The sequence below is a fragment of the Sceloporus occidentalis genome, unplaced genomic scaffold, assembly GCF_023333645.1.
Source record: "Sceloporus occidentalis isolate IW3139 unplaced genomic scaffold, rSceOcc1.0.p SCAF_91, whole genome shotgun sequence".
In the NCBI taxonomy this organism is placed as follows: Eukaryota; Metazoa; Chordata; class Lepidosauria; order Squamata; family Phrynosomatidae; genus Sceloporus; species Sceloporus occidentalis.
The window spans coordinates 1,045,777-1,183,181 of NW_028317071.1; the positions used below are offsets into that span (position 1 = coordinate 1,045,777).

Consider the following 137,405-nt stretch of genomic DNA (forward strand, 5'->3'; position numbering starts at 1 on the left):
ACACTGGCCATTGAACTGCGCTGGAGGAGCTAAAAAGACCTAGTAGAGTGTTCTCTCTAGGAATCTCTTCATCCTCCAGGGCATCTCTGTGGTCACCTTTCGACATACACTGGCCATAAAACTGCGCTGTAGAAGCTACATAGGCCTACAAGAGTGTTCTCTCTATGTATGTGCAGGTACTTCCGGGCAACTCTGTGGTTAACAGCCAACAGACCCTGACCATAGAACTGTTCTGGAGGAACTACAAAGGCATAGTAGAGTGTTTTCCCTAGGGATCTCTAGGTCCTCCAGGGCAACTCTGTCGCTAACGTCTGGCAGACACTGGCCATAGAACTCCGCTGGAGGAGCTACAATGGCCTAGTAGAGTATTCTCTCTAGGAATCTCTAGGTCCTCCATGGCAACTCTGTGGTCAACGTCCTGCAGACACTGGCCATAGAACTGCGCTGGAGCAGCTACAAAGGCCTAGTAGAGTATTCTCTCTAGGAATCTCTAGGTCCTCCAGGGCAACTCTGTGGTCAACGTCCGACAGACAATTGTCATAGAACTGCACTGGAGGACCTACAAAGACCTAGGAGAGTGTTCTCTCTAGGAATCTCTAGATCCTGCAGGGCAACTCTGTGGTAACACTCGACAGACAATGACCATAGAACTGCGCTGGACCAGGTACAAAGGCCTAGTAGAGTGTCCCCTCTAGGGAACTCTATGTACTCCAGGGCAACTCTGTGCTCAACATCCGACAGTGACTGGCCATTGAACTGTGATGGAGGACCTACAAAGGCCTAGTAGAGTGTTCTCTCTCGGTTTGTCCAGGTCCTCCTCGGCAACTCAGTGGTCAACGTCCAATAGACACTGACCATAGAACTGCGCTGGAGGAGCTACAAAGGCCTAGTAGTATTCTCTCTAGGAATCTCTAGGTCCTCCAGGGCAACTCAGTGGTCAATGTACGACAGTCACTGACCATGAGGGCAGGGAACTGCCTGATTAAAAATAATATTGTAAGCAACCCTGAGAGCCATTAGGGCTGAAGGGCGGGATATAAATACCTAAATAAATAATAAATAAATAGAACTGCGCTGGAGGAGCTACAAAGGCCTAGTATTCTCTATAGGAATCTCTAGGTGCTCCAGGGCAACTCTGTGGTCAACGTCCGACAGACAAAGACCATAGAACTGCCCTGGAGGAGGTACAAAGGCCTAGTAGTGTTCTATCTAGGTCCTCCAAGGAATCTCGGTGGTCAACGTCCGACAGACACTGGTCACAGAACTGCCCTGGAGGACCTACTAAGTCCTAGTAGAGTGTTCTCTCTAGGAATCTCTAGGTCCTTCAGGGCAACTCTGTGGTCAACGTGCAACATACAAATACCATAGAACTGCCCTGGAGGAGTTACAAAGGCCTAGTAGATTGTTTTCTCTAGGGATCTGTAAGTCCTCCAGGGCAACTCTGTGGTCAACTTCCGACAGACACTAGACATAGAACTGCGCTGGAGGAGGTAGAAGGCCTAGTAGAGTGTTCTCTCTAGGGTTCTCTAGGTCCTACAGGGCAACTCTGTGGTCAATGTCCGACAGACAAAGACTATAGAACTGCCCTGGAGGAGTTACAAAGGCCTAGTAGAATATTCTGTCTAGGAATTTCTAGGTCTTACAGGGCAATGTTTAGTTAAAGTAGACTATAGAGTTGCTCTGGAGGAGCTAGAGATTCCTGGAGAGAACGTGTTATTCAAATATGTGAAGTAATCAAACTGCAAATATCAACGCTGAAAATATAGAGCGATGAGTGTATATGTATATTACTGTCACAGACCCGCAGAAGACTAACAAAATCCTAAATAAATGAATGAAACACATGAAATAAATGAAATTCTGGTGACAAAAAGATACTGTTTTCCCGCCTTTTTCCTTTCTCTCCTCCCCTTCGAGGTCGGAGGCGAGGGGCGTGGCCAGGCCTAAATGCATCATTTCCATCCGCTTCGCGGCCCCTGTGGGAAAGCGTCGCTCCGTGACATCACAGTCGCGTCGCGTGTAGGAGTGTCGAGACGTCCACCCGCCCTGCGTCCCTCGGCGCAGCGTCGGGCGTGTCCCATGATGCACCGCGCGGGGCTGGCTCCTGCCCACAGTTGAGCCTCGGCCTCCTCCGCCACCTCCATTGGGAGTCCAGAACCGGAGCCGCCTCCGCCGCCTGCCTCCTGCTCCTCGCCGAGGCGGTCGCTCAGTCGGTGGGTCTGCCTCGGGGAGGCCTCCGCGTCTTCTTCCCCGCAGGCTCCGGTTGGGTCCGGCGGGGAGCGAGAGAGCAGGGGAGGCAGGGAGGCCGGCCGGAGGGGCGGCGGGGGCAAAACATGCGGCTCCGGCTGCCCCGCGGCGAGGCCGGCGAGTGAGGGACCGAGTCGGAGCCAGGGCGGAGGCGGCGGGAGGCCCTCGTCGTCGTCCTCCTCCTCCGGTCCCCGGGGCGGCGTCTGCGTCTGCCGAGCTCCCTCGCCTCCTCCCCGCCCAGGGAGGCAATGACAGCGGCTCCGGGCCCGTCCCCGCAGCAGATCAGGGACCGGCTGCTGCAGGCCATCGACCCCAACAGCAACGTGAGTCCCGGGGCCGGAGGGGGTCCTTCCTTGTGCTTTTCCGCCTCCCTTTTCCGCTCCCTTTCCTCAGCCCCGGGAAGAAATGGGCTCCAGGAAGCCAGCAGCCCCTCGGTCGCCCTGTCCTCCGCAAGGAAGGAGGGAAGGTGGGCCTTCTCCTCGGGAGACCTCCCTCCCTCCCCCCTCCTGTGGCAGGAAAAGAGATTCCAGCGCACCCTTAGGAGGAACTTCTTGAGAGTAAGGCTTTTCAGCAGTGGAACACACTCCTTCCTCAATGGAGATTGTAGGGGAGTCTCCCTCCTTGGAAGCTTTAAGCAGAGGCTGGATGGCCATCTGTTGGCTATACTTTGACTGAGAGTTCCTGCATGGCAGAATATAGGGGTTGGACCAGATCAGGGCCCTTGCGGTCTCTTCCAACTCTAGGATTCCATGAAAGTGGAGTCTTCTCTTGCCCTCCCCCCGAAACCTGTGCCTCTTTGCCAGCCGCCCCCTTCCTAGTCGCAGCCTTCCTCCATCCCCACACAGACCCACCTGAGGGGCTTCTCTCCCCATTCACCCTCCTTTCCATTTGCAGCCCCCAGGCGGTGGGACTCCTGGCAGGAGGACAGGGGTCTTGCCATCCAGAAGGGGACATGGACTCCTTCCCTCTTTGCCCACATTTCACACCTTCCTAGTCCCCCCCCCCCCAAGACACATGCACACCAACCTCTGCTCCCTGCCATGACTCCTTGCTTGGCTTTGCTACTGCTCATAATTATCTATTGATTTCCTGGCTGTTGTATGGTCTGGCAAACACAGGTCCAAAGTAATGCAAAGTGTGGTGTTGAAGGAAGGGGTGTTTTTGTTTTTGGAGGAGCAATGTTGACCTGGGTGTCTTGGCTCACCAGTGTTAGTGCTAAAGGGCGGTTTCCCATTTGTTCATTACACTTTTCATAGAATCATAGAGTTGGAAGAGACCACAAGGGCCATCCAGTTCAATCCCCTTTAAAATTTTCGGCACCCAAAGCATTCCCTTGTCCAGAAGCTTTAGTTGACTCTTGAATGCTGGAGCAGCAGTGGCTGTTCCAGTTAGCAGGCCAGGCAGCCTACTTACAGAATATCTCTTACCCCAGCTGGGTTGGTCAGGATGAAGTCAGATTTCTGCACTTCCAGAAGGAACAAACTAGAACACAGTTCTTGAGCCATCCTGTATGTAAAGAATCTAGGCTGTCACCAATAGCCTGGCAAAGAGGGGTAGTAGGGTCTGGGTTGGATCTTGATGTATAGATCCATGTCTGATGTGTGGATTCTTCCATGTGGGGGTTCCCATGTCAAAGAAAACTGAGACTGGGGATAGTACAGGTAAACCAACCACAAAGTTAGGCAGGTGTGAACAAGTGTAGAGGAGGCAAGTGGATATGACATGGCAGGCGCTTATCCAGAGCCCCTGGAAGGTCACTCTCCTGTACCTGAGGCCCCAATGTTGCCAGCATTGTTTCCCAGAAAGAGGGGCAGCAGAGCCCCACAAACTTTGGCAGCAAGATGCTTTTCAGTCCCTATGAATAAAGCTGTGTCTATGTGTGTGCATGCATAGTCCACATTCCTTCCTCCCATTCTACATCCATGGAAGTGGTCCCATTATCCCACTACAAGGATGGATTTGTCCTTTCTTAGCTTTAGCAGCCGCATCCTAAATACTTTCTGTGGGCAAGGCCAGGCTTGCAAAAGAAGATGCAACAGACGTCTATCAAATCTTTCCAGTCTCAGTCCTGCTTCTGCTCTTTTCAAAGGCCTGGGCCATGTGTAAGCTTGTGTGTGTTGAACTGACTCTTTAAATGGCTTGAGCTATCCAGGGTTAAACCTGCTGAAATGCTTGCCTGTTTTCTCTAAACAGTAGTGATATTTGTGTTCATATATCACATTTCAAGTGTTCAGAGTATGTGAAATGCATTATCTTCTCCCTGCTCATGACGAGCTCACAGGTTGGATGGACGTAAGACTGACTAGTGATTCCATAGATAGGAAGGACTTCCTGTGCCAGGAGCAGGATCTGGACCTGACCTGCTTGTTGGCAAAGGGTGCCACAAGGACCTCCTGGAAATAATGGGACTAGCAAGTAAGCCACCCTTGCAGACAAGACAGTTTTGCTCAGAACGACAATCATGTCGCAGAAAGGCTTGTCGCTGACTCCTGCTTTCATCTTCTCTCTTTCATTCCGCTCATCCTTTCATACTAAGTTTAAACACCCCTCACCCCCCCCCCCCCCCCGGGGCCACTAAGAATGCCAGGCTGCAGCAGCCTTTTGGGAAAGTTAAACTGGCAACTGGTGTTTCTCCTGCTCTGTAAGCTTTGGGCTCCAGATGCCTTGAGGTGAGACTTCGTCCTCTGCCCTCTTGTAGACTCAGATGACTCCCAGCCTTTCCTAACTCAGCAGTGGTGCTCTTGGCAAACCAGTTTGGTGGCTAGCCTTTTGCCTTCCCAGCTCCTTCCTTGACAGTATAAAGTAGGCAGCCCCCAAATAGGCTCAGTAGGGCAGGAGGTGTAGGCCAGGTCTGCTTTTTTGCATCTCTTTCTTTACCTTGGCACAATGGCAGGACCCTGCGTGGATCTTCTGTTGCGTTGTCAAATTGCAGAAAGTGATGCTGTCCTGCCAGAGAAATAACAAGGTTGAGTTCAGGGTCACCACAGGATTACAAAGCTAGCATTTTTAAAGTTGATCCTAATGATGATGTCTGAGCTCATGCAGCTTGCTTTGCTGTGAGTGCTGTTTTTTTCTAAAGCTCAGGTGGGGACTAGCTAAGAAGAATTCGTAGACCCTTTTTCTTATCAGGGGAAATACAGCTGAGCCTTCACTTCACTGGTGAAAATGGCAAACTGCTGCCTGAGGGGCTATGTTTGCTTAGTTTTTTCATCTCCCTACCGAATACCTACCCATTGTTCATATTAGCCAGATATCCCTGTCTTGAGGGAGGTGAGCAAGATGGATGATCAGGTTCTTCTGTTTGCTTATTCTGTTATCAGCACTCTTCCCCATCAACCCTTCAAGGGGAATTGACAGTAGAGCATTTGCTGGGCCTTGGTTGAAAGTGGCATTGTGGAGCATCCAGTGCTGCATTCCTAGAGAGCAAAGTACTTCCATTTGGCTGCCCCTATAGAAGAGTCATGGCCTTCCAGTCGTTTGGGATTTCTGCCCCAGGGGCCCAGCCAGTCACAGACTGTGATGGTCCCAAACACCTCTCCTAGGAGGGACGCAGTAGCTGAAGTGGTTAAGACTCTGACTCTGTTGATTGTAATATCAGCAGGTTGGCAGTTTGAGGCCCAGGTGCCGCATGATGGTGAGCTCCCATCACTAGTCCCAACTTCTGCCAAAAGTTCGAAAGCATGCAAATGCAAGTAGATAAATAGGTACCCCTTTGGTGGGAAGGTAAACAGCGTTCTGTACAGTCATGCTGGCTGCATGACCAGAGTAGTCTCTGACAATGCTGGCTCATTGGCTTAGTAACAGAGATGAGCACCACCCCCTATGGTTGGACACGACTTGACAACCTTGTCAAAAGGAATACCATTACCTTTTAGGGGGCTGAAGGTTCCCCATCCTTTGTTGAAGATGGAGAACTGTGAAACCTTAGAAATCACATGTTTGTGTTGCTGGGGACACTAACTTGAAATTCTCACCCAAAAATGTAATGTGGCTGCACATGACTCACCTTGCACCCCAGTCTCTGTTCTTCAGGTTTTAAGTACCGTATTTTCCGGCGTATAAGGTCACTCTTTATGTCTGCCTTATGCGCCAGATTTTGACCCCGGAGACAGGCGAATGGCATAGCCACCTCTCTGACTCTGGGGTCCTTGCTGGGTCCTCTCCCAGCCAGCAGGCACTCGCGCCGGCTTGAGGGGGCCTTTCTGGAGGCCTGAGACAGGTACCGCAGCTGGGCTCTCTCGCCGCCATTGTTGCTCCAAAAGGCGGTGGGGAAGTGGCTCCAGAGCCAGCCGGGCCAAGGTAAAGAGCCGGCCCCTTAATTTTTGCTGCTGCTGCCACCACCCAGGATACTCCAATCCTCCAGCGGCTTCCGCGGCGGACTTCTGAAGCCTCTGGAGGATCGGAGGATCCCAGGCGGTGGCGAGAATTAAGGGGCCGGCTCTTTACCTTGGCCTGGCTGGCTCTGGAGCCGCTTCCCCGCTGCCTTTTGGAGCAACAATGGCGGCGAGAGAGCCCAGCCGTGGTACCTGTCTCAGGCCTCCAGAAAGGCCCCCTCAAGCCGGCACAAGACCCCCACATAGGAGGCCAGGGATGCTGCCAGCAGGTGACTTGGGGGTCTTATACCCCCAGTTGCCTTATACGCTGGAAAATACGGTATTCTGTATTTCATTTTTTGAAAGAGCTTGCTGGCCACCCTTTTGGTAGAGCTCCCACCAAGGCTCTCAGAATCTGATATTAAAAATGAGATTACAGTTAATATCTCAAAACTTCACTAGATGTCAGCTTTATGAAGGCATAATCTCTCTAATACTTCTCCCAAGCCATTCATGGCTTTATCACTTTGAGAGATGTGTTCCTTTGAGGCTCCTGGTGATGCGCCAGGTATCTCCAGAGGCAGGTTCTCCAGTTTTCCCTAAATTCTTCAAATTTTGGCAGTCATGTGCCCAGAGGCCCTTGGGGGTATTTTAAAGCTAACTTTGGTGGAGTCGTGGTGTGAGGTGGATCTAAACTTCAGCTCAAGGTGAATGCTGCTGGCACAGCAAGAGGCTTGAGCATTTGATGCCCACCTGCCTTTGGTGCTCATTTGAAGGGAGCTGCCTGATTTCTGGATCTCAGTGGGTGGGTGAGAGCATCTTTGAGTGGTAGGAGGCTGGGCAGCTTCTTTATCAGTCTCATGGTGAATCTCATGTTGTGAATTTAGAGGAGGTCTTCCAGATGTTTTTCATATTAGAATTGCCATCATCCTTTGGCACTGCCTGTGCTGCCTGATCTGATGGGAGTTGTAGGCTAGAGAGTTCTAGAGAGCTATAGTTGTGCACTCCTCATTTAGAGGTACTAGCTGACAAAGCAACACAACAAGGTGCTTGAAATGTGAGTTCTTGATATGGTGCTTAATGTCTTCTCTTCCTTTCCCCATTTCTAGATACGTAACATGGTTGCAGTATTGGAAGTGATCTCCAGCTTGGAGAGATACCCCATCACCAAAGAGGCACTCGAGGTGCGTTCCTACCATGCCCATTCTCTCCTTGGTAGAAAAGGATTGACACCTAAGCTGGAAAAGGTGGCTGCAAGGCCCCACCATCTGCCGGAGTGGATGCAGACCTTGAGTCCCCTGCTCTGTCGGACTGGGTTCAGCATTTCTTTCTGTTTCTTGATGGTTTTGGGTAGAGAAACAAGGCCTGGTGACCGCTTGGGTGGCTTGCCATGGAACAAGACAGTCCTGCCTGCAAGATGCTAAACATATCAAGTCAAAATGCCTATGTCAAAAAGAAGACTGACTCTCCTTAGCCTGCCCCCTTTCCCTTGGCATCTGCTGGGATTGTGGAGCTGCTTCCTGGCAGCTGGGCTGAATTGAGATGCTGGGAGTGGTGGTGGCGGGTGATGGGACAGCCATGTAACAACCCACTGGTACTTTTTAGCTGGGCAATCCCACGGAAGCTGCCCACAATTCCCCACAGCCAGCATCAGTTGGAGATAATGAGGCTGGGTTTCTAATCTCCCATTGGGAAACTGCTCTACATATAGGATGGTGTGTGGCTTTCTCCTCAGATCTTCAGGGCCTCTTAACCTGGCCTCTGGAGCAGTTAGTTAATCTTACCATGCTTTGTGGATGCACCTGGGCATCAAAACTAGCTGGAATTTGAGAGGGTTCTGGCTTGTTAGAGATACTCCAGTTAATGGGCAAGTTCAGTTAAAGTAATCACAGCCCTGGAGTACCGTACATTGTTTATTGGTTAGAATGGCCTTTCTGGTAATTCTCCACCCCAGTTCCAGTCTATCTGGCGAAGTAATCCAAGGTTTGTTTCAGGAGTAATTCCTTAGCCTTTTTGGCAGGTAAACAGGTTAAAGAGCCAGTTTCCTGCCCAGGTGGTATGTAACAGTAAACAAATGAGAGAAGAGCCGTAGTTTGCCTAGCTGTCCCCACTGATCTCTGGCATTCCCTGACAAATTGGGTCATGAAACTAAAAAATGTTGGCATGTTATATTTGCTGTATCATATTTCAGGGTCTTCTAAGTAATTGAACTGAAATCCAGTCCTCAGGGGAAATGAAATCAAGTGCACTTAGTGTGGCTTTGATGATTGACAAATTAAAAAAAATATTGGGAGTTTTAATTTTAAAATTGTTAATATACTCAGCTCTCTGTATCCATGGATTTTTATCCAACCAAACACAGTATGAAAATATTAAAACCTTGATTTTGCCATTTTATATAAGAAATCCATTTTACTACTCCATTTTATTTAATGGGACTTGAGCATCTATGGAGGATCCTGGATCCAAACCTCAGTGGATAATGAGGGCCCCTGTATATGCATAGACATTTATTGTATATAGTTAATACATGACATTTTCTTTACATTTAATTATTGGGGGGGGAAACTAGACCATTATAGCCTGTTTCAGTTGGATCATTTCCCCGTGCCTGAAGAATATATCTACTTTTTAACAATGCTGAAAAAATGACATACATTTTGATTTGGGGCTTGTCTGGGATCTGCTGGTTTCCTGTTGTCCAGAATGGCATATATTGGCCTAATGCCATCAGGATGGCATCCTCCTGGCAGCCCTCCCTGGGGCTTAAAAATGTAGTCCCTCCCTGAGGAATATGGAGCTCACAGAGCAGGTTTTGGGGAGGGAAAATTCTGCTCACCTTTGTTTAGGACAGATTTTGCTTTTTCTGAATGGCATTCCATCAATGGATACAACCTATTGTTTTCTGTTGTACTGCAACCTTTATACCATTCCATTCTTTGAAAGAGGAAAAAAAATTCCATAAGAAATGATAGTGGCTGGTTTTCTGGAAAGCTTGCCAGCACTCATCACAGGTTCCCATGCACTGCTCCTTGCCCTTGCAGTTCTTGGAATAATTTTTTTCTCTGTTTGTTTATTCTATTTATATCCTACCTTGCCCCTAAACTTGGACCCCAAGTTGTCATGTTTCTTAGCAAATGGATGTAGTGTGCCTCGATCAGGAATCTTGTAAAATGACATAGATCTCCTTTTGTTTTGTTTTGTTTACAAACCCAGGAAACACGACTGGGGAGACTCATTAATGATGTCAGGAAGAAAACGGAGAACGAGGAGCTTGCCAAGCGTGCCAAGAAACTGCTGAGGAATTGGCAGAAGCTGATAGAACCAATTGCCCACAACGAGGTTGCATTAAGAGGGCTGCCGAATCCGCCAGGGTCAGCCAATGGGGGGTTGCACAACTGCAGAGTGGAAACTCACACTGGGGCTGCCACTGTTGTTTGCTCAAAGCCTATCCAGGATGTGAAGAACAGGAACGATGTCCAGAAGCCACACTTACCGAAGCCGGGGAACCGGAAGCGGAAAGGTGAGCCCAGGGATGGCCTCCAGCCCCCCCCCTCCTTGCTACCAAAAGCCTCCAAAGCCAGTTATGAAGTGTTGCAGAACTCTTTTCCTCCTCCCACAAATGGGATTGGGGGGAGCCCAGAGAATTTCCCCAGCCCTTCGGATGTGAGCTTCCCCCCAGAGCTGGAGGGCAGCAAGCCAGAGCTTGGGGAGAATGAAAAGCCCAGCAAGATCCCCATCAATGCTGTCCGGCCTCACACCAGCTCCCCGGGACTCTTCAAACCCTCTGGGCTGCCTTCACTGCTCAAGACAGTGGTCCTGCCGCCCCCTCCACAATATGAGGAGGCTGTGGCGGGTGGTCAGCCCAGGAGCCCTCGCTGCTCCTCCTTCAGCCCCCGGAGCGTCCGGCTGGAAACTATTGCTTGGCAGCAGCACGCCAACTACTCCTCCAAAGGCTTCACGCCAGCCCCTTCTCCAAGGGGCCCTCCCCTAGATGCATCAGCAGGGGGACCTGCGTCCTCACGATCGCCACCCACAAAGAGGCTGGCATCGCCTCAACAGGTGGGGCTGGGGGTGACCCTGCAGAGCCCAGAGCTGCAGGCTGCCCCAGAGAGCCAGCTCTTGTCGCTGGGAACAGGAGCCTCCCCTGGTGGGGGGGCTGGGGCCTCCAGTTTGTCGGAGCCCTTTTCGACGGATGCTCTCAAGGGGGACAGTGACATTGCTGCCTCTGGCTCCGAAGGAAAGAAGAAGAAAAAGTACTGTCCCAAGGACTGTGTGGTCAACTTGGATGGGCAAGTGCTGGAAGGCGGAGTGAAACCTGTGAGGTTAAAAAAGGAACGGCGCCTGACCTTTGATCCCATGACAGGCGAGATTAAGCCCTTGGCCCAGAAGGACTCTTTGCAGGGAATGGGAGCTGCGGGGGATCTACCCGCTTTCGCTGAGCAGCCGCAACTGCCAGTGGTGGCAGCTGGACAGGCAGCAGTGGCACACCGGACAGGTATGGGCGGGCAGGAGCCGAAGACCCTCCTCCTGCACAGTCCCTTTGAACAAACGAATTGGAAGGAATTGTCCCGAAATGAAATCATTCAGTCCTATTTAACCAGACAGAGCAGCTTGCTCTCCTCCTCTGGGGTGCACACTCCGGGGGCTCATTACTTCATGTCTGAATATTTAAAGCAGGAGGAAAGCACGAGGAGGGAGGCCCGCAAGACCCATGTTCTGGCTCCCCACAGCAAACCCTCAGACTTGCCTGGAGTGACGCGGGAGGTCACACGGGATGACCTCGACAGGATATGCAGCCACCATTGGCAGGGTGTGAATGGCTGCTATGACACACAGGGTAACTGGTATGACTGGACGCAGTGCATTTCGCTGGACCCACATGGGGATGATGGGCGCCTGAATATCCTGCCTTACGTCTGCCTAGACTGAGCAGTTTTGCAAGATGCTTTTTTTACACTGGCAGTTTAGTAAAGCAGGGGCTGTGGCACCCCCGCCAGCCCTGAAAAATCACGCTGGTGGAAGCTCATCAACCAGAGAGGAGGGAGGGTGTCTAATGGAGTGAGCTGGACATTGGTAGTTTCTCCTCACTTGTTAAAAAGTCTTTTTTGTGAAGTGCTGCTACCAGTTTACTAATGAAATTGCAAAGGGAGGCATAAAAAAGAGGTCTTGATTTAAAAAATTACAGCCCCGAAGAGTTCCAAACTCTAGCAAACCAACTGTTTAAAACCAAAACCAAAAGGTATTTAGTTTTCAGAAGGTAAAAACTTTCCAGCGATTTTTGAAGTCTGAGGGCAGGCAGGGAAAGGTGGAACATTAACACAGGAGTAGTTGAGTCTATTTATTTGTCTTGAGTTGATTTGCTTTCTCTTTTTTTCTCAAAACAGAAAACATGGCAGTGAAATGTTCTGAGATGAACTGTGCAAACCTGTAGTTAGTTCTTTTTGCATTGCAGCTCTCTCCACCCCCACCCCACCCCCACTGCACTAGGATGGAGCTGTGGGCTTCTGATGGTGGTGTGCTGCCCCGCATTGTGGCCGGAAGGACAGGAGGGAGTGACTGCTTTGGGCTCAGCGTCAGCGCATAGATGTCATCATATGGTGGGGGTCTTAGATGGTTTCAGTGTTGCAGAAAGCATGTTCACAGGCCTCTTGGCAGGGGCATCGCACCACCACCAGCAGGCGCCTGGGCCCATCCTCCCTTCCTGCAGATTTTTGTAGGGAAAGGCAGGGAAAAGTTGCTATTTCTTCTTTTTTCTTTTTGTTTAAACAAAGGAAAATCCAAACTGTATGGAGGGTGCTATTAGTTTGTAAACGTTCTGTGAAGGGCAGGGGGAATGGAAGCCTGTTTGTATGCTGGAAATCTACTTGTTACCATTCCTTTAGATATTGTTTGCCTTATGGATATCCATCACAAAAGCGACTTGCAGAAAAACAGCCTTAGTGAATGTACAGTAACTAGACTTCTGTGTTCCTGGGACGCAGAAGGGAGCAACTTTGCTATTGGTCCTTTCAGTGGACACATTGTGATATAAATGTGGAAATAAAAAAAAAATTTGCACAAAGTAGATTGTCCTTTTCTGATGTTTCAGAAGCGGCCAGTTGGTTTGAGTCAGGTGAGAGAAGAGCTGGTGGGATGCAGAGCCTAGGTGTCTCTGTCGTGTGGTGATCCAGGTGTTTCCAACTACAGCTCCCACGATCCCTCAGGACCAGTGGCCATGCTGGCTTTGGGGAGTGGGAGCCCCCCATCCCTCCTTAGTAGGCTAGGAGGAGATGCTGCTGCTGAAATGGCCCTCAAGCTGGGCTCCTGAGGCTGGGGACTTCTGCTGAGCACTGGCCGTGCTGCGTGGGATTTTGGAAACTAGTTCTGGAGATCCAGCCATTGAGAACCACTGAGGAAGGTGAGTTGGTGGGATTTAGGGCCGTCAGATGCTGCTGGACACCAGCTCCCAATATCTTTGGGCCTTTGGCTGATGGGAAGCCAGGTCAGGTCTCATCCCCATTTTCTCAGAACACGAGGAGGAAGCCCCCCCGCCCATTCATTTCAGGTATTGAGTTAGATTTGGCTCCTTATGGGAGGAAGTTTTAGCTGCAGCTCTTGCCCCAATAAGGAGGGCTTCTGCTGGGGAGGGAAAGCCAGTCCTTCCTGCCCCAGAGCCCCCAAAGGCAGCCAGTCTCTGATCCCCACACCATCTGCCTCAGGAAGGGGGCGAGAGTCCTGCTTCTGCAAGGGAAGGGGTGGGACTCTGCACGTGCTCAGTAGCCTCCAATGGGATCAAGGAAGGCCCTAGGCAGGGAAATCTAGATGCCAAACAGTGCATTTGTGCAATGATCAAGACTGCTTGCTGTTATGTGCCTTCAAGTTGCTTCTCTTCTGGGGGAGGGGGTCGTCTTGCCACTCTCTTGCCTTCTTCTTTGTGGTCTCTGCGAATCACACAAATGGGTTATTTCTGCGCATGCGCAGCAAACTCGGAAACTTCTAGAATCTCCAGGCAGAAAGTCATGTAACTTTCTGCAGCCTCTTGCAACTTTTTGGCGGTAGCCCCGCCCATCCGTATATAAGACCCCTACCGGCCCGCTCTCCTTCAGTTCCTTCATTCCACCGCGTTTGCAGCTCGAGGAACTTCGCTTGACTTCATTGAATCTCTAAACTGGCTATTGAAACAGGACTGGACCTTTGACCACTCTCTTCGATCATGATTTGGACATTGTCTCAACTCTCTCGGACATCGACGCGGACCGGTAACGACGACCCTTATGGCTTCATTTAAGCGATGCACCAAGTGCGGGGTCAAAATCCCCATGATAGATGTGTCCTCTGCCTTGGAGAGGAGCATATCCCTGGGGCCTGCAGGCACTGTAAGGCCATGACTGCCCAGACGCTAAAAAATAGGGACCAAAAACTCAAGGCGTCCCTTTATGAAAAAGCCTTTTGCCCTAGTACGATGGTCCAAGAGTCGGCTGCCCAATCTACAGCCGCTGACCCAAAGGCTAAGCCGGAAAAGGCTTCAAAGAGGGCTCATGGAGACAAGCAGAAAACCTCCAAGTCCTCTAAGGACCACCGTGAGGCCAGAAGGGCCAAATCAGCTTCTCCTCCGCCCAAGTCCAGGCGCAAGGGGCCCCCGAGTACCATATCGGTTCCCCCGCCTGAGTCTCATACCGCGGCTACTCCCATTCCGGAGATCACTGCAGCATCGGCCCCGCCACCTCTGGAACCACGGGTCCTCATCTCCTCCCATCTGTCAGTACAAGACAAGGAACTGGAGATTGTTAACTTGGGAGACTCCTCAGAATCTGAAGGAGAAATCCCTGATTCGGACGCTCTCCTCTCACCACAGAGACAGAGACGTCCATCTAGATCGCCGTCCCGTCCATTGAGGCAGAGACAACCATCCAGATCACCGTCCCGACCCAGACGGGTTGGTACTTCTCCGCAAAGGAGAGATAGAGCAGCCTTGGGGACAGAAGCGGACGAGGCCCTAGATAGTGGCCATCCAAATCGTTCCCCTCTGGATAGAGACCATTCGGAATGCGACCTCTTCAATACGTACCCGGACTTAGTTTATGACCATCATTCTGGTCAATATCTCCTGCCAGTTGATGTCGAATATCTTCGCCGTACTGCTTCAGACCCTTCCAGAGCGAGGCTTCGCTCACCACGGCACCGGCCCATTGAGTTGGAAACCGAAGATCCATCCAGACGCCGCTCCCGTAGCAGGGACCCTTCTCCTGCCAGCCGCAGAGGCAGTCCTGCCAGCCGCAGGGGCAGTAGATCACCTTCAGGATCCCGCTCCCGCTCCGCGTCCCCTTACCTCCAGTTGGACGCCGATCAGCCTCTCTCCTTTGGCGAACCGGACGCACCTTCCCCGACGGATGACGTCCGTTCCTTTTCGGACAGGATAATTAGGATGGCTGATGCCCTTAAATTAGAGGTTGCCCACTCTGAAGAAGCGGAGCGGAGAATCCATGGTTGTGCCCCAGCGCCTCCCTCCCTGGCATTTTTACCCTCGTTGGAGAAGATCGCTAGAAGGTCTTGGGACACTCCCGCTACTATTGCCTCCACATCTAGGAAGATCGAAAATCTATATAGAGTCACACCATCTGGACCCACTTGGCTATTTAACCATCCGAAGCCGAATTCAGCTATCATAGAGGGTTCTCAAACCTCCTTCTCTGCTCGGCCCTCATCTTCCTCTATAGATAAAGAAAGCAGGAAGATAGATGGTTTGGATAAAAAAAATTTATGTTTCTGCTGCGTTGGACATTAAAATAGCTAATTACGCAGCACGTATGGGAGCATATGTCCAGCTCTTAATGGAAAAGATGGACCCTGTTATTGCCGAGCTCCCTGATGACAAGAAGAGGCTTATGGCCACCATCAGAAACGAAGTCCACCAGGTAGGAGGCCAGCAAATCATTTCAGCGCGCCACTCCACAGACTGTGCTTCAAAAATCCTTTCCAGATCGGTGGCCCTGCGCAGATACGCCTGGCTACATTCCTCGGATCTGAACCCCCAGGCCAAATCCACCATCGAAGATATGCCGTTTGACAATTCCGGCTTATTCAATAAAGAAACTGATGAGAAGTTAAGCTTCAAATACAGAATGAAAACCGCCGCCAAAAAGCATGGCATGTCAGCTCCTCCATCTAGACCAGCTCGACAGAGATACACTGGCCAGCGCTCTTGGTTCCATCATGGTCAACAGCGTTACAACCAGCCGGACCGTCAGTTTCAGTCTCAGGACACCCCTCAACAGGGCAGGCCATCAAGATCCCCTTCTTCTCATCAGGACCGACGTCAACCATCTCAGGGCCGCTACCAGCAGGGCTATAAAAAGAAGGATACCAGAGGCAAGAAACGCTTTTGAAGCTCCCCAGTGCATTTCATCACCACTGTAAACAGCCTATGGCCTTTCTTTAACACCTGGGCCTCTATTACTTCAGACTCTTGGGCCCTTAACATCGTTCGATGGGGTTATGCCCTTGAGTTCTCTGAGCTCCCTACCACCGGAGCCGTCATTTCTACTACCCCCTCGGACACCCTTCTCGACGAAGTGCGCTCCCTTTTAGATAAAGGAGCTATCGAGCCTGTACATCCATCACGGGCTCGATCATGCTTTTTCTCTAAGTACTTTATAGTCCCTAAAAAACCTGACGGCCTTAGACCCCTCTTGGACTTACGTGCCTTAAATTCCTTCATAGTATACAAACGTTTCAGGATGGTAACTCTCGCTTCTATTCTGCCACTCTTGCAGAAAGACTCCTGGTTCACCACCTTGGACCTGAAAGACGCCTACTTCCACATTGGCATTCGAGAAGATCACCGCAGATTCCTCGCCTTCACCGTAGGTCAGGACTTTTTTCAATACAAGGTCCTTCCATTCGGTCTCTCGTCAGCTCCAAGAGTCTTCACGAAGTGTATGGCCCCTGTAGTCGCATACCTCCGTCAGAGGGGAATTGCAGTCTTCCCATATCTGGACGACTGGCTGTTCACTGCACCGTCAAGGCAATCCCTGCAGCACCAGATGGACTTTGCACAAAGCCTGTTACGGTCATTGGGAATTTGCATCAACCTGGAAAAGTCACATCTAACTCCATCCAGGCGGATCGATTTCATAGGCACGCTGCTGGACTCACAAGCTGCCAAGGCTTACCTCCCACCGTCCAGATTCCTGACTCTATCTCGGGCCATACGGGCCTGCCTCCATTCCAGACATCTACCAGCCCGTGTGGTACAAGTCGCAATGGGACATTTGGCTTCAACAACCTTTGTAACGCCATGGGCAAGACTACGTCTGAGACCAGTACAATCTTGGTTCCTTTCCGTCTTCGATCCCGTAAAGGACCGACCCGACAAGACGCTCACCATTCCAAGGAAAGTCCAAGCCTCGTTACGTTGGTGGCTCCAGCCAGACAACGTCTGTTCAGGCATGCCCTTTGCCCCACCTCAACCAGACATAACTCTGACAACAGATGCGTCTCTTCAAGGTTGGGGAGCCCATGCATTGGGACTCACAGTCAAAAACAAATGGTCCCACGAAGACTCAAACCTCCACATCAATGCGTTGGAAATGTTAGCAGTGGAAAAAGCTCTCAGAGCATTCCAAAGCCTGCTCTCCAACAAAGTTGTCCTCCTCCTGACAGACAACACCACGACCATGTACTACCTCAACAAGCAGGGGGGTACGAGGTCGAAGACTCTTTTGGACATCACACTCAGAATATGGGACTGGTGCATACAACACAGAATACTGCTTCAGTGTGTCCACCTCCCAGGAGACGAAAACGAGCTGGCAGACCAGCTAAGCAGATCCCGGTCAACATGCCACGAGTGGATGTTACACCCAGAAGTAACTGCCACTCTCTTTCAACGGTGGGGCACCCCGATAGTGGATCTGTTCGCCTCACCCAACAAAGCTCAACTACAAACCTATTGCTCACGGATTCTTGCAGCTGGTTCCCTGGGGAACGCCTTCCAATTTCAATGGACAAACGGTCTCCTGTACCTGTTTCCCCCCTTCCCGCTAATCACCAGGGTATTAGCAAAGATGTGGATGGATTCCACGAATGCCATTCTGATCACTCCATGGTGGCCCAGACAACCTTGGTTCGCCCCTTTGTTGCAACAAGCCCAAGAGCATCTCCGACTGGGCCACAGACCAGACTTGCTCTCGCTTCACGGCGGACAAGTTCACCACCCCGAGATGGAATCCCTCCAATTGGTGGCATGGAGGATTCGATCCTGAGATCACTACCATCCAGAGTGCGAGACATTATCAAAGCAGCACAAAGACTGTCTACGCAGAGGTCTTATGCCTATAAATGGAACAAGTTCCTTACCTTCCTACGAACCAGTGATGTTTCACCGTCTAACGTTTCCATCCCGGTAGTCCTGGACTTTCTTATGACATTGAATACTGCAGGCCTCTCTTTGAGTTCCATAAAGTCTTATTTGTCTGCTATCTCATCACATTACTTATTGCAAGACAAACCGTTCCTGTTTAGGGACCCACTCATAAAAAGGTTCCTCAGAGGACTCAACAACTTACATCCACCAGTTGCAGATCCTTCTCCACAATGGAGCCTGGATACCGTTTTGGCAATTCTGATGTCCAAACCATTTGAACCCTTAGCTACCACAGATCTGAGACTCCTGACATGGAAAACGGCCTTCCTGGTAGCGATCACGTCAGCCCCTCGGGCTGGTGAACTGTGTGCACTCAGAATGGACCAGCCCTTCCTACGTTTTCACAAAGACAAGGTCGTTCTCCGGACGGACATTTCATTCTTACCAAAGGTGGTGTCTGCTTTCCATGTTAACCAGGACATTGTTTTGCCAACCTTAGCCCCTAGCCCGACCACGGACTCAGAGCGCCAGCTTCACTCCCTGGATGTTCGCAGGGCACTGGCGTTCTATCTAGACAGAACTGCTGCCACCAGACAGTCGGAGAGACTTTTTGTATGCTACTCCGAGGCCAGGAGGGGACTGCTGGTTTCACCGCAGAGGTTTTCCAAGTGGGTTGCCAGTACCATTCACCTCTGCTATGAACTGGCAAAGAAGCCCCTACCAGGATGGGTTAGAGCCCATGTAACTAGGGCGGTAGCAGCATCCTCGGCCTTTTTAGCTGGGATCCCGCTCGAGGATGTGTGTAAGGCTGCTGTTTGGTCACAACCAATGACATTCATTAAACGCTATAGGCTGGACGCCAGGGCCAGGCAAGATGCAGCCTTTGGGAGGGCAGTGTTACTTTCTGCCATACATTGAGTATTTACACTGTAAATAAATAACACAGTTGTTTGGTTTACATACTTTATTCTCTGTTTGATTTTTCATGATTGACACTCCCTCCTCCTCTGACTATAGCTTGCTAGTCTAACCCATTCGTGTGATTCGCAGAGACCACGAAGAAGAAGGACAGGTTGCTCACCTGTAACTGTGTTTCTTCGAGTGGTCATCTGCGAATTCACACAAACCCACCCATCCATCCCCTCAGTGTCTGCTCATTTGATAACGCTTGCTGCTGCGCTGTCTGTGGCTCATTCGGAACTGAAGGAGAGCGGGCCGGTAGGGGTCTTATATACGGATGGGCGGGGCTACCGCCAAAAAGTTGCAAGAGGCTGCAGAAAGTTACATGACTTTCTGCCTGGAGATTCTAGAAGTTTCCGAGTTTGCTGCGCATGCGCAGAAATAACCCATTTGTGTGAATTCGCAGATGACCACTCGAAGAAACACAGTTACAGGTGAGCAACCTGTCCTTTCTGGGGCTGAGAGTGTGGCTCAGCCAGTGGGCTTCGTGGCCAAGGTGGGACTCGAACGCGGACCCCAGAGTCGCGGCCCAACATTCAAACCACTGGGCCACGCTGGCTCCTGTTCAGACTACCTCAAACTGGCCAATTGATGATTACAAAAACACATTTTTGGCTTTGGAGGTGGTTCTCTTTTGGCCGTCTTACGGGGAGAGGAGGGCGGCGCTGCCCTCAGTGTTGCTCTTGACATGCTCAGAAGCACTACCTTCCCAGCGGGTAGTAGTAGTAGTCAGGTAGCCGGCGGATACTGGTGCTGCACCCACACTGGAGAAATAACCCGGTTTGGCACCAGTTTGAATTTTTTCTGACTCAAGGCTATGGAATTCTGCGAGCTGAGGTTTGTTGTGGGGCCGCAACAAACTCCAACTCCCAGAATTCCATAGACCTGAGCCGGATTATTGCTGCAATGTGCATGCAGCTTAAAAAGCGCTGTCCCTTGCGAAGACCAGGGGGCGGGGCTTCTGCGTGCGCAGGCAGACCGGAAGTAAGGCTGATTGGGAGTCCCTCTCAGTTTCCGTAGTTCGAGCCTTGGCTTCCGGCAGTCCTCCGGAAGTGACGCGTCCGTCGCCAGGCGGAACGGGGAGCTGCCAGAGCAGTGCCGGCACAAGAGATGGCGCTCTCGCTGCCGCCGCCCGCAGGGCTCCCGCCTCCTCCTCCTCCCGCGCCGCCGCCCTCGGCCTTTCCTCCCGCTCCGCCCTCTCTCCCTCCTGCTCCTCGTCCCGGCGGCCCTTCGCCGCCCCCTTCGGCCGGGCTGGGGCTGCGGGTGCCGGCGCTGTGCCTGGCCTGGTACGGGCTGAGCGCGGGCGGGAACGTGGTGAACAAGGTGCTGCTGGGCGGCTTCCCTCGGCCGGTGACGGTCTCGCTGTGCCACGTGCTGGGGCTGGTGGCCCTGCTGCCGCCGCTGCTCCGCGCCTGGCGCGTCCCGCCGGCCTCCCCGGCCCAGCTCCCGCCCACCGCCTACCCGCGCCTCATCCTCCCGCTCGCCTTCGGGAAGTACCTGGCCTCCGTCTCGGCCCATGTCTCCCTCTGGAGGGTCCCCGTCTCCTACGCCCACACCGGTAAGCCAGGCAGGGGACCGCAGTGCAACTTGGATTAATGCCTTCTCTCTAGGGAATCTCTAGGTCCTCCCGGGCAACTCTGTGGTAACCTTTAACTAAAACTTGCCCTGGAGGACCTAGAGGTTCCTAGAGAGGACACTCTACTAGGCCTTTGCAGCTCCTCCAGCGCAGTTCTATGGCCAGTGTCTCTTGGATGTTGACCAGACTTGCGCTGGAGGACCTAGAGGTTCCTAGAGAGGTGTCCTCTCAGGTAAAAACGTGGTGTTTTTGTTATTTGTGGTTTTTCCATATTTGGGGGAGTCTTGTGCCCTAACCCCAGCGAATATGGAGGGACAAGTGTGCTTGATCTCGACAGGGGAAGACTCCCCCTGGGAGTGTGCTTGAGTCTCCTCCTTTGACGGCTTTTAAACAGAAGCTGGGGGGTTATCTGTCAAGGGTGCTTTGATTGTAAGTTTCAGCGTGGCCGAAGGGTGTTTGGAACAAGCATCTTTTGTTCTTTCCAAAGATTGTACAGTTTTTATGGCCCCACTATCAATCAGATTGTTCTGTGGCTTCAAGCATTGGCTGATGGTTCTTTGCCTTCCTGTACCTTGGGCCAGCAATGAAATAGGGGGGAGCAAGCTTGTTTTCTGCTGCTCCAGAGACTAGGACCCAATGGAGCAATGGATGCAAGCTGCAGGGAAAGAGATTCCAGCTCAAGATTAGGAGGAACTTCCTGGGAGTAAGGGCTGTTTGTCAGAGGAAGACATTCCTTCCTTGGAGATTTTGGTGGAGTCTCCTTCCTTGGAGGCCTTTAAACAGAGGCTGGAGGGCCATCTCTCAATGGGGATGCTTTGACAGAGAGTTCCTGCATGGCAGAATAAAGGGGTTGGACTGGATCAGGGCCCTTGCAGTCTCTTCCAACTCTCTGATTCTAGTCATGAGAATGTTGTATAAAGTATATCAGAGCACCTTTTTTCAGAATTGAAGGGACCCATAGGTCTGTTGAATTTCTTCCCAAAGGTGAAAGAAAGACTGCAGTCTTCCTCCCACCCTTTACCTCCAATTAGTCAGAATTGAGTTTATTTCTATCATTGTTTGACAAGATAGGTACTGCCACTGGCATTGTTGCTTTGGCTCAGGTGAAGCAGTACCTGGGACTACTGCTGAGGTTGTACAACAACCACCATAATTTTATCTATGTGGATGAAAGGAGGACTGTCCCTGATGAAGGGACCTCTTTTTCTCTTTCAAGTTGGGGAACAAAACCTAATGCTTTCCCCTTATTATTCATCTCTACCAATACTGGATCCAATGATTCTTCAAAGAGTTTGTTACCAATCAGCTTATCAAGTTTGGCTTAGAGTAGGCATCCACATGCCAGTGGGTATTTATTTATTTATTTAAAACTGCCTCCTGACTAATATAGAGGCTGCCTAGGTTGTCTCTTCCAACTCTATGACTCTATACAAATGAGCACTAAAATTAAAATCGTCCAAGCCATTATTTTCTTCATCAGTAAAAGAGGTGCCGTACCTGAAATTTCTCTGGAAGCCAAGATGACAAAATTGAGGCTGCTGTACTTTGATCACATCATGAGAAGATAGTCATTAGAAAAGGCAATAATGCTAGGAAAGATGGCGGGAAGTGGTAAGAGAGGGAGACCCCCATGTCAGATGGTTAGACTCAATGAGGGAGATCATAGACCTGATCCACAAGACCTGAGCAGAGCAGTGGAGGACAAGGAGTCGTGGACGTGTCTCATTAACAAGGGACACTGTGAGTTGAGGATTAATTAATTAATTTGTTTTATTTATATACCGCTATTCCAAAGATCATAGCGGTGAACAGCAAGTAAGCTAATTAGAAGTAAGCTAATTTGCCCCCAACAGTCTGGGTACTCATTTTAGCGACCTCGGAAGGATGCAAGCCTGAGTCGAGCTTGGGCCCTTTTGCTGGTCTTGAGCTCGCAACCTTGTGGTTTTGAGTGAATGGCTGCAGTACAGGCATTTAACCACTGCGCCACCAGGACACAACAGTGGTATTTCTTGTGTTACTTGTGCTACTCATTTTTCTATTGAGTTACAGTTCCTTCCTGGGAAAGGGGATCTGTCTTCTAAAAAGTAGGGAAATTGACTATTTATTTTTAAAATCCTCTTTAATACCACTCCCACCATGATGACAGAAAGGAATGAGTGAGTGCTACTGGCTCCATGCTAACCATGTTTCAGGTTAGGTTTTTGTCAAAAGGAAACATCCTTGCACCTTCATTTAACCAAGTAAGGCCTTCTGTTACATTACTTGTTTTCTCTTTTTTTAATTGTGTGAATAATTTTTATTTTGCCATAATAAACATTCATACAACCAACAAAACAACAATTTATATATTTATATCATTCATCTTCTTCTTCCTCTTTTCTTATTACTTCCATCTTCTTTCTTCATCCTCTATCCCTATCTTCCCTACTTTTTCTTCCTCATCCTTCACCTTCCTTCCTATTAACCTGTTACCCATTCTTTCCAGATCTCTACCTCTTCACCTCCTTCTCATCTACTCTCCATCCCTTCTCATCATTCCACTCTGCTTGCCTCTGCTCTCTACCCTCTACACATTTATTCCTGTTACATTACTTGTAACACAATCTTTCTTAGCTCTGGGTCAGACAAGAATGCTGGAGGAAACTTACAGGGCCCTCCTTTCCCCTTGACCTGCCTTGCAAGGTTCCTGTGAAGATAAAAAATGGAGTACATAGCCATCTACAGCTCTCAAGCTCCCTGTTGGACTTCCCTTGCATGTTAATGATCCCCCGTGTTCCCCAAGGTTCTTCTTTCTCTTGGGGAGAAGCACTCAAGGCAGGTCCATCTTAGAGGGTCTCTGAAATAAAGCCGAGAGGAAAGGGGTGGGGGAAGGAGGCCTGCATTGCCTTCAGTTAAGGCTCTGTGTCAGACAGGCAGGGAGGAATTGTTCTGAGCAAAGGCTGGGGTCTTTTGCAGAGGCGTATGATAGCCACTCTCACTCGGCTGCACAGGTCTCCTTTAATCCTTCAACTGTGTTTCTCTTTCCAGTGAAGGCAACTATGCCAATCTGGGTGGTTCTGCTGTCCAGAATCATCATGAAGGAAAAGCAGACGACTAAGGTAAGAAGCACAAGAGAAGGAGGGGATTTGGTTTCTCTTGCCCATGTCCATGCTGTTCCTGCCAGATGGGCTGCATGAAAGGAGCCCCCTTGATTTAGGAATGGTGGGGTTGAGAGGCTTAGGTGTTTATGAGGCGTAGGCAGACCTTCTGTCCTCCCTTGGACCTGGGAAGCTGCCCACTATGAGTCCTGCTTTCCCTCTCCTGTCTCAGGTGTATTTGTCCCTTGTCCCCATCATTGGCGGAGTCCTGCTGGCGACAGTCACAGAGCTTTCCTTCGACACCTGGGGGCTTGTCAGTGCTCTGGCGGCAACACTTTGCTTCTCACTCCAAAATATCTTCTCTAAGAAGGTGCGTGCAGATGGGTGGCTCCAGCTACCCACTCCTACCATGTGCTTGAAGGAGTATTTCTCCTTGGGTTTATGACAGATGTCCAGGCCAAGGTTTTGAAGTTTGGTCTTTGCTCTCCTAAATTTGCTACTGCCCATTCAGCTAAGCCAAGGTTCAGTGTAGAAACAAAGTGGGATCCTGAGTCATTTGAGCAGGATGGTGGTGGGGACTATATTGAAAGCACTGAGGAGAAAGGAGTGAAACAGAGAAGGAAAGAAGAAAAAAGAGAGCCAGATTCTTAATTCTTACTATTTAATTTATAGCCTATAATTCTCCTAACATGATATTAAGAAATTAGAGGTTGCCTCTTTCCTTCCTTCTTACTCCTGTCCATTAGAGACCGCGGATCCCATCAGATCTTGGAAACTAAGCAGTGTTGGACCTGGTTTGTCTTTAGATGGGAGATCGCCAAGGACTATCAGGTGCTGTAGGTGATATTTTAGAGGGTGGAACTGGCAAAACCACCTCTGAAGTTTTCTTGCCTAAGAAAATCCTGTGAAATTCATCATGGGATCACCATAAGCTGACCGGCAATACATTATCCCAACATTGGACTGAAGGTGGTGGCTCATAACAACTATTTAGACAAACCATTGACTGAAAAACTGATGATTCTACAGGCTTAAAAGCACTTAAATGAACTTTTCTAACTATAGACTTATCAGTTCTGTAGAGGAGTTATTTTTGTCATTCCAAGATACTTTGCATGACTCATGTGGGTTCATCTGCCCCATTCTGCCCGTTTTCTCCAGGCTCCATAGAGAAGTATTTGTCATTTGAGACTGAGGCTCTGGCTGGCCTTTAGACTAGTGGGAAGGAAGCAAGAGCAGAAGCAAAGAAATGGCTCCTTGGAGATGCAGCTCTTTCTGAAGCCTCCTTTCTTTCAGGTCTTGAGAGATTCCCGCATCCACCATCTCCGGCTCTTGAACATCCTTGGCTTCCATGCCATCTTCTTTATGATCCCAACCTGGGTCCTGGTGGATCTCTCTTCCTTCCTTGTAGAGAACGACTTGGTAGGTCTAGGAGAAGCTCTGTTGTGGGAGGGGGTGCTTCTGATCTCCAGCTTCCCAAAATTGGGGGACCAGGCCTCCTTGTCAGCATTAGGGGAGTAAGAAGGAGTGGGAACTGGGATGGTGGCAGGCAGGGAGGACAACTGAGGAGAGGTGAAGACGGTCTTTCAAAATGCAGGAAGAAAAGCAACCTTGTTTCTTTCTGAGGATGTTTTTAAAAATGTGTCCCTGCTACTATTAATTATTGGGAGCATGAGATCCAAGTGTATGTTTATGAATAATAAATGATGTACTAAAAATACATTAACATAAGCAACCTGTTTAAAACTAGTCCCAAACAATACTGTTTAACCCCCTGAGGTATCTCCCTCTCATGCATGCTATGATTGTTCCCCCAGTGAGGTCAGGGCCCAGCTGTGTAGGATAGGATTCCTTGCCGGGAGGCCCTCATATGAGCTTTGGCTGCTTTCCCTGGTAATAACCCAAAAGGCTTCTTGTAGACTGAATCAGGCCTTGTGTCTGTGTCCATCCATCTACCTGAGTATTGCTAGCAGGCAGCCATGGCTGCTTCCACAGACTCAGTTCTTCCCTAGTCCTGCCTGGAGATGCTTCTGGGGATGAAGAAAAGGAAGCTGCTTAGGGGCTCAGTGGTGGGGGTGGTCACCTCACCCAGTGTTGCCAGCTTTCCCTAGCTGCAGCCATGGCTCTTTCCCAGCCTTCTTTTAGGTGAGATCCTTTTTTCCAGGCCTGCCTGGAGGACCTCTCCTCAAGATCTCCCATCCAAGCACCAACCAGGCTCTCCCCTCCTTCAGTCCCTAAGTTAGGCAAGAAAGCAGACATGCTGCTCCCTCACCACCTGCTTCTTCCCTCAGAATTCAATGGCCCACTGGCCCTGGACCATCCTCCTGCTGGCAATCAGCGGCTTCTGCAACTTTGCCCAGAATGTGATCGCATTTAGCATCCTGAATCTCATCAGTCCGCTGAGTTACTCCGTTGCCAACGCCACCAAAAGGATCACTGTCATCACCGTTTCCCTGATCATGCTTCGTAACCCCGTCACCACCACCAATGTGCTGGGCATGATGACGGCCATCTTGGGAGTCTTCCTGTACAACAAGGTAGGGGGGTTGTGGGGAGAGTTCACTGTTGTCACCTTTGACAGTCAACTCCACTGCTCTTCGTTCCCAGCCCCACCAAGAGACTCAAGAACTTACTAGAGCTGGCCCTGATTAGCTTCTAGAATTAGACGATATTAGGGGTCTTATTGAGGGAGTTAGACTGTTGGGGAACCTTGCTTTGGTCAGTAGCACCTTGTTGGTTTTCCAGTTGTAAATGAATTGGTTGAGGGCAACTTAACCTTCTTCAAACTAGTGCAAGATGCCTCTAGATCAGCGGTTCCCTGATCTAGAGGGGGATGGGATAGGGTTTTTTTTTAGATTTTTAACTGTATCTTGTTTTATGGTTGTAATTCACTTGGATTCCAAGTGATTAAAGGGAGGCTGATAACATGCTAAGGTTGTTGCGGCTGTTTCTCTGCAGACCAAGTATAACGCAAACAAAGAAGCCAAGAAGCAGCTCCTTCCTCTCACAACGGGGGACCTTGTAAGCCTGGAACACCAGCACCAGCAGCGCCGGAGCGCCTTGGAGAAGGCCCAGAATGGCATGGTCTCCTTTAGCCATCACAGTCACCATCACCATGCGGACTTGCAGTACGAAGGCCGGGGTAGCCTCCTGGCAGATCACTTCCCATATGGCCGACAAAACTATTCAACCTCGTACAGCTCCAGCCGCTATGATATCTAATGAGAGGTGTGGACTGCGTTGGCACAGGAGGCCTGCACCCCTCGATGTGTCTTCAGCGACTTCTGGGGAGCAGTGGCAAGCTCTCTGGATGCAATCCAATGGGGGGGGGGGCAGGAGAAGGCTAGTGTGTTCAAGGGGGTCTGTTGGAGGGAAGAGAGAGGAGGGTCTTGCGGGCCAATGGGAGAGGCAGCTGGCAGTGGGGCAGGTTGCATGTGGGGCAGGAGCCCCAAATGCCAGCCCCAGCTGACACACTGGCCAGTGGCCCTGAACCTGTTAGCTTGTCCAAGGCAACAAAATGTGGCCAGTATTTCCTCTTCCTCGCTGCTGCCTCTTCTTCCTCCTCCTTTCCCCTTCTTAAATCAGTCTTTTATAGCCTTACTGCCAGCAAGTGGTAAGGATGCTTTCAAAGGGAAACAAAACAGATATTTCTCTCCTTTTTCTTATGGAGATGAGGAAGAAGATGTAGTTTGTTGTATTCTGGAGCACTTGTGAGCAGGTGTGTGTGTATTTGTGTGTGAATGGGCAGCTGCTTGTCTCTTGCGGTGGTTCATAGCATGGAGAGTGAAGGACAGAGACTGGCTTTTCTCTCCGACTCAGTTCAGGCTGAAGGGAAGAGGTGCTGACCTGCCATTTGTTTTGGGTTTTTTAAAATAATCATGTACCAGTGAGATTTTGCTACAAGTTTGCCGGTGATTCAGACTTGCATATGGAATTTAACTGCTCGCCTTTTCCAGTTTTAATCATGAAGGCTAAGAAACCTTTTTAGTGACTTTTCTGTTGCAAACAATATGGTCCTTTGTAAAAAAACAACAAAAAGAAATCATTTGGAGCATCACTCGCCTCACGTCACAAAGTCCACAAGTCATATTAATGCCATGAGGGGAACTTTGGGTGTTATTTTTTTTTCCCCACAGAGCATTCACTTGCCGTCTCTTGTTTTTAAAGTGCTGCTCTATATTAATGTCAGAATTGAGGATTAGTGTTTCTGATTTGTGCTCAGTCCTTTCCTTTATCTCTCCTGCTGCTGCATCCCTTTGGCGTAGCCCTCCAGCCTGGCTTCTCTTGGGTTCTGGAACAACTGGCTCTTTCCTCCTGCATTGTTAAATCAATGTTTTTTGTTCACTGTGGAGCTGGTTTGCCCAGATAAGGTCAGAGGCTGGGAGACTGGCAGGTAAACAGCCAGGTCTGGGGAGTGAATGCAGGGGAGAAGGTTAGAGGGCTTAGTTGGCTTGTTTGCTTGATGGGACTTGGCCTCAATAGACTTTGGGGGTGGGGAGGACGTAGGGATGTCTCAGCTCTGCAAGAAGCACAGCAGCATGTTGCAGCTTCCTCATTTGACTTATTTCCTACCTCCCGATCCCTGCAGTCCAGGGGGGCGAGAGATGCCCCGTCTGTGGTCAGCTGCCCCTTGGGGTCCCAGTGCCCTGTTTGGGAGAGGCCTCTTGAGCCCCTTCTCAGGAGACTTACCCAGGGGAGTGGGGCAGGGCTCCCTCCCATCCTGCTGGCTTCCCCCTTCTCTCTCCTCAGTCTCTCTGCCCCTTCTTTCCCCTTCAGGAAATAGAGAAATGGCTGAAAATGATCCATGCCTGTTGAATGCTTTCATTCTCTTAAAACCAAGAATCACACATCAGAACCAACCATCCACAGCTCTACAACAGCTTGGACTGTAAGCGGGTGATGGCCTCCACCAGGCCTATGCTGCTGTAGGAGGAGGAGGAGGAGGAAGGGGACCAGAGGAAGGACTCTGGGAAGAAGCCAGGCCCTTGAAAGCTAACCAACATCTGGTGAGTTGGTAGCCTTTATTTGCCCACAAACACAAAACAGGAGTGTTGCTGATCTCTGTTGGCACAAAGAAGGATGTGGACTGTAGAGCCCATGAGATCAGCACTTGCAGCTCTGCCACTCAGAGGGAGTCAGGATTTGGCCCCCTGGCATTGTGGCCACCTCTGGTGGGTGGCATGCCAGTGGTCTGGATGGGGCGGCCACATGCCAGACAGCTCTGAGACATGGCGCCAAGAGGCTGAAGGAGCTGCGCTGATGTTGGAAGGAATGGTTGGTGCCCATTCTGTCAGGTTGGGGACATTGCCATTTACCAGGGACTCCTGGCCCTCTTCTGTGGCCTGGTCTCTTTCCTTGGTGGCTGCAGAGGAAGGGGCTGCCCAGGGAAGGGGCCAAGTGGGGGGCCACTGTGCACCCCCCAAAAAACACCAGATCCCATTTCATGACCCAAGAAGAGAAAATGACAGTGGGAACCCTTGGGGCCTTCTTTACTCAGGGTCTGTGTTTCTTCTCAAAAGGGATGGGAGGCCCGAGCGGGTGTCTGCTTTGATCACCTCAGGCCAGTTGGATTAGGCAGCCAGGGCGATGGTCTGCTTCTGGTCTTTGCTTCGGCAGGGCCACTTTGTTTTCAAAGTCTGCCTTCGTATGTTCTTGGGCCTGCCTTCTCCCCTCATGGAGCTGCTGCTGCCTTCTATGACCAGGGCTTCTTTGGAGAGCTGCACCAGGCGCCTGGGCCCAGTTCTCTGAGGGCACCTTCGGGGGTCTGGGCGGGGGCACAAATAAAAGCCGTTTGCCTCCCTGAAGAGAACGGTGACTCGAAGTTCAATTTGATTTTCAAAGGAGGGCCGAAGTCAGGAAGGCCACTGTGCAGCCCTCGGCAACTCCCAGCATGCCTCACTCCGGGATTATGAATGCAGGGGCGCAGCAACCTCTGGCTGAGGCCTCGCAGCCCCCATCCTTTCCTGGGAGCTTCCGCCAAGGCAGTGGACCCTTTAACTCTTTTTCTGGCTCAAGGCTATGGAATTCTGGGAGTTTGCTGTGGGGCCCAGAGCAGAGCTCTGGATGATATCGCCAGCGCGGACGCTCCCTGAGAGGCCGCGATGGGTTTTGGGAGCTGAGAGGAGACGAGTGGGTGGGGCTCTGGCTCGGCTGGCGGCTGGTGCACGGGGGCGGGGCTTCCAGGGTGACGGGCGGCCGTAAAGCGCGCGAGAAGAAGGCGTCGCGAAGAGGACTTCTGTGCGACCGGCGGGCCTGGTGCGGCTCGGACTCTCCGGGTCTTCGCCGCCGCCGCCATGGAGATGCCTCCGCTGCCCCCTCCGCCCGAAGGTGAGCCCGAGGGACCCGCGGACGAGCCCTCCCTCCCTCCCTCGCCGCGGTGAGGAGTAACTGATCCTCCTGGGGGGGGGGGGAGCCACCCTGCACATGTTCAGAGGGCGGGCCAAGAGCGGAGCAGCCCCGGCCCCTGAAGCCCCAGTTTCCACAGCAGGCCCCGCGGAGGAGCGAGGAGCCCAATGGGTCACACTCGCTCAGCCTCAGCCTCTCCCTGAACAAGCCTGGCCAAGGACTCCCCTCCCCCCGGCAGGGTCAGAAGCAACATCGCAGCAAGGAAAGGAGGCTGCAGCGCGGGTCAGGGAGCCCTCTTCTGCGGGAAGCCCTGGGGCCCATGGGCGGTCATGTGGGGGGCTCCCCGCTGCCGGGAGGCGAGCTCCCTCGAGGGCCTCTGGAGGCTGTGGAGAATCAATAATAATCACAGTAATAATAATAATAATAATAATAATAATAATAATAATGGCATTTCTTTTTATCTTGCCTCGACTGTAAGATCAAAGTGGCACTACAACAATAAAAAACCACACAATACAAGAAAACGAGGCCCCCACTTTGCTAAAACACAGCAACACAATAATTCCAACATAACAGTAATTATAATAGAAATACTATTGAAAATAATCAAACAGAGAATCCTAGAGTTGGAAGAGACCCCAAAAAGGGCCATCCAGTCCAACCCCTTTCTGCCATGCAGGAACAAAGCATCCCCATTGAGAGATGGCCATCCAGCCTCTGCTTAAAGACCTCCAAGGAAGGAGACTCCACCAAAATCTCCGAGGAAGGAGTGTGTTCCTCTGTCAAACAGCCCTTACTCTCAGGAAGATCCTCTGAATGTTGACCTGGAATCTCTTTCCCTGGAGCTTCCATCCATTGCTCTGGGTCCCAGTCTCTGGAGCAGCAGAAAACAAGTTTCTTCCCTCCTCAATATGGCCTCCCTTCAAATACTTAAACGGGGCTATCTTAGGGAGCAGGGCATCTTGTGGAAGTCTCTAAAATAGTCTGTATCATACCATATCAGTGGGAGTGAGTATGTCGGTTACTCGGGAAAGGCCCGAGAACCCAGAAAAGGACCCCCAGTTTGGAGGAAGTTGGTTTTTGGTGGCTTCTGTTCTCATCTTTACTCCAAGACCTTGCATTTGGAGGTCTGCAGCATGCCTTAACAAGCAACAATGGCTCCAGGGATTGAGGGGGAGGAGAGAGAAAGCCCTCTGTGCTTCCTAAAGGCCCCGTCTGCCCTCTCTTGTCTCTTTTCTCCCACCAGACCAGGAGCTGCGCAATGTCATTGACAAGTTGGCCCAATTTGTGGCGCGGAACGGTCCCGAGTTTGAGAAGATGACCATGGAGAAGCAGAAGGAGAATCCCAAGTTCTCATTCCTCTTCGGGGGTGACTTCTATGGCTACTACAAGTACAAGCTGGCCTTGGAGCAGCAGCAGCGTGAGTTCAGGGGCCCCCTATGGCCAAAGCTCTTACAGTTTTGGGGGCTCTGGGACTTCAACTCCCAGAAGTCTGCCCCAGCCAGCCTGGCCAGTGGTTGAGGATTCTGAGAATTGAAGTCAGAGAGCCAAAGGATGAAAATCTTTGCCTCTGAACCTCTGGAACGTGCCACCCAGTCTCAGTAAACCACACACCAGCTCTGTAGGATGGGCCCCTGGTCTCAGTCCCCTTATGTCAATGTGCCTGAAAGTCACCTGAACCAGGTGGTAGTGGTGGTGTTTAATGGCTCTTCTTCTCACCTGAGACTCTTAGCTCCATTACCTCCCTCCCCCTCATACCACAATTCTTGCTTTGTCTCAGAGCAATTCCTTTGAGGCAGCCTCTCTTCAGGCCTCCAAGAGTGTGAGAGCTCAGCTGGTGGTGGCTGGAGACGGCTGCCCCCTTCCTGGGAGCGTTCAAGGGGAGGGTTCCCTGGGCCCTTTCACTCTCTGTGCAGCCCCTCCTGAGTTTGTGGGCTGTTGCAGATGACTGGGAAAGGTATCTTTGTCTTTGCACACAATTCAGAGTAGAGTTTGGATGATCTTCTTTCAGTGGGCTGCAGAACTGTGTTTGGCCCATACTTTCTTGGCCTTGCTTACCTGACAGTGAGGCAGGGGTAGCCTTGGGCTCCCTTTCCAGAGAAGTCTCTGGTGTATCCTGGGAACTCCCCTCAGATCTCTTGGGGGCTGCTTGCTGGGACAGCTTCCTGAACTCCCACCTGTGGACCTCTGGAGTTGGCAGAAGGTTTGGCTGAGGGCGGCATGTGTGCACTCACACGTGCTCTGCCTAACTTCCTCAGGACTTCTTGTTTATTTCCATCCTCTCTCCCTGCAGTGTTGTGCAAGCAAAGTCAAGACATGGAGGCACCTGCCCCCCAGATCCCAGCACTGCCACAGCCACCCCTGGCTCTGACTCCCACTCCTGGCTCAGTGGCTCAGGGGACCCCCTCCATGGAGGAACTCATCCAGCAGAGCCAGTGGAACCTGCAGCAGCAGGAGCAGCACCTCCTGGCCCTCAGACAGGTGAGGAGGAGTGAGGCCAGCTCCTCACACAGGTGTGATTGGGGGGGGGGGCTTGTTGAGGCACAAAGTTCTCCCCTCCCTCTCTGCCCCTTAGCAGTTTGGGCCCAGAGCTGCACCATGCTGCTTTCCTCCAGCTGTGGGAGGCTCTGGTAGTGGGGTCCCATAAGGAGAACCCTGTAAGGAGAACGAGTGGGTCTACGGGGGGCTTCAGCCAGGCACAGCCAGTGAGGGGTAGTTTGCTGATCTGCATCCTGCGGTTTGTCTGTGGGATTCTTTCCTCAGGAGCAAATTACTGCTGCCATCACGCTGGCCATTGAGCAGCAAATGCAGAAAGTCTTGGAGGAGACCCAGCTGGATGTAAACGAGTTTGATAACTTGCTGCAACCTATCATCGACACCTGCACGAAGGATGCTATCTCGGTAAGGGAGGCCTGGGAGGGAGGGAGGCCGGCCTTTGAGCCGGAAGGTGAGAAAGTAAGGAGGATGTGGGTGTGCTTCAACAAGGACCTAACAAGGCTGCCCTTTAAAAATGGTGCAGGTGAGTTGGAAGAAAAGAAACTCTAGTAGTGAAACTGGCTAGTTTTAGTTAAAATTAATTTTAGGAGGTTTTGTAGGCATTTTAGGGGTTACTTAATAGGAATCCTTAAAAAAAATATTTGCTATTCTCCTGTGTTTTGCTAAAAGAAGGAATTGCCCATTGTTTGTAAAGTCAAATTTCTGATCTTTTCTTTAAAAACAAGGCATAGCGGAAAGTAAGGAATAATTTTTAAGAAATTGTTTTCCATTTTCTGGTTAATCCATGCAAAAAGGAAAATATGTTGGATTTTTTGAGATCGAAGGAAACCCAGGTTAGCTCCAGGCTAGGATGGAAGTGTCATCCCCATGGCTCCCCCATCCCCACCCCAACAGGAAGTAAGGGCCATGTTCCAGGTCAGGCTGCTGGTCTATGTTGCCAACGCTGGCTGACAATGAATTTTCTGTATGTGTGTGAGGGAGGGAGGAATTGGCCTTTGTTATATGAGGCCTTTTTGCTGGAGCTTGAACTGGGCCTTTCCTCTGCCAAATGAGGACTGTATCACCAAATCCTCCTGTACACACCTCCCCTCCTTGGTGGTCTGGGCACCAAGCCCTTTCCTGGGGTTCCTTTTATTCCACTTCAGTGCTTTGCTGCTCTCTGGCTTAGTTAGCAAATGAACTCTTTTCTGCTTCCACTTATCTTCCTGGTGAGGTCTTCCCTGAAACCCTTGTGTTTCTGTGTCCCCAGGTTGGCAAGAACTGGATGTTCAGTAATGCCAAGTCTCCCCAGCACTGCGAACTGATGGCAGGGCATCTGCGCGACCGCATCACAGCTGAGGGCGCCCATTTTGAGCTGCGGCTCCACTTGATCTACTTGATCAATGATGTCCTCCACCACTGGTGAGTTCCCTGGGCACAGAAAGAAACACTGAGGGGCCAGACAGGATAGTATCAACCTAAGGCCTAGATCCCCTTGGTAGGCCCACTGGGGCCCAGTGGCTGTCAGAACGCTGGGAGATACAAGCCCTGGCCCATGTGGAGCCATGAGGTTTGCCAAGTGGCATTAAAGAGCCACTTCAGATGTGTTTTGGACACTCTGAAGAACAAGAAGAGGCACTCCTGTCAGGCACAGAAGAGCAGCAGGTGCTCACAGGGTCCTGCAGGTGTTTTTTGGTGGCATGGGCTGTGAGGATGCCTGGGAAAACAGTCTCCAAGCGCAGCTGCCACATGCTCCTGGCACAGAGTTGTACCTCTTGCCCTTCTGACCTCCCTCCTTTTCTCCCTTTCTTGCTCTCAGCCAGCGGAAGCAGCAACGGGACCTCCTGGCTGCCCTGCAGAAGGTGGTTGTGCCCATTTACTGCACCAGTTTCCTGGCCGTGGAGGAGGACAAGCAACAGAAGATCGCCAGGGTGAGCAGCTGTGGCTTGGATTCAGGGGCCACCGCGTGCTTGCCTGGAGTCCTAAGCTGGTCCAGTAATGGCCCACCTCTCCCTCTTGATTTTCCCCAGCTCCTTCAGCTGTGGGAGAAGAACGGCTATTTTGATGAATCCATCATCCAGCAGCTGCAGAGCCCAGCACTTGGACTGGGCCAGTATCAGGTAAGCACTTCTGTGTGGGGGGCTCCTCTGGTGAGGTAAGAGGGAGCCAGCTAGCCGCTCAGCCACATGTCACAGGATTCTCTCTGGGGCTCCCTTCAAACTGAAGTTGCCATGGCATGGCTGTGGGACATCCAGCCCCCAGAAGAACGAGACAGAAAAAAACACTAGTAGAGCTGCCATAGCCCTTCCAAGCCTGGGAAAGCTCCCCATCCTTCCAACCTTTTTCCCCGCCAAGGGCTTCCATAGCTGGCAGCTCCCTTCTGCTGTTCAGGCCATGCTTCTCAAAACCCTCGGGCACCGTGTGTCTGGCTGGTGGCAACTGATGTTAAGCCATAGGACTCACTTGCCAAGGGGCAAAAGTGGAAAACAACCGACTAGGAGCTGGAAAAGTTACTCCATGCAGAAGAGGATCCTTTGCCAAATTTATTTTGCTAGAGTTGAACTGTCCTGCCTCAAAGGTTTTCTGAGAATGTGTGCAGATATTAACCTTGCTTTTAAGTTGATTGATATCCTTCCCCTTTCTCCAAAACTGTTATTTGGGGTGTTTACAACATACTCAGGTAAATATAGAATAATGGAAAGGTACACACTCTGAACCTCTGAGCGTTTATACAACATGCAAACAAAGAATAGGAGACAGACTGAGCAAGTCAGAGCACAAATGGGCTTAAAAGACAAATCTTGGCAAGCCCTGACCTTTGAAGACACTGGTCAGGCCCTGGGACATCTCTTTCTCTTCCTTGCCCACAGGCCACCCTGATCACAGAGTGTGCCAGTGTGGTGCAGCCTGTCCAGGTTGCCTTCCAACAGCAGATACAGACCCTGAAGACACAACATGAGGAGTTTGTCAACAGCCTCACGCAGCAGCAGCAGCAGCAGCAGCAGCAGCAGCAGCAGCAGCTTCAAATCGCCCCCCTGGAAAGTGAGGTGAAACCAGCACCCCCTCTGGCTCCAGTGCCTTCTTCAGCTGCTCCCATCGTGCCAGCAGGTAGGGCACTCCTGGCTGTGTGTGTTGGGTGGTCCCTGGCTCAGGCAAGGAAACAAGGCCACAGGTCCACTCCCATGAGGCTGCCAGTGGGGCCATTAGTCGGGCTCAACCTCCCTCCCTCTCTTTTGCAGACGAGGGAAAGGCTCAGCTACCACTCGCAGGCACTGCTGAGTATGAAGCCACAGGGACTGGGGGCACCGAACCTGCTGTGCCTGGACCTCGTGGTCCTCACGAGCACCTTCCGCCTAACAAGCCCCCCTGGTTTGACCACCCTGTCACTCCATGGGGCCAACAGCAGGTAAAGAGTGTGGGTTTGGGGGGGGAGGAGGGGGCTGGGGGGATCTCTTTCAAGACCCTCCTCTGCCTTCCCCAGGACTCACAGCTGTCCCACTCTTCTCTCCCTTCTAGCCACCTGACCAGCCGCCATTCCCACACCACCAGGGCCCCCCCCACTGCCCCCCATGGAACAGCAACCACGAAGGGATATGGAGTGAGCAGCGGGAGCCCGGTTGGAACAACCAGCGCGAAGCCCCCTGGAACAACCAGCCAGAGCCCACTTGGAATAACCAGTTCGAGGCCCCTTGGAACAACCAGCACGAGCAGCCGCAATGGGGTGGAGGCCAGAGGGAGCCCCCCTTCCGCATGCAGCGCCCGCCCCACTTCCGGGGGCCCTTCCCCCCTCACCAGCAGCACCCCCAATTCAACCAGCCACTGCACCCCCACAATTTCAACCGATTCCCGCCTCGCTTCATGCAGGAAGACTTCCCTCCCCGGCATCCCTTCGAGCGGCCCCCGTATCCTCACCGCTTTGACTACCCCCAAGGGGATTTTCCTCAAGGTGAGTGGCTTGGGAGGAGGGTGAGCCCCAGTTGGGGGGCAGCTGCTCTCGGAAGTCTAACTTCTGGAGGCTGAATATATCCACTCCTTTTTTTCCACCCCCCAGAGATTGGCCCCCCACACCACCATCCTGGGCACCGCATGCCACACCCTGGAATCAGTGAGCACCCTCCATGGGGTGGGCCGCAGCACCCTGACTTTGGGCCCCCTCCTCATGGATTTAATGGGCAGCCCCCCCATATGCGTCGGCAGGGGCCCCCTCATGTCAACCACGATGACCCCAGCCTGGTGCCCAACGTTCCATATTTCGACCTCCCTGCTGGTCTCATGGCCCCCCTCGTCAAAGTAAGTGGCCCTGCAGGAAGAGCAAGATGAGAAAAGGCCCCTCTGGGTGGCTAGAGGGGACTGGTTGCCCTAAAGCTACCTTTGTGGGTGGCTTCTCCGGGAGAGGGCCTCTCTTGCTCTAAATGGCTTCCCTTGTCTCCACTCCTCTTCTTTCTCTTCTTTGTAGCTGGAAGATCATGAGTACAAGCCTTTGGATCCCAAGGATATCCGCCTGCCACCCCCCATGCCTCCCAGTGAGAGGCTGCTAGCAGCTGTGGAAGCCTTTTACAGCCCTCCATCCCATGACAGGCCTCGGAACAGGTGAGAGTCAGAACCAGAGGCTTTCCCATCATATATACGTACGTACACACATCCAGACAAACTTTGCTTTTTCTCTCTGAGGCTTTGGCCTGTCTGATCCTCTGGGCAGCTGGCTTGTCTACCCAGGGGAAACAGGCTGACTCCTCTTCCTTCTCCCTTTGTCTTCTCGTTCCAGCGAGGGCTGGGAGCAGAATGGGCTTTACGAGTTCTTCAGAGCCAAGATGCGTGCCCGGCGGCGTAAAGGGCAAGAGAAAAGGAACAGGTAGGCTTCTCTGCGTGTTTTGCCAAATACCACATGTGAAGCCCTGTGTCAGAGAAAGAGGCTCTTCTGTCCCTGAAGGCTGAGGGAACTCTGCTGCTGAGTAGTCACCATGGTTGGAGAACTTGTTCACCTCCCTGTCTGGTGGCTCTGCTTCTGTGGGGTCCCAGGATGCCTTGCAGTCCCCCACACTCAGCTGCCTTTCAGGAGGAACCTAATGCTCTTCTCTTTCCTTCCTGCCTGACTCAGTGGCCCCTCGCAGTCCCGCAGCCGCTCCAAAAGCAGAGGCCGATCTTCCTCCCGTTCCAACTCAAGGTCTTCAAAATCCTCTGGCTCTTACTCGAGGTCACGCTCCCGGTCAGGCTCCCGGTCACGGTCCTATTCCCGATCACAGTCCAGGTAACCAGGGAAGGAAACTCCTGGGTTGCTCTCCGTCAAGACAATCCTGCTGAGCTCCTTCAAAGGGCACTTTCATGCTCTTGCTTGGGGGGGCGGTCTATTCCAAGGGGGCTCAGCATGGCGGAGGAGGAAGTGACTTGGCCCTGCCCTCTTCTCTTCCAGGAGCAGAAGTGGATCACGTTCTTCTGGAAGCCGGTCCCGATCCCGATCCAAATCTTACTCTCCTGGAAGACGCCATCGGTCCCGATCTCGCAGCCAAACACCTCCGTAAGTTGTGCCCTGGAAATGGGAAGGGAAAGAGCCCAGATCAGCATTGGGGTGGGACAGCTGGTGATGGCCCTTAGCTGTTCCTATTCAACTGGGGCCTGGTGCCATTCTGGACTTGGGCCCTTCGGAGCTGCCTGGGCATGTGGGAGCATCAGCACTGAGCCAGAGCCAATGGTGTGCCCTGAGGATCCAAAGAAACTGCTTTGTGCTGAATCCCACCCTCTACTTTCCTCTGCAGCTCTTCAGCCGGGTTGGGCTCCAGCTCGGGGCCTCCTGTTCCAGAATCCAGGCTGGGAGAGGAGAATAAAGGACACCAGATGCTGGTGAAGATGGGTAAGAAGCCCCAGAGCTCTTCAAGGCAGGGAGAGGGGAGCAGCATTGGGCTTCCCAGGCAGGGAGGTCTATGTCAGGAGAGGTGGCTGGGCAGGCGTTTCTCTGAATGCAGCAGTTAGCTATTAGCCTTGCCTAATCTTGGGACCCAGAATGTGCCTCTTCATTCTGAGGTGCACTTCTGTAATCTTGTGGGCCAGGTGGGAATGAAAGGCAGCTCAGTCAGCCAGACATGATGATCTCTGCTCTGTGCAATAAAAAAAAAAGGGGGGGTGTTTCAGAGGGGGAGTTTCCATCTAAGGGGTATTGTCAGGTGAGCAGAGAGCCTATGGTTTAGTGCAGGACTTACCTGCAGAAACAAGACCCCCACAATCCATTCTCCCAGCTTCAGCATTTGAGTTATTTTGCCACAACAAAGGGTCCCAGCCTCCCACAAGTTTCTGTGGCCCCTTTGTTGGGATTATTGGGGATGCTGTAAGGGGGACTAAGGGAGCCTCTGCTGGTTGTGCTCCTTCTGCTCCCACCAGCTGGGCTTTTGTGCCCCACTGACCATGTTGTTCTGCCCTTTCCAGGGTGGAGTGGATCTGGAGGCCTGGGGGCCAAAGAGCAAGGGATCCAGGACCCCATTAAGGGAGGGGATATCCGGGACAAGTGGGATCAGTACAAGGGCGTGGGGATAGCCCTGGATGACCCCTACGAGAATTACCGGAGGAACAAAAGCTATTCCTTTATTGCTCGTATGAAGGCCAGAGATGAAAGTAAGTAGCCAGTTTGTGCTGCCCCCTCCTCTGGGGCAGGGGAAGTTGGTTGCTTGGGGGGGGGGGGGTAATGTATTAACACTGAACAACTGAGGAGTTATGAGTGCCATTCAGGATCCTTTATTAGGTAAGCTGTTTGTTTCATGTAATTAAATTTCAGTAGGCCTATTTCTGTAAAATGCAGTGCAACAGAAACCCATGTATATTTGAGAAGAAAAGTTCTCACTGGTGGGTTAGGATCATTCCATAAAACAGAACACAGCACATCTGTGAACAATGAGAATAGTCTTGGGATATTTGCTGAATTATTCATCACTCTTATATTTCATTTTTCCTTCCTGGAATTCAGAGTGGCATACATAGCTTTTCCCCTTCCCACTTCATTCATGCAACAACCCTGCAAGGTGGGTAAGGCTCAGTGTCGTGCCTCTCAAGAAGACTGCAGTCTGGCTGTCCCATGTCCCAGTTCAGCCCACTTAACACTGGCACTCTCCCTTTTGCAACAATGGTCTGCAATTCTCTGCTGTCCTTCACTTTAAAGTTTCATATCTAAGAGCCAAAGCCAATTGGTCATTTTAAAGAATATATTGATTTTAAGTTGTCAAAACCCTGGCTTAATTGCCACTCTGTAAGTCTTGCAAAATTATATGGAGACCCAAAGGAAAGGTTTTTGTTTCAAAGTGCTCTCTGTTTATGTTGTAGTATTTTTTGCAGAACTGGGCTTGCAATCATTACCTGATGAAGGATGATGTACACCTTTCCCCCTTCTCTCCTCCGCCCCTTGTGTGTAAAGCAATGAGAGGAAGAAATGTGGGGGTCTCCAGGCTCTAAGCTTTTTAACCCTTCTCTCCTGAAGGCTAATGCTGCTGGTAGTGGAAGGAGCAAGGACTCCGCTGCACCTCCCGGAACCCCAAGGTGCTCCCCATCCAAAACACAGAGGGCTCACCACCCGAGATGTCCGGAGCTTTGTAATGAGGAATTCTTTAGGCCTTTTCTATTTTTGTATATACCTTGAGATAAGACTTAAAAGGAATGTTGTAGACTTGATTGGCATTCTGTCAGCACCATGTTCCAGGCCACTTTCTTGAGTGTAACCCCAGAGAACCCTCCCATGACTGCCCACTCTGATATGTTGAGGCAGCATCTGTTGTAGGCTGACTGAACTGTAGCTGTGAGATTCCTGAGTTTCTTCCCACAAAATCTGGCCCTGTACTTCCACTGTCCATCCTAGCCAATGACCATCTTATGCATACTGTTGCTTTCCAATAAACAAAATGTTTTCTACGTGAAGGTAAGATTTATTGTGTGTGGACAGGATTGTTGACCCACCTGCACTGGATACAGTGGCATCACACAAACCACAATTGGTGCATTTCTCCACTCGGGCTCTCTTGAGAGTTGCCTTAATGTGTCTTTCCCACTCCATGGGTGTATGTCAAGTGGCAGCCACTGTTCTGCTCCATCCCATATGCACAGCCCAACTGTGGTCGCTGCCAGAGAACCAACCTTTCTTGTCAGGACTGTTTTCCTTCCTCACGGTCCTGGAAATAGCTGGAGAATCTAAAGAGTCACTTCTTCCTGCTCGGTCATTTCTCGCAAGGCTTGCTCTATGGTCAAGGGTGGAGTCTTGTGGTTTCTGATGTACTAAAGAGGAAGAACAGATTGTGGCCCAAGCCAGAAAGCTGTCGCAAGACACACACACACCCCAACAAAAGAAAGGCCTGGCCCCAAGAGCATATGTGGCCTTTAGTGCCACAGGGCAGCCCAGAAACCCTCTCCCTCTTGTGGGTTTTCCCCTGTGCTTCAGCCCCAGGAGCCTGACTTGCCACAGCAACTGTAGTAAGATCAAGCTTCCTGCCCTTGCCTTGGAAGCCTAATTAATGTGGGATCCCTATTTTAAAGTGTCTCTTTTAACACAACACTATAAATGTTCCCCCACAAGAGGTGCCACTACCTCTTAAGATGTAGTGATTCATGGGCTTACTCTCCATGGCTAGAAAGGTGATTTGTGGGAGACTGGAGGGCGGGCAGCAGAACGTCTCCCTCTTGTGGACACACTTCCTGGCCCCTTTCAATCCCTACCCGACATATCTGCAGCATACCCTTTTGGCTTCTTCCAGGGTGTGGTAGTGGAACTCCTCTTCCTCCAGGGATGCTACTAAGGAGGCATGAAGGTGGTGGTTGGCCTCTGAAAACTGCCGGATGAGCAGCAGGTTCTCCTTCAACATCTCGTTCAAGGCAAAGGCAGCTGGAGTATACACAGTCAGGGCTTAAGGCAAAGAAGAAACATGGGTGAGGCTGGGGAGGCTACTCCCTTCACCCAAAGCCTTTGGCAGAAGGATCTCTGGGGCCTAGAAAGGAAGGCCTGGGTCTTTTGCTGGAGGGCTCCACCATGGGCAAGACAGAATGCCACTCGGGGTGATGCCCACTGGTTCACTCTTTCCTTGAGAGGACTGCAGACAGCAAGGCAAGTGAGGGTGCTGGTGCTAACCGCCTCTCTACTGGTCATTGAACCTTGTGCAGTTTTTTTTCTCTCATTGACCAGGACCCAAAAAAGTCATGCTGCATGTCTTGGCTGGAGGGAAGGCAGCAAGGCCTGGAGGGCTATTGCAGCTCAAAGGCAGATCTGGGATGGCTCCTGGCTAAACCCGGGGAAAGAATCTTGGAGATGCTGTGGCCAGTCAGCACAGACAGAATGGGTTTGTTCTGCATGGAACTGCTTGGCTAAGGTGGCAGAGGGTGATTCTGAACCTGCTCTGTAAAGCGGAGTGAAATGAGAGACAGCACTCATGTTGGGGGGGGGGGGGTAAAGAGGATGGTACCTTCCAGGGCATCCAGGCTCAGGGCGGGGCTGTCAACAGGCATGGCATCCACAGTGCATCCTCTGGCCATCATGAGGCCAATAATTGGGACATCAGCTGCAGAGAAAAAAAAGCCTGTCTGTGACCAACTGCAAGTTAAATGGCCCCTGCACCATTTCCAGGCGTTTGGAGGTTTGGTCAACCCCCCTCTCTGCTGCTCCAGCCTGATGGACTCACTCTGCCACCACTGAGGAAGAAGCGAGGAGCCACTGGTCTGCACCACAGCCTCTTTCACTGTTTTCTGCCCCCTAAATGGTTTAGTGTTCAGAGGGCTGCTCTGGGAGGACTGGAGGGAGGATGAACCCAACTGACTGGACTGCAAGGAGACCTTTGAATGGTTCTGCAATTCTGAAGAAATAAGGGACTGTTCCTCTCCTCAGATGTCACAAATGACGAGGAAGAGGGCTCAAAGTCTTCCAAATACTCAGCATCCTTAGGAGTTTCATCCATGCCAGAGGAGGAAGACAGTGCCACAGAATGGCCACCTACTTGCTCTGAGATTGCCATCTCTCCCAGTAACTCTGCTTCCTCCTCCTCAGAGGACAATCCTTTTCCATTGTTGGCTTTCGGGGCACTGAAGATGCTTTGGGTGGTGACAGCAGCAGGAGGAGGACACAGGGATGTTCTCAGCTCCTTTCCTGGTTTTCGAAACGCTTGCAGTGGCATTCCCTAGGAGAAACCTTCCATGACCATCAGCCACACCACCAAAAGAGGAAGACCAGAAGCACCTCTCTTGCCATGCTCAATTCTGTACTACTATGAGGCAAGATGTTGATGCCTTCTGCCAACCCTGCAATACCCACCAATGCAAATCAGACCCTCCCCACAAGCACCAACAGCGAGAAACAAGTCCCTGCTCCATCCCCAAGCTGCCGGCCTGTCTGGTGACCCAAAGGCTGTGTTAACAACAACAACAACAACAACAATGTTTATTTATATACTGCTTTTCCTAATTAGATCAAAGCGGTGTACAACAGGAAGTACAATACAAAGTCAAAATAAAACATAACAGGCCTCTCTCCCCCTCAAGATGGTGGTTGGAAGGAGGGCTTTTCTTCTTTCAGGCAGGCAGTTGGAGCTGTTGTTACCTCCTCCGCTTTCTCCTGGCTGGCTCCCGCAGGCACCAGGTCATCCAGACTCAAGATGTTCACCTGGAAATCTGCAGCGGGAAAGAGAGACCTGCCCTAAGCAGGCAGCAATGAGCAAGTCTTCCCCTGCCCTCATACATGTCATCCTGCCCTTCCTCAGCTTCATCAGAGGGCAAGTGGCTCAGTTCGCTGATCTCTGGCCTTGGCCTGCTTGCCCTCCCCAGGCACAGTTCCCATAGGAAGCCACAAGACCCAGCACTTCCTCCTCCACAGCTGGGTCTTGGGTTCCAGTTATGAACTGGAGGTGCTAAATTAGGGAATAAGGCACTCCCCACTCTCACTTCTTCCCAGGGGAGCATCACCTTTGGGAGCAGCCAAGGGGTGAAACAGCTGGCTGGAGCACCCTAGCTTTGAAGGCGCAGCCTGGAGGAATCCCTTCAGAGAACCATTTGCCCAAAAGTGGTGTATGCTGCTCGTCACTGGACATAGATAGGTCTGTGGGTTGCTCCCATGCGCCTGCAGCCTCTGCTTGGCCCAGGCTGCCCATCCACTTTGTTTGCAACGCTCTTCTGTAACAGCTGCACAGGTTTTCCAAATAAATATCCCCCCTACTCTCAATATTTACCCCTACCTACCAAAGGAGCAAGCCCCCCTGCCCCCCACCTCCAGTTCTGTTTCTCTGTTCCATCTATTTTTCTCTAGAACAGGAGCATGGAGCAGCTCACCGTTGCCAGAGATGGTGCTGTCATTGTCACTCTCATGGGCATCAGCCGCTTCAGAGAACAACTCATCCAGGGATCGAATGATGCTTCGCTCGTAGGAAGACAACCCTTCTGTGGTGGGGTCTGCTGATAGGCTGCCTTGTAGTGAAGGAGGGGAAGAAGGAGTCCTACGTCTGTTGCGGGGGCCCATTGAGGCACTCTGGCCTGAGGTCGAGGCAGGAGTTTGAGAGGCCCTCTTTAGAGGATTTTTGCCAGGCAGAGCTCTTTCAGCAGAGAGAGGAGGCATCTTTGCTGGGGTGTGGATCCAAGCCTTGAAAACAGCAAGGGAGAAAGATGTTTTGTTTATTATCTCATTAATTTCAAACTCTGAATGCGCTGCCAGCAGAAACCAACACTTGTGCTGGGACATCATACAACATCTGCAAAACACTGACCCATCTGGTTCGCAGGGGAGGATGCCGAAAATACAACAGGGCCAGTTTACCCAATAAGGCACATGTTAGTGGTTTCTGATTTTGGTGGGACAACTATCCACCCATTCCCTTTCCCTGAAATGGCTATTTTGTGCTGCACTGGATGCGGTGTGATCTTGCACTTCAAAGCTCTGGGTGGTGAGCGGGGAGGTGACCTTCCACCACACTATCTTCTCCCATTCAAGCAGGGGGGAGTCCCTATTGCTCCCACAGAGCCCCTGGGCTCCCAGCTCTGGAACACATCACCAGCCTTCCCAAGGCTAGATCCTGCCCTTAGGACACAAAGTCAGTATGTAAAGGGCAGACCCCCTTTCCCCACAGCCAGCCCTTTCAAGCCAAAACACAAAGCCCAACAAGGGTTACCTTCCTGCCCGGCCAGAGTTCAGAGGCCTCCGCCGCCGTCTCTTTCTCAGGAGCCCCTCGGCTGGGTCCCTCCGTGGCTTTGGCTGGGCCCTGATGAAGTGTGTTTGTAAGTTGGGAGGTGCCTGCTTTGCCTTTGCCCTTCTTTGTGCATTGCTGGTGGCCTGTTCTCCGCTCAGAGTCACTGCCAGAGGAAAGCTCACTCAGGGAAAGCTTGGCAGCAGCGTCCACAATGGCAGCCAGTCGGGCAGCAGCCTCCGACTTTCCCTGCTGGGACCGCCAGCTCTGGACCCTTTTCTCAATCTGGGCCACCCGCTGGAGGAGGGGGCTTGGCCTCCCTTTGGAGGCAACACTAAGACTCCCCTGCTGGACAGGACTGGATCCTGCCTGCTGGCCACCACTTGGGGCCCTGATGGCTGGCTTCTGAGGAACCGGTGGGTGGGCTCGAGTGCGGATTCTTCCATGAGGCTGGCCCCCCATGGCAGCTTCTTCTTCAAAGAGCTCTTCTTGCTCTCCTGATCCTGGCCCTGGGGCCATCTGAGGACAGCCAGTGTGGATCCTGCAGAAAGAGATGAGAGAGAGAAAGGTAAGGGAGGCAGCAGACCAGGCCCAGGGAACCTGCCTGAGGGGTTCCAACGCTGGTCCCTCTAGACACACTTCATGGTGGCTCCTTTCCAACCCATTGTGCTGCTGTGCAGGGAAACCAACCCATCTCCTGGTAGATAGAAATGTAATGAGGAGGACGCATTGTGGTTGTACGTCTTAAACTGCATCCACACTGGAGAAATAACCCGGTTTGGCACCGCTTTAACTCTTGTCTGGCTCAGGGCTATGGAATTCTGGGAGTTGGAGTACATTGTGGGGCCGCTCCGATCTGGGCCCACAACAAACTGCAACTCCCAGAATTCTATAGCTGTGAGCCAGGGCAGTTAAATTCGAAAACCCTGGCCTCCAGAGTCCTAGTCCGACACTCAAACCACTGAGCAACGCTGGTTCTCAATAGGACACATGACGTCTTTAAAATTTTGCTGGGTGGTTTTGCACTCTGCTCATGCTCAGGGGCGCTCTCTCTTCCCCTCTCCCGAAACTACGTGACGTCACGCCCGGCCTCACCTGCTGAGGGCCCCAGCTCTGCCACATCGCCCCCTTTCTGCCCGCGCTTCCCACCGTGATCCTCTTCTCCGCGTTGCCCGGCAACCTGACCCGGAAGCGTTCGCATCTCCCCGATTGGGCCCCCCCAACCATCCAGCCCTGCCCATGACGCCCTCAGAGACATAGCCATTGGCCAGGAGGTTGGCAGGCAAGAACCAATCAAGCAAAGCGAGGGCGGGATCAAAAAAATGAGCGCCGCGGCAGGAGCTGAAAAAGGGCCATCGGAAGCCCCAGTCGGCCGGGCCAATGAGTGCCGCCTTCGGCGTGACGCGAGACTCGGTGAGCCAATGGGGAGCGAGGGGCGGGGCCAAGCGCGCGGGGGCGTGTCCGTTGCCGGCTCCTTTCCTCTCAGTCGTTGCCAGTCCACGCTCCGAGGAGGATGCTTCTGCCGCCGCTTCCTTGCCTCCTCTGGGCGCTGCTGGCTGTGTCCGCCGCCCGCGGCGCAGTCTACTTCAGGGAGCAGTTTTTGGACGGAGGTGGGCGGGGCCAGGAGGCCGGCACGTGACTGGGGCCTTGGCTGAGGAGCTGCAGAGCCTGGGCTGATGGGCATTGTAGTCCCCAAGAGGGACCCCTTCGTGCGGCGGCGAAGAGGAGCGCCTCCCACCGAGATGCCACCCGCCAAGGCCCCCATAGCCTCTGGGCATGTACAGAGGGCGCCCAAAGAGGAGCCCCACCAAAACATACACATAAAGACCTCCTCCCCGCCTTTCGCCTCCCCAGAGCCTGCCCCCTTGAGTGCTTTTGGGGCCCAGAGCAGAGACCCAGCCCCTCCATTTGCCCCCCCCCCAAAAAAAAAGGCAGGGGGCGAGGGAGACCTCCCCTTGTTAATTGTTGGCTATAGGTTATTTGAAAACCAGAATTTTAACCAGAAACCAGCAGGGAGACCAGGAGCTCGATTGGAAAGGGAACCAATTGATTTTTAGCTGCAGCTGTTCTCCCCAGAAGGAAAAGGCAGCCAAATCTCTGGGGTCACGATCCGAAAATGAAGCAAGGTTTTATACTATTTTGAACAAAGAAAACTAGAACTCACATTTTCATTAGTTACACTGAATTAGACATTTGCATCCCTGTCTATGCTTTGCATGTTCTAACAAGGCCTCCATCCCTCGTGGGCTACCATCAATCAATCTTCTTTCTCTATGTTTTGTTTCACTGCCCTCAAACCTTATCCAGAAGTTCCTTTTATTTGGGCCAGCAACTGAAAATCTGGAGCCATTCAGAGTTGTTTACATGGCTAAACAGAACATTTGACATGACCTGAAATAATAGCCTTTACTTTCATTTCAGCAATATAATTTGTAACTTCTGACCATAGAAAAATTCTGACCATTTTAACCATTCTACCGCACCCTGGGAATAATAATAGTAATAATAGTAATAATAATACACTTGTACCTCTGTATTCACTAGGGTCAGGGGCACAGGACCTCTGTGAATATGGGGAAAAACAACATGTTTTTACCTGAGAGGACACCTCTCTAGGAATCTCTAGGTCCTCCATGGCAACTCTGTGGCCAACGTCCGACAGACATTGGCCATAGAACTGCATTGGAGGAGCTACAAAGGCCTAGGAGAGTGTTCTCTCTAGGAATCTCTAGGTCTTTCAGTGCAACTTTTACTTAAAATTGACCATAGAGTTGCACCGGATGACCTAGAGATTCCTAGAGAGAACATATTAATGAAATCTACAAATATGGAGGGATGAGTGTACTATCGAGGTTGTTAATATGTCGGATCTCCTCCAGCAGGCCATTTCATAATTTGGGAGCGGCAGATGAAAAGCCTGGTCTTTGTTGACTGTAGTAATTTTTCCCCCAGAGGACCTAAGTGCGCAGGGTGGATTATATAGAAGAAGGGGATCCCACAAGTAGGCCTAAGCCATGAATTATTATTATTTATTATTAACCTTTATTTATAAAGCGCTGTAAATTTACACAGCGCTGTACATACAATCTTTTTAATTGGACGGTTCCCTGCCCTCAGGCTTACAATCTAGAAAGACACGACACAGAGGGAGTGGTGTTGGGGAAGGGGCATCTCTAGTAGGATAATACATATAAAATACATAGCAATACAGGAAATGATTCAATAAAACAGACAACAAAAGAACATCAAATAGCAAGTGACAATTATACAATGCCTGGGAATGCTGCCCTGAAGGGCTTTCAAGGTCATCTGGGAAAGAGGGGCCCCAGAAAGAGGGGCTGAAGCTGAGGTGTCTTGCACATCCCTGACCCCCTTGTCTCTCCCTCCCTACTTTCCTCCCTTTTTTCCAGGGAAATGGCAGGAGCGTTGGGTCCCCTCTCAGCATCGGGACAGCTACGGGAAGTTCAGACTGACAGCCGGGACCTTCTACGGAGATCAGGACCTCGACAAAGGTTTGCAGGGCTTCCTCCAAGCAGCTGCTTTTCAGGCCTTTTCTGCACGCTGCAGTCTGGAAGGAATAACTCAGAATAAGTGGCTCTGAGACCTCATTCCTTTTTGCACTAATAAACCAGAATGATGCTGCTGATCTCTTGTTCCCAGCAAAACCTAACAGAGAGTGCATCCACACTGGAGAAATCTGGATTGGCACCATTTTAACTGCCCTGGCTCAACGCTATGGAATTCTGGGACTTGGAGCTCTGCTCTGCTCTGGGCCCACAACAAACTGCAACTCCCAGAATTCCATAGACTTGAGCAAGGGCAGTTGAATCGGTGCCAAACCGGATTATTCCCCCAGTGTGGATGCTGTCAGAGTTTCCCTGCTGCATCCACTCTGCAACAGGGCCGTATAGGCAAACTAGGCAGCTACCTGGGGCAGAAAAATTTAGGGGCGGTGTGACAGCTTCTTTTGTATAATTTTTTTGAGTAATTAAACAATATTAAAGTGATAACTCATTACAGCAATCAACATAAAAGCAAGCTACCGTATGACAGTTTCTTTGTACAGTGTGTGCCCCCTTGTGTCCGTGGTAAACGTGTGCCCCCTTTGTCTGTGGTACGGTCACATGATACCTAAACATGTGCCCCCCGTGTCCGTGGTATGGTCACATGGCACCTAAACATGTGCCCTGCTTTGTATCCATGGTACGGTGACATGGTACCTAAACGTGTGCCCCCCGTGTCCGTGGTACGGTCATATGGTACATAAACGTGTGCCCCCCCGTGTTCGTGGTACAGTCATATGGTACATAAACGTGTGCCCCCCCGTGTTCGTGGTACAGTCATATGGTACATAAACGTGTGCCCCCCCGTGTCCGTGGTATGGTCATATGGTGCATAAACGTGTCCCCCCGTGTCCGTGGTACGGTCACATGGCACCTAAACGTGTGCCCCCCTCTTGTCCATGGTACGGTCACATGGTACCTAAACGTGTGCCCCCCCGTGTCCGTGGTACGGTCACATGGTACCTAAACGCATACCCTCCTGTGTCCGTGGTACGGTCACATGGTACATAAACGTGTGCCCCCTGTGGCTGTGGTACAGTCACATGGTACATCGTCCACCTTCCTCATGCACCTTGAATGTAACCCCAAGCTCAAAAGCCCCTCTCCTCTCGCCACCCCTAAACCCGCCTTGCCCTTGGTGCCACAACATGGAATGCCAGTCGTCTTGAGTTTACTGTTTACAACAAACAAACTAGTCTTTTTTCGTGTTTTGCATTTTTGGTAGTGATCATGCAATAATGTTTCAGTGTTTGTGTTTAGTTTTGAATGTTTGGCTAGTACGTTGCATTCTTACAACAAGTTTTAAACTAAGTAAAGTTTAAAGAGAAAGTTTTAGTTCAGGGGTAGGCAACCTGCGGCCTGCGGGCCGGATGCAGCCCGGCGAGGCCTTGGGACCGGCCCCAGCCCGGTCCTGCCACCGATTGCCGCCGGGGACTTTGGCCTCTCGTGTGCAGGGGCAAGGGGGGCAATTGTCTATAGACACCTTAGAAACATGCATTTATATTAACATTTTTTTAAAAATCAGCAAAAAATTTTGCGTGTCCTCCACTTTTTTAAAAAGGGTCCACCATTTGAAAATGTTGTCCTAAATTTGCCCCGGTTTATTTATTTATTTAATTTTTTTTTAAAAAAATTATTTAATTATTTATTTATTGGCTTCAGCCCCCCCAGTTGTCTGAGGGACAGCAACCCGGCCCCCGGCTCAAAAAGGTTGCCTACCCCTGTTTTAGTTGTTTAGGTGAGTACCATTAGGGTTTTAAGCCTTATTGCTCAAGTTAATATATTGTTTTTTATGGTTTTGCATTAAAAACAATATTTTCCTGTGATTCTGTGTTTTTTATTGAAACTCCACTCCAAATGTCACAGCAATAAATAAAAGTCTTTAACCTGTAAAAACCTAATTGGCTTTTTGACCAATTCTCAGTACTATGACAAGAGATTGAATCCTAAGTTTTATGTCATGTTTAGCTTTAACAAACGAAACAGCGGAAATCAAGGGGTGAAAATAATTGTGAGGGGCAACAGGGTTGCCAAAATATTTCTCGCCTCGGGAGGCCAAATACCTTGAACCGGTCCTGCTTTGCAGAATAAATCCAGTTTCACACCACTTTAACTGCTGTGGATTTCTGGGAAGTAGCTCATTGTGACCCCAGAGCTCTCTGACAAGAAAGGCTAAATGTCTGACAAGACTACAATTCCCAGAATTCCATAGGATGGAGTCGCAGCTGTTAAAGCGGTGTCAAACTGGATTATTTCTGTGGTGCAGACACAGCCTTTGCTTCTCCCTCACTGGGCATGTGGACTGGTTCAGTCTGAGCAGTGGGGAGAGGAGGAGGAGGAAGAGAAGATGTCAAAGTCCCAGAGAATCAGCCTGGCTGAGTTTGCTAGCCCCCCCCCCCCCCTTTCTGCCTTCCTCCAGAGCTCTGTCCTGAACCGTTCTCACCACCACCCCTTCCACCTCCTTGGGACCAAGGGCATTGCTGCCAATCCTGACGTATGCACAGCCCCCTGTCCCCCAGGAGGCAGCAGAAGCGTGTGGCAGAAACCTTGTTCATATTGGCTGGGGGATACCCAGTATGAGCAACCATTGGCGAATGATGAGGGAGCCACATCTCACATTTGGAAAGGTTACCTTCTGTTTATGATGAGGATGAATAAGGGAAACTTATCTCGGTTTATTTAAGATGTGGTGCTTCAGAGAACAAATGTTGCAATCACAGATACTTGGTAGATATGTTCTCAGTACTGTACTGTGTTTTCATTGCCCTCCCCCATATCGTATCATATATCATGGCTATGTTACTTCTTTGAAATATGGCTGGTAAAATGTTTCAAAATTCTGGTCTGTTTGCTCAAGATGTCTGTCCTCTTTCTATGATGTGTGCACTAGGTCTACAGACGACTGAAAATCTGAAGTTTTATGCCATCTCGTCCCGATTTAAACCATTCAGCAACAAAGGGCGGCCTTTGGTGATTCAGTACACAGTCAAGCATGAACAAAAGATGGACTGTGGGGGTGGATATGTCAAGATCTTCCCCTCAAGTTTGGACCAGAAGAATATGAGTGGAGAGTCCTTCTACTACGTCATGTTTGGTGAGCTGCCAGGGCTGGATGTAGCTCAAAACATGTCTCAAAACAGGCACTGTATATTTTCCAGCATTAAGGGTCCACGATGTATAATTATAAATCTAGACTGAACTAAACCTTAAGAAACCAAGAGATAAAAACAAACATACAGTTATCTGAGAATTTGTTATTATATTATAATCTGCCTGTCTGCTTATACTCTGCCCTTTTTCAATCCAGGATACAAAAAGAAAACACATATCAATAAAAAAAAATTAAAATATAACTGAAGTATCAGTCCATTTTAGAGCAATTTAAAATATATCTCATATAATGGGAAGAAATAAGAGCAGCACCATGCATTATTAAGAAGCCTTGCTTCTGAAAGAGTCATTTCCCAAAAGCCTGTTAAAATAAATAAATAAAAAGACTTTCCTGCTAAGGGAAGGACTCCATGGAGGGAGGCAGCCTCGCCTCGCTGGAAATGTTGAACCATGACCAGGGTTCAAATTTATCATCATCATCATCATCATCATCATACTCATACAAGAACCAAACTGTGTCCTCTCTTTTCCAGGCCCGGATATATGCGGCTCTGATATAAGGAAAGTCCATGTCATTTTAAGCCACAAAGGCAAGCTTTACTCCAATAAGAGAGAGATTCGCTGCAAAGTAAGTCCTAGACACCTTCAAAGTGTTTCTGCCGGTCATACTTGGCCAACAGCCCATCAAAAGCTGCAATCTATGGCTCACTTGTTTCAGAACCAGGAGGAGACACAGAAGTCAGAAGCAGTTTGCAGCCATGTCACCTGGTCATGATTCCCTGAGGAAGAACATTTTTGGTTTTGAAGAGGAGCACTTGCTCCTTCCTGGATAACTGATTTTCCTTTTGGCAAGAAAGGGCAGCGGCTCTTCAGGCCTCTGGCTCTGTCTGCGTATGGCAGTGACCCTGCCGTAAGAACACTAGGAGCACAGGGGCCTCATGGATTCCAACAGGGAGGATGTGCTCAAATGCTGCCGTTGTGGCTGGATGGGAGCGAGGATGAGCATGTGCGGCTCCCACTCCAGATGCACTGAACCCAAGGCTTTCCTGGGATGGACTTTACTTACCCTTCTCAAAGTGGCCACGAGGCCATGGAACCTTCTCCCTCCCTGAGCATAAGCCCCCAGCTCAGGATGGCCTGTTGGAAAAAGCATAGATCAGCCAAACTTGGCAGATCGTTTTCCATGTAGGTCTGGGAGCTGCAGTTCCCCAGAAGTAGCTTTCCCAAGTGCTGCCCCTGAATTGATGCATGTGGTTGGGTTGGTTTGTAGTGGTTCTGGGCACTTTGTGGTGTGCTACTCCCTCATGATGCTCCTCTCTTCCTTCACAATGCGGTTTAGGTGGATGGGTTCACACACTTGTACACGCTGATTCTGAGACCGAACCATACGTACGAAGTGAAGATCGATAATGAAATGGTTGCCTCGGGCATCTTGGAAGAGGACTGGGATTTTTTGCCACCCAGGACAATAAATGACCCTAGGGTGAAAAAGCCGGAGAACTGGGACGATGAAGCTGAGATGGACGATCCAGAAGACACAAAGCCTGAGGTGATTCCCTTGTTCTGCTGAAGAGGACATGTTCGTAGACCTGGAGGGGGCCTCTGTGGGCAGAGCAGGGGGATCCCTGAATAGCCAGTAAGGATAATTTGCCCCCAACATAGTGCCCTGGTGGAAAGAGGGACAGAGAGACCAGCGTTCTTTCCATGAGAGAGCAGAGGAGTTTCTTGCTTCCCGTAGTCTTCAGGAGGTTCACTCATCTTGCAATGAGAAATGTCTCTTTCCTGGTCCCCATTTTTGGTCTGGGTGGGAACCACATGCAGTGGGCTGAAAGTGTGTGCACATGTCCAGCAATGCCACATGGGAGACCTGGCCCCATGCGGCAGAGAAGTGGGGAGCTGTCAAATGCAGCTTCCTCCTCTTCTCTGATCAGAATCCTGCTGGCAGCCTCTGTGGTGCTAGTGGTCCTCCAAATTTGGGAGACCCTGAGTCCTGCTTCATACCTTCCTTCCTTTCCCTCTCCCCCCCAAAAGGACTGGGACGTTTCTGAATTCCTGGTGGACACAAGTGCCGAGAGGCCCCCCGACTGGAACGAGGAGAGTCAAGGCGCCTGGCAGCCCCCACTGCTCCGGAACCCCCTCTACCGAGTACACCCCCCTTTTCCTGCCAGGAGGGGGGCTCCTTTGAGGGCAAAGGCAGAGGGTATGTACAGACACACAACAAAGGCTGTGCTTTGTTTCAGGGGGAGTGGCAGCCCCGGAGGATCCCCAACCCCAACTACCGAGGCGTCTGGCCCCATCCTCAGATTACGAACCCAGAATACGTGCCGGATGCAAGCATTTCGGTCTACAAGGACATCGGGGTGATCGGCCTGGACCTTTGGCAGGTCAGCTCTAACCCCCCCCCCCCATGGCTATGTTGAATCCCTCTGGCCTGACCCCATAAAAGTCAGTCACCCAGATCCACACCAATCCCACCAGCCTGTCACCTGTCCTTTGCTGCAGGTGAGATCTGGGACCATTTTTGACAACTTCTTGATCACGGATGACGAGGAATATGCTGAGGAGTTTGGGGATGAGACTTGGGGGGAGACAAAGGTAAAGGCCTCCCTTCCCTGGAGTGGGACATGGGTTTGGGTGGAGGGACAGCTGGCCTGTGTCTGAAGAGGTCTTCCTTTAACCTTTAACCTTCCTTTAAGTGGAGGCAGTGGTCTCCTGAGACTTCCAGCCTTGGCACCAGTGGGGCCAATGGCCAGAGGCCCTTGGGGCAGTGGAGGGACCTGTCAGGAACTGAACTCAGGCGGGTCCCTTCCTGTCCCCTGGCTCCCCAACCCATCCTTCCAGGACCCCGAACAAGAGATGAATAGGCAGCAAATTGAGGAGGAGACGAAAAGAGAACGGTGGAAGGAGGCCAACAAGATGCCCAAAAAGGGGAAAAAGAAGGAGAAGAGGAAGAAGAAGAAGAAGAAGGAAAAGGAAGAGAAAGTGGAAGTGGCCCTGGAGGCCCAGAAAGAGGAACTCTGAGTTTCACCCAGAAATGAACCAGGAAGAACTGTGTCCTTGGGGGGCTGGGGAGGGAACCGAGGTGATTTCTTTGTCTTTTTCTAAACGGTCTAAATGGACCTTTTGGGGGGGGGGGGGCTCTGAGCTGTTCCTGCCAAAGGAAAGGCGGCTGAGGGTACTTCAATACACTGATTTATTTGATTTTATTCATTTGTATTTCTCCCAGGAGGGACCCAAAGCGGCTGTCCTCGCCAACGTCCATTCCTAGTCTAGAACCATAGAATCATAGAGTTGGTAGAGATGATAAGGGCCCTGATCCAGTCCAACCCTCTTCTGCCATGCAGGAACTCTCCGTCAAAGCATCCCCATTGAGAGATGGCCATCCAGCCTCTGCTTAAAGAAGGAGACTCCACCAAAATCTCCGAGGAAGGAGTGTGTTCCTCTGTTGAACAGCCCTTATTCTCAGGAAGTTCCTCTGAATGTTGAATGTTGAGCTGGAATCTCTTTCCCTGGAGCTTGCATCCATTGCTCCATTGTGTCCTATTCTCTGGAGCAGCAGAAAACAAGCTTGCTCCCTCTTCAATATGGCATCCCTTCAAGTATTTAAACAGGGCTCTCACATCCCCTCTCAACCTTCCCTTCTCCAGGCTGAACATCCCCAGCAAGTCCCTAAGCTGTTCCTCCTGAGTTTCATGGTTTCCAGACCCTTCACCATTTGGACACGCTCCAGCTTCCCAACATCCTCTTTGAAGGGTGGTCTTGTCATGTTATACGGCGTGAGGATGCAGAATGCGAGGCTGGGGGGGCTCGCCCCTCCGCTCCTGGAAGGACTCCTAGTCCTTAAGAAAGAAAGAAATCCCCGGGAGGAGCCAAGAGTGCTTCTGAACGTGTGCAGAGAGCCAGAGGGTCCTCACTGCTAGTCCCGGCGCAGCCGCTGGGTGGCGCCGTGGCCCCGCCCCTCGGCCTCCGTGGCCCCGCCCCTCCTGGAAGGGAGGCGGCGGAGGAGGAGGAGCAAGATGGCGGCGCTCGGGCCCCTCGGCGGCGGCGGCGGCGGCGGCGGGGCAGGGAACCCTCCCGGGGGCAGCGGAGGGGGCGCCGGGCAGGTGAGGGGCTGCGGGCGCTGGTCGGCCTCCCTCCCTCCCTCCCTCCCTCGCGAGGGGCTCCGGGGCGAAGCGGCGCCGGGGAGGCCTGCCTGCCTGGCGGTGGGGAGAGTGCTGAGGGGTCCAGGCCTGGCGCTGCGTCACGGGCGCCGCGGGTGGGGCCGCCTAGGGGGAGGAAGAAGGGGCGCCCCTTGTGGTCCCCAGAGGCCCCCGAGCCCCGGTGGGTCGCACTGGGGACGGGGAAAGGGAAGACTGCGTCCACACTGGAAAAATAACCCTGTTTGGCACCGCTTTAACGCTTTTTCTGGCTTAGGGCTATGGAATTCTGGGATTTGGAGTTTGTTCTGGATCCTCCAACTCCCAGAATTCCATAGCCTTGGGCCAGAAAAAGAGTTGAAGCGGTGCCAAACAGGGTTATTTTTCCAGTGTGGACGCAGCCAAATTCATTGGGGGACAGCGAGGGAGGCGGCTCCAGGGGGCTCCGGCAAAGGAGGGTTCTCCAGGGGGCTCTGCGGCTGTTGGGGGCGAGGAAGGGCCTCCCTGGTTTGGGCCCCTTGGCCAGCCTCGGCCCCTCATCCCCAGGCGTTTCTTCCTGGCAGAGGTGCCTTCCGGCACCTTGACACGGCCAGCCACGGATGGCAAGACTCTGCCATGGGTCCCCGGGGCCTCTCTGCCCTTGTTGCTTCTCTGCGCATAGACGTTTCCTCCCACAGACTGCCTGGATAAGGGGGCTCCCAGTGTTTCTCCCAGACGTTGGGCAGCAATGATGGGCGAGGGCAATGGCAGCCCCTGCCTCCTCCTCCTCCTCTGGCGCCTCTCACCCGCTGCGCTGGGGGTCTCTCTGCTGAGACTCAGAGAGGAGTGGCCCTCCCACACTGGCCTAGCTGGCACCTCCGTGGCTCTTCTGTCTTGGGTCAAACCCCCTCTCCAGTTCCCTGCACCTGCCCTTTGCCCTGCGGAATCTGGAGCCCTGGTTCCATTTAGAAGAGGGGGCTTCTAAAAAGTATTGCAAGATTAGGGCCATCTCCAGATGTGGTGGAGCACAGATCCCATCATTCCCGTCTGGCCTGGCAGCAGCTGGAAGACTTCTGGTTCTCTTCTGCTCTGGATCGTGCTGGCTGCCATCATTTTCTACCCCAGAACCTGGCCAGATACCTCCAGAAAGAGAACTGCAAGCACCCTTCCTTCTCATTTGCTCCCACAGCCGGGCACTCGGGAGAAGGAGCAGAGGGGTAAACTGCTGGCATCTGGGGGGGGGGGGGGGGGCTGGGGCTGGCGGATCATGCCCTCTCGTCCCCATGTTCTTATCTTTTGCCCCTGTGAAAAGGAGGTCTCTCCTTGAGCACATGAGCATCAGGTGGGTTCTTCCTTCTCCCTTAGTTTGAAGCCAGAGCTTGGGAAACTTACTTTTTTGGAAGCCAACTGCTCCTCCCAGTGTGGTACCCAAAAGTTACTTTTCCAACTCATTGACCTTTCAGCAGCAGACTTGCTGCGGTTTGGCTGGAAGGAACGGGTTGGACACCTCTTTCTGGGGAAACGAGCTCTTTTCCAGCCAGAGTGCCGGAGCGTCTCCTTCTGGCAGCCCTTGAGCTGTCCTTGGAGGAGGGTTTTCCCTTGGAGGCACCAAGTGTTGGCAGCAAAGGTTTGAAGCGGAAGCCAAAGACGAGGCAGCGTCAGGGAGACGGAGGGGCGGCTCAGCCCTCCATCAGCAGAGGAGCTGCAGGATGGATGGATGTTTTGGGGGGGGGGGGCAGAATGCAGTCCCTGGGGCAGTTTTTCAGGCTCAGGATCTCAGCCAACAGGCCCCTCAGGACAAGTATTGCTGCAACTGCCTACCCAGCTGCCTCTGGTGGTGATCTGCCTCTCAAGAAAGGTCCAGGGTCTTGCTTTTCTCAGGATCTATCATCCCTGTTGGCCTCACTCTTCATTTTTTGCCTGTGGGTGGTTCCCATTGGTGGTGTTCAGACTAGATGACCCCCCCAGATCCTTTTCTGCCGTAGAATTCTATTGAGGGGATGGGTGGAAGTGGGCTGAGTTGAGTGGGAGGCTGAAGTTCACCTGGGATGTTTCTCCTTTTCTTCCTCTTCAGCTTGCTGCTGGGAACCCTCTCTATGAGACATATTATAAGCAGGCAAGTGTTCCCTGTTTCCCTACCACTGCCACCTCTTGAAATCTGGCTGCTGCCCTTCCACGATCCTTTGTCTGGGAAGAACGCCCAGGAGGGTTCTGCTCTGGTCCTCAACAAAAGAAGGGCCAGATGGATTGGGTTCACTGGCAAACTTCTTCCAGCGGGCAAGGGAAGAAGGGCCTCCCATGGCAAGAAGACTTCTTGTGCCATCCGCATTTGTGATGGATGCGAGGTTGGGGGTGGTATGCATGCATCATTTTGGATTTTGGGACTTGCCCAGCTCAGCTATTGACATTCACTTGTGCAGGTGGATCCTGCCGGCACGGGGCGAATCGGGGCTAGTGATGCTGCCCTCTTCCTCAAAAAGTCAGGGCTGGCCGATGCTGTTCTTGGAAAGGTAAGCCTTTCATTGCCTCTCATACATGAGAGGTGCATGAAGGCGCACGTGGGTATCTCCTTCAGCAGCTGCCCAAAGTGCTTGTCGATGTCCAGAGGCCAGTGGAGACTTGTGGGGGCTCCTGGCCTGGTGGCTGCTCTGCCTTAGAGGTACCTGTGAAGTAGAGAGCACCAGCCCCAGTGCCCAAGAAACTAGCTCTCCCTGGAGGCATGGCTGTGGTGCCTGCAGAGACTGCTAGCTCTCCAAGCAGAGGGGCAGTTTGCTCTGGCAGAGAGGCACCAAGAAATGGGAGTGTAAAGCTGTGTGTGCGCCAGACCACATCACAACTTGCCAATCCCACACTAGCATAAGCCTGTTATTCAGGGTAAAAGTCTGCTCTGCCTTTGGAGAGACGGTAGGCATTGCATGTCTGTGACAGGTTGCAGACTCTCCAGCCTCAGGGGAAGTTTCCCACGCTTGGAAGAAGCAGGGATGGGAAGAGGACAAATGTTTGGAGGAGATTCAGGCCAAATCTCCTCAACTTCTTGTCTTTGTCTCTCCTTAGATATGGGATTTGGCAGACCCGGAGGGGAAAGGCTTTCTGGACAAGCAGGTACGTGAGTGGCACCTGGCCTTCAATCATCATCATAGAGTGATACATAGAGTCTCGATTAGCCATCCTTCGGTCATCCAACATTCCGGATTATCTGTTGTCGCGGCTGCTTGGGGGCTGTATGCATTTCCATTCCCCCCTAGACATGCCCCCAAACATGGCGGCCATGACAGGCAAGGAGAGAAGGGCAAGTGAAGCCTCGCCCCAAAACACGGCTCCAAGTGCTGTGGCAGTGAGCAGGGCAAGTACCTCCAGGCTTGCAATTCATAGTGATTTCATGGCTTTTCTTGGACCCTCTGGATTATCCGACATTTTCGGCTATCCGACTATCAGCCCACCTGTTTATGTCGGATAATTGAGACTCTACTGTAATACATTTCTGGTTAGAAACTCAAAATAGCCTACAACAAGCGAAGAATGCTTCATTAAGAATTCACATACAAAAGTTGAAATGGTGAAGCAATCAAGAAAAATTAAAATATGTATTGTCATTCATTATATGCTTGTGGAAAACACAAAGTCTGCCTATAGGGAGGGGGCCCATCCAGTTTTTCTGGGAAGGGGGTGGAACAGAGGAGTGGCAGGGTCGAAATGGGCTCCTGTTAGGCCACAGCTTTGCCTATCCCTTCAGCCACTAGCTGAGTGGCTGAAAGAGTAAGGAGTCAGGCCAGTCGTGCAAAAAGGGACAGCTGTTGTGCTAAACAGGAGACCCTCTCTCTCTCTCTCTCTCTCTCTCTCTCTCTCTCTCTCTCTCCCCTTTTGCTCTCTGTCAGGGCTTCTTCCTTGCGCTGCGGCTTGTGGCTTCTGCCCAAAGTGGCCACGACGTGGGACTCAGCAGCCTTGGCCTCAACTTGCCAACTCCGAAATTTGTAAGACTAAACTTCTCCCCACCTGTCATGCTTTTCTTTTTCTACTGAGGGGGTAGGAGCCACTCCTGTCCCCCTTCCCCCCCATTTTCTTATTGAGAGTCAGGCAAACAGATTTTTCTGGGTTCACAGTTCTCACCAGGCTTGATTCATTCTGTGGCTAGGCAGGTGTGGTGGTGGACTGGCACCTGAACACCCTCATACCTTGAGTGAAAGCCACAGGGGCCTCTGATGTGCTTCTCTCTGTCCTTGCAGCATGACAGCACGAGTCCCCTGCTGATCTCCTCCTCGGACGCTCACTGGGCCGTCAGGGTGAGTTCCTTGGGAAGCTGAGTCCTCTTAACTGCTGGTGGAGCTGCTGCCCTCCCTGGGTCAAGGGTTCCCTCACCATGGCTGATCTATGGCAAATAGTGGTCTGCTTGTTTTCTCTCTCAGTCTGCGTGCAAAAACTTTAGGGCAAGCACCATAGACTGGAAACCTCAGTTGCTGCCACATGTTATGAATGTCTTCCTGGTGTTCCATGCCTCTGTAATTCTGGGTCTCTTTCTTCCTGGCTAGGTGGAAGAGAGAGCCAAGTTTGATGGCATTTTTGAAAGCCTTTTGCCCGTCAACGGTTTACTTTCAGGAGACAAAGTGAAACCAGTGTTGATAAACTCCAAGCTGCCTCTGGATGTCCTGGGCAGGGTAAGCCAAACTCCCTCCTCCTCTTCTTCTTCCCTCTCATTCCGTCCAGCCTCTGCCCCTGGTGTATGTGCATGTCACAGTGGCTGGAATGTGTGACCCGGGCCTTCTGGTTGGTTCAGATGAGGACAAAAGGATTCTCGTGGGCAACTGGCTCCAATTGAGGCCCAACTTAATGGGCGCATGGGCAGCTTTGGCTTTTTGGAATTGGGTTTGTATCACCTGTCAGCACTTTAAGGGGACAAGAGATGCCCAACTACAGGGGGGCAGCTTTGGAAATCAGATGACTCCCCTGCCAGCTGTACTTGTATGTGGCTTAGTCCATGGCAGCTGGGAATTTTGAGAACTGCAGGTCTTCAAAGTAACTTTTCCATAGGAAAAGAAGGACCCCACATCTTTTCTTATTCCTGTTGTTTTGTTTTCTGCTGTTAGCGCTTAATGTTGCTATGGCTGTAGTTGTTTCAGTTCTATTGATTGAATTATCCCCTTCCACAGTGGGAGTTGAAGGAGTGATATACAAATGCACATAGGGACACACATACACGGGCAGAGATGCAAAGTGATCGCTGGGGGCAGCCCTTTCTGAAATGCAGGAGTTCCTCACGCAAAACCTCCAGCAACTTTCCGCCACTTAGCTGTTGTTCTGATATCCTTTTTCTCTCTCCCTTCCTCCTTCCACCAATTTCTATCCCACTCCACCCCAATTCCTGCCTTCCCCACTTGTGCCCCCAATTGCAGGTTTGGGATCTGAGTGACATCGATAAGGACGGTCACTTGGACAGAGATGAGTTTGCAGTGGTAGGTTTTCCAAGTCCTCCTCTTTGGCCAATGTGGGGATGACTGGGGCCTCCTGCCTTGAGTGTCAGCACTGGAGGTGGGGATCACTGGGTCAGAGCCTGCCACCCCATTTCTTTTCCCCACTTATGCTCAACCAGATCCTAGTCTCTGGCACCACCACTGCTTCCTCCTCCCCCCCTGCAGACATTTTCCCTCCTGGTCCTTGCAGGCGATGCACCTAGTCTACCGAGCCCTGGAGAAGGAACCTGTCCCCTCCGTGTTACCCCTGTCTCTCGTGCCCCCCACCAAGCGGAAGAAGGCCCCCGTCATCTTCCCTGGGGCAGTGCCAGTGCTTCCAGCTAGCCCTCCGCCCAAGGATAGCCTGCGCTCCACCCCATCCCACGGCAGCGTCAACAGCCTCAATAGCGCTGGCAGCCTCTCTCCCAAGCACAGCCTCAAGCAAGGACAGGTAGGCTGCGGCTGCCCTGGGAGTTGATGGGCAGACTTTTAAGAGATGGTGGCTTGGGATGAATTTCCATTTCTGGTCTCCTGCGGAGGAATGTTGGATCTGGGACATCTTTCCCAAATCAGGTGTTGGGTGTTGTTTCAGCCCCCAGCAAACTGGGTGGTGCCACTGACCGACAAGGTTTGTTACGACGAGATTTTCTTGAAGACGGACCTTGACCTGGATGGCTTTGTCAGCGGCCTGGAAGTGAAGGACATCTTCATGCACTCGGGACTCTCCCAGAACTTATTGGCCCACATCTGGTAGGACCTTTTTTGTTCCTTGTTCTGCCAAATGTCATCAAGAGGTGACACTCTCACCCCCCCCCCCCCCATCCAGAACTGCTGGTGCTGCTCATGGCTCTTGTGCCCATCTGTGGGACAGGTGACGGTGGGGTGGGGTGGGGGAATCTCAGAAGCTGTTGCCATTCCCAAAGCGCTACCATACTGATGGGGTTGGGAACAACCAAGAGTTCTGTGAGATCCTTAAGGTTCAGCTCGGCCTCTTACTGTAGCTGATGGGTACAGGATCAGATCCACTTGGCCAGATGCATGGAAGTTCCCATGTGTGGAACCAGTGGTTGTGCCAGCAAGGGATGTGAGCTCTGGGCACACAAAGCACCAGCAGGGAGGGTTATATTCTGCAGGCCAGATGTTTCCACAAATGGTTGGTTATCCTCCCTCCACTGGTAATACATCAGAAATGCTTTTTGTCTGGCAGCAAGATCTGCTTGAAAGTTTATCATTTTGAATTGCCTTTGAAATTGTAAAGCTGTGAGAAGCCCGACTTCCTGGAACTGGGGGAGTTGTGAGTGTGTGCCTGTATCATTCGATTGTGCTGAAACCACATAAAGAACACATGTCCCACCTTGAAGCACCTGATTAACTAAAGTGGGAAAAGACCTCAGCAATTGCTCCTTTCCTGGTGGAGAAATCCTTCCTTCGGGCTTTTGGTTGGCCCCCTCTTCCCTGGTTCTGCCAGTGGCAAAGACCTTTTTATTGGTCTCTTGATGGGTTGTGGTGCTTTCACTGTGTTTCACCCTGTTTGTTAGTGTTGTAAATTCGTTCTTTTTAAATTGCATTTTTATTGAATTGGTTTTAAATTTTTCTGCCATAGAATCATAGAATCGTAGAGTTGGAAAAGACCACAGGGGCCATCCAGTCCAACCCCCTGCCATGCAGGAAATCCAAATCAAAGCATCCCCGACAGATGGCCATCCAGCCTCTGCTTAAAGACGTCCAAGGAATGAGACTCCACTACACTCCAAGGAAGGAGTGTGTTCCACTGTCGAACAGCCCTTACAGTCAGGAAGTTCCGCCTAATGTTGAGCTGGAATCTCTTTTCCTGCAGCTTGCATCCATTGTTCCAGGTCCTGTTCTCTGGAGCAGCAGAAAACAAGCTTGCTCCCTCCTCAATATGACATCCCTTCAAATATTTAAACAGGGCTATCATATCTCCTCTTAACCTTCTCTTCTCCAGGCTAAACATCCCCAGATCCTTCACCATGTTGGTTGCCCTCCTTTGGACACATAGCTCCAGTTTCTCAACATCCTTTTTAAATTGTGCTTCCCAGAACTGGACACAATATTCCAGGTGGGGCCTGACCAAAGCAGAATACAGTGGCACTATTACTTCTCTTGATCTAGACACTATACTTTTATTGATGCAGCCTAAAATTGCATTGGCCTATTTAGTTGATGCATCACACTGTTGACTCATGTTCAACTTGTGGTCTACTTGGACTCCTAGATCCCTTTCACATGTAGTTTCATTCAGCCAGGTGTCCCCCATAATCCTATATCTGTGCATTTCATTTTTCTGTACCTTACATTTCTCTGTGTTGAAGTTCATTTTGTTAGCTGTGGCCCAGCTTTCTATTCTATTCAGGTCATTTTGAATCTTGATCCTGTCCTCTGGAGTATTAGCTACTCCTCCTAATTTGGTGTCATCTGTTAATTTGATAAGTATGCTCCCAATTCTGTCATCCAGGTCATTGATAAAGATGTTGAATAACACTGGCCCCAGAACAGAGCCCTGTGGGACCCCACTGGTCATTTCTCTCCAGGATGAAAAGGAGCCATTGTTGACCATCCTTTGGGTTTGGCTGGTCAACCAGTTACAAATCCATGTAACAGTTACCTTGTCTAGCCCACATTTTACAAGCTAGTTTGCAAGAATGTCATGGGAAACCTTGTCAAAGGCTTTACTGAAATCAAGATATACTATATCTGTACATTGCTTTGGTCAGTTTTGGGTCCAATATTGTGAGAAAAGCAGGATATAGGTAAAGAAATAAATTGCTAATCTGCACAGCTGGTGGCCCCTCTTGTTGGCTGGCCTGACTGTCTGATGGCTGCTTCCTTCCCGGCAGGGCCTTGGCTGATACTCGGCAGATGGGAAAGCTGAACAAAGACCAATTTGCTCTTGCCATGCACCTCATTCAACAGAAGGTCAGCAAAGGCATTGACCCACCGCAGGTGCTGCTTCCAGACATGATTCCCCCAGCAGAAAGGACCAGGCCTGTCCAGGTGAGTCCCCAGTCACCCACTGGGCCCCCTGTCTCTCATGCACATGCAGGTATATGAAACATGGCATCCCCTTGGCACTACGGACTCAGCGCTCTCTTTGATGCTGCCAGCTGGGGATTTGGTAAGAGATCCCTTCATTCTGGTGGCTGTGAGCCAGGGAGAGGTGTGTCTTGGGTCCTGGAGCTGAATCCAGACCTCCTGCCTGGCCCTCCCTGGAAACCCCTTGCTGTTGTCCAAGGTTTTGACCCCACTCTCTAGTATTAACCAGCTGAGGCTTGGTTAACAGCAAGAAAAGCCTTTAAGCTTAAAAATGTGGTGGTGGGCCATCTCCCCACTACGCTTTGGTGCCTCTTCCCACTCCCAAGAGTTGGGTCAGGCCCTGGGTGTGTGCTGAGGGGAGTTCCATTTCTTACTCTCAGTGGCTTCTTGTTCCATTGACTAACCCACAATCCCCTCTTGAAGGTGGGAAAGCTGCTACCAAGACCCCCTACTGAGGTGTGAGGGTGGCTGGTTTGAATGAATTCACAGAGACTCTTAACCCTTCTCCTGGTGGGACTCTTCCCAGTCCCTTTTCGGGGGGGGGGGGGGCTGTCTTTCTTCCTGGAGCCTTCAGCCCCTCCTGTTCCTCTGTCCTTTTTCCTCCAGACGCTCTCAGGCTACTTGGCCTCTGTAGGAACTGAGGTCTCAGCACTTGCAGAAATGCGCCGTGTGAGTAAACGGAGCATAAACACAGGAATGCACCCTTCTCACACACACATCCAGTCCCATCTTCAAATGGCTGTTTACTTTTGTTTAGCTCAAAACATCTTATTCCATCTGAACATCTCCACCGTGGTGCCTTCTGGGCAGGGGCACTGCTCTGCTTCTCCAGAGACCTTTCAGCTTTTTCCAGGCAGCACCTCAGAGGGGATCAGGATAATTTTGGGTTGCAACCCCCAATGACAGCATAATGCTCTTATCTTGCTGGCTCCCTTCTGTGCAAGGACCCCCCTACACACACACACACTTTCTGTCCCTGCTGCATTTCGCCTGCTGTGTCTGCTGCTGTTCCTTTTCCCTGCCTTGCTCTTTTTGCTGGCTGAAATGTTTGCTTCTTAACAAATGTCACTTGTTTCATGTTTCTGCAGGCCTGGCTCTGGCTATTCATTTGCCCCATTCTCTCATGCCAGTACTGTGTATCAGTAGGGAGCTGCAATGCTGATGTCTTCCCTCTCTTTTAGATGGAGAGGCTGTCCTCTTGGGGGGCTGGGTGAAATGGGGGCTGGAGGGGGTTGCTGCTTGGCACTGCCCAGGTGCTTCAGCTGCCCTTCCTGGCTCCTTCACAGGACAGCTCAAGTTCTGTTGGATCAGGGGAATTCACAGGCGTGAAGGAACTGGACAACATCGGCCAGGAGATCGTCCAGCTGCAGAGGTAAAGCAAAGTTTCCTGCCCAGGACATCCAGTATTACTGGGTGGGGAGACAGTGACTTTGGAGGCTTTGCCAGGAAGAGCTTTGCCATTTGCAAAACATCTCTCTCTCTCTCTCTCTCTCTCAATCTCACACACACACTGTATTGGAGCAGTTTTAGCTTGGAAGTCAGTGACTTCCCCCACAGTAACCAGGTCCAGGGTCATTCAGAGGGGGAGCGGTGGGGCTGCAGTGCGCTTTTGATGCCAGGGATTATGGTCAGCACGATGGGTACCTTTTTAAAGGCCAAATGAGGGATGTGCAGGGTCAGCATCGGATTATTTACTTTTCCAACATCCAGAGTAAGACATCATTTTTTCTGGCATTGTACAAGCAAATTTCATATCTCACTATCAAATGAAACCCATCTATTAAACTCATCAGCTGTCTGTCAAAATTATTGCTTGCTTGCTTGTTTTTATTAAAATGTTTTCATTTTGCCCTGTATTATAGAATCTCATGGTGGCATATGATAAAATTTCTTCAACTAATTTAAATATATAATAATGTAAAATAGTAAAAAATGATTTTTACCAGCCTAAAACAAAAAGCAATGTGACAAATTAAAGGTAAACAAAAAAAAAGTAAAGGTATTTACAAGGCTGTCAAGTCATATCCAACCATAGGGGGCAGTGCTCATCTCCATTGCTAAGCAGAGACTACTCTGATCATGTGGCCAGCATGGTTGCACAGAGCACTGTTTACCTTCCCACCAAAGTTGTACTTATTTATCTATTTGCGTTTGTATGCTTTCGAACTGCTAGGTTGGCAGAAGCTGGGACTAGTGAGGGGAGCTCACCCCATTATGCGGCACCTGGGCCTCGAACTGCCAAACTGCCGATCTTGTAATTAACAGCATCAGCATCTTAACCACTTGAGCACAATTAAAACCAGTTTAAAAATTTTAAAGCAATGTAACATTTAGATTTGCACCCAGAGCCATGGAGTCCCCCTGGGCCTTTTGGAGGACCTCAAGCAACCCACCTCTTCCGCTGGAGGAAGCAGAGTTGTCCTGGATCATTGTAGAAGATGCCCAGATAGGTCATAACACAGCATTTTGTTTCTTGGCTTTGGCCAGATTTCTTACCTCATAGTATGTGGATTCAGATGTGCCATGAAATATCTTTTCGCAGAGAGAAGTATTCTTTAGAGCAAGAAATCCAAGAGAGGGAAGGAGCAATCCACCAGAAAACCAGCGAAGTCCAGGTAATGGGTAGACTAGGGCAGCAGCCAGAAACCTGGGTCATAAACCAGGGTCAAGTGGTCACAAGTGTTGGTGACCAGGCCAGGATGGAGACCTGGCTCTCAGGGTTCAGTCTTTAGCTACTGGGAGAATGGCAATTTTTTTTTATCATGGCTTGATCATGGATTATTGTTACTACTTTGGCCTGGAAACCTCACAAAAAAGAGAGGAAAAAAGAGAGATTCCCCCTCCTCCCCTGGTTGCCTCCTCTCTTGTCCCACAAAAGGCAGTGAGGTGACCCCCCCCCCCCAATGTCCTGGGCTTCCACTTCCCTCTCCTGAGCAGAGGGATTAAAACTTCCCCTTGGCTCCTTCCTGGGAGGCAATCACTCTACTCAGGCTCACCAGCTCTTTGCACCCATGGCATGGGATCTGACCCTCGACCCTTTGAGGTGGTGGGTGGCCCCTTGATAACTGGTGACTCCATGTTCAGGAACTGCAGAATGACTTGGACCGGGAGACCAGCAGCCTGCAGGAGTTGGAAGCCCAGAAGCAGGAGGCTCAGGGCCGTCTCGATGAAATGGACCAGCAGAAGGCCAAGCTACGGGACATGCTGAGTGATGTCCGACAGAAGTGCCAGGAGGAAACCCAGGTGGTGAGTTGGGGAGGAGCAGAATGGTGTGGGATGGGGGTGAGGCAAGCACTACTGGCCTCCCTTGTCTGCCCCCTGTGTTCCAACCAACATGACTCAACACTACAGGGTGTGTGCGTGTGTGCGCACGCGCGCATAAAAAGCCCAACCATGTTGCACAGCCTGTAAGGGCAGGAGAAATACCACCCTGGCTCTGGTCAAAAGTCTATGGTGACTGCTCTTCTCAGGCCCCAGCTTCTCCCCTTTTGCTCATGCTCTCCCTTTAACCAAGGCAAAGTCAGCACCACGTTGATTTGTTTGTTTCAGATTTCATCGCTGAAAATGCAGATCCAGTCCCAAGAGTCGGATCTGAAGTCCCAGGAGGATGACATCAGTTGGGCCAAAGCAGAACTGAACCGTTTGCAGCAGGAGGAGACTCAGTTGGGGCAGAGCATCCAGGCTGGGAAGGTCCAGCTAGAGACCATCATCAAATCGCTGAAATCCACTCAGGAGGAAATCAACCAGGTGATTGTCCGGCCGGGGAAGAGGGAGTCTCTGGGGCCAGTTTCTCCTCCCTCTCCTGCACTTTCTCACTGCCTTTGGCCCAGATGAGGAAGGTTCCTCTGAGGTTTGACTTGTATCTCACCTTCCTTCCAAAACGGGAGCTCATGGCAACTCACAACAAGATTAAAAACACATCAAAAATGCAGACAAATACCAATGCATTAGAGTATTTAGACATGCAGAAATAAATTTTAATACTAGAACTTGCTCTTACAGTATGTGATTTTTTTCTATTTTAAGGTGAAGGGCAAAAATCACTGTAAGAAATATACATTATTAACTATGAATTCTGGGACCCCAAACAAATTTGTCAGATTTGTCTGTCTGTGGTTTGTTTTCCCTTCCTGGAGCCATGTGCACATGACATGGTTCCAGTTTACTTCTTTCTCATCTACCTTGGTGCTTAGCCACCTTGGGCTGCAGTTTGCATGGCCAACCTCAGTCTTGCACATTCCTGTTTTCAACAGCCAAAGAAGAGAGAAGCCAAAACTTTATGTTAATGATAAAATACTGTTTATTAATCACTCTTAAGGGATGTGAAGGTATATCTGTATACATGTATATGTGAAGACAGCGTATTGATAACAATATGCTGTCTTCAGTTCCATCCTCCCTTGCAGGCAGGAAGACACACACACATCTGGCCATTAGCAAGGGAGTGAAGCCAGTTCCCGGTGTCAGTGCCGGTACCCTCACACTCTCTTCTTTGCCCAGGCCAGGAGCAGACTCTCCCGGCTTCAGGAGAGCCACCTGGAAGCCAGCCGGCGTGTTGACCAGTACAACGAGGCACCCAATGGAGTTCACCAGGGTGGCAGCATGACGAATCTGGCTGATCTCAGTGAAGGGAACCTCCAAAAAGACCGAGGTGGCTTCGTAGTTTTGGTGAGGGGCAGCCTGGGACCCATGGCTGGGGTGGGAGACCAAAAAGGGTCCCCATCCATGTTCCAGGAGAACATTGGAGCTTCTTTGCATTATGCCTCTTAGCACTGGCCCTGTTGGTTGGGGGATCTGGGGAGGTATTGAAACAAGACTTCCACCCTCTCACAGCATTGTCTTTCCCTGGTATCTTTGGGGCTACATCTCCCCGTCTGCGATTCCCCTATACATACATACTACACATATATATACATGCGTGTGCGCACACACAGAGACACATACGCACTGTATTTATTGTAAAACTTTGATGCCTCCATGTTTTGTGGCCTCCCTGGTCTGTTTTATGTACAGGTGAGGCAGAACGTAAAGGAGAAGTCAGCTTTCTGTTTACTTCCTAGCTGAAAAACAGCCTCGCCTGAGTTTAAAACAGACTTGAAAGGGGGAGGTCAAAACACAAGACACATTAGGGGGGAAGTGGGGGTGTGAAGGAAGAGCAGTGAGGCAGTGTGGCATAGTGCTTTGAGCACTGACTGGACTATGACTCTGGAGATTAGGGTTCAAATCCCCACTAGGCCATGGAAACCCACTGAGTGACCTTGGGTAAGTCACACTCTCAGGCAAACTCCTTCTGAACAAATCTGGCCAAGAAACTCACCATACGTCGGAAACAGCTTGAAGGCACACAAGAACAATAAAAGAAGGGCCACAGTGTCTCCATCCAAACAACACCAAAGATGTCTGGCCTCTTTCTTTCCTGGCTTGGAGATGAAAGTGACCCAGGGAGGCTGCCCGTGTGTCATCCGCTGACCCCTTGGCTTGGATTTGAGGGTCACACTTGGGTGTTGGGGGGCCTTTGGCTTGCTAATTCTCTTTGTGATTGATTGCAGGATGACCCATTCAAGAACAAGGCCCTCCTGTTCAGCAGCCCAAGTACTCAGGAGCTTCCTCCAGACCCTTTCCATGCTGAAGACCCCTTCAAAGGCAGTAAGTGGTGCCTAGCCGAGGGCCCTTAGGGTGGGACAGCAGTAGGGCAGCTCCGGGAAATTCAGCCCCTTCCTTTTTCGGCTTCACCAGGTGACCCGTTCCAGAATGACCCTTTCGCAGAACATCCCCCAGCAGCATCAGGTGAGAGGAAGAGCCCCCACCTCCGCACTTTCTCTGCCAAGGTCCAAAGAAACTTTGGTGCCCTGGGTGGGTGGGTGGGTGGGTGGGTGGGTGGGTGGATTGTTTGCCCAACTCATTGGCTGTTTTTTGGAGTGTTCATATTGTTTGTCTCTGTTTTTTTTTTTTTTTTATGAATGAACAGTTTATAATTATTTTGTTGGTTTTTTTTTTTTTTTGTTTTTTTTTGGTTTGGTCATTGTTTTATTTATTGTTTTTAGGAATAGATTCTGTTGTATCACTTATTATATTTTCCTCTGAGATTTTTTTTCCAAAGTTCATTCTTAATTTTATTAAAATGCCTTCCCAAAGCAGATGCGTGGGGGGGGGGGGGGTTATAATGAAATCTGTAGTGGTTCCTTATCAGTAGGCCTGTGCAAGGCGTGGATTTTAACAAACTAACCAAGAGTAATTACCATAAGGAACATGACAATGGCCCATGGAACAATAGGTCGGTGTTTCATTTGCCTCCCTTTTTTGTTCTGAGCTCCACATTGTCATTTGATGTTTGCTATCACAGGAACCAGGAGGGCTGGGTGGCTACGTTATTTCTGCTCCACTAGAAATGGCGTATTTTCCTTGCATCACTCTGGCTGCACACTCTCTACACTGTTGCCATCCATTGCCATTAACTTCCTGCCTTGAACATTCTTTGGACAGATCCATTTGGGGGAGATCCCTTTGAAGAAAGTGACCCATTCCGGGCTACTGCGACTGAAGATTTCTTTAAGAAGGTCGAGAAGACCGATCCGTTTACTTCAGATCCGTTCTTGCAAAACCCCGCACTGCCTTCCAAAGTAAGTGATGTTTTGGTGGCATGTTTTATCATTTTATTTCTGAATTTGTTTAAGAATCCTGTTATTCAGACTAGCAGACTTCCTGAGTGTGTGGCAGGACAATCAATACACCTTCCCCCCCATGAAATCAAACATATCATCATCATTGTCATCAAGTGGATTTAGGTTCCTGTCTTCTTCCTAAGGGCTGTATCTGAAGCAACTCACAAAAGGATTAATTGAAAAGGATATGAGTAATAATAATAATAATAATAATAATAATAATAATTTATTTGTGTTTCCCCGCCTCTCCCAAAGGATCGAAGTGGGGTTACAGACTACTAACAGGAATACAAACAGGAGAGGTAGAAGGGGAGGATTCAAGTGGCTCTTGATTCCAGCCCATAAGCAGAAGTATGAACAGGGGTAATAGTTGCTTGTTACATGACTCATATTTACATGCAGGTTTTAACCACAGCTGCACATGTAACAAAAAAATCATCCTTAGAAAAGTCTTACACCCAAAGAAGTAACTTTTAGATAAGTATCTTGCTCCCACCACACTCTGATCCCAGTCCTCCCCAAAAGACCATCACCATGGCTGGAGTAACTGATGCCACTCAAAGATGTGGGTTGAAGTCTGTGAAATCTGGTCTTAATAGTGGCACTAGATGCTTCCCCTCCATGGGTAGGGGGATATCTTATTTTTTCTACTGAAATAGAGAGACATAGTATTCTTTTTCAACATAAATAAATACATGTGTGCATAGATCCCAAGGCAATGGCCGGAATTCAACCATTGCTCAAAAAAGAGCCCACAAGCAGTGCCCTAGTTGCCAGATAAGTGACATGGGCTCTCTTGTGACTGGTCCCTGTCAGTAACTGAGTAGGCAGAGCCTGGGATAGTTATTTCCCCCAACCAGCATGATTGCAGCCATACTAGTCAGAGGGTTTTGGGAGCTGTAGCCTGCTAGCTGAAGTGCCCTCAGGAGGTTTTGGGTGGGTTTCCAAGGCAACCCCACCCAGGCTCCTCGTGAAGTGTTGCTGGTCTCCAGGAAGAAGCATGAAGTGTCTCTTTCAGGGCATATGCTCACATGTACCCTTCTCCTCCCCTGCCCTTCTGGGGTCTTTTATGACCTTTTCTCTATTCTGCTTCTTTAGCCAAACTTCTTTGAGAATGACGATCCTTTCTCATCCTTGAGCGCCTCCTCGTCCAAAATGCCAGGTGAGAGCCAGGACTGCCCTGGCACAGGATTGGACCCCAGTCCCGATCCAACATTGGCCTTTTCTGTTTCTTTCTATTAAAGATGTTCTAGTGTTTAGGTTTATTGGTGGGCATTCTCTGCTTGGGGTGGATGAAGCATCTTGGGACACTCTTGGCTCGGAGGGAAGTGGCAGCCCTGGCAGTCTCTGGGGCAGGTGAGATCCAGGGACAGCCTGGTGTTGCAGGCGGACTTGCCTGGCACATACCCTGAGAGGTCTCTTCCCTGTGGCCTTTTGGCTTTTAGATCTTTTTGGTACCCTGGACGCCTTTGGCAGCAGCACCTTCAGCAGCAGAGGGGGCAGTGGTGGCAGTGAAGGCTTTGCGGATTTCAGTCACATGTCCAAGGTGGGTTTTTCCCCTGTGCTGCAGTGAGCACAACAGTCATGCCTGCCTGGCCTTTTCTGGAAAGAAACGGGGGTTTGCATTTTGAGGGATCACTGCTCATGGTGATAAGAAAAAGTGGGGAGAAAGAGGTGGTGGCAGCAGTTGTTTTGCTAAAGAGTCACTTGGGCTCCCTCCTGTCCCTGTTCACCTGACTGGCTAGCGCAGTGGTTCCCAACCTGTGGGTCGGGACCCCTTTGGGGGTTGAATGACCCTTTCATGGGGGTCACCTAAGACCATTGGAAAACACCTATTTAATTACAGTTATGAAGTAGCAATGAAAATAATTTCAAGGGTTTGGGTCACCACAACATGAGGAATTGTATTAAAGGGTCGTGACTTTAGGAAGGCTGGGAACCACTGGGCTAGCGGATCTCTCCCTAATGATGAAACCTGCAGGTGGGCTCAGAATAACAGACCATTCTTACTCCTGTCCTTCTGCTCAGCCTGCCTCAGAGGGTTGTCATGCATATGTAAAGATATTGTCTATACCTCTGTTTGAAGGGTCTGCAAGGAGGCTGGGTGCCCTTGCTCCTGCCAGTAGTAGGAGCAGTTCTTCCAAGAGTTGCAGCACTAGCAGGATGGCATGTCCTTGTTCTCCCAGAGCACTCACACCCTTTGAGAAACAACCATATCTGGTCCCCAAAAAGTATTTGACTCTGTCTTTGTTGGGTTTCTAAAGGCAACGATATGGAACAAAAAAACACAGATCTAGTGTGTATTGGCCTAGATTCCCACTACCAGGACCATTTGACATGGCAGGATGACATTTACAACAAAATGTGATGGAGAAGCTGGAGCCCTTTCTCATTCGGGTGGAGAGAAACTCAGCCTGCTTACCTGATGGACCCCCTTGGCTTGCTGATGTTCCCTTTCTCCCTTGCCATTTTTGTACGCGCCCTGACAGCAAGTCTTTCTCCTGCAGCCTCCAGTCTCTGATCCATTCTCATCCTCCTCTTTTGGGGGAACTGGGTTCCCAGATGACCCTTTCAAGAGTCAAACAGACACTCCTGCCCTCCCACCAAAGAAGAACATGCCCCCAAGGCCCAAGCCGACCAGTGGTGAGTCACCCTCTCTTGGGGAGACCCTTGGCTATGCTAGTCTCCCTCCTCCCTCCCCACTCTTTTGTGCTTTACACTGGCAGGGCAGCCATGCTTAGAGGAACTATGGGGAATAATGTGAGGTGGTGTGGAAATCTGTGAAGAGGCTTGACCAAAGCGTCTGCACTTGAGCAGAACTGCCCTTCCCTTTTCAGATGAGCCTTGGGGTTCTCACTCACACTGCCCCAAAGTTGGCATGGAGTCTCCCCGCTCTGTCATGTGACGCAAATACAGTGTGCCCCCCAAATATTGTGCTTTGCTCCGCTACAAATATTTCCCCCTCCCACTGCGGCAGTGGCAGTAAAGTGGCATTTTAATCCATCCTGTATCTAAAAGTGCTTGAGGGGGGCAAGTTTTGAGTCCAGAGCAGTGGCATTTCTTTCCTCAACCCCAGGATTGGTAGCCACCTGGAGCAGCCTTGGCTAGTTGTCTGCCATTGGGCTCTCTTCCTCAACTGAGGTGGCTAAAGTGTGTGCCACTGTGTGTGTGTGTGTGTGTGTTCAAATGAATTATTAGTAGTGCATGTAGCAGTGTGTGTATTTGGTTGTTCTTGCTTTGTTTTTGCTGATAAGGGATCTGCCTGGCTCTTACTACCAACTGGCTTCTAGGTAAAAGGTTTTGAGCATCAAAAGAGAGAAATATTTTTATTTTTTTGCTTCTAAGCACAGGAAGTCTCCTTGTGGGTGTCAGTGATTGCGAGACCGCTCCATCCGCCTCCTGGGTTGCATTACTGACTGTGGGACCATCTGTGACGAGCCACACCCAACCCTGCCACTTCCCTTCCCTGTGGTTAGAGCAGCGCCACTTGCGTGCACCAGCACCAACAGTGGGCACAGACCCAGCACCTCTTGTGGCAGAGCCACCCTCTGCCCTCCTGATAGCCTGGGAGGGAGAGCAGAGAGGGTGTTATGCCCAGTCCTTGTGAGGGGCAGCTGATCTGTAGCCAGTGGTCCTTCCTATAAGAGCAAAGGCCACACATGGTCCCAAAACCCAACATCTCTCACCCACTCCCTCTGTGCCCCACCCCTTGCCCCTCTTTCCTTGGGCACCTGTGATAAGAAGGGGGCAATTGGATACCTTCACCAGGGTTGGTGGTGCAGGTAGGCTCGGAAACAGGTTCAAGGGAGGCTCATGCCACGGTAGCCAACCAGGGGGTGGGGGCTTGATAGCAAGTGCTGAGTGAATAGGGTTGGGACAGGCTGGAAGGACTTCTGTAACAGTGTTCTGGGCTATGGAAGAGGGGAGTGATTTTGCCCCCCACCCAGGCTGCTGGGGAAGGAAAACCCCCCTGGCCTGTTCCCAACAGACCTGGGCACTGTGAGGTGTTACTCTGCACCCTCTAGCCCTCAGGGGTGCTCCAGGGTGGCTGCCCAGCCCAGCTCAGTGGGTTCCTTGGCCATTGGTTCTCTACTGGCCAGGCTGCCTCCGAAGTCCTTCACCCAATCCTGGGAAGCCCATTTTAAAAGGGTTGTTAGTATATGGGATCCTGGTCAGAGGAGGGGTTGGTGTATGTGCACGGAACCCAGGAACAGGAGAAAGACATGAGCATCTTCTTCCTGGAGAGAGATGGGGAGACTCTGGTTGTTGAAGGGCTGACCTGAAGAAAAAGCAGCCATGGCTGGGCCACAGGCAAGGGGTGGAAGCGGATTTGGGCTGAGCTTTAAGAGGTACTTCCCCATGAAGAGACCCTCCAAGCTTGTCCAGCCCTCGTGGTCCCAGCAGCCCTGCAGAGGGAGGGAACGCTCTGCCATCTGCCCCTAAGGCCGCCTGAGCACAAGTGCGGGAATCTCCAGGAGGTGTTGGACTGCAGCCCCCAGCAGTCCCCCAGCCAGCAGAAGTGAGGGGCAGGAATGCAGGGACTTGCACTTCCACAACCTTTGGGGAGCTGTGTGGATCCCACCTGCCTTAGAACATGTATCGCTCATCAGCCTCCAAGTTGCAGGCAAATAAGAGTTTACAGTTGCTTCTCTGTGGTGCTTTCCTTGCTTTGGCTGCTCGGGACATCTGTCTGTAGGCGCCTCTGACTTTGAAGTCAGAGGAGCAGCTGTAAAAGTTGTTTAGTTTTGAGGCAAGCTGTAGTTTGCATCAGCCGTGAGTGGGGATTTATTTATTTAAATCCCACTCTTTTCCCAGGACTGGGACTCAACAGTTGTAGGTCCCAACAGGAGCTCTCCAGCCAGCAGGCCCCATGGGGGAGAGAGTTGGGGAGTTGAAGACTGGCAACCTTAGGAGGGCACAGGGCTCCTAGCTTTGGCTGGGCCAAGTTGAGTATTTGTTTGTGGCATCCAGGTGTCTGCTGGAGCCTCAAGTTGTTCTGCTTGATAGCCTGCTGCAGACTGTGTTGTCGTGCAGTGAGGTTTGGGGAGAGATGGGATGGTTATGTGCCTGTGCCCATGTGGGTGGGCGTTGGATCGATCTCTGCTGGTCACGAAATGTGTGAGGTTCGGCATTTCAGGGGTTGGTCTTTGAGACTAAAACTCTCACACTGCCTGGCTTTGGAGCAGTTAGATGTAATATGCTGTAAAGCAACAGGAGCAAAAACATGCACAGAGAGATGTGCAGCTGAGCCACTACTGCTGCCGGCGTCTCCTCCTCCCCCCCTCCCAATTACTGTTATTATCACCATTTTCCTTTACAAGCTTCTTGCTTGCTGAGAATCTGCCTGTGAATCTGCCTGCCAGTTGGCATTTCACCTCTTGCCTTCGTGGTTAGCATCCCTGCTCCTTGTCTGAGGTCCCGGTCGCTTTTCTCACACCACTGAGGAATATGTTCTCAGTGGCTGACATACTAAGAGGGGTGCAGAAGCCCTGCCATGGGGCTGCCCCACTGCACTGTCTGCATTGCCATCTGCTGGACAGTAAAACTATTCCTTCCTCCTTTGGGGGACTTAGCTGTCTTCACAGTTTAAGGTGCAGGCTTTCCAGTTCCTCTTCAGGAGTCTTCTGGCTCAGGGGCTGAAGCTTTTATCTGTTTTTCTGTTTCTCAAAATGTGATTGGGGTAGGCCTTACTCTGTATTTGGTTTCTTAAGGCAGCTGTCTCTGCAAACTGACCACCCTTTGCAGAGTGATTGCTAAATGAGGAAGGAGGGGCCTTCAAGACCAGCCAGTTTATGTTGTCTTAGGCTGGTGTGGAGAGGCAAAGCTACGACAGCCTCATCAGGAAGATGGGCTGAGACCTTGGAGGCAAAGCCTGGCTTCTGCCTCTCCAGGCAGGCTGGGCGGGGACAGGAACTTGGGCAGCTTTGAAAAATCCTGGTCTTGGTGATTGGTCCCAAAGGAGAGTTGGTGGAACCAGGTTAAGCATTGACACTGCCTGAAGAGTGCCTCCAACATCTCCCTGTAGTCATGGGAACTGCACTTCCCATAATCCCAATTCCCTTGGCTGGGCAGGCAGAAGCAAACTTCTTTGTGGCCTCTGCGAATTTACACGAATGGGTTTTTACTGCACCTGCGCAGTTAGCTCAGAAAGGTCTAGAATCTCTAGTCAAAACTTAGTTTGCAACTTTTTGTAACTTTTTGGCGGTAGCTCCGTTCATCCCATATAATGCCCCTGTTGGTCCTGCTCTTCTCCAGTTCCTTCATTCCACTGCGCTCTGCAGCTTGAGGAACTTCGCTGGCTCTGTTCTCAGTACTAACTGCTCTTACAGAATCTTTGGAATTGACATCTGGCTTGAATTGTTGACCACTCTCTCGATCTCCCTCTGGACTCTGATAGCCTCGTCTGATCTTGCCTAATCACCAACTCGGTCACTTTGTTCCTTTTTTATTTATTTATTTATAATTTTTATCAGTTTCCACAACATTTACATAGTTACATATAGACATTTTCACATTTGTACATTACTAAACAAATATCAACTTTACAGAAACAACTACCATAACGTTTTAGACACAGTATACTAAAATTACACTTAAACAAAAGTTTCTGCTTCCGTCTACTTGAGACTTGCTTTTCCTTTTATATCTTTATTGTTTTTCCTTTAGCTGTAATCTTTTATCTCTAGTTTCCTTCAGCTTATAACTTTCCTTCTTATTAATAAAGCAACAACAACAAAAGAAAGATAGTTCTTATAACTATCTTTTATGTACCTCCAAGCCTAGTACTGTTGTTTAGATTGAATATACCTGTTAAGTCGTTCTTTTTGTTGCATACTGTTTCTGCTTTTATATAATTTTTTTACAACCTATATCTTTTATAATCATGAGACCTTTATATGGAAAGCAAATCAAAACAAATTCCTCTTAACGCGTGCTAATACACAAATTTAGCCAGTTAACTGAATTTTATCTTTGCTTACTTCTTTTGTGTCTCTTCCCTTTTTATCAAAGTGTCTTTCCATCTTGCCATCAGAAATTCATAGAAGTGGTTCCAGTCTTGGTAGGTGCGTTCCTCTGTCTTTTTCTTCATCCAATATGTTAATCTGTCCATTTCTGCCATCTCATACAGTTTAAAAAGCCATTGATTTACAGATGGTATGCAAGGATTTTTCCACAGTTTTGTGTATATTATTCTGGCACAAACAAGGCCATAAAACAGGAATTTCCCATTTTGTTTCTCTAGTTTTCTATCAGTTATGCCTAACAGAAAAACTTCTGGCTGAAACAGGAGTTTGATTTTCAAATCTATTGTCAGACATTTATACACATTAATCCAATACTTTTTGGCTGATTTACAAGTCTACCAAATATGGAAATATGAGCCTATCTTATCAGAACACTTCCAACATGTCGGATCTGAGTTTTTATACATATAAGATAGCTTTAGTGGGGATAAATGCCACCTATAAATCATTTTGTAAACATTTTCCTTGAGTTCCTGCAACGCCGTGTATTTCTGGTCTGTATTCCATAATTTCGCCCAGCTATCGTATTCTAAACTGTGTCCTATATTTTGTGCCCATTTTATCATTGAGTGTCTGATTATTTCCTCTTCTGTATCCCATTCGAGTAGCATTTTGTAATATTTGGAGATCAGTCTCTTTTTTCCTTTCAAGGTGGTCTCTTCCCACTGCGATCTTTGGTTTTTTTATCCCCATTAATTTATTGTCCATTTTCCATCTCTCTCGTAACTGCCTGTATAAATAACAGTGGCATTGTATACCGTCCTCTTTAAGTTCTTCCTGTGATTTCATTGTTAATTCGTCCGCTGTTGTGCCTTTCAACAAGTCAGCATAACATATCCATTTTGGGAATTCCTTCTTTGCCAAAGATGGCTTCGTGGGGAGAACAACACAAAGGTAATGATCTGCATAATCTGGGTTTCATTTTATCCCACACAAAAAAATAAAGCTTTCTTAATTACATGTCTCTTAAATTCTATATGCATTTTAGCTTTATCATAAAAAACATACCCATGCCACCCAAACCTCATTTCCCCTCCCTCTAAGGTCAGCAGTCTTACATCTTTTAACAAAATTCAATCAGAAATCCAATTTAATGTGGATGCAAAATAATAAAGTATTAAATTTGGGAGTCCCAATCCCCCTCTGCTTTTGCAATCGCATATTATTTTCTGTTTAATCCTGGCCTTTTTTCTGTTCCAAATAAATTTAAATATATCTGATTGCCAATTTTTTAACGGTTTCAGGGAATGTAGTATTGGGATGGCTTGAAATAAAAACATAATCTTAGGCAGTGTATTCATTTGTATCACTGAAATTTTTCCAAATAGGTACAGTTGCAGATTCTCCCATTTCTTTAAATCCATTTTAATTTTATCCCACAATTTCTCATAATTGTTGTGATACAAATCAGTGTTTTTATTTGTTAGGGTTATGCCTAGATATTTTACTTTTTTCCCCATGCTAAATCCACTTCTTTCCTCCAGTTCCTGTTCTTCTAGTCTTGATAAGTTTTTTGTTATCATCATGGTTTTTTCTTTGTTTACTTTTAGCCCTGATACTTTCTCAAATTCTGACAGCGTGTCTGTCAAAGCCTCAGTGCTCAGAATTGGATCTTCGAGTATAAAGACAATGTCGTCTGCAAACGACCTCAATTTATATTCACATTTTTTTACTTTAACTCCTCAAATACTCTTATAAAATCTGATCTTATTATTCAGGGCTTCTAAAATAAAGATAAATAGGAGAGGGGATCATAGAATCATAGAATCATAGAGTTGGAAGAGACCACTAGGGCCATCCAGTCCAACCCCCTGCCATGCAGGAAATCCAATTCAAAGCATCCCTGACAGATGGCCATCCAGCCTCTGTTTAAAGACCTCCAAGGAAGGAGACTCTATCACCTTCCGAGGAAGTGCATTCCACTGTCGAACAGCCCTTACTGTCAGGAAGTTCCTCCTAATGTTCAGGTGGAATCTCTTTTCCTGTAGCTTGCATCCATTGTTCCGGGTCCTGTTCTCTGGAGCAGCAGAGAACAAGCTTGCTCCCTCTTCAATATGACATCCTTTCAAATATTTAAACAGGGCTATCATATCACCTCTTAACCTTCTTTTCTCCAGGCTAAACATCCCCAGCTCCCTAAGTCGTTCCTCATAGGGCATGGTTTCCAGACCCTTCACCATTTTTGTCGCCCTCCTTTGGACACGCTCCAGTTTCTCAATGTCCTTTCTGAATTGTGGTGCCCAGAACTGGACACAATATTCTAGGTGGGGCCTGACCAAAGCAGAATACAGTGGCACTATTACTTCTCTTGATCTAGACACTTTATTTCTATTGATGCAGCCTAAAATAGCATTGGCCTTTTTAGCTGCCGCATCACACTGTTCACTCATGTTCAACTTGTGGTCTACTTGGACTCCTAGATCCCTTTCACACGTAGTTTCATTCAGCCAGGTGTCACCCATCCTATATCTGTGCATTTTATTTTTCCGCCCTAAGTGCAATACCTTACATTTCTCTGTGTTGAATTTCATTTTGTTAGCTTTGGCCCAGCTTTCTAGTCTATTCAGGTCATTTTTAATCTTGATCCTGTCCTCTGGAGTATTAGCTATTCCTCCTAATTTGGTGTCATCTGCAAATTTGATAAGTATGCTCCCAATTCTGTCATCCAGGTCATTGATAAAGATGTTGAATAGCACTGGGCCCAGGACAGAGCCCTGTGGGACCCCACTGGTCACTTCTCTCCAGGATGAAAAGGAGCCATTGTTGAGCACCCTTTGGGTTCGGCCGGTCAACCAATTACAGATCCATTTAACAGTTCCTTTGTCTAGCCCACATTTTACAAGCTTGTTTGCAAGAATGTCATGGGAAACCTTGTCAAAGGCCTTACTGAAATCAAGATATACTATATCCACAGCATTCCCTTCATCTACCAAGCTGGTAATTTTATCAAAGAAAGAGATTAGGTTTGTCTGGCATGACTTGTTTCTCTGAAACCCATGTTGACTTTTTGTGATTATGGCATTGCCTTCTAGATGTTCACAGACTCTCTGTTTAATGATCTGCTCCAGAATCTTTCCTAGAACTGATGTCAGACTAACTGGACGATAATTGTTGGGATCCTCTTTTTTCCCCTTTTTGAAGATGGGGACAACGTTTGCCCTCCGCCAGTCTGCTGGGATCTCTCCTGTTCTCCAGGAGTTTTCAAATATGATTGCCAATGGCAACGATATTACTTTTGCAAGTTCTTTTAATACCCTTGGATGGAGTTCATCTGGTCCTGGAGACTTAAATTCATTTAGATTAATAAGGTGTTCCTCTACTATCTCTTTACTTATTCTGTGCTGAAATTCCCCTATTCTGTCCTCTGCTCCATTATCCTCAGGTTGAGCACCCTTTGCCTTTTCTGAGAAGACTGAGGCAAAGAAGGTGTTGAGTAATTCTGCCTTTTCTCTGTCTTCTGTTAGCATTTTGCCATCTTCTCCACGCAGTGACCCTACCGTTTCCTTCTTCTTCCTTTTGCTGCGGACATATCCAAAAAAGCCCTTTTTATTGTTCTTAACCTCTCTAGCAAGCCTGAGTTCATTCTGCGCTTTAGCTTTTCTGACTTTACCCCTACACATGCCTGCTATTTGTTTGAATTCCTCTTTGGTGATTTCCCCATTTTTCCATTTCTTATACATGTTCCATTTAAAACATAGCTCAGTTGAAAGTTCCTTAGTCATCCATCCTGGTTTCTTGAGACACCTCCCGTTTTTCTTTCTCACTGGAACTGTTTGAAATTGTGCCTTCAGTATCTCTCTTTTGAGAAACTCCCATCCATCCTGAACTCCTTTATCTTTTAGTATTTCTGACCATGGAATCGCCCTCAATACTTCTCTAAGTTTACTGAAATCCGCTCTCCTAAAGTCTAGGATGCGTGTCTGACTATGCCTGGCTTCTCCTTTCCACTGTATTACAAACTCCAGGAGAACATGGTCACTTCCACCTAAAGATCCCACCACTTGCACCCCATTAACCAAGTCATCCTTGTTGGTTAGGATCAGATCTAAAATAGCTGACCCCCTTGTTGCCTCTTCCACCTTTTGGACCATGAAATTGTCTTCCAGGCAAGTGAGGAATTTGCTAGACCTTGAGGATTTTGCTGAGTTTGACTTCCAGCAAATATCAGGGTAGTTGAAGTCGCCCATCACTACTACATCTCTCCTTTCTGAGTGTGTGGTCATCTGTTCTAGAAAGGCATCATCCAATTCCTCCGTCTGACTTGGGGGTCTGTAGTAGACTCCCACCGTAACATCCTTGTTGTTTCCCTCCCCTTTGATTCTTATCCAGATGCTCTCCACCTGGCTTCCATTATTGATGTTCAGGATCTCTTCACTGGTGTAAATATCTCTGACATATAGTGCTATTCCTCCTCCTTTCTTGTTTGGCCTATTTCTCTTAAAAAGGTTATACCCCTCTGTTTCCACATTCCAATCATGAGACTCATCCCACCAGGTTTCAGTGATGCCTATTATATCATATTTGCTTTGTTGTACTAGGAGTTCGAGTTCATCCTGCTTATTTCCCATGCTCTGTGCATTAGTGTAGAGACATCGCAGACCATGGTTCCCTTTTACTCGCTGCCTGTGCAAGTTTTTTTGCCTCCCACTGTTGGGTCCTTGCACTGTTTGCCTTGTTTCCTCTGTGTCAGTTTGACTATTTTCGCCATCCCTTTCGCCTTCCTTAATATTGTCTCCCTTCCCCTCGGAACTCAGTTTAAAGCTCTCCTGATCAAGTTCTTGAGACTGTTGGCAAAAACATTTCTTCCAACTGGCGTGAGATGCAACCCGTCTGTTGCAAGAAGTCCCTCCTCATGGAACCGCAGCCCATGATCGAAGAATCCAAATCCTTCTCGGCAGCACCATCTGTGAAGCCAGTTGTTCACATCTGCTATTTTCCTCTCCCTTCCTGGACCATGCCCTTCAACTGGCAGAAGAGACGAGATGACAACCTGTACATCCATTCCTTTCAGCTTCCTACCAAGCGCCTCGTAATCCCTTTTGATGTTCTGAATGCTGTGTCTTGCAGTATCATTAGTTCCCACGTGGACCAAAAGGAAGGGGTATTGGTCAGTAGGCTTGACCAGTCTTGTCAGCCTCTCTGTCACATCACGGATCTTTGCACCTGGAAGACAACACACCTCTCGAGACATCTTGTCAGGCCTACAAATCACTGCTTCTGTACCCCTCAGCAAGGAGTCCCCCACTACGACCACACGCCTCCTCCGAGGCTTAGCAGTGACTGTTCCCTCGGGTGGGACTCTCAGGCTCCCCTGCTCCGTCCCTGAAGTCTGTCCATGCTGCTCTTCTTCATCCTCCTTGATAAGGGAAAGAGCTTGGAATCGATTCTCTAGCTGCAAGCTCCCCGAACAATTCCTTCTTGGCTTACTTCTGTTTGTGACATTCCTCCAGCTGTCTGCCTCCTCTGTTTGGCAAGTGACCTCTTCCACCCTAGCATCTTCCTCTGCGTGGTACTCATCCAAGATGGTTAGTTCTATTGTGTCCAGGAAATCCTCTTGTTCCCTAATCTGCTGAAGTGTAGCTACTCTGGACTCCAGCTGCTGCACTTTCTCCTCCAAGAGTGCTACCAACTTGCACTTGGTGCATGTGAAGTTCTCCACTTCTGTAGGCAAGAAGAGAAACATCCCACAAGAGTTGCAGGTGACTGCAGCAGATCCCTCGTTGTCCATACTGCAAAGTCTTTAGTAATGAGTATAACAGTCAATCTACTGGGAATACTTCTTTAAAGGAATGTACTGGCTGCTATCTTACACTTAAAGGGAAGGTTCTGTTTCAATATCTGATTCTAACCTGATGCCACTTGAGCAGGGTTGTTGAGTTAAAGAAAACTAAAACCAAGCAGCTCCTCTCCTTCTCCTCTCTCTGGCCGGACTGTTCTGGAAGGCTCTGGAAGTTGGTATATAAAAGTTGGGATAGTGGACACCCCTGCCGGGTTCCTTTAGCTATTCTGAATTCGTCTGATTTTCCCTGGTTAATAATCAACTTAGCTCTTTGGTCATTATAAATTTCCCGAACTCATTTAAGAACATTAGAACCAACATTTACTTTTTCCAACATATTAAACAATATATCCCATCTGACACTATCGAAAGCCTTTTCTAAGTCTATAAAAACAAGTGTTAACTTTTTCTCATTATGGCTTTCGAAGTGTTCAGTTGTGTCAGTGATGATCCAGATGTTGTCCTTGATCTGCCATTGAGGGAGAAACCCTGCTTGATCTTCTTGTATCCAAGTTTTAAGGACTCTCTTTAGCCTTTAGGCTAAGATTGTGGTGAATATTTTATAGTCCGCGTTCAGGAGGGATATTGGGCGGTAGCTTTTAGTATCTGTAGGATCTCTATTTTCTTTTAGCAAAAGGGAGAGGTTATCACGCTTCCAAGTTTCAGGAAATTTGTTCACTCCAATTTCGTTAAAGGTTGATTTGAGAGACAACAACAGTTCCTCCTCAAATTTTTGACAGTATTCTATTGGGAATCCATCCAGGCCAGGTTTTTTTTCCTTTTTTCCTTTTCTTATTGCCTCTATAATTTCCATTATAGCAGCCTTTCTCAAATAGTGAGGCAGGCCTTCCAGGGGGGGCGCGAGGCTCCGTAAAGGGGGGCACGAGGCTCTGTTATGCAGAGGTATACTTATAACAATTTTATAGACAAATGATACTATTTACAGTTGCGCGGGGGCGCGAAATGTTTTCTTCTTCCTAGGGGGGGGCATGACAGAAAATAATAGAGAAGCACTGCATTATAGTGATTGGGCCATTCAGTATGTTCCTCTGCTGTTCATTAAAGGGGGTTAGGTCAGCTTTTTCCAATAATAATAATAATAATAAAATTTATTTGTATCCCGCCCCTCTGAGAACAATCGGGGCAGCTAACAAAGTTAAAAATACAAAACATAAAATCCCTGGTACACTCCCCTCCTTAAAAAAGTATTAAATAATAATAATAATAATAATAATACATTTTATTTATAGACCGCTATTCCGCAATGATCATAGCGGTGTACAGTAAAAATTGCAATACAATAAAAATATAAGGTGACAGTTAAAGGAGGGAGAAGTCTCGTCCTTCAGGCAGTCCCTGATGTTGCTGGGTCTGCCTGATGGCTCCCTCTGAGGCCGAGATGACAGTTGAGGAGGGAGGGGCCTCTTCCTTCAGTCAGTCCAAGATGTTGCTGGTCTGCCTGATGGCTCCCTCTGAGGCCAAGATGACAGTTGAGGAGGGAGGGGCCTCTTCCTTCAGGCTGTCCAAGATGTTGCTGGGTCTGCCTGATGGCTCCCTCTGAGGCCAAGATGACAGTTGAGGAGGGAGGGGCCTCTTCCTTCAGGCTGTCCAAGATGTTGCTGGGTCTGCCTGATGGCTCCCTCTGAGGCCAAGATGACAGTTGAGGAGGGAGGGGCCTCTTCCTTCAGGCAGTCCAAGATGTTCCTGGGTCTGCCTGATGGCTCCCTCTGAGGCCGAGATGACAGTTGAGGAGGGAGGGGCCTCTTCCTTCAGGCAGTCCAAGATGTTGCTGGGTCTGCCTGATGGCTCCCTCTGAGGCCGAGATGACAGTTGAGGAGGGAGGGGCCTCTTCCTTCAGGCAGTCCCTGATGTTGCTGGTCTGCCTGATGGCTCCCTCTGAGGCCGAGATGACAGTTGAAGAGGGAGGGGCCTCTTCCTTCAGGCAGTCCAAGATGTTGCTGGGTCTGCCTGATGGCTCCCTCTGAGGCCGAGATGACAGTTGAGGAGGGAGGGGCCTCTTCCTTCAGGCAGTCCCTGATGTTGCTGGTCTGCCTGATGGCTCCCTCTGAGGCCGAGATGACAGTTGAGGAGGGAGGGGCCTCTTCCTTCAGGCAGTCCAAGATGTTGCTGGGTCTGCCTGATCTCTCCCTCTGAGGCCAAGATGACAGTTGAGGAGGGAGGGGCCTCGTCCTTCAGGCAGTCCAAGATGTTGCTGGGTCTGCCTGATGGCTCCCTCTGAGGCCGAGATGACAGTTGAGGAGGGAGGAGCCTCTTCCTTCAGGCAGTCCAAGATGTTGCTGGGTCTGCCTGATCTCTCCCTCTGAGGCCAAGATGACAGTTGAGGAGGGAGGGGCCTCTTCCTTCAGGCAGTCCAAGATGTTGCTGGGTCTGCCTGATGGCTCCCTCTGAGGCCAAGATGACAGTTGAGGAGGGAGGGGCCTCTTCCTTCAGGCAGTCCAAGATGTTGCTGGGTCTGCGTGATGGCTCCCTCTGAGGCCGAGATGACAGTTGAGGAGGGAGGGGCCTCTTCCTTCAGGCAGTCCAAGATGTTGCTGGGTCTGCCTGATGGCTCCCTCTGAGGCCGAGATGACAGTTGAGGAGGGAGGAGCCTCTTCCTTCAGGCAGTCCAAGATGTTGCTGGGTCTGCCTGATCTCTCCCTCTGAGGCCAAGATGACAGTTGAGGAGGGAGGGGCCTCTTCCTTCAGGCAGTCCAAGATGTTGCTGGGTCTGCGTGATGACTCCCTCTGAGGCCGAGATGACAGTTGAGGAGGGAGGGGCCTCTTCCTTCAGGCAGTCCAAGATGTTGCTGGTCTGCCTGATGGCTCCCTCTGAGGCCGAGATGACAGTTGAGGAGGGAGGGGCCTCTTCCTTCAGGCAGTCCAAGATGTTGCTGGGTCTGCGTGATGGCTCCCTCTGAGGCCGAGATGACAATTGAGGAGGGAGGGGCCTCTTCCTTCAGGCAGTCCAAGATGTTGCTGGGTCTGCGTGATGGCTCCCTCTGAGGCCGAGATGACAGTTGAGGAGGGAGGGGCCTCTTCCTTCAGGCAGTCCAAGATGTTGCTGGTCTGCCTGATGGCTCCCTCTGAGGCCGAGATGACAGTTGAGGAGGGAGGGGCCTCTTCCTTCAGGCAGTCCAAGATGTTGCTGGGTCTGCGTGATGGCTCCCTCTGAGGCCGAGATGACAGTTGAGGAGGGAGGGGCCTCTTCCTTCAGGCAGTCCAAGATGTTGCTGGTCTGCCTGATGGCTCCCTCTGAGGCCGAGATGACAGTTGAGGAGGGAGGGGCCTCTTCCTTCAGGCAGTCCAAGATGTTGCTGGTCTGCCTGATCTCTCCCTCTGAGGCCGAGATAACAGTTGAGGAGGGAGGGGCCTCTTCCTTCAGCCAGTCCAAGATGTTGCTGGTCTGCCTGATCTCTCCCTCTGAGGCCGAGATGACAGTTGAGGAGGGAGGGGCCTCTTCCTTCAGGCAGTCCAAGATGTTGCTGGTCTGCCAGATCGCTCCCTCTGAGGCCAAGATGACAGTTGAGGAGGGAGGAGCCTCTTCCTTCAGGCAGTCCAAGATGTTGCTGGTCTGCCTGATGGCTCCCTCTGAGGCCGAGATGACAGTTGAGGAGGGAGGGGCCTCTTCCTTTAGGCAGTCCAAGATGTTGCTGGGTCTGCCTGATCTCTCCCTCTGAGGCCGAGATGACAGTTGAGGAGGGAGGGGCCTCTTCCTTCAGGCTGTCCAAGATGTTGCTGGGTCTGCCTGATCGCTCCCTCTGAGGCCAAGATGACAGTTGAGGAGGGAGGGGCCTCTTCCTTCAGGCAGTCCAAGATGTTGCTGGTCTGCCTGATGGCTCCCTCTGAGGCCGAGATGACAGTTGAGGAGAGAGGGGCCTCTTCCTCAAGGCAGTCCAAGATGTTGCTGGGTGTGCCTGATGGCTCCCTCTGAGGCCGAGATGACAGTTGAGGAGGGAGGGGCCTCTTCCTTCAGGCAGTCCAAGATGTTGTTGGGTCTGCCTGATGACTCCCTCTGAGGCCGAGATGACAGTTGAGGAGGGAGGGGCCTCTTCCTTCAGGCAGTCCAAGATGTTGCTGGGTCTGCCTGATGGCTCCCTCTGAGGCCGAGATGACAGTTGAGGAGGGAGGGGCCTCTTCCTTCAGGCAGTCCAAGATGTTGCTGGGTCTGCCTGATGGCTCCCTCTGAGGCCGAGATGACAGTTGAGGAGGGAGGGGCCTCTTCCTTCAGGCAGTCCAAGATGTTGCTGGTCTGCCTGATGGCTCCCTCTGAGGCCGAGATGACAGTTGAGGAGGGAGGGGCCTCTTCCTTCAGGCTGTCCCTGATGTTGCTGGTCTGCCTGATGACTCCCTCTGAGGCCGAGATGACAGTTGAGGAGGGAGGGGCCTCTTCCTTCAGGCAGTCCAAGATGTTGCTGGGTCTGCCTAATGGCTCCCTCTCAGGCCGAGATGACAGTTGAGGAGGGAGGGGCCTCTTCCTTCAGGCAGTCCAAGATGTTGCTGGGTCTGCCTGATCTCTCCCTCTGAGGCCAAGATGACAGTTGAGGAGGGAGGGGCCTCTTCCTTCAGGCAGTCCAAGATGTTGCTGGTCTGCCTGATGGCTCCCTCTGAGGCCGAGATGACAGTTGAGGAGGGAGGGGCCTCTTCTTTCAGGCTGTCCCTGATGTTGCTGGTCTGCCTGATGACTCCCTCTGAGGCCGAGATGACAGTTGAGGAGGGAGGGGCCTCTTCCTTCAGGCAGTCCAAGATGTTGCTGGGTCTGCCTAATGGCTCCCTCTCAGGCCGAGATGACAGTTGAGGAGGGAGGGGCCTCTTCCTTCAGGCAGTCCAAGATGTTGCTGGGTCTGCCTGATCTCTCCCTCTGAGGCCAAGATGACAGTTGAGGAGGGAGGGGCCTCTTCCTTCAGGCAGTCCAAGATGTTGCTGGTCTGCCTGATGGCTCCCTCTGAGGCCGAGATGACAGTTGAGGAGGGAGGGGCCTCTTCTTTCAGGCAGTCCAAGATGTTGCTGGTCTGCCTGATCTCTCCCTCTGAGGCCGAGATGACAGTTGAGGAGGGGGGGCCTCTTCCTTCAGGCAGTTCAAGATGTTGCTGGGTCGGCCTGATGGCTCCCTCTGAGGCCGAGATGACAGTTGAGGAGGGAGGGGCCTCTTCCTTCAGGCAGTCCAAGATGTTGCTGGTCTGCCTGATCTCTCCCTCTGAGGCCGAGATGACAGTTGAGGAGGGAGGGGCCTCTTCCTTCAGGCAGTCCAAGATGTTGCTGGGTCTGCCTGATCTCTCCCTCTGAGGCCGAGATGACAGTTGAGGAGGGAGGGGCCTCTTCCTTCAGGCAGTCCAAGATGTTGCTGGTCTGCCTGATGGCTCCCTCTGAGGCCGAGATGACAGTTGAGGAGGGAGGGGCCTCTTCCTTCAGGCAGTCCAAGATGTTGCTGGGTCTGCCTGATCTCTCCCTCTGAGGCCGAGATGACAGTTGAGGAGAGAGGGGCCTCTTCCTTCAGGCAGTCCAAGATGTTGCTGGTCTGCCTGATGGCTCCCTCTGAGGCCGAGATGACAGTTGAGGAGGGAGGGGCCTCTTCCTTCAGGCAGTCCAAGATGTTGCTGGGTCTGCCTGATGACTCCCTCTGAGGCCGAGATGACAGTTGAGGAGGGAGGGGCCTCTTCCTTCAGGCAGTCCAAGATGTTGCTGGGTCTGCCTGATGACTCCCTCTGAGGCCAAGATGACAGTTGAGGAGGGAGGGGCCTCTTCCTTTAGGCAGTCCAAGATGTTGCTGGGTCTGCGTGATGACTCCCTCTGAGGCCAAGATGACAGTTGAGGAGGGAGGAGCCTCTTCCTTCAGGCAGTCCCTGATGTTGCTGGGTCTGCCTGATGACTCCCTCTGAGGCCGAGATGACAGTTGAGGAGGGAGGGGCCTCTTCCTTCAGGCAGTCCAAGATGTTGCTGGGTCTGCCTGATGACTCCCTCTGAGGCCGAGATGACAGTTGAGGAGGGAGGGGCCTCTTCCTTCAGGCAGTCCAAGATGTTGCTGGTCTGCCTGATGGCTCCCTCTGAGGCCGAGATGACAGTTGAGGAGGGAGGGGCCTCTTCCTTCAGGCAGTCCAAGATGTTGCTGGTCTGCCTGATGGCTCCCTCTGAGGCCGAGATGACAGTTGAGGAGGGAGGGGCCTCTTCCTTCAGGCTGTCCCTGATGTTGCTGGTCTGCCTGATGACTCCCTCTGAGGCCGAGATGACAGTTGAGGAGGGAGGGGCCTCTTCCTTCAGGCAGTCCAAGATGTTGCTGGGTCTGCCTAATGGCTCCCTCTCAGGCCGAGATGACAGTTGAGGAGGGAGGGGCCTCTTCCTTCAGGCAGTCCAAGATGTTGCTGGGTCTGCCTGATCTCTCCCTCTGAGGCCAAGATGACAGTTGAGGAGGGAGGGGCGTCTTCCTTCAGGCAGTCCAAGATGTTGCTGGTCTGCCTGATGGCTCCCTCTGAGGCCGAGATGACAGTTGAGGAGGGAGGGGCCTCTTCTTTCAGGCTGTCCCTGATGTTGCTGGTCTGCCTGATGACTCCCTCTGAGGCCGAGATGACAGTTGAGGAGGGAGGGGCCTCTTCCTTCAGGCAGTCCAAGATGTTGCTGGGTCTGCCTAATGGCTCCCTCTCAGGCCGAGATGACAGTTGAGGAGGGAGGGGCCTCTTCCTTCAGGCAGTCCAAGATGTTGCTGGGTCTGCCTGATCTCTCCCTCTGAGGCCAAGATGACAGTTGAGGAGGGAGGGGCCTCTTCCTTCAGGCAGTCCAAGATGTTGCTGGTCTGCCTGATGGCTCCCTCTGAGGCCGAGATGACAGTTGAGGAGGGAGGGGCCTCTTCTTTCAGGCAGTCCAAGATGTTGCTGGTCTGCCTGATCTCTCCCTCTGAGGCCGAGATGACAGTTGAGGAGGGGGGGCCTCTTCCTTCAGGCAGTTCAAGATGTTGCTGGGTCGGCCTGATGGCTCCCTCTGAGGCCGAGATGACAGTTGAGGAGGGAGGGGCCTCTTCCTTCAGGCAGTCCAAGATGTTGCTGGTCTGCCTGATCTCTCCCTCTGAGGCCGAGATGACAGTTGAGGAGGGAGGGGCCTCTTCCTTCAGGCAGTCCAAGATGTTGCTGGGTCTGCCTGATCTCTCCCTCTGAGGCCGAGATGACAGTTGAGGAGGGAGGGGCCTCTTCCTTCAGGCAGTCCAAGATGTTGCTGGTCTGCCTGATGGCTCCCTCTGAGGCCGAGATGACAGTTGAGGAGGGAGGGGCCTCTTCCTTCAGGCAGTCCAAGATGTTGCTGGGTCTGCCTGATCTCTCCCTCTGAGGCCGAGATGACAGTTGAGGAGAGAGGGGCCTCTTCCTTCAGGCAGTCCAAGATGTTGCTGGTCTGCCTGATGGCTCCCTCTGAGGCCGAGATGACAGTTGAGGAGGGAGGGGCCTCTTCCTTCAGGCAGTCCAAGATGTTGCTGGGTCTGCCTGATGACTCCCTCTGAGGCCGAGATGACAGTTGAGGAGGGAGGGGCCTCTTCCTTCAGGCAGTCCAAGATGTTGCTGGGTCTGCCTGATGACTCCCTCTGAGGCCAAGATGACAGTTGAGGAGGGAGGGGCCTCTTCCTTTAGGCAGTCCAAGATGTTGCTGGGTCTGCGTGATGACTCCCTCTGAGGCCAAGATGACAGTTGAGGAGGGAGGAGCCTCTTCCTTCAGGCAGTCCCTGATGTTGCTGGGTCTGCCTGATGACTCCCTCTGAGGCCGAGATGACAGTTGAGGAGGGAGGGGCCTCTTCCTTCAGGCAGTCCAAGATGTTGCTGGGTCTGCCTGATGACTCCCTCTGAGGCCGAGATGACAGTTGAGGAGGGAGGGGCCTCTTCCTTCAGGCAGTCCAAGATGTTGCTGGTCTGCCTGATGGCTCCCTCTGAGGCCAAGATGACAGTTGAGGAGGGAGGGGCCTCTTCCTTCAGGCAGTCCAAGATGTTGCTGGTCTGCCTGATGGCTCCCTCTGAGGCCGAGATGACAGTTGAGGAGGGAGGGGCCTCTTCCTTCAGGCAGTCCAAGATGTTGCTGGGTCTGCCTGATCTCTCCCTCTGAGGCCGAGATGACAGTTGAGGAGGGAGGGGCCTCTTCCTTCAGGCAGTCCAAGATGTTGCTGGTCTGCCTGATGGCTCCCTCTGAGGCCGAGATGACAGTTGAGTAGGGAGGGGCCTCTTCCTTCAGGCAGTCCAAGATGTTGCTGGTCTGCCTGATGGCTCCCTCTGAGGCCGAGATGACAGTTGAGGAGGGAGGGGCCTCTTCCTTCAGGCAGTCCAAGATGTTGCTGGTCTGCCTGATGGCTCCCTCTGAGGCCGAGATGACAGTTGAGGAGGGAGGGGCCTCTTCCTTCAGGCAGTCCAAGATGTTGCTGGTCTGCCTGATGGCTCCCTCTGAGGCCGAGATGACAGTTGAGGAGGGAGGGGCCTCTTCCTTCAGGCAGTCCAAGATGTTGCTGGTCTGCCTGATGGCTCCCTCTGAGGCCGAGATGACAGTTGAGGAGGGAGGGGCCTCTTCCTTCAGGCAGTCCCTGATGTTGCTGGGTCTGCCTGATGGCTCCCTCTGAGGCCGAGATGACAGTTGAGGAGGGAGGGGCCTCTTCCTTCAGGCAGTCCAAGATGTTGCTGGTCTGCCTGATGGCTCCCTCTGAGGCCAAGATGACAGTTGAGGAGGGAGGGGCCTCTTCCTTCAGGCAGTCCAAGATGTTGCTGGTCTGCCTGATGGTTCCCTCTGAGGCCGAGATGACAGTTGAGGAGGGAGGGGCCTCTTCCTTCAGGCAGTCCAAGATGTTGCTGGGTCTGCCTGATGGCTCCCTCTGAGGCCGAGATGACAGTTGAGGAGGGAGGGGCCTCTTCCTTCAGGCAGTCCAAGATGTTGCTGGTCTGCCTGATGGCTCCCTCTGAGGCCGAGATGACAGTTGAGGAGGGAGGGGCCTCTTCCTTCAGGCAGTCCAAGATGTTGCTGGTCTGCCTGATGGCTCCCTCTGAGGCCGAGATGACAGTTGAGGAGGGAGGGGCCTCTTCCTTCAGGCAGTCCAAGATGTTGCTGGTCTGCCTGATGGCTCCCTCTGAGGCCGAGATGACAGTTGAGGAGGGAGGGGCCTCTTCCTTCAGGCAGTCCCTGATGTTGCTGGGTCTGCCTGATGGCTCCCTCTGAGGCCGAGATGACAGTTGAGGAGGGAGGGGCCTCTTCCTTCAGGCAGTCCAAGATGTTGCTGGTCTGCCTGATGGCTCCCTCTGAGGCCAAGATGACAGTTGAGGAGGGAGGGGCCTCTTCCTTCAGGCAGTCCAAGATGTTGCTGGTCTGCCTGATGGTTCCCTCTGAGGCCGAGATGACAGTTGAGGAGGGAGGGGCCTCTTCCTTCAGGCAGTCCAAGATGTTGCTGGGTCTGCCTGATGGCTCCCTCTGAGGCCGAGATGACAGTTGAGGAGGGAGGGGCCTCTTCCTTCAGGCAGTCCAAGATGTTGCTGGGTCTGCCTGATGGCTCCCTCTGAGGCCGAGATGACAGTTGAGGAGGGAGGGGCCTCTTCCTTCAGGCAGTCCAAGATGTTGCTGGTCTGCCTGATGGCTCCCTCTGAGGCCAAGATGACAGTTGAGGAGGGAGGGGCGTCTTCCTTCAGGCAGTCCAAGATGTTGCTGGTCTGCCTGATGGCTCCCTCTGAGGCCAAGATGACAGTTGAGGAGGGAGGGGCCTCTTCCTTCAGGCAGTCCAAGATGTTGCTGGTCTGCCTGATGGCTCCCTCTGAGGCCGAGATGACAGTTGAGGAGGGAGGGGCCTCTTCCTTCAGGCAGTCCAAGATGTTGCTGGTCTGCCTGATGGCTCCCTCTGAGGCCGAGATGACAGTTGAGGAGGGAGGGGCCTCTTCCTTCAGGCAGTCCCTGATGTTGCTGGGTCTGCCTGATGGCTCCCTCTGAGGCCAAGATGACAGTTGAGGAGGGAGGGGCCTCTTCCTTCAGGCAGTCCAAGATGTTGCTGGTCTGCCTGATGGCTCCCTCTGAGGCCAAGATGACAGTTGAGGAGGGAGGGGCCTCTTCCTTCAGGCAGTCCAAGATGTTGCTGGGTCTGCCTGATGGCTCCCTCTGAGGCCAAGATGACAGTTGAGGAGGGAGGGGCCTCTTCCTTCAGGCAGTCCAAGATGTTGCTGGTCTGCCTGATGGCTCCCTCTGAGGCCGAGATGACAGTTGAGGAGGGAGGGGCCTCTTCCTTCAGGCTGTCCCTGATGTTGCTGGGTCTGCCTGATGGCTCCCTCTGAGGCCGAGATGACAGTTGAGGAGGGAGGGGCCTCTTCCTTCAGGCAGTCCAAGATGTTGCTGGTCTGCCTGATGGCTCCCTCTGAGGCCAAGATGACAGTTGAGGAGGGAGGGGCCTCTTCCTTCAGGCAGGAATCCAATGCAATATTTTAAAAACAACAACAACAACAAACAAACAAACATACAAGTTAAAAACTGACCAGAAGGTCAACACATCACACCAGCAAACAATCAGTGGGAGCAGCGGTATCTTTCCCAGACTTTCCCAAAAAAGTTGTCTATTTTACCTTTAATTATGTGGTGTTTTTTATATAAGTTGGTATAGCAATCCTGAAATTCTTTTTTAATTGTGGCTTGATTCATGGTAGTTTTTGCCTCTTTAGTTTTGATTTCTGTTATGATATTTCATTCCTTATGTTTTTTGATCTTGTATGCTAACCATCGGCCAGGTTTATTTGCCTGTTCGAAGAAGTTTTGTTTCATGTATCTCAGTTTATTTTGTATTTCTTCATTTTCTTCATATTCTATTTGTTTTTTAAGTGTCTTAATTTCCTTTCCTACTATTTTGCTTGTAGCTGAATCGTGTAGTTCCTTTTCTTTCTGTCGGAGCTTCTGGTATAGTACGTTAAGTCTTTCTTTCTTTTTCTTTTTCTTTTTCAAGATGGAATTTTGTTGGATAAAAAATCCCCTAATGACCACTTTTGATGCCTCCCACACAGTAGTTGTATCAATATTATCTCTTGAGTTCTCTTGGAAGTAGAGTTATAAAGTTTCTTTTCCTTTTTTTAATATTTCTTCTTTCTGTAATAAAGAGATATTCAATCTCCAGGTGAATTCAACTTGTTTTAATTTTAGAGAAATTGCTATGGGGTTGTGGTCTGAGATTGTCCTTGGTTGGCAGTCCATCACTAGGATATCTTTACATAACAATTTAGATGCCATAAATAGATCGATTCTTGATAGGCTTTTATGTCTCTCAGAGAAATAAGTGTACTCTCTGGCCCCTTTATATTTAAATCTCCAGACATCTATTAATGCATGTTCATCAACTAATTTCTCAAAAGCTTTAGGCAATCTTCCATGTGACCTTTTTATCTTCTTTTCAGATATTCTATCTATTTCAGGGTGTATCACCCCATTCCAGTCCCCCATTATCAATGTTTTTTCATAACTGTACTTCCCCAATTCCAGATTCAATTTCGCATAGAAGGCATCTTTTTTGTCTAGAGGTGCATAGATTCCTACTATTAACTGTTTTTGTTTCCAAAAAATCTATTTCTATACCAATGTATCTTCCGTCTTTGTCAAAAAGAAGAGTTCTAGCTTTAAATTTATTGTTTACATAAATGACCACGCCTCTTTTCCTTTGAGTGCTAGCCAATATAAACTCGTTTCCAAGTTTACTGTTTTTCAATAATCGAGTATCTTTCTTATTAATATGAGTTTCCTGTAAACTAATAACATCTAGTTTTTGTTTTGTCAAGTAATGGAAAACCTTTTTACGTTTCTGAGGGGAATTCATTTCCCCACATTCCAGGAGAGTATTTTAATTTTCTGCATTTTTTTTTTTTACAGTTAACTTAGTTCTAACTTATTTCCCCCCAGATCTTTTTCTCCTTTTTCCTCTTCTGTTTTTTCCCCTCCTCCTTCTCCAGTTCTGATTGGCTTCCCAATCCGATGGATCTCCTTCACCTTCTTCTGGGTGATCTGACCTTTTTTCCAATACTTTATGATACTTTTTGATAAAGTTTTTCATTTTCATCACAGAATTGATTTTAAACATTTCTGAGTTAAATCTAAAAGAGAGTCCCTCTAAACGTTCCCATCTATAATTGATGTTATTCCTCTTCAGGAGATTGGTTAGGGATTTATAATCTATTCTTTTTTTCAGAATTCTAATGGGGATATCTTTAAAGATGATTAATTCTTCCCCCTCCACTTCCAACTTATGTTCATAGTTTAGTTGCAGAATCTCATCCCTGGTTTTTTTTCCTTGTAGATAACAACATCTCGTGGGAGTTTCTTTTGCTTTTCAATTTTTGAGTTAATCCTAAACATCTTACTTATTTCCCATTGAAATTGGTCTACTTATGCTCCTACATATTCAGCCAAATATGGTATCAGATATTCATATAAGTCATAGAATCATAGAATCATAGAGTTCGAAGAGACCACAAGGGCCATCCAGTCCAACCCACTGCCATGCAGGAAATCCAAATCAAAGCATCCCCAGCAGATGGCCATCCAGCCTCTACTTAAAGACCTCCAAGGAAGGAGACTCCACTACACTCCAAGGGAGTGTGTTCCACTGTCGAACAGCCCTTACTGACAGGAAGTTCTTCCTAATGTTGAGGTGGAATCTCTTTTCCTGTAGCTTGCATCCATTGTTCCGGGTCCTGTTCTCTGGAGCAGCAGAAAACAAGCTTGCTCCCTCCTCAGTATGACATCCCTTCAAATATTTAAACAGGGCTATCATATCACCTCTTAACCTTCTTTTCTCCAGGCTAAACATCCCCAGCTCCCTAAGTCGTTCCTCATAGAGCAAGGTTTCCAGACCTTTCACCATTTTAGTCGCCCTCCTCTGGACACACTCCAGTTTCTCAATGTCCTTTTTGAATTGTGGCGCCCAGAACTGGACACAATATTCCAGGTGGGGCCTGACCAGAGCAGAATACAGTGACACCATTACTTCTCTTGATCTAGACACTATACTTTTATTGATGCAGCCTAAAATTGCATTGGCCTTTTTAGCTGCCGCATCGCACTGTTGACTCATGTTCAACTTATGGTCTACTTGTACTCCTAGATCCCTTTCACATGTAGTTTCATTCAGCCAGGTGTCACCCATCCTATATCTGTGCATTTCATTTTTCTGTACCTTACATTTCTCTGTGTTGAAGTTCATTTTGTTAGCTATGGCCCAGCTTTCTAGTCTGTTCATGTCATTTTGAATACTGATCCTGTCCTCTGGAGTATTAGCTACTCCTCCTAATTTGGTGTCATCTGCAAATTTGATAAGTATGCTCCCAATTATGTCATCCAGGTCATTGATAAAGATGTTGAATAACACTGGGCCCAGGACAGAGCCCTGTGGGACCCCTCATTTTCTTTTTTCTTTTAGTCTTCTTACTTTAATACAGTTTTCTCTTTGTTTTAAATCCTGTAGAGCTCTTTCGTCTAAGTCTTTCTCATGACTTTGCTCTATATCCGTCACACTCTTATTGATTTTGTTGGTTCTTTCATCAATTTTCTCTACATTCTTTTCCATCTGTCTAATATCTTCTGTTGCCTTACCTAAAACTTTTTTTCTCTTTCAGTTCCAATCTTATTTCTTGCCTTATTTCCTGTTTAATCTCCTTTCTCATTGCAGTCATGTCTCTTTTCATTGCTTTAATATCTTCTTTCATTTCATTATACATTACTTTTAATTCTTCCAATAGCACTGTCTGGTCTGATTGTCTAGGATTTGATTCCAATGATGGTCTTCTCTGTGGGCCTGAGTCGAATTTTGTTTTCTTAGTGATCATTTTAATTTTCAAGCTTTTGTTTTCTGCAAGGGCCGCTTTTGTCTTTTTCTGTCTAGTCTCACTTTTAACTCTCTGGCTTCAGCCTCTACTGTCTTCACCCGCTTTTGCTTTCTCCACCGTCTTTTCTGATTTACCTATACTTTCCCAGCTGCCTTTCTGACTTACTTCAGCTTCCCCTTTCGTTGTCTTGACCTCTGTTCTTCCGCTGTTTTCCTGGATCTTTTTCCACTCCTTACGTCTCCGTCATGTCCTCTGCTTTCTCCACTGTCTTTCTAATTTGCCTCGGCTGTTCCTTTCAATGTCTTGGCCTCTACTCCCTCGCTGTTTTCCTGGGCTTACTCCACTCCTTGCGTCCCCGCTTTAGCCTCTGCTTTCCCTGCTAACTTTCTAGTTTGCCTTGTCTGTTCCCTTTGTTGTCTTGGCCTCTGTTCCCTTGCTGTTTCCTTGGGTCCTCTCCGTTCCTTGCGTCCCCGCTTTGGCCTCTGTTTTCTTCGCTGACTTTGACTTGGCTTCTGTTCCCTCGCTGTTTCCCTGGGTCCTCCCCAATCCTTGCGTCTCCGCTTTGGTCTCCGTTTTCTTCGCTGACTTTGACTTGGCTTCTGTTCCCTCGCTGTTTCCCTGGGTCCTCTCCGTTCCTTCCATCCCCACTTTGGCCTCCATTTTCTTCGCTGACTTTGACTTGGCTTCTGTTCCCTCACTGATTCCCTGGGTCCTCCCCGATCGTTGCGTCTCCGCTTTGGTCTCCGTTTTCTTCACTGTCTTTGACTTGGCCTCTGCTCCCCAGCTGTTTCCCTGGGTCCTCATTGCTCCTTGCGTCTCTGCTTTGGCCACTGCTTTCTCTGCTGTCTTTCTAGCTTGCCTCAGTACTTTCGTTGTCTCGGCCTCTGTTCCCTCACTCTTTCCCTGGGTCTTCTCTGCTCCTTGCGTCTCCGCTTTGGCCACTGTTTTCTCCGTTGTCTTTCTAGCTTGTCTCGGCCGTTCCTTTCGTTGTCTTGGCCGCTGTTTCCCTGGATCCTTTCTGTTCTCTTCGTCTCCGCTTTGGTCTCTGTTTTTCCTGTTATCTTTCTGGTTAGTCTCGTTGTTTTAGCCACTATTTCTCTACTATCTTTCTAAGTTCTTTTCACTGTTTGCCTCTGCTTTCTTGGTAATTTTTGAACTTAATTTCGCTCCTCTACTGAAGCATCTACTTTTTCTCGTTCTTCTCTACTTCGTCCCGCTTTGCTTCTTCTTCATTTACTTCTCTCCTTCCTCTCAGCCTTCTTTCATTCACTTTGTTCTGATGGCCTCTTTCAAGCGTTGTGGCAAATGTGGAGGCAAGATTCCTACATCGGATGGACACGATTTCTGTGTCCTCTGCCTTGGGGAGGCACACAACACCAAGACCTATCCCTTGTGCAAGGCCATGACTGCTCAGGCCCGCAAAAATAGGGACCAGAAGCTTAAGGTGGCACTCTATGAAAAAGTCCTTCCCCCGCCTGCAGCGGCCTCCACTTCTGCAGACTCAGTTTGAGCAGCTGCAAAAATCCTCAGAGGCTCATAAAGCCCACTTCCAACCCTCTGACAAAAGAGGGGAAAAGGCCAAGGAAAAATCCTCGAAGGTCTCCAAAGACTCTAAGGTCTCCAAAGACTGTGGAGATGAGCCGAAAAAGGCTTCTAAGAGGAAGAAGGAGAGGTCTCCAGACCACAAGGCAGACCGGTCTTTGAGAAGAGCTCTCTCTGCCTCTCCTGTACCAAAAGCTCGCTGTGGACTGCCCAGCACCATCTCTGTTTTTCCAGTCCTGGTATCTGGTGTTCCTCCTGATGATATTAGCTACATCCACTCAGCCGGTTGTGGTCGATGTCGACACTGACCTGGTGCACCTCAATACTAGCTCCGAATCTGAGGGAGAGATCCGTGATCCTGATCCTCCTATGTTAACGTCTCCAGTCAAACAACCATTGGCTCGACAGGACCATGCAGCCCTAGGTACCGAGGCAGATGACCTCCAGCCTCAAGAGGAGGTGGATGACGATGACTTCGACAGTGAGCTCCTTGATCATTACCCTGATTTGATTTTTGATTCTGAGAAGGGAAATTACTTGTTGCCTGTGGACATGTGGCAGCTACGTAAGCATCTTATACAGCCGGCTGCAACCAAGATGACCACCTTGATGCAGATCTTGCGTGATCTGGCCGCCTCCATTTCTTCTCACACACCTCGACATCAGCCCTTTCCGAAACCAAGACATGGTTTTCCCGAACGCTCTCTGGATCATTATTCTAGACCGTTTCTCTCTCCATCCTCTGAAGACCTCGGCAGGTCCTGTTCTCCCTTGCATCTGGAAGATCCTAACCCACCATCCTCTACTAATGTTGTCAGAGCCTTTTTGGACCGTGAAATCTGGATGGCTGCAGCCCTTGAACTGAAGATCAACCAACAGGCAGATGATGCTCTTGACCCAGTCAACCTCCAGATTCATGGGTACATGCCGGCCCCTCCGTCATTGACATATCTACCGTCCTTAGAAAAGATTACCAAATGGTCCTGGGCAACTCCAGCTTCCATTTCCTCTACTTTAAGGAAGATAGAAAACCTGTACCATACTGCCCTGTCCGGTCCAGGATGGCTCTTTGAACATCCCAAGCCTAATTCCGCCATAGTGAAAGGTTCCCAGACCGCCTTCACTCCTTGTTCATCTTCCGCCCCCATAGACAAGGAGAGTAAGAAGTTGGACAGCTTGGCCAAAAAAATCTATGCCTCTGCAGCTTGTGATATGAAGATTGCCAACTATGCGGCATGTATGGGGGCTTATGTACAGCACCTGATGGAAAAGGTGGAGCCCTTTATAGATGAGCTTCCTGAAGATCGGAAAAGGTTTGCTGCAGCGATCTGTACCGAAGGCCACTTGGTTGGCGGTCAACAAATCATCTCCGCGAGACACTCAACTGATTGTGCTTCGAAGGTTCTATTGGGATCGATAGCCCTTAGAAGACACGCTTGGCTCAGCTGCTCAGACCTCATTCCCAAGGCTATGTCTGCGATAGAAGATGTGCTATTTGACGATTTGGGCCTTTTCCACAAAGACACTGACGAAAAACTCAACTTTCGGTACTATATGAAGACCACAGCAAGAAAGCATGGCATGTCTTCTGCTCCTAACCGCAACCCCAGACCTCGATATGGATACCAGTGCCCCATGGTACCCTCAGTACCAGTCTCATTATCAACAACAAGACTGGCCATACCAACCCCAAGATAGGCCTCGTCAACGTCAGCCGTCTCAATCCTCCTCGGCCTCTTCTGGACGTCGCCAGCCTTCTCAGCCCCGCTTCCAACCGGCCTATAAAAAGAATTCCAAACAAGGCAAGAGGAGGTTCTGAGATGGGGCTGCGTACTTCGTCACTGCCCTCTTTGGAGATAGATTAAGGGCCTATCTTAACATCTGGGCCTCAATAACATCTGACTTCTCAAAATTGTCTGTAGGGGATATGCCCTTGAGTTCACTGATTCGCCCCACTAACCCCTCCGAAACCCTTCTCGATGAAGTGCACACACTCTTGGAAAAAGGCTCTGTTGAACCCATGGATCCATCGCGATCTCGATACTGTTTCTTTTCCCGCTATTTCACTGTTCCCAAAAGTGACTCTGGTCCCAAAAGTGACCCATCCTGGACTTGCATCAATTAAACACTTTCATTGTTTATTCATTGTTTATTGCCGATTTAGAATGCTAACTTTCCATTCTGCTACTCTTGCAGAAAGGCGCTGGTTCGCAACACTCGACCTGAAGGATGCTTATTTCCATGTTGGAATTCTAGAAGGCCATTGGTGCTTTCTTGCTTTTGCCATCGGTACAAAGATGTTCCAATACAGAGTCCTTCCCTTCAGACTGTCCTCGGCACCAAGGATGTTCACAAAGTGCATAGCACCGGTTGTAGCTTATCTGCACCAGCAGGGGATCACAGTCTTTCCTTTTTTGGACGACTGGCTGTTCATCGCCCCATCCCGAGACCAGCTATTTCAAGATTTTCATTTCACCTTAGACCTCTTACACTTGTTTTGTCTCATGATCAATCTCGACAAGTCTTATCTGAACCTGTCCAAGCGGGTCAGATTCATATTGGGACAACACTAGACTCAGAGACATGCATGGCCTGTCTCCCAGAAGACAGATACCAGGCTCTCTCCCGTGCAGTTCAGGTTTGCCTTCTTCACAGACGAATATAAGCACGTCTAGTTCAGGTCGCATAAGGCCACATGGCATCAGTCACCTTTGTTACTCCATGGGCAAGACTTTGCCTCAGGCATCTTCAGTCATGGTTTCTCTCTGCATTCAACCCCATGTCAGATTCTCCATCCAAGCTCCTCACCATTCCAAGACTGGTTCAGAGAGCCTTGTGCTGGTGGCTCAAACCCGACAATGTCCACGTCAGAATGCCCTTTCTGCCTCCACAGGTGGAGATCACCCTCGCCACAGATGCTTCCTTAGAGGGTTGGGGCACCCACATCTTGGGCTTCACAGTCAAGGACAGGTGGTCACCATCCGAAAAGCAGCTGCACATAAGTGCATTGGATGCTTGCATAGAAAAAGCTCTCAAGTTTTCCCAGAATCTCCTTGCCGACAGGGTAGTACTTCTCCTGACGTAGTACACCGTCATGTACTACCTAAACAAGCAAGGAGGAACAAAGTCCCAGACGCTTCTGCAAATAACACTGCACATCTGGGATTGGTGCATCCAAAACACGATCCTACTCCAGTCCATTCACTTTCCTGGAGACAAGAATGACCTGGCAGACCAACTGAGCAGATCCTCCAACCCTTGCCACGAGTGGCATCTCCACCCCGAGACGGTAGACTTTCTCTTCCAACTCTGGGGTGAACCAACAACCCACCTCTTTGCTTCGCCCGTCAACACTCAATGTCCAAGGTTTTGCTCTCGAATCCGGTCACTCGACTCTCAAGGGGATGCTTTCCAGCTCAAGTGGTCTGGTGAGATGATGTACGTCTTCCCTCCGTTGGCCTTCTGTTTGGACAGAATCTCGGGTTCAAGGTGCTCCAAGCGGCTATTTGTGTGCTACTCAGAGGCCAAGAAGGGATTAACTGTGACTGTACAGAGGTTTTCCAAATGGGTGGCTGGCACCATCTACCTCTGCTATGAACTGTCAGGTAGACCTCTTTCAGCTCGGGTTCAGGCCCATGCAATGCGGGCGGTAGCTGCATCTTCCGCTTTTTTGACTGGAGTGCCCTTGGAGGGTGCTGTCTGGTCCCAGCCTCTGACTTTCATTACAGGCTGGACACCAGGGCTAGACAGGATGCAGCTTTCGGAGGACAGTGTTGCTTTCTGGGTTACATGAAGCCTGTCTTTGCAGTCAAAGTTCACTGTTTCTCTTTGATTTCAATTGAACTACATAATGTTCATGTCTTCACATTGCCATTCTGCATTAATGTTATGAATGTCTTTGACCTTGTTGAAACAGCTAGTTATCTTTTGAATTCATACACTGATTCATATGTGTGTGGTTATTGCATTTGTTTTTTGAAACTAAACTACTTGAAGTTGTTGCCTTTCAGTTTTGGGCTTGAAAACAAACTATTTCACACTGTGTGTGTGTGTGTGTGTGTTAAATGCCACTGCAATTGCATTTTGTCTGCATGACTTTATTGTTGTTTAGTAAAGACAATTGCTTTGATCTTCTACCTGGTGTCATGACACTCCCTCCAACACTGACTTAAGCGTGTCAGTCTACCCATTTGTGTGATTCACAGAGACCACGAAGAAGGAGGACAGGTTGCTCACCTGTAACGGTGTTTCTTCGAGTGGTCATCTGTGAATTCACACAAATCCCGCCTGTCCACCCCTCAGTGTCCTGCTCATTATTGCTGCTTCTGCTGTCGCTTTTGCGTGGTTACTTGGAACTGGAGAAGAGCGTGTCCAGCAGGGACATTATATGGGATGGGCGGAGCTACCACCAAAAAGTTGCAAACTAAGTTTTGCTAGAAATTCTAGAAGTGCAAATCTACAGCACTATATAAATAAAGCATAATAAGTTTCCGAGCTAACTGCACAGGCACAGTAAAACCCATTTGTGTGAATTCGCAGATGACCACTTGAAGAAATACCATTACAGGTGAGCAACCTGTCCATCTAAAATGTCTGTGGAGGACGAGCCAGAGTAGGTTCTTCTTGGTCAAGGCCCTGCAGAGGAGCTACCATTCATCGCAGGGCAGACTTGGCACTTGCCTCAGTGGCCTGACTCTGTTGATTGCAAGGGAAGTGGAGGGAGCAAATCTGTGCCAACCTTCAGGGTTGTGGGTACACTGTCTGACCCTGGGTGCTGTAACAGTTCTGCCCTGTTGTGGGAAGTGCTCTGATCAACCCTGCTAGGCTTCTCTGTGTGCTTATGGAGGCACATGTATGTGTCTTCCCTTTCCTCCTTCCCTTCCTTCCTCCTTTCCCTGCACCATGGTTGGTGGATCTGCTTGGTGGCATTCCATGAAGGCTATTCTGTTTGTGAGCCCAGGTGTGACACTTGGCACTTGGGTAACACTGAACTAGGAGGAACTAATGGTTGGGCCAGCTGCAGGAAAAGCGATTCCACCTAAATATTAAAAGGAACTTCCTACCAGTAAGAGATGTCCGACAGTGGAACACACTCCTTCCTTGGAGTTTGGTGGAGTCTCCTTCCTTAGAGGTCTTTAAATAGAGGTTGGATGGCCATCTGTCAGTGGGGATGCTTTGAGAGTCCCTGCATGGCAGAATGAGGTTGGACTGGATGGCCCTTGTGGTCTCTTCCAGTTCTATGATTCTATGAGGGTGACAGAGCACCTCATCTGTTCCTTTCCATCTCTTGTGCTGCATGCTCCTCAGTGAATGATGGGCACTTGTTTCGTCAGTTTTGTCATCCCAGTAAAGGAAGGAGAACTACCATCACTGCCTCCAAATTGAGTAGAAGTCCTTTTGCCAGTCATGATTTGGCTGTTGGGGGAGGAAGAAGAGGACGAGGAAAGGGGGACCCCCTTGGGAGGAACAGAAGCCCCAGTAACCCCTCAGCACCTGGCAGGACCCCTGGGGGTGGGGGTGGCAATCAGGGGGGGTTGCCCCTTCCTCCAATAACCTCTCCTCTCTTCCCTTTGTTCCCTCTCCTCTCCTCCCTTTCCTTTTCTTTCTCTCTCTCTCTCAACCTTTTCCAGGTAAAAGTCCTCCCGTAAGCCACGTGGGGTCTTCCTCCGATTTTGCCAAGCCCCCCGACCCGTTTCAGCCATTCGGGGCTGACAGCAGTGACCCTTTCCAGAGCACAAAGGGGTTTGGGGACCTATTTAGTGGAAGAGACCTGTTTGCTCCTCCTCTTCCTCCTCCCTCCTCCTCCTCCTCCTCTTCCTCCTCTGCGAGGAAGGCTTCCAAAGAACTCTCGCGGGGCTTTGCTGACTTCTCAGTAAGTTGAGTTCCTTCTCTCAGGCTCTGAACAAACCCGCCTGCTGCCTCTGCAGGGAGGGAGGGTTGAATGCATCTTTGTTGGGTTGTGGGGGGAATTACTGTTTTGGTTGCACCCCCTTCTTCCTCCTCTTCCTCCTCCTCTTCTGCTTCTGTCTTTTGGTCCTCCTGCCATCACTCCCCCTCCCCCCATAGCAGTTCTCTGTTAATGTTTCTGTATTCTGGCAGCCATTACTGGTCAATAAAAAGAGTGTTGGATGTGATGCTGCTTGTTGTGGAGGTGTCTCTGGGTTTTATGGCTTCATAATTGTTCTCCTTGTGGACCTTTGGGAGATCATGGAGGGAGACAGACTCATCCTGGAATCTTTTCAAGAGCTTTTAGGGCCTCCAGAAAGTATCTCTTTTTGCCATTCTTCAGGAGCAACCAAAGACCCAGCTGGCAAAACAGTTTCTGCTCATTAAAGAAGGAGCCATGTTAGTCTTTTGCAGGATAAAAAGGAGGGAGGAAGAAGGATGGCAGCACCTTTGAAACTGACTTGCTTTTTTTTAGCATGGGCTTTCGTGGCAATAGACCCATCTCTTTGGACGCATTACCAAAGTACCATTGCCAAGTGGCATTAAGGCCTTAGGCATAAAGTATATTTATATCGTTTGGGGTGGGATAGAATGTCATAGGACCCAGAAATATGCAAATTGTGTCCCTTCCCCTGATTTTTTAAAGGTCTTGGTAAGGTCATACAGGTCTTCCGGAGTAGTCAGTTTGTGTTTGAAAAGCTCAGTGAGGGTTGAGGGTGATGTTCAAGTCCTGTCAATTGGGGAAGGATACAGTAATGTTGATTTAAACAAACAAAAAAAAAACCCAGGGTGTATCACGTGAAGCTGGAAAAAAGGAGGTTGCAAGTTGGGGAGGGGAGAACTCTCAAATGGCCCCCTTGCCAAGGGAGAGGAGATGGATCCATCCATCCAAAGAGAGAGAGAATGTGAAACATGAGGTTTGCAAAAGGAAGGAATTGGAGCAAGAAAGGCGAGACGGAGCCCTTCAGTGCCCTTTTGAGTGCTGAGGGAACCCCTCTGAGCTCCTGCAGCCCTTGGCAGGGACCCTCTATGTGTTTGGGGAGGGGTTGGATTAGTGCTGAGAAAATACAAGGGAGCGATTTGAGGAAAAGGCTGCAGTGCTGGTATTTTTGAACTGGTTTCTTCCTTTTAGCCTGGAAAGCAGCAGAGGCAGAGGGGATGCCAACCTGTGGGACACCAGCTGCAGGAGAGGTTGGCAGCTGGGCACGAAACAAAGGGAGGCGGAGGAAGGAGGAAGAGGGAAACCTCCCCAGGTGCCTTTGTTTTGGTTCTGCATCTCTTTTCATACAGCGGGAAGGGTTGTGGATGGGAAGCGAATTGTAGCTCTTTGTGTTAGGATATCCCAGGAGGGGGCAGTCTCTAATTCATGGCAAACCTAAAAGAATCAGCTGGTGGGGGAATACCTTTTTAATTTTTTTGCATAAATCTTTTTTCCTCTGTTTTGGAGAAGAAATCCTTTGCAGGTTGGTTGCCCTTTGTTGCTCATCCTGGGCATAGGAGGAGAGTAAGTCTACCCATGGGGACCCCCCCCACTCCTCCCCATCACTTGCAGGAAGGTGCTTCCCCCATCTGTCCCCCAATTCTCTGCCAGGACAGGTAAAAGCTCCCTGTTGGGCTGCAGGGAAGATATGGGAAAGTTTCTTCTCTGCAATGTAGATACCAGAATCCCCTATATGGCATCTGGGGAGGGGTTTTCCTGAGACTTATGGTTTGGGAGAGGACTTCTTTACCCCACTCTTTGGCACTGGTCTCTCTGCTGAAGGAAAAGGGGGATGATGGATCCTGTTTTGACCCGGACCCTCAGGGTTACCTCTGCCCAGACGCACATGTAACAGGAGGGGGCCTTAATGAAGACACTGTGGCTGCTGGTGGGGCTCCTGTCTCGCAGGTCCTCTGACGACAAAAGGGCTCTCTGTGGGTCCTGGGGCGGGAGAGGGTTTGGAGACATGCAGTCTGGTGGGGGGGTCTGTCCTACTGCCCTGTTTGGGACCCAGGATTCAGGGGTGCCCCCTGATGCCATTATCTTTGCCTTCTGTTGCCAAGGGGGACAGTTGGGTGTCACCCCCCATATCCCTCTGCTTAGCCTTTCTTACTTGCTATTTGCAGCCTGCCTCCTGTCCAGCTGCCAGTTGTGCCACAGCCACTTTCCAGCTCCTTTGTCCTCCAAAATGTGTCCTGGGCTCCTTGGGCTCCATTGCTCAACCTCAGGTGGGGTCCACCACCACTTTGACTTCTTGCAGCTGCTCCTGGTTGGCCAGCTGCCCACCTCCTGGGACTGTGGACACCACCACCCTCCTATTGTTGAGCATGACTGTGCCTTGGAGAAAGTATAGAGCTGGTCTTTCCTGGCTGCCAGGAGGAGACATGGAGGGATTGTTGGCTATGGCCTTCTGGGGTGGTTAGGAGGAGGGGAGTATAGGCCATTTAAGTGGTCAAACTGGATTCACCCCAAATCTGAAGAGCCCCATGGTATGTGGTTGGTGCTTGGTTTGTGCCATCATCTGCTCAACATGGTTGATCCTTGGGAAAGACTCTGATTTGGCCAAGGGGTGGGTTCGGTTTTCGACTATTCTGTGGGCATTTTATTGGGGCTCAGTTTTGTGGCAGCCATCTTTGAACTTGCTCCCTTTCTTCCTCCTCATGTTTGGCAGCCCTGTGAGGCACGTTTAGAGTTCTGCTGTGTTGGGGGGGGGGGCGGGAGAGACGCTGACACCCTCCCTTGATGCCACTGTATGGACATCCCACAAACACCAGCCCCAATAGGTGCCCCCTCCCCTTCCCCTATCCCTCTGGTTCATTAACCTCATTTTGCTGCCCTTTTCTTCCAGCTTGGCAATGAGGAACAGCAGCTGGCATGGGCCAAGCGGGAGAGTGAGAAGGCAGAGCGGGACCGATTGGCGCGGCTGAGGAGGCAAGAGCAGGAAGACTTGGAGCTGGCCATTGCCCTCAGCAAGGCTGACATGCCCACCTCCTAAAGGCCAAGGAGCTCTGGCCCCATTGCTGCCCCGCAGAGGACAGAGAGCCGGCTGCCGGCCTCCATCTAAGACCCTCGGCTTGGTTCTCCCTTTCCATTTTTATCTCCCGCAGTAAGTCTTACTGCCTTCCAATTTGGGGAAAGGAGCCCAAAGCTGTCCATGTGGAAGACTCTGCTCTCGGCCCTCCTTCCACTAGGATGGTTCTGGGGAGAAGAGAAATTGCTCCTGGCTCCAACCATGACACCACTAGGCCTGGCGTGGCATCAAATAGCAGGGCAAGGTAATTGCAACAACCTTGGCGTGGCATCAAATAGCAGGGCAAGGCAGTTGCAACAACCTTGTATGGGCACACTCCCAGCAGAGGAGCTACTCCTCATTGCCAGGTGTGGGAGAAATACAGGAGGGGGGGTTCCCAATGCGAAGAGAGGGCCAGAGATCTCCAAGGGCTACTGGACTGCAAGTTTTATCCTCTCCCCACTCAGCAACCCAGCTAAAGGCTCATAGGAAATGTTGGAGCCCAGCAACCTCTGGAGAGTCTTCATTGTCCACTTCCCATGGGTCTGTTAGCCCCTTGGGAGAGGGACTGCATCTCCTGGGGCCTCTTTCCTCCTCTTCCTTCTCCTCCTGCCACCTTGGGGAGTTTGTATTTCTGCACTGTGGCATGGCTCCTCTCCTGTGCCAGTCCCTGGGCAAGGGGCAAATGCTTTCCACCCCCAGCACAAGGAGCTGCTTCTCACTCCTTGGCAGGTGGGGTGGAGGTCCTTCAAGTATGTTTGTTTTTTTGCAGAATGTGTGTGTGTAGCCTCCTTCCCCCTGTCTTCATAGTCAAAGGGCAGGAGTCCAAAGGGGGACCCACAAATTCTGGGGGGGCATTTCACAAAAGGGGTCAAAAGCCCAGCTGAGGGTGCTGTGGTAGGGGGACATTTGCTAGAAGGGAACATGTCTGGGAGGATTGTTTGGAGTCCCCACCAATGTCATCCAAACCTGGTGGGGGGAGCTTGCCCTCCCCCCCAGGGATCCAAATCTTATTACCTATGTGGCTGTCTCCGTATCCTTGAAATGATCACACAGCAAAGGGGTGGGGTGGGGTTGTGGGGAGGGGTGTTGCATTAAAGGGTGAACTTTAGCCCGTGTTCTCTGTGTCTATTGTTTAATATAAGAGATATGTTATCGTTTAATATAATACATGAAAATGTTACTTATTTTGCAGCAGCAGTGGCTCTGGGTGGTTTTTTTGCTCTCTGTATTGCACTAGTTCGCTTGTTCTGGGCCCGGGTACCTCTCCAGCTCAAAGCCCATCCTCTTCCTCTCCTCCTGGGCACAAATGTCCAGGAAGGTCACCAGCTCCTCCTCCTCCCAGCCCCCCAAAGCCATCTCTACCCACAGGTTCCTCTCTCCCTGGGAGAGACCAGTTCCCACCAAGCGGAACCTGAACCTTGCCCCCAGCTGTCTGAGGGCATCTCTGCCCAGGAGGGAGACCCCAAAAGTGCCAACCAGTAAGCCTGCCCTTGAAGCCCAGCAGAAGCAACACCGGGAAAGGGGGCCTTCTCCTCCTGGCTCCCCTCCCCAGGCCCAACAGCTGCCAGTCAGAGGTGAGGAACCTGCTTGGCCCTCTGCCATCCAGGCTGGGCAAGAGGGGCAGCAATCCTCCCTGGAGTGTTACATCCTTTGTGATTTTGCGCCTTCAAGTCATTTCCAGCTTATGGTGACCCTAAGGCAAACCTACTGCAGGGTTTTCTTGGCAAGTTCCTTTAGTGGGGGTTTGCCATTGTCTTCTCCTGAGGCTGAGAGAGTGTGACTCGCCCAAAGTCACCAAGTTGGGTTTACATACAAGCCAGGATTCGAACACTGGTTTCCAGAGTCCTAGTCCAGCACTCAACCACTATCCCTTGCTGCCATTAGATCCTAAGGAGAAGCCATTCCTTGCCTTCATGTCCCCCTTTCTTTCCTCTACCAGCTCAAGTGGGCATCCCCTGTCTCTCCTTTATTTTTTCCTCAACGACCCTAAGAGGCTGGCAGGGAGAGAGAGAGGACGCCTAAGGAATGGTTTTTGGGCCGGGTAAAGAACAGGGTGACCTTTGGCAAGTCACGCTCTCTCAGCTTCAGGGGAAGGCAGTGGCAAACCCCCTCTAAAGGAACTTGAACCTGGACCTTTCCAGTCTTCCACCATCAGGGATTCCCAAGCCTTGGGGGGAATTTGGGGGACCTGCTCTTGGGGGCGGGAGAGGAGGGAAGGAGCCATTCCGTTCTCTCTACTGTTGAAAAGCATCTTCTTTCACTACAGACAAGTTCTTTTATATTATTATTATTATTATTATTATTATTATTAACCTTTATTTATAAAGTGCTGTAAATTTACACAGCACTGTACATGCAATCTTTTTAATTGGACAGTTTCCTGCCCTCAGACTTAAAATCTAGAAAAAAGAGGCCCAAAAAACACCCATTTTGTCTGTCGTCCAAAAGTGCTATGTACAGTTTTGGGGTCTACAGATCCCTCCGTCTCCAGTTTTCCAAAGCCAGTCTACCCCCTCCCATTGATGTCTCTCAGTTCTGAGTCATGTTGGAGCTCTGTCCCGCTGCCAAGGTCTCCTTGGTGGGGCCTTCGTGGTCAAGGCGAAGCAGCCTCTCCAGTGGGGCTTCTGGTGCTGGGTTTCCGTTGTCCTAGAGGTGCCTCTTCATGTGGAGGGCGAGGTGGTCGGAGCGGGAGAAGGCTCGGTCGCAGAGGCGGCACTGGAAGGGCCGGTGCCCAGTGTGCTTCCGGTAGTGCCGGGTCAGCTCATCGGAGCGGGCAAACTTCCAACTGCAGCTGTCCCACGAACACTGGTACGGCTTCTCCCCTGAGGAAAGGAAAGAAGCAGTGGACTCATGTAGGGCAATGGCTCTCAAGTTTCCTAATGCTGGGACCCTTTAAGACAGCTCCTCATGTTGTGGTGACTCCCAATCATAAAATTGCAGTGTCTCGGTTCCTAAGACCATCGGTAAATTTTTTCCGATGGTCTTAGGCGACCCTTGTGAAAGGGTCATTTGACCCCCAAAGGGATCGCAACCCACAGGTTGAGAACCGCTGCATTAGGGGTTGCGAACCACACCAGGGAACACGCTAAACTCCTCAAACACCTATCTTTTGGCAGAAACAGGCTATGGCATTCACCTGATTCCCTTTAAAATGCTTTAAGACAATGACCCCCAAAGGCACTTTAAGAGATTTTGGACTTCAGCTCCCCGAAGCCTTGGCCATGTTGTCCAGTCTGGGATTCTGGGAGCTGAAGTCCAAAATCCATTAAAGGGCGCATGTTTGGGGGCCACTGCTTTAAGAGATGGTGGGAGTGGGGTGAAGCTCAGTGGAAAGAGAAAGGAGAGGCCCCAGAATTTTTTCCAAGTTAAAACAAATCAAATTTAAAAATTAAAAAAAAAGTTTTTGGAAATTTAACATTTTAAATATTATTTTTAATTTTTTCTTTAAAAAGGGGCATCATATTTGAACCAAACCTTCACTACATCTATGGAAACACATTTAGGTGGTGAGTATGATCAGTGTTGCCAATTTCGTGACTTTCAGGCGAAAACCGGGACTTTTCAGAGCTTTTCGTGTGATTTTCGCGCCTTGCTCTAATTCAGTGCCTTTTCCGCGACTTTGGCCCTTTCAGCTCCAGCCTGAGAAGGCTGCCTGCAGAGCAACCAAAACCCTTTGGAGTGTAACAATTTTCAGCCAAGAGGGCTGGAGAAAAAACTCTCTCTCTCTCTCTCTAATGACTCCCTCTGAGAGCCAGGAGGGAGCAAGCCCAACCAACCCCAACTGTTTGGAGGAATCACATTCACACTAACAGTTCAGCCAATCAGAGAGAGGACAGTGATTGCCCCCCCCCCCCCAGGCATTCTCAGGCTCCAGGGGCAAAGCACAGTGGCTGCAGTGCTGGAGAGAGGCAGGGAGTGAGGGATCTTGGCTGGCTTCCCAATTGCCTTGGATTTCCAAGTAAGACATAAGTTTTAAGGCACGCAAAGGCAATAGTTGACAATGGTATCATGGCTTGATGTTGTGGACTTCTGTGTGGGCCTGAGAGGGACATTTGAATTTCTGAATTCCTGAGCTTGGGCAGAGTGCCCCAAGCCTACCTCTCAGGGTTGTTGTTGTACTGTGAGGTGGACCATTTGGGTTGTGTGATGTGAATGTGATGTCCCTGAGTGTGTGTGTGTGTGTTAGTGATTAAATATGCCTCTGAGCATGGGCAGAGCACCTGCTAAGTTGGCATCCCTGCCCTGTCTTCCCAGAATTTTGTTTTGTGGCTCTCTTTTCGTTCCCTTTTCCATTGCCATCCATACTGCGGAAATAATCCAGTTTGGCACTGCTTCTAACTGCAAGGCTCCCTGCGATGATGGGATTCTGGGCACAACAAACCACCAAGCCCAGAATTTCATGCATGGAGCCCTGGCTGCCGGTAAAAGCAGAGTCTCAACATGTCACAACAAACTACAATTCCCAGGATTCCCTGGTTTGACAAGGGAATTGCCTCCACGCTTCTAGATCACAGCCCCAGAGAATGAGTCTACAGGATATCAGTGTTGCCAATTTAAGTCCACTGCTTCAGCTGCATTTGGATTTAATAATGATAATGATGGTGATGGTGATAGAGAGATCTTGTAGCACCTTTGAGTCTCACTGAAAGAAAAGTTGGCAGCATGAGCTTTCCTAGACTTAAGCATATTTCCTCAGATGCATGGGAATTGTAGTTTATTGTGGCACCAGAGCTCTTTCTCACTAAACTACCATTCCCAGGGTTCCCTAGCACTGAGCCAGGGCAGTTAGAGCAGTCTCAAACTGGATTATTTCTGCAGTATGGATTGGACCTTGAGCATTTTTAATAATGAAGGTCCAAAACACACTGCAGAAATAATCCAGTTTGTGACCGCTTTAACTCTCCTGGCTCAGTGCTAGGGAATCCTGGGAATTGTAGTTCATTGTGGCACCAGAGCTCTTTTTGATAAAGAAGGCTCAATGTCTCACAAAACTACCATTGCCAGGGTTCCCTAGCACTGAGCCAGGGCAGCTAAAGCAGTCTCAAACTGGATTATTTCTGCAGTGTGTCTTGGACCCAACTCAGGCTGCATCTTCACTCCAGAGACAACCCAGTTTCATACCGTTTTTACTGCCATGCTATGAAATCCTGGGAATTATAGTTTGTTGTCACACCAGAGTTTGCTGAGAGAGAAGGTTAAATGTCTCCGAAAACTAGAATTCCCAGGGTTCCCTAGCACTGAGCCATGGCAATTAAAAGGGTGTCAAACTGGATTTATTTCTGCAGTGCGGTTGCAGCCGAACACATTTCTATTTGGCACAAAGGTTCCTGAACCCCCTTCATGTCAAAATAAATATCTTAAAAGGACTGAAAGATTCTTTGTTTGGTTCAATGGTGATTTTGAGAGTTGAAATAAGTTACAATTATTTTTATTCAATTATGTTTACGTTTATTTGCAAAACATCCGCGATTTTAACATTATGGGAATTTTCTGGGAATTGTGACTGAATATTCCGTGTGATCTGGGGGGATTCAGCGGGTTTGGGACAAACATTTTCGGGAATTATCTTCGAGGCTTGTTGGCAACACTGAGTATGATGTACACTTGTCCCTCCATATTGGCTAGGGTTAGGAGCACAAGGCCCCCATGAATATGGAAAAACTGCAAATAACAAAAACGCCATGTTTTTCACCTGAGAAGATGCCTCTCTAGGGTTCTCTAGGTCCTACAGGGCAACTCTGTGGTCAACATCCGACAGACAAAGACTATAAAACTGCCCTGGAGGAGCTACAAAGGCCTACAACATTTAGTTGAACGTTGACCACAGAGTTGCACTGGAGGACCTAGAGCTTGCTAGAGGGGACATATTAATAAAATCCGTGAATAATCAAAGCCACAATCATGGAGGGATGAGTGTAATTTGAAGGCGTAATTTTAATTTTAACTCCTAGTCTGGCGCAAGGCTATGGGATTCTGAGAGTTGGAGTTTGTTGGGCCCGGAGCGGAGCTCCCGCTCCTCTCGAAGCCTACAACAAACTCCAAATCCTTGAATGCTTTGCTGCGCCAGTCGAAGGCGGCGGTGCCAAAGCGGGCGATTTCTGCGTCGTGGCTGGGGCCAGTGAGGCCTAGTCAGCGGGTGAAGCCTGACCTGTGTGGGTCCGGAGGTGGGCCTTGAGGTGGGAGCTCTTGGTGTAGCTCTTCCCGCAGCCAGAGTAGGAGCAGCTGTGGGCGGCGGGGCGCTTGCGGGGCCAGGAGCGGCGTCCCCGGCGAGGCTTCAGCTCCAGCGGCGACGACGGCGGGGTCAGCGCCGAAGAAGACGGCGGCGGCGGCGAGGAGGCGGCGGCGGCGGCTGAGGGGGCCGAGGCGGCCTCCACGTCGTAGGCGAAGGCGGGCGTGTAGGGGTCGAAGGGCGGGCGGCGGCGGCGGCAGCTGGGGAAGGATCCCAGCCGGTCCTCGGGGCTCAGCGGCGGCGTCGGAGGCGGGCTCTGGAGGAGGCAAGGGGCTGCAGCCCGGCAGGCCTCCCGCTTGACCCCAAAGTGCGGCTCCGGCCTGGGGCCCTCGAAGAAGAAGAAGCGGCCCTGGAGCCCCGGCGGGGAAGGGGCGTCCGGAAGTCCTCCGTAGGCCGCGCACGGGGAGGGGCTGCCGAAGGGGCCCGGCTCCAGCGGCGCCGCGGGGCAGCTTCTACCGTGGCCCCCGAAGAAGAACCACTCACCACCGTCGGAGGGGTCCACCGCGTAGTCCCAGCCGAGGCCCTCCGGGTCCACGGAGCCCGTCCCTCCGCCTCCCATGGAGAGGATGAGCTCCAGGACGGTGTTGAGGTCGCGGTCCTCCTCGGACGCCTCCCCTTCTGCTCCCGCCTCTCCCCCGGGGGCTCCGAAGGCGAGGGGCGGCACCCGGGCCTCCAGGCCGCAGGGCCACGAGGGCGGCGGAGCGGGGTCCGGCTAAGGAAGGAAGGAAGGAAGAAAATGGTTGGTTGAATGCCTTCTTCGGAAGTTGTTTTTAAACAGAAGCTGGGTGGCCACCTGTCAAAGGGGGCGCTTCGGGTGGGAGTTCCTGCAGGGCAGAAGAAGGGCTTCGACTGGATGACCCCTTGGGCCCCTTCTCCCTCTAAGATTCTAAGATTAACGAATTGATCTTTATGCCGCCTGGTGCCTCTCAGAAAGGGACTCTCAGGCGGCTCAGAGAATTAAAAACAACGTTGTAAAAGCCTTGAGGGTAAGAGGTGTTCCCATCCCGTCCCATTCCCGACTATTGGGGGGGGGGGGTCCAGTTTTTGTTAATAAGAATCATCATCATCATCGTTGTTGTTTTTGTCCCGACTCTCCAAGCAGATGGAGGCGGCTAGCAATAATAAAAACCCCTTAAAGCACAACAAGCCCAGTTCCCACTTTCCATCCTCACCCTCCCAAACCAAACCCACAATAAAATGACAGTTGGATATGAAACCACTGTCAAAACAAGGCAGAGGCGCCTTGGATGCTTGATGGAATCAGCAGGAAAATCACTCGGGTGTTAATCTGGGGGCTCCCTCCAGACTGGAGAAATAACCCGGTCTGGCACCGCTTTAACTCTTTTGTCTGGCTCAAGGCTATGGAATTCTGGGAGTTGGGGTTTGTTGTGGGCCCGGAGCAGAGCGGAGCTCCAAGTCCCAGAATCCCATAGCCTTGAGCCAGACAAAAGAGTTAAAGCGGTGTCAAACCGGGTTATTTCTGCAGTCTGGACGCAGCCTCTGAGGGGGTACAGGACTGGGCCCGATGCTGGCAGGGCCTCTGGGCTCCTGGGCATGTGCAGAGTGCCTCTCACCTGGAAGAGGTCCGGGGCGCAGCAGAAGGATGGGAGGCTGGCGGTGCCCATCCCGGCTCAGAGGAGGACAGAGGGGCTGCTGCTGCCGGGCTCTCGGGCGCCCCTTTTAAGCCGGGCTCCGCCGAGGACCAGGCCAATGGCGGCGGGGCAGGAAGCGCGTCCTCCCGGCCGGGGAAGGAGGCAAGGCAAGGGAAGCCAAAGCAAAGCAAGAGGGGGGCTCTTCGGGGCCGGTCTCGCTCTCCTTTCGCCCGGCCTAAATTTAGCTTCCCTATAAAAGGCGGGCGGAGGAAGAGAGCCTCGGAGACACATGCTCTCGGGACACCTTCCTTCCGGACACTAAAGAGGCCGAGGGGGGAGCAGGGGCTCCTGAGCGTGTGCAGAGTGCCAGGCCAACCTCTGTGGGGGCCGGAGGGGGGCTTCTGAGCATGGACCGAGTGCCCCCTTCCCTCCCTCTCACTGAAGGAAGGAAAGAATAGGAGCTGCCCCTCCAGGAAGGCTCCTTTTCTTCCCCGCTTTAAAGCTCCAGCAACAACCCTGTGGGGCTGGCCAGGCAAAACAACAACCCCGCGGGGTGGGCTACCTCACTGGAGGACGGGCGGAGGCTAGGAATTAGTTGAGCAAAGGCACGATGGGCTTTGTCGTCACCCAGAGGGCCCCTCTCTGCCCCATTCAAGCCCTTCCCTTGTATTGGGAAGGGGGTCTCCTGTGCCCCCCCTAAAAAGCCCCTCGCTGGGAGACTCCGTGGTGACATCACTTCCCTTCTGGGTATGACGTCACCCGCCCCAGCGTGACGCCACAGGAATCACCCTGCCTCCCAAACACCTGGGTTCCCATGGCAACCCAGCCCCCTCCGCCCCTGAGGATGGCCCACATGCTACCCCCCCCCCCCTTCTGCCCCTTCCTTTCAGAGGAGAGAGCCCACCACCACAGGCACCCCCTCTCCCTGATGTTTTGGGACTCTGACCCCCCATCATCCATTCCCCACTGGCTGTGCTGGGAGGAGAGTTATGGGCCAGTCCTTAAGCATCTTCCAACCCTGTCCTTAAGCATCTCTTAAGAATGGAGCCTCCATGGGAAGGAGCAGTCTCTCCCGGCCCCGGCACCCCCTGGAGAGTTGAAGGAGCCCCTTTTCTGGAGCACCAGGTCCAACCTTATGGCTGCCCCTCTGACTAGGGAGACGGTCACTGTCTTTTTGGGAAGGGGTGCCCCCTCCCATTGACCCCTCTCCAGGCAGCAGAGCCAGTGGGCAGGAATGCTGGGAGGGGAGCCCAGAGAGAGCTCCCAGCTGGACCCAGAGGGGAGAAGACACCGGTCTCCGCACTGAACCCACTGGGTGGCTTTGGGTCATTTGGTTGATCAGTCTTTCTCTGCTTCACTTGGTCTCTGACCTACCTCACAGGATTGTTGTTAAGAGGACAAAGCGGGAAGGAGAGCCATGGCTGCTGCCTTCATCTCATGGGCAACTTGTGATTCTTGTCGATGTTGCCAATGTGTGCCTTGAAATCATTTGACTCTACGGGGAATCCTACCCTATAAGATGGTTTTCTTGCCAATGCTTGCTCAGAGGGGGCTTGCCTTTGTCTTCCTCTGAGGCTAAGAGAGTGTGACTTGCCCAGCGTTTCCACTTTTGCTCTTGGGAGTGTGCCATCACCAAAGCTGCTGTTATCATGTGCCTTTGAGTTGTTTTGACTTCAGCAACCCTTTTGTATGGTTTGCTTGGCAGGATTTGCTCAAAAGGGGTTTGCCTTTGCCATCCTCTGAGGCTGAGAGAGTGGGACATGCCCAAGGTCACTCAAAGGGGATTTGAAGACTGCTCTTCAGCACTGAGGCCTCTGCACCAGGCTGGCTCAGGCAGTTGATTAGCTGGACTCCTCAGCCTCACAGCCACAAAGAAACACCTTTGCAAACTTTCCTTAAAAGCCAGACCTCCATGGAATAAAACTCTGGACTTTGACAGTGGCAGCCATGGGGGCTGTGGGGCTTCTCTCTCTGCCTCTGGGCCCAAAAGATGGGAGCCAGGCCTTCAGGGTGTGAGTTTAAAATTATGTTTTTAAAATTTTAGTGTATTGTTAATCTTAATTTTATACTGTTTTGACTAAGTTGTTTTAATTGTTTTTAAAGTGTTTTTCTGTTGTGAGCTGCCTTGGGTCCCTTTTTGGGAGAAAGGTGGCATAACAATGAAATAAACAAAAAGTAAATTCAGTCTTTGAGAGCCTTTCTCTTCCATCCCAGAGTTTATAGCTGCCTGAGGAAATGGGGCCTCCTGCACATGCACAGACCTTGCACCAAGTCAAAGGGCCTTTGAATAGTTTGGGCAAATGAGGCAGAAAATGCACACACACACACAGAGGATGCACTAGTCCCGAACCAGCCACCTTTCTAATCCATTCCTTCAGGTGGCTGTTTTGGGGGCAAAAGGCCGAGAGCAAGGGGACTTGTATGGGGGAGAGGAAGACTGAGCCAGTCCAGGGCCCCTGGCCAGCTTCTCTCCCCACGTCTAGGCCTGGCCTGAGCCCCACCATCCATCTGTCCAGCCAGAGCGAGTGCAAGGAAGAGCAGGAAAACCTCCGCAGCTTTTATATACCCCTGTTATTTTTAACTGAGGCCTCCCCCTGCTGATGGCAGCGTTTCCTCTTCCAGGCGCTCAGGAAGCCCCACTTGGCTCCCTTTCCGGATCATATGCGCCGAACGGCCTGGAACACAGCAGCACCACCATCACCACCACCTGGAGCACAACACCATTGGCGGATGCCATGGGAAAAGTAGGGGGTGGACGGGGGACAGGAAGAAATGATGACGATGATCATATGTTTTATTTTTATTTATATACCGCTATTCCAAAGATCATAGTGGTGAACAGCAAGTAAGCTAATTAGCAAGTAAGCTAATTTGCCCCCAACAGTCTGGGTACTCATTTTAGCCACCTCGGAAGGATGCAAGCCTGAGTCGAGCTTGGGCCCCTGAGAAGCCCACGTGGGAAGAGAGGTGGGAAGGCGGGGTCCTGAGGCCCATGTGCCACCATGGAGGGGGGCAAGAGGTGGGGATGGGTCTCCTCTAGATCAGGGCCTTGGTTTGCCATTTGGGCCTCTGGACAGAACTGAGGAAGATCCATGGTGTGGGATGTCAGGGTTTTAAGGTATCTTCCCCACCCCTCTTATGCATGACAGAAATCCCAGTTCCCATTTCAAAAAGGAGGAGCAATAGAATCAGGAAGCTGGCACTGGAACTTGATGTAGCCGAAAACAAGTTCCATCTTCTAGATGACGTCCCTTCAGAGAGTTAAAGGTGGCACTCAAGGCCTTCATCCTCTGGCAAAGCTCCTGCAAAGAAGGATGCTGAAGGGATGGCCTCCTTTGGCAGAAGGTTGCTTTGTGCCAATCTGTGCTGTGAGCAAAAGGGCTCCTCTGGCACAATGGCCACTGTGGGCAATTCCAAATGTAAGTCAAACAGAGCCCCCTCCCCAATTCAAAACACTCCTTTCATAGCACTGCCAACCCCATCAGTGTGCCCATTGCAACTCTTGCTTTATGAATGGGAACAGGGTCGCCAGTGGGCTTGGGTTTTATGGGAGGTTGGGTGGGGGAGAATCCTTTAAATCCAAACTGGGACAATGTCAGACTTTGAGCAACAGCAGAGTTCAGAATGAGTGAGGGGTTTGGGAAGAGGGAGAGGTGGTTTCTAGCCTTCTGGAGACCCTCCTCACAGCTGTGGGTCCAACAAAAACCCACCAGAAATAGTTGGCTCTTTTATTTGGAAAGAGAACTACAGGGTGGGAAAAGGGGGGCGGCAGAATTTTTATCCACAATGTCTCAACCACAAGCACAGCCTTGGTGTGCCATTCCTCCTTGCTGGGCAGGGGCTAACTGGTGCCAGCTGGGTAAACACTTGGCCCATTCCTGAAACACAAAGGCCTCCTCTCTCCATCTTCTTCTCTGCCTGCCGAATACTCCGAAACTCTGCAGCCGAAAATATGAGGAAGGCTGGTACTGCGAACTGGACTGGGGAGGGAGGGTGCATTGCATCCAAAAGGAAGGGACACAATATTTGCTTTTCTGCCTGGAAATTATTTTAACACTCTGGAGCAAATTCAAGCTTGCTTTCCTTGCCTTCGTGCTTAAGAACTGGAATCTGGCCAGCCTCTTGTAACCATCCTTTTCTTGTTTGTTTTCATTTTATTTTGTGTTTTTTTAGTGTGTGTCTTTTTAATTGAAAAATTTTTAACAGGAAATGCAATGTAGGAAATTAGCTAAGTTTACAAATTTATTAACACCATTGCAAAACATAAATACAATATGTAAAGGGATCTAAGTTTTGGCCTCTGAGACTAATTGAAAGAAAGAAGTTGGAAGGAAATGGACTGAAAAGGCTGTGAAAGCTCATGCTGCCAACTTCTTCCCTTTCAGTTAACCTCAATGGTGCTGCAAGATCTCCTTACATATGAATTTTACATCCTAACATGCCCATATCTTTGAATTCCATTAATATTCTGTGACCATGGGTGAGTCACACTCTCTCAGCCTCAGAGGAAGGCTATGGCAAACCCCCTCTAAACAAATCTTACTAAGAAAACCCAAGGATAGGGGCATCTTAGAGTCACACAGTCGGAAATGACTTGAGGGCACACAACAACAAACTGTATGTAATCCAGCCTCCAGAGTTAATGTTTATTTCAATCAATATACTGTATAATTCTATATTTGAAATGAGCATGAGTGGTTGGCATTTGTCTCCTCGGGTGACATGTTGATTGATTCGCACAGCAAATAAAAGTGAAAATAGTTTCTGTAAAGTGACCTGTGTCTATGCTGTCATTCAGTTCCCTGACTCTTTTCTGTTAATTTTTCTAATAGAGCCAAGTCCCATATTCTTGTGTGCTGTAAGAGGCGATGATGTTCAGTGCATTTTACTATCTGTCCCTGTGGTACAGGCTGGAGCAGTGGCCCTGTTTGCCAGGCTTTGCTTGTGCTTTGGGGACCCAATATGGCAACCACACACTTCCCAGACTGCCTCAGGGCCTGCTTTCGGTCCTGGGGCTCTCCTCCCTGAGCCTGGTGCTGCCACCTTGGCAGTTGACCATTGCCGCTACCCTTTCTGGCAAGGATGCTCCTTTTGCTTGCTTGCTCGCTGGGCCATGTTCTGGTGGTGCGTCCCTCCCTCTTGGCAGTTTATCTCTGCAAAGGCTTGTTATTAGTATAACAGTTGATCAGTAAACCTCAGATAGCTGTGGGGAGCCACAAGTTTCATAGGTAGGCTCCTGAGTGGTTTTGAAACTGAAGCCGTGTGCCAAAAACAAACTTATTTGGTTCTTTCCAGCTTGTTTTTCTTTGGGGCCTTTTCTCCAAGGTGTAACCCTGCGGTGGTGACCAAGGTTCATAATCCCACAGCAGGAGTTACTGCGCATCTTCTCTCAGGTATCAGCAGCAGGTGTCTTGGAACTGCCTTTCTTTTTGCAAAAAAGGATGTTGTTTCTTGTTGCTTTTACTGTTGTACACCTTCAAGTCATTTCTAACATACAGTGACCTTAAGCTGACCCAGTCCTGGAGTCTTCTTGGAAAGATTTATTCAGAGCAGGAGGTCTACCTTCCTCTGAGGCTGAGAGAGAGCGACTCGCTCAGAGTCTCTCATTGCCAAGAGGAGTTTTGAACCCTGGTCTCTCCAGAGCCTGAGACCTACATTCAAACTGCCATATCACTTTAAAGCCCTATATGGCTTGGGCCCGAGTGCACAATCCGCCCGCACTCTCAGGACATCTGGTAAGAATCTATTAGAATATTCAAAGACCAGGTTAACAACAACTTCCCACAGAGCATACACAGCCATGGCCCCCAAACTATGGAACAACTTGCCGGAAGAGAGCCGTCTTATTACTACCTTAGAGGCCTTCAAGAAGGCACTTAAGACGGATCTCTTCCAGCGAGCTTACCCACCCGATCTTCTGTGAAGAACTTGAGGAAAAATCCCACTTCTGGCTGTAATTGAATACTTTAGATGATGTTTTTATTGTCTTGAATTGTATTTTTAAGTGACGTAGTGTTTTATTACTTGTAATCTAGATGTTGTTGTTTTATGGTTGTAATCCTGGCTCGATCCATTGGGAGAGGCGGAAAATAGAAATAAAAATTCATTATTATTTATTATTTCTTCTTCGAGTGGTCATCTGCGAATACATACAAATGGGTTTCACTGCGCCTGCGCAGTGCTGTTCGGAAACTTCTGGAATCACTGGGCAAAGTTTACTTTGCAACATATAGAAACTTTTTGGCGGTAACTCCGCCCACCCGTTCTAAGGCCCCTGCCTTCCCACTCTTTCCCCAGTTCCTTTTTTCCGCCGTGCTAGTTGCTGTTTGGAACTTCGCTCTTGCTAGCTTGTTTGGATCACTGGTTCTATTTGACTCGGACTGTTTTTTCTGGACTTTGGCTTCTCTTCTTCCCCCGTGTTTTTTGACCTCGGACCGTGTACTTCGATTTGGATCTCGTTTTGGCTTGTCGACTTCGATAAAGGATGTCTCCTCCTTTCAAGAAATGCGACGTCTGTGGAGGAAAAATTCCTGTACAGGACCCGCATTCTTCTTGCCTGCTGTGTCTCGGCCGGGACCACGACCCCAGGGCTTGCAGCCTCTGTAAGTCTATGTCTTCCCAAGCCCAGAAGAACCGGGAATCGCGGCTGACATCCGCGATAGCCCAGGGCAAGATTCGGGAGGGGGATTCCCGACCTGCCTCAGCCCCTTCGGCTTCTGCTGTGACCCCTTCTCTCCCGGCCCGTGATGGCCCGGCCAGTGCACCTCCCTCTACTTCGCCGGATTCGGGGGTTTCTGACGCTGCACCCCCTGTGGCCCGCGGCTCCACTAAGCCCAGTGCCACCTCCAAACCCACTAAGCACCCTCATAAATCAGGGTCATTGGGTTCTGCTGCCGCCTCAGCTCCACCTCGCGAAGAGGGAGCCCCCTCCGAAGCATCGGGGTCATCCCAGCGAGCGGCCTCCGCCCAGAGGTCCCATAAGGCGGCTTCAGCGACATCTTCCAGCTCCAAGAAGACCAAAGCCAAGTCAGGATCGTTGGACCATTCCAAGCCCTCCAGATCTGATGACTCCGCCTCGAGGAGGGCCACCTCCGAACCCGATGCCTCGGGCTCGAAGGAGTCTGTCTCTGGGAAGAAAGATGGAGCTGGACAGGCGGCTAGGATCTCAGAGTCACCGATCCTCTTCTTTCCCTCGGATGCGCCTGATCGCCCTAAATCTGGCAAAAAGAGGCAATCATCGGCCCCGGTCTCGACATCTTCTTCTGCTAAGAAGGCCAAGTCATCAGGTGGTCATCCAAGTTCTCAATCAGACTCTCCATCCAAGAGGCTGGCCGCATCCAAGGAGGCTGCTGGGTCCCAGAAGGCCCATCATCGAGACCGTCCTCGTCCCGACTCCCCGGTGACGGTTGCTTCCCTCGCCACACCATCTGTTGAGGTTCCTTTTTTTTTTTTTCTTTTTCTTTTTTGAAGGTGATGAGGAAACACCAGAAGCCTGGCAGAAGCAAGGTAGTTGGACCCCTTCTACCAAAGGGGCAGAGCCTTGCAGAGACCTCTGGTGAATCTCCCTTCTGCTGTTGTTGGGGGTCTGCAGTGGAGAGGCAGGCAGGCATCAAGCTTCTTCCCCTAAAATAAAAACAGGTGTGGGGTTTTTGAAGGAGCTCCACACATAGGTTATAGCTTGTGGTATGTGTGTTTTTCCAGCGATGGAGATGGAAACATCCTATAACGTGGGTTGATTCCATCTCTTGCTCCGAAATAGGCAGGGAAAACAGACTTGAAGGCGTCGCCACCAGAGGGAGCAACCCCCACCATCCCTCAGTCTTTTTCCTGCCTTGCTCTGAGTAGGCTGTGTTTTTCCTTTTCTCCTTCTTTTTAAGACAAAGACTTTAATTTCTTCTTCGTGGTCTCTGCGAATCATACAAATGGGTTTACTGCGCCTGCGCAGTGCTGCTCGGAACCTTCTGGAATCACTGGGCAGAGTTAACTCTGCAACATATTGAAACTTTTTGGCGGTAACTCCGCCCACCCGTTATAAGGCCCCTGCCTTCCCGCTCTTTTCCCCAGTTCCTTTTTTCCGCCGCGCTAGCTGCTTCAGGGAACTTTCGCTTGCTTCGCTTGCTAGGAATCACTTTCGTTTTTGACCTCGGACTGTATTCTTGACCATTCTTTGTCTCCCGCCCCTGGTAACTTCGGACCTTCGGACTGTTGACCTCGCTTTTTCGGATTTCTCATCGGCTTTGACGATTTCGGAGATGCCTGCGCCTTTCAAGAAGTGCGACATCTGTAAGGGCAAGGTGCCCGTCCAGGACCCGCACTCCTCCTGCCTGTTGTGCCTTGGACCGAACCACGACCCCAAGGCCTGCACGCTCTGCGGATCCCTCTCCTCTCAGGCTCGCAAGAACCGTGAGTCCCGGCTCACTTCGGCGATCGCCCTGGGGAAAGTGCAGGAGGGAGGTTCGCGGTCCTCTTCTGTCCCGCCCTTGGCGCCCCCCGCTTCATCTTCTCGGGCAAGTGTCTCCAGCGTGGGATCGGGAAGAGCTGCCGTCCCCAGCGTGGTGTGTGTCCCGGCCGGGACCCCTTCCACCACCTCCGACGTGGCCCGTGGCTCCAAACCGCCCAGCGCCACCGACAGACCCTCCGACGTGGCCCATGGCTCCAAACCGCCCAGCGCCACCGACAAACCCTCTAAGCGCCCCCATAAGTCCGGGTCTGAGGGTACCGAACGGGCCTCCAAACCGAAGAAAGGATCGGAGGGCTCCCGTTCGAAGGAGGCTACCGAGCCGGGGGTCCATCTGGCCTCGCCTTCGTCCTCCAAGGCGTCCAAGGCATCGCGCCATGCGACACCTAAGGAGCAGACCGAGCCGGTGCAAGGGACGAGGTCCCCGAGGCCTTCGTCGTCGACAGCGGCTGCTGTCATCCTGGATCTCCCGGACAACCCGTTCTTCCCATCGGAGGAGCCTCCCAGGCATGGGAAGAAGAGGCGCCACGACGAGGCTGGTCGTGATCTTGCCCCTAAGAAGGCAAAGCCCTCCAAGGATCGAACCACCACTGACCCACCGAGGGCAAAGGAGAGGAAGCGTTCCCCCTCCAAACAGGCTCGCGCTCCCGCTCCGTCAGCTCCCCGCGACCAGGGGCCGACGCCGGTACACCAAGGGACTCCGGTACCGGACACACCTCTGCCTCCTCCGACCATGGATTTCATCTGCGGAACGGACGACACCGCACCTCCTCACTCCCCGGAGCATCGGTCTCCCTCCCACCCAGCAACTGAAGATGAGGACGACTTGCCCCACGGACAAGACTTTCCGGATCTCTTCTACGACGTGCAGTCGCGCCGCTACTACATGTCGGTCCCAGAGGACAGAGCCTTGAGGGAGTTCACCAAACTGAACCCCCATCCCGCAGACCGGTCCAACCCGTCCACATCGGTCCTGACCGTGTCGGTCTACCAGAGGTCGCCGTCTCCACCCCGTAGACGCGACAGGTCGCTGTCTCCATCCCGCAGACGCTCCCGGTCTTCGGTCGACTTCGCTCCAACCCGTCCGAGATCCCAGGTCAGAGTGACGGATCCTCTTTCCTCCGACCTGGACTCTGAAGACGAGCCGCTGCTACCCTCGGAGGCACCCTCGGACGAGGATGTCCTCTCAGGCTCGGCCTCCCCTCAGAGGATGCACAACCCGGAGCCGTCTTCTCCGTCGGACGACGTCAGGTCCTTCACGGAGCACGTGGTCAAGATGGTGAGGGCCCTCGACATCGAGCTCGCATCCGCAGTGGACGACGCCGAGGACCCGGTTGAGCGTCGGGTGCATGGACGAGTCCCCACTCCGCCGTGCCTGCCTCTCCTTCCCTCTCTTCAGACCATCGTGAAGAGGTCTTGGGACTCTCCGGCCGCCCTATCGGCACCCTCCCGCAAGGTTGAGTCGCTCTATAGGGTTGCCCGGCGAGTTGTCCTTGGTTGGCCGAACACCCCCGGCCGAACTCTGCCATCGTCGAGGGAGCCCAACACAGCTTCGTCCCAAAGCAGGCCACCTCTCCTGTCGACCGGGAGGCGAAGAAGGTGGACGGACTGGCCAAGAAGGCGTACTCGGCGTCGGCGCTTGGGGTCAAGGCCGCCAACTACACCGCTTGCATGGGGGCCTACATCCAGACCCTCGTGGAACGGATCTCCCCCCTCGTCCCGGACGTCCCAGACGACACCCAGAGGCAGCTGGTAGAGATCAGGGACGAGGCACACTCCATCGGAAGCTGGCTAATCACCACTTCCAGAAATCTGGTGGACTGCTCCGGGAGGGCCATGTCAGCTTCCATGGCTCTTCGGCGCCACGCTTGGCTGAGGGCCTCCGACCTCAACCCGACTGTCAGAGCTGCCATCGAGGACATGCCGATCGACGGAACCGGCCTTTTCCACGCCGAGACCGACGACCGCCTAAACCGCAAGTTTAGGATGAAGGCGGCGGCGAAGAAACACGGCATGTCCTCGGCACCGGCTTCTCCGTTCCAGAAGCGTCAGCGCCCGTGGCAGCCACAAGGTCAGTCACAGGGGACCTTCTCCCGGGACCGACAGCCCCAGCAGCAGGGCTCTCAGAGACAGCGCTTCCCCTCGCAGTCTTCCTCCTCCTCTGGCCGTCGCAACTTCCCGCCCCGGTACCGCAAGTCCCGCCGGCAGGACACCGACCAGGGGAAGAAGAGAGCCTGAAGGGACGCAGCGCGCTTCGTCTCCCCTTCACCCCTCTTCTTTTTGGACATCTTGAGGCCCTTTGTTAACACCTGGGCCTCTGTAACATCGGACTCGTGGGTTCTCGACATCGTCCGTAGGGGTTATGCCCTCGAGTTCCAAGAGCTCCCTCCAACTGGAGCCTTTATGTCCACTCCCCCCTCGGACACCCTCCTCGACGAAGTGCGCACCTTGCTTGCAAAGGGGGCAATCTCCTCTTTGCCGCCCGACCAGTGTTCTCGGGCCTTTTTTTCCAGGTACTTCACGGTACCGAAGGCGGATGGGGGCATCAGGCCCATCTTGGACTTGAGACAATTGAACTTGTTCCTTGACTACCGTCGCTTCTGAATGGTAACCTTGGCTTCCATTCTACCTCTGCTCCACCAGGGCCTGTGGTTCGCGACCGTCGACCTGAAGGATGCCTACTTCCACATCGGGATCCGACAGTCCCACCGGAGATTCCTCGCCTTCGCTGTCGGCTCCGATTCGTACCACTACAACGTGCTTCCTTTCGGCTTGGGCACGGCTCCACGGGTCTTCACGAAGTGCATGGCACCGGTGGTGGCATACCTTCACCAGAAGGGCTTTATGGTCTTTCCCTACCTGGACGACTGGCTGTTCGCAGCCGAATCCCAAGACGAGCTGCAGGAGGCAGTCTCATTCACCTTGCGCCTCCTGGACTCCCTCGGGCTGGTCGTCAACAGGGAAAAGTCCCACTTTACGCCGACCAGGCGGGTCAAGTTCATCGGAGCCGTCCTCGACTCCGAAAACTGCCTCGCTTTCCTCCCTTCGGACCGGTTTCAGGCTCTGACAACATCCCTCAGGCCGTGCATCTCCCACAGAAGGGTGAGAGCCAGAGATGTCCAAGTCGCCCTGGGTCACATGGCGTCGACGACGTTCGTCACCCCCTGGGCAAGACTTCGTCTTCGACCTCTCCAAGCCTGGTTCCTCTCCGTCTTTTCCCCGTTGGAGGACCCGCCTTCAAAGTGGCTCACGGTACCGAGACCGGTGGCCGCTTCCCTCAGATGGTGGTTAGACAGCTCCAACGTCTGCACCAGGATGCCCTTCCATCAGCCCCAGGCACAGCTGACTCTGACAACCGATGCATCCCTGGAGGGATGGGGCGCCCACCTGCTCGACCTCGTCGTCAAAGACAGGTGGTCCGCACGAGACAAGCGCCTCCACATCAACGCCTTGGAGATGCTTGCAGTGGAGAAGGCTTTGAGGGCATTCGAGTTTGCTGTCTCGGGGAGAGTGGTCCTCCTCAGGACGGACAACACCACCGTGATGTACTACATCAACAAGCAAGGTGGTACCAGATCCAGGACTTTGCTCGATCTCACACTCCGCATCTGGGATTGGTGCATCCAGAGACGCGTCCTCCTCCAAGCGATTCACCTTCCCGGGGAAGACAACGAGCTGGCAGACCGCCTCAGCAGATCTTCATCGGTGTGCCACGAGTGGAGGCTCCATCCCGAGACGGTCAGCGACCTCTTCGATCGGTGGGGAACCCCCCGGATCGACCTCTTCGCGACCAGCTGGAACAGCCACTGTCCCCAGTTCTGCTCCAGGAAGCGAATGGACGGGTCCCTAGGAGACGCATTCGCTTTCCTCTGGACGGGGGAGCTCCTCTACGCCTTCCCTCCGTTCCCTCTCATCATCAGAGTGGTTTCCAAGATGACTACGGACCGCTCGCATGCGATCTTAATCACCCCATGGTGGCCGAGACAGCCGTGGTTCGCATCCCTTCTCCACCTCTCCAGGAGATGCTGCCTCCGTCTCGACCCTCGCCCGGACCTGCTTTCGATCCAGGACGGTCGAATTCTCCACCCCGACATCGAGAGCCTGCCGCTGGTGGCCTGGAGGATTCGGCGCTGACTACCTTGCCGGAATCGGTGAGGGCAGTGATCCTGGCTGCGAGGAAACCTTCCACCCAGCGCTCCTATGCCCTGAAATGGAGGAGATTTTGCCTCTTCCTTGACCAGAAGAGCTTGTCTCCTACACAGGTGTCCACTCCGGTGGTGTTGGAGTTCCTGATGGCACTTTTGGATGGAGGGCTGTCTCTCACATCCATCAAATGCTACCTGTCTGCCATCTGTGCCAAATACCAGTTCGGGGGGAGGGTTTCTTTCTTCAAAGACCCCTTGGTGAAGGGGTTCCTGAAGGGTTGTGCAAACCTTTATCCTCCTGTGTCGGTACCTACGCCGGCTTGGAGTTTGGAGTCGGTATTGTCCGCCCTCCAATCCAAGCCCTTTGAACCGATGGCCACAGCGGACTTGAGACTATTGACTTGGAAAACCGCTTTTCTTGTGGCCATCACCTCTGCCCGCCGTGCGGGCGAACTCTGTGCGTTACGTAGGGACCAGCCATTCCTGAGGTTCCACAAGGACAAGGTGGTCCTACGTACGGACATTACCTTCCTGCCGATGGTAGTGTCTGCTTTCCACATGTGCCAGGACATTGTGTTGCCCACTCTCGCATCCAATCCTACGTCGGATGAGGAGCGGCGCCTGCACTCTCTTGATGTCAGGAGGGCACTAGCCTTTTACCTGGACAGAACTGCTGCCTTCAGTCGATCCGAGAGACTCTTCCAGTGCTACTCGGTTCCGAAGAAGGGGTTGCCTGTGTCAGCGCAGAGGTTGTCCAAATGGGTGGCTGGTACCATCCACCTCTGCTATGAACTGATAGGCAAGCCTCTCCCTGGCAGGGTTCGGTCTCACTCCACGAGGGCAATGTCAGCGTCCTCCGCATTCCTCTCGGGGATTCCTTTGGAGGACGTCTGTAAGGCTGCTGTCTGGTCCCAACCACTGACTTTTATTAAGCGCTATAGGTTGGACACCAGAGCCATCCGGGACGCAGCTTTCGGGAGGGCTGTGTTGGTTTCAGGGTTGCATTGATTGCACTGCTGATATTTTTTGTGTTGTGTAGTTGACACTGTTTAACACTTTGTTCAATGTTAATTTGCACAAATCCCATGGGATCGGTCTTGCATGACCTCTGTTCCCCTCTCAGGTTTAGCAAAGTTATTACTATTTGCTTTTGTGCATGAACAAGATGACTGACTCTGATGGTTCAAGGTGTTTATTGCAATAAATGTACCTTTGGTTTACCATAGCTTTGGTCTCAGGACACTCCCTCCGCCGTATACCTTAGCTTGTCAGTCTAAACCCATTTGTATGATTCGCAGAGACCACGAAGAAGAAGGACAGGTTGCTTACCTGTAACGGTATTTCTTCGAGTGGTCATCTGCGAATACATACAAATCCCACCCGTCTGTCCCCTCAGTGTCCTGCTCTGATTGGCTCTTCCATCGCCTGCTTGGCGGAAAAATTGCGGAACTGGGGAAAAGAGCGGGAAGGCAGGGGCCTTATAACGGGTGGGCGGAGTTACCGCCAAAAAGTTTCAATATGTTGCAGAGTTAACTCTGCCCAGTGATTCCAGAAGGTTCCGAGCAGCACTGCGCAGGCGCAGTAAACCCATTTGTATTTATTCGCAGATGACCACTCGAAGAAATACCGTTACAGGTAAGCAACCTGTCCATTTCTTCTGATATTTCTTCTATTCTGCTTATATTCATGTTCTGTTCTCTCCTGCCTTGACAACTACCTGCAAAAACAGCTATGTTTTCTTTAGTCTTGCTCTATCAATTTGACTATCTAATGGTTTTCAACTACAGGTCATGCTCACTTGCTCATTCCATTTTAAAAGAGGCAAAGGGAACATTGTGACACCGCAGAGGAGATGGATGCAGCTGGGGGGCAATGGGGCAGGAGTTATCAAGCAAAAGATGGCAGGGAGAGTGTGTGTGTGTATTTCTGTGTGACATGATGTGGAGGAGACCCCTTGGGAGGCAGCAGCATCATTTACTGTAACTCAGCCAGCAGCAGGGCTGCAGGTGCAAAAAAGGCCTCTATCTTGCCCATCTTGATTGGCAGCAAAGATAAGGAAGCTTTTTTGTCTTTGATTTGCTTCAAAACACCCAAGGTGTTTGCATCAATTGGCACTGGAGAGTGTCTACTCTTCTGAGAATCAAGGCGCTGCTGCTGCACACCATAACCACAAAAGCACACACACGTGTGTGTGCGCACACACACACGCACACGCACTGATCAGAGATAGCAGAGCCTATGGGTGTGGTTTCCTCCCACCCCAGGCTCTTTGTGGCTGTAACCTCTGCCCAGGGAGGCTTCCCAGGGTCACTGCCAGGGCTGGCTGGCACCTGACTTTGCCTTCAGAGGGATTCCAAACCCAGCCACCTGGAGGGTCTCATCTGATCCAGTATGCTCCATTGGGTGCTTTGTAAATACTTTCGCCAAAACATGCCTGTCAGTGCCAAAAAGGCCCCGTCGTGGAATATCAAAATGTGCCCCAGCTGTTGAATGCCAATTTCTGCAACTGCTCCTAAACGAACTGCCTGTGGTCTGGCTGTTTCTGGATAGGGAAGAGTCTGTGTGGTTTCCCCCACCACAAAAGAAACACAAAAAACCCAAGCACCGTATCTGCTGTTCTGGCAAAAGCTTTATGGGTGCTTGTGTGTCTTTAAAATAACTTCCCTGCATGACAAAGGATTGTGTCCATTTTCTCAGGCCTAGCAGGAAAATGTCTCTGGATGAGCAAATGACGTTCAACAGAAGAACAGGTAAAGCATTGCCACGGAGGAGGACTCACCATCTTTGAAGGCCTTTCACCACAGGTGGGCTCTTGGCCATCTTTGGGGCATGCTTTGGCTGCGTATTTCTGCACAGCAGAGGCTTACACTAGATGTCCCTTCAGGTCCCTTCCTACTCAGGGGTCTATCCATAGGGATCTGTCCTGGGCCCAGGGCTAGTCAACATCTTTATTAATGACTTGGAGGACAGAATTGGGAGCATACTTATCAAATTTGCAGATGACACCAAATTAGGAGGAACAGCTAATACTCCAGAGGACAGGATCAAAATTCAAAATGACCTGAATAGACTAGAAAGCTGGGCCAAGGTTAACAAAATGAATTTCAACATGATGAAATATAAGGTATTACACTTTGGGCGGAAAAATGAAATGCACAGATATAGGATGGGTGACACCTGGCTGAATGAAACTACGTGTGAAAGGGATCTTGGAGTCCAAGTAGACCACAAGTTGAACATGAGTCAACAGTGCGACGCAGCAGCTAAATAATAATAATAATATAATATTTATTTATATCCCGCCTCTTCTGTTTGGGGATTGAGGCGGGTAACAACAGAGTTTATAATTCACAATATAAAAACAATAAAACTCACAAAACCCTGACCTAACCCTCTGTCCCAAACTATAAAATTCATAAAACATGATTAAAATATATAACAATGCAGTATAATTTCTTCTTCGTGGTCTCTGCGAATCATACAAATGGGTTTTACTGCGCCTGCGCAGTGCTGCTCGGAACCTTCTGGAATCACTGGGCAGAGTTAACTCTGCAACATATTGAAACTTTTTGGCGGTAACTCCGCCCACCCGTTATAAGGCCCCTGCCTTCCCGCTCTTTTCCCCAGTTCCGCAATTTTTCCGCCGCGCTCGCTGCTCCTAGGAACTTTCGCTTGCTTTGAATCACTCTCGTTTTTTTGACCTTCGGACTGCTTTTTGACTACTCTCTCTCTCCCGCCCCTGGTAACTCGGACACTCGGACTGTTTTGACTTCGGCTTTGGATCTCCTTGACTCGCAGGATGTCCCCTCCTTTTAAGAAATGTGACATCTGCAGCGGAAAGGTTCCTGTCCAGGATCCCCATTCCTCTTGCCTCTTCTGCCTGGGCCGGGACCACGACCCTAGGGTCTGCAGCCTCTGTAAGTCCATGTCCTCCCAAGCCCGTAAAAATCGGGAGTCGCGGCTTACTTCTGCCATTGCCCAGGGCAAGATCAGGGAAGGGGACTCTCGCCCGGCGTCAGCTCCTTCTGCCTCGGCTCCACCTGCCCAGGCTCGCAGCGGCCCTTCCAGCGCTCCTCCTTCTACTTCTCTGGGGCAGGACAAGGGGAGTTCGGACCCTTCTCGCCAGCCGGCCCGAGATGCCGCTCCCAAACCCCTGAAACATGCCCGCACATCGGGGTCAGTCGGGCAGGAAACGGCTACCAGCCGTACGGAGGGAGTTCCATCTGAGACACCGGGAACGTCCCGGGCGGCCCCGGAGAAAAAGAGGTCCAAGTCCAAGCCTGGTTCGGACCCCACTTCGAGGAACACCGCCTCCGAGGAACCCTCGGGCTCGAGGGATTCCGTTGCCCGTACCGAAGAGCGAGCTGGTCGGACGGCTACTATCTCGGAGTCTCCGATCCAGTTTTTCCCTCCAGATGCACCGCCTCGCCACAAGTCAGCCAAGAAGAGGCAGTCTTCGGCCCCGGAGGCGACCTCATCCTCTTCGGCTAAGAGGTCCAAGTCGACCTCCAAGACTAGCTCCCATACGGGCTCACCTTCCAAGAGGCGCTCGGACGATGCTTCCCTCCCTCGCAAACCGCACCGGGAGTCCCGCCGTGACCGTCCGCGTCCCGGCTCCCCGGGACGGGTCGACCCTCTGGCCACGCCTACGGTGGACAATCCTTCTCCAGACCTTCACCATCCGGCTGCGAGTCGCCTTCGGGACACCGCTGCCCAGACCGTGCCAACTCAGACTCAGTCGGCGACAACGCTCCCTTTCCTCCTGTCGGACGACGAAGAGGTACCTGATCAGCCGCCGAGGTCTCCTTCTCCAGTTTTGCTGGCTCCACGCTCTCCGACCGATCCGCAGTATTATTACGACTCGGAGACGGACCAATTCTTTCTCCCGGTCCCTAAGGAAGTGGCCCTTTCCAAATCCTCCCGAGGTCGGGACCGTCCCCGGGATTTGGACCAACCTCGCGACCAAGTGTCCCATCGTCGCGAACTTCCTGACCGGCCAGGCCCATCGACAGCGGTTTCCTCCCGGCGTGTGGACAGGCCTGTCCAACACCCCAGACCGCATGCTGCGGTGGACTTGCTAGATTCTGACTCCGAACCCGAGCCTGTGGATTCGGAATACTCTTCGGGAGACGACGACCCGGCCCGGAGCTCTCCACAGCTCTTGCACCACCCGGAGACGGCCTCTCCTACGGATGATGTCAGGTCGTTCCTCGAGCATGTGATCAAGATGTCCAGGGCTCTGGACATTGACCTCCAATATCCCGAGGAAGAGGCCAGGGACCCCCTTGAACGCAGGGTTCGCAGCAGGGCCCATTCTACGCCTCTGGTTCCCTTTATGCCGTCCCTGGAAGCCCTGGTCAGACGCTCGTGGGATTGCCCTTCCTCCCTGGTGGGACCGCCGCGCAAGATCGAATCCCTTTACAAGGTTTCTGCCCCAACGGCCCCGTGGCTGACCTCCCACCCTCGGCAGAATTCTGCCATTGTCGAAGGTGCCCAGCAAACTGCGACCCAACGGCAAGCTGCTGTGCCGTTTGATAAGGAGGCTAAGAAGGTCGATGCCTTGGCCAGGAAGGCATACGCGGCTGCAGCACTGGCGGTGAAGGCAACCAACTACACCGCTTGTATGGGTGCATATATTCAGACCCTTATGGAAGGCATCTCCCCCATCGTGCCCGACGTTCCGGATGAAGCCCAGCGAACCCTCACTGAGATTAGGGATGAGACCCATTCCATCGGCGCATGGCTCATCACTGCTTCCAGGAACGTCGTGGAGTGCTCGGGCAGGGCTATGGCAGCTTCCCTTGCCCTGAGGAGGCACGCTTGGTTGCGGGGTTCGGACCTAAACGCCAACGTGAGGTCTACGATCGAGGACATGCCCATAGACGATTCGGGCCTCTTCCATGCCGAGACGGATGACAGGCTAAACCGGAAGTTTAGACTGAAGGCAGCGGCGAGGAAGCACGGTATGTCTGCCCCCACCCCTGCTCCATTCCGTAGGAGGTTCCGCCCTTGGCAACAGCAGCAAGGCCAATTCAGCAGGTCCTCCTACCAGGACCGGCAGTTCCAACAGCAAGGCCCTCAACGCCAGAGATACCCTTCCCAGTCTCCGTCATCCTCTGGTCGCCGCAACCAGCCTTCTCGGTACCGCAAGAACCGACGGCAGGACCCTGATCAGTCCAAAAAGAGGGCATGAGACCTTCCCGCGCACTTCGCCTCTCCCAGATACTTTTTGGACATTCTTAGGCCCTTTATCAACGTGTGGGCCTCCATTTCCTCCGACTCTTGGGTGCTAAACATCGTCCGCAGGGGCTATACCCTTGAGTTCAAAGAGCTCCCGACCACCGGAGCTTTCATTTCCACCCCACCCTCGGACACCCTTCTCGACGAAGTGCGCGCCTTACTGGACAAAGGGGCTATTTCCCCCCTGGCCCCCGATTCCTTCCATGCGGCCTTTTTCTCCAGGTACTTCACGGTACCGAAGTCCGATGGGGGCATTAGACCAATTCTGGACTTGAGACATTTGAACCTCTTCCTCCATTACCGCCGCTTTCGTATGGTAACTTTAGCCTCCATTCTGCCTCTCCTACACCAGGGCCTGTGGTTCGCGACCATCGATTTGAAGGACGCCTACTTCCACATCGGAATTCGGGAGTCCCACAGGAGATTCCTCGCCTTCGCCGTCGGCTCCGACGCCTTCCATTACAATGTCCTTCCTTTCGGCCTGGCCACAGCTCCACGAGTCTTCACAAAGTGCATGGCCCCGGTGGTAGCTTACCTGCACCAAAAGGGTTACAGAGTCTTCCCTTATTTAGACGACTGGCTGTTTGTCGCGGACTCCCAGCAGGACCTTCAAGATGCAATTTCATTCGCAATCCGGCTGCTGGATTCTCTCGGGCTGGTAATCAACAGAGAGAAATCTCATTTCACCCCGTCCAGACAGATCAAATTCATCGGAGCCATCCTCGACTCCGTAAGATGCTCCGCCTTTCTTCCACCAGACCGGTTCCAAGCACTGGTAACATCACTCAGCCCCTGCATATCACACAGAAGAGTCAGAGCCAGGGACGTCCAGATCGCCCTGGGGCACATGGCGTCCACGACCTTCGTGACACCGTGGTCGAGACTTCGCCTACGTCCGCTCCAGGCTTGGTTTCTCTCCGTCTTTTCTCCGATAGAGGATTCCCTGACCAGATGGTTAACGGTACCGAGACCGGTAGCCGCCTCCCTGGGTTGGTGGCTGAACGAACACAACGTGTGCGCCGGAATGCCCTTCCACCAGCCACAGTCAGAGGTCACCCTGACAACCGATGCATCCCTAGAGGGCTGGGGCGCCCACCTCCTCGACTTGGTCGTAAAGGACAGGTGGTCGGACTCGGACAGCCTTCTTCACATCAATGCTCTCGAGATGCTTGCAGTCGAGAAGGCTTTGAGGGCCTTCGAACCCGCTGTGACAGGCAAGGTGGTGCTCCTGAAGACGGACAACACCACCGTGATGTATTACATCAACAAACAGGGTGGCACCAAGTCAAGCACACTCCTCGAGATTACTCTCCGCATCTGGGACTGGTGCATTCGGAGACAGGTTCTTCTTCAAGCAATCCACCTGCCGGGAGACGACAACGACTTGGCAGACCGTCTGAGCAGATCGTCCTCGGTGTGCCACGAGTGGAGACTCCATCCGGAAACGGTCAGCGCCTTGTTCGACAGGTGGGGAACCCCCCAGATCGACATCTTCGCGACCGCTTGGAACAGCCATTGTCCCCAGTTCTGCTCCAGGAGGCCAATGACTGGATCCCTCGGGGACGCATTCGCCTTCCTGTGGACGGAGGGATTCCTTTATGCCTTTCCCCCCTTTCCTCTTATCATCAGGGTGGTCTCCAAGATGATGCTGGACCACACGAACGCGATCTTGATCACGCCGTGGTGGCCGAGACAGCCCTGGTTCGCATCCCTTCTACATCTCTCCAGGAGGTGCTTTCTTCGTCTCGATCCTCGCCCGGACCTGCTGTCGATCCGGGACGGACGGATCCTCCATCCGGACATCGACAGCCTACCGCTGGTGGCTTGGAGAATCCTACCCTGACCGCCCTCCCCGATGCCGTGAAGTCGGTGATCCTGGCCGCGAGGAAACCTTCTACTCAGCGTGCCTATGCCTTTAAATGGAAGAGGTTTTGTGTCTTCCTTGAACAAAAGGGCTTATCTCCTGCACAGGTGTCCACTCCAGTGGTGCTGGAGTTTTTGATGGCACTTCTGGATGGGGGGCTTTCCCTCGCATCCATCAAATGTTATCTCTCTGCCATCTGTGCAAAATATCAGTTCGGGGGGAGGGTGTCTTTTTTCAAGGACCCTTTGGTGAAAGGGTTCCTGAGGGGTTGTGCCAACCTTTATCCTCCTGCCTCGATACCGACACCGGCTTGGAGTTTGGAGACGGTACTGTCTGCCCTCCAATCCAAGCCCTTTGAACCGATGGCCACAGCGGACTTGAGACTATTGACTTGGAAAACCGCTTTTCTTGTGGCCATCACCTCTGCCCGCCGTGCGGGCGAACTCTGTGCCTTACGGAGGGACCAGCCCTTCCTAAGATTCCACAAGGACAAGGTAGTTCTCCGTACGGACATTACCTTCTTGCCTAAGGTGGTGTCCGCTTTCCACATGTGCCAGGACATTGTACTGCCTACCCTCGCGTCGAACCCGACGTCAGAGGAGGAGCGGCGTCTGCATTCTCTTGATGTCAGGAGAGCGCTGGCATTCTACCTGGACAGAACTGCTGCCTTCAGTCGGTCCGAGAGACTCTTCCAGTGCTACTCGGTACCGAAGCGGGGGTTGCCTGTGTCTGCGCAGAGGCTGTCCAAATGGGTGGCTGGTACCATCCACCTCTGCTATGATCTGTTAGGCAAGCCTCTCCCTGGCAGGGTTCGGGCTCATTCCACGAGGTCAGTGGCAGCATCCTCTGCATTCCTGTCAGGGATCCCCCTCGAGGATGTCTGCAAGGCCGCTGTCTGGTCCCAACCTCTGACTTTTATAAAACATTACAGGTTGGACACCAGGGCCATTCGAGACGCAGCTTTCGGGAGGGCTGTGTTAGTTTCGGGGTTGCATTAATTGCTACTGATGGTTGCTTTTCACACTTATGTACGTATGTTACTGTGTTTATCTGTTAAATGATGATTTGCACAATTTCCATGGACTGGTCTTGCATGACCTTTTGTCCACTTCTCAGGTTCAGCAATGTTATTGCTATGTTTGATCTGTGCATCTACAAATGACTGACTCTTTTTATGGTTCAAGGTGTTTATTGTAATAAATATACCTTTGGTTTGCCATAGCTATGGTCTCAGGACACTCCCTCCGCCGCATACCTAAGCTTGTCAGTCTAACCCATTTGTATGATTCGCAGAGACCACGAAGAAGAAGGACAGGTTGCTCACCTGTAACGGTATTTCTTCGAGTGGTCATCTGCGAATACATACAAATCCCACCCGTCCGTCCCCT

The 137,405-nt window shown here is 51.1% G+C and overlaps 7 protein-coding genes across 15 annotated transcripts; 5 read left to right on the forward strand and 2 right to left on the reverse strand.

Moving 5' to 3' along the window:
• Positions 1-2,066: 2,066 nt before the first annotated feature.
• MED26 (mediator complex subunit 26) lies at positions 2,067-12,611 on the forward strand. 2 transcript variants are annotated; one of them, XM_089496561.1, is made up of 3 exons: positions 2,067-2,570; positions 7,670-7,744; positions 9,777-12,611. In XM_089496561.1, the coding sequence occupies exons 1-3, from the start codon at positions 2,496-2,498 to the stop codon at positions 11,490-11,492; spliced, it is 1,866 nt and encodes a 621-aa protein (XP_089352687.1). In that variant the 5' UTR covers positions 2,067-2,495; the 3' UTR covers positions 11,493-12,611. The 2 variants fall into 2 exon arrangements, with proteins under 2 accessions (XP_089352687.1, XP_089352688.1); XM_089496562.1 differs by lacking the exon at positions 2,067-2,570 and adding an exon at positions 4,644-4,662.
• A 7,327-nt stretch (positions 12,612-19,938) lies between these two features.
• LOC149284517 (solute carrier family 35 member E1-like) lies at positions 19,939-29,099 on the forward strand. Of its 4 annotated transcripts, XM_089496601.1 has the most exons (7): positions 19,939-20,425; positions 23,471-23,541; positions 23,753-23,890; positions 24,817-24,942; positions 25,812-26,057; positions 26,479-26,748; positions 28,297-29,098. In XM_089496601.1, the coding sequence occupies exons 1-6, from the start codon at positions 19,978-19,980 to the stop codon at positions 26,740-26,742; spliced, it is 1,293 nt and encodes a 430-aa protein (XP_089352727.1). In that variant the 5' UTR covers positions 19,939-19,977; the 3' UTR covers positions 26,743-26,748; positions 28,297-29,098. The 4 variants fall into 4 exon arrangements, with proteins under 4 accessions (XP_089352727.1, XP_089352726.1, XP_089352728.1 ...); XM_089496600.1 differs by having other exon boundaries at positions 26,479-29,098; XM_089496602.1 differs by lacking the exon at positions 24,817-24,942 and having other exon boundaries at positions 26,479-29,099.
• Positions 29,100-29,144: 45 nt separating this feature from the next.
• On the forward strand, positions 29,145-40,233 carry LOC149284518 (calcium homeostasis endoplasmic reticulum protein-like). Of its 3 annotated transcripts, none has more exons than XM_089496599.1 (17): positions 29,145-29,847; positions 31,112-31,285; positions 32,159-32,346; positions 32,629-32,766; positions 33,611-33,762; positions 34,160-34,271; positions 34,371-34,460; positions 35,211-35,448; positions 35,580-35,746; positions 35,857-36,286; positions 36,392-36,630; positions 36,797-36,930; positions 37,106-37,192; positions 37,439-37,588; positions 37,751-37,855; positions 38,094-38,188; positions 39,800-40,233. In XM_089496599.1, exons 1-17 carry the CDS (start codon positions 29,814-29,816, stop codon positions 39,802-39,804), a joined length of 2,538 nt encoding a protein of 845 aa, XP_089352725.1. In that variant the 5' UTR covers positions 29,145-29,813; the 3' UTR covers positions 39,805-40,233. The 3 variants fall into 3 exon arrangements, with proteins under 3 accessions (XP_089352725.1, XP_089352723.1, XP_089352724.1); XM_089496597.1 differs by adding an exon at positions 38,758-38,943 and having other exon boundaries at positions 29,146-29,847; positions 34,160-34,460; XM_089496598.1 differs by lacking the exon at positions 39,800-40,233 and adding an exon at positions 38,758-38,951 and having other exon boundaries at positions 29,690-29,847.
• CUNH19orf44 (chromosome unknown C19orf44 homolog) lies at positions 37,781-45,706 on the reverse strand. The gene is made up of 10 exons (XM_089496635.1): positions 45,561-45,706; positions 44,451-45,006; positions 43,618-43,924; positions 42,839-42,963; positions 42,608-42,623; positions 42,294-42,335; positions 41,766-41,861; positions 41,046-41,212; positions 40,450-40,587; positions 37,781-37,867 (listed from the first exon to the last, which is right to left on the reverse strand). The coding sequence occupies exons 1-9, from the start codon at positions 45,704-45,706 to the stop codon at positions 40,504-40,506; spliced, it is 1,539 nt and encodes a 512-aa protein (XP_089352761.1). The 3' UTR covers positions 37,781-37,867; positions 40,450-40,503.
• Positions 45,707-45,940: 234 nt separating this feature from the next.
• On the forward strand, positions 45,941-54,406 carry CALR3 (calreticulin 3). Of its 3 annotated transcripts, XR_016277827.1 has the most exons (10): positions 45,941-46,075; positions 47,876-47,977; positions 50,919-51,122; positions 51,673-51,767; positions 52,479-52,688; positions 53,171-53,284; positions 53,380-53,523; positions 53,642-53,734; positions 53,981-54,221; positions 54,366-54,404. XR_016277827.1 is itself a non-coding variant. In XM_089496509.1 (9 exons), exons 1-9 carry the CDS (start codon positions 45,979-45,981, stop codon positions 54,158-54,160), a joined length of 1,239 nt encoding a protein of 412 aa, XP_089352635.1. In that variant the 5' UTR covers positions 45,941-45,978; the 3' UTR covers positions 54,161-54,236. The 3 variants fall into 3 exon arrangements, 1 of the variants encoding a protein (XP_089352635.1); XR_016277828.1 differs by lacking the exon at positions 53,171-53,284 and having other exon boundaries at positions 54,366-54,406; XM_089496509.1 differs by lacking the exon at positions 54,366-54,404 and having other exon boundaries at positions 53,981-54,236.
• A 3,090-nt stretch (positions 54,407-57,496) lies between these two features.
• On the forward strand, positions 57,497-108,683 carry EPS15L1 (epidermal growth factor receptor pathway substrate 15 like 1). The gene is made up of 24 exons (XM_089496636.1): positions 57,497-57,505; positions 57,675-57,764; positions 58,309-58,356; positions 59,130-59,225; positions 59,478-59,534; positions 59,781-59,906; positions 60,642-60,701; positions 60,910-61,149; positions 61,291-61,448; positions 63,557-63,713; positions 64,359-64,421; positions 65,039-65,124; positions 66,295-66,367; positions 66,837-66,998; positions 67,302-67,499; positions 68,253-68,420; positions 69,302-69,398; positions 69,489-69,539; positions 70,236-70,372; positions 71,513-71,576; positions 71,860-71,960; positions 72,922-73,057; positions 104,181-104,422; positions 107,325-108,683. Exons 1-24 carry the CDS (start codon positions 57,497-57,499, stop codon positions 107,469-107,471), a joined length of 2,766 nt encoding a protein of 921 aa, XP_089352762.1. The 3' UTR covers positions 107,472-108,683.
• Positions 108,684-109,808: 1,125 nt separating this feature from the next.
• Positions 109,809-115,356, reverse strand: KLF2 (KLF transcription factor 2). The gene is made up of 3 exons (XM_089496555.1): positions 115,293-115,356; positions 113,638-114,430; positions 109,809-110,311 (listed from the first exon to the last, which is right to left on the reverse strand). The coding sequence occupies exons 1-3, from the start codon at positions 115,341-115,343 to the stop codon at positions 110,136-110,138; spliced, it is 1,020 nt and encodes a 339-aa protein (XP_089352681.1). The 5' UTR covers positions 115,344-115,356; the 3' UTR covers positions 109,809-110,135.
• Between the last annotated feature and the right edge of the window lie 22,049 nt (positions 115,357-137,405).

Coding starts and splice junctions, on each gene's coding strand:
- KLF2 (XM_089496555.1), bottom strand. CDS start 115,343: ATGGGCACCGCCAGCCTCCCATCCTTCTGCTGCGCCCCGGACCTCTTC. Junction 114,431..115,292: donor GCGCCCCGGACCTCTTCCAG/GTGAGAGGCACT, acceptor TTCCTTCCTTAG/CCGGACCCCGCTCCGCCGCC. Junction 110,312..113,637: donor CCACCTCCGGACCCACACAG/GTCAGGCTTCAC, acceptor TCCTTTCCTCAG/GGGAGAAGCCGTACCAGTGT.
- CUNH19orf44 (XM_089496635.1), bottom strand. CDS start 45,706: ATGGGCAGGGCTGGATGGTTGGGGGGGCCCAATCGGGGAGATGCGAAC. Junction 42,964..43,617: donor CAGCACCATCTCTGGCAACG/GTGAGCTGCTCC, acceptor TTCCCGCTGCAG/ATTTCCAGGTGAACATCTTG. Junction 41,862..42,293: donor AGATGGCAATCTCAGAGCAA/GTAGGTGGCCAT, acceptor TTTTCTCTGCAG/CTGATGTCCCAATTATTGGC.
- LOC149284517 (XM_089496600.1), top strand. CDS start 19,978: ATGGCGCTCTCGCTGCCGCCGCCCGCAGGGCTCCCGCCTCCTCCTCCT. Junction 24,943..25,811: donor TCCTTGTAGAGAACGACTTG/GTAGGTCTAGGA, acceptor TTCTTCCCTCAG/AATTCAATGGCCCACTGGCC. Junction 26,058..26,478: donor GAGTCTTCCTGTACAACAAG/GTAGGGGGGTTG, acceptor GTTTCTCTGCAG/ACCAAGTATAACGCAAACAA.
- CALR3 (XM_089496509.1), top strand. CDS start 45,979: ATGCTTCTGCCGCCGCTTCCTTGCCTCCTCTGGGCGCTGCTGGCTGTG. Junction 47,978..50,918: donor AGATCAGGACCTCGACAAAG/GTTTGCAGGGCT, acceptor TGTGTGCACTAG/GTCTACAGACGACTGAAAAT. Junction 51,768..52,478: donor AGAGAGAGATTCGCTGCAAA/GTAAGTCCTAGA, acceptor AATGCGGTTTAG/GTGGATGGGTTCACACACTT.
- MED26 (XM_089496561.1), top strand. CDS start 2,496: ATGACAGCGGCTCCGGGCCCGTCCCCGCAGCAGATCAGGGACCGGCTG. Junction 2,571..7,669: donor CCATCGACCCCAACAGCAAC/GTGAGTCCCGGG, acceptor CCCCATTTCTAG/ATACGTAACATGGTTGCAGT. Junction 7,745..9,776: donor TCACCAAAGAGGCACTCGAG/GTGCGTTCCTAC, acceptor TTACAAACCCAG/GAAACACGACTGGGGAGACT.
- LOC149284518 (XM_089496597.1), top strand. CDS start 29,814: ATGGAGATGCCTCCGCTGCCCCCTCCGCCCGAAG. Junction 33,763..34,159: donor AATGATGTCCTCCACCACTG/GTGAGTTCCCTG, acceptor TCTTGCTCTCAG/CCAGCGGAAGCAGCAACGGG. Junction 35,449..35,579: donor TGCTCCCATCGTGCCAGCAG/GTAGGGCACTCC, acceptor TCTCTTTTGCAG/ACGAGGGAAAGGCTCAGCTA.
- EPS15L1 (XM_089496636.1), top strand. Junction 69,399..69,488: donor TGAAGACCCCTTCAAAGGCA/GTAAGTGGTGCC, acceptor CGGCTTCACCAG/GTGACCCGTTCCAGAATGAC. Junction 73,058..104,180: donor AAGGCCCAAGCCGACCAGTG/GTGAGTCACCCT, acceptor AACCTTTTCCAG/GTAAAAGTCCTCCCGTAAGC.